At 40.6% G+C, this 123,999-nt stretch overlaps 17 protein-coding genes, 1 long non-coding RNA gene and 3 other non-coding genes across 38 annotated transcripts; 13 read left to right on the forward strand and 8 right to left on the reverse strand.

Annotated features, from left to right (window-relative positions):
• Positions 1 to 4,769: 4,769 nt before the first annotated feature.
• On the forward strand, positions 4,770 to 6,221 carry LOC107304481. Its single transcript, XM_040525370.1, has 4 exons — positions 4,770 to 5,156; positions 5,450 to 5,476; positions 5,848 to 5,968; positions 6,105 to 6,221. The coding sequence occupies exons 1-4, from the start codon at positions 4,860 to 4,862 to the stop codon at positions 6,125 to 6,127; spliced, it is 468 nt and encodes a 155-aa protein (XP_040381304.1). The 5' UTR covers positions 4,770 to 4,859; the 3' UTR covers positions 6,128 to 6,221.
• A 115-nt stretch (positions 6,222 to 6,336) lies between these two features.
• Positions 6,337 to 15,667, forward strand: LOC102716876 (cysteine synthase, chloroplastic/chromoplastic). Of its 3 annotated transcripts, none has more exons than XM_040525368.1 (12): positions 6,337 to 6,389; positions 6,538 to 6,587; positions 6,873 to 6,937; positions 11,225 to 11,334; positions 11,407 to 11,464; positions 12,113 to 12,376; positions 12,457 to 12,594; positions 12,670 to 12,721; positions 12,797 to 12,876; positions 14,501 to 14,560; positions 15,095 to 15,175; positions 15,339 to 15,667. In XM_040525368.1, exons 3-12 carry the CDS (start codon positions 6,923 to 6,925, stop codon positions 15,429 to 15,431), a joined length of 951 nt encoding a protein of 316 aa, XP_040381302.1. In that variant the 5' UTR covers positions 6,337 to 6,389; positions 6,538 to 6,587; positions 6,873 to 6,922; the 3' UTR covers positions 15,432 to 15,667. The 3 variants fall into 3 exon arrangements, with proteins under 3 accessions (XP_040381302.1, XP_040381303.1, XP_006655669.2); XM_040525369.1 differs by having other exon boundaries at positions 6,878 to 6,937; XM_006655606.3 differs by lacking the exons at positions 6,337 to 6,389; positions 6,538 to 6,587; positions 6,873 to 6,937 and adding an exon at positions 10,261 to 10,644.
• A 2,128-nt stretch (positions 15,668 to 17,795) lies between these two features.
• On the reverse strand, positions 17,796 to 22,933 carry LOC102717159 (glutathione gamma-glutamylcysteinyltransferase 1-like). The gene is made up of 6 exons (XM_006655607.3): positions 22,412 to 22,933; positions 22,123 to 22,286; positions 19,718 to 19,769; positions 19,403 to 19,630; positions 18,815 to 19,321; positions 17,796 to 18,224 (listed from the first exon to the last, which is right to left on the reverse strand). Exons 1-6 carry the CDS (start codon positions 22,886 to 22,888, stop codon positions 18,135 to 18,137), a joined length of 1,518 nt encoding a protein of 505 aa, XP_006655670.1. The 5' UTR covers positions 22,889 to 22,933; the 3' UTR covers positions 17,796 to 18,134.
• Positions 22,934 to 23,009: 76 nt separating this feature from the next.
• TRNAS-GCU lies at positions 23,010 to 23,091 on the forward strand. Its single transcript has one exon. It is a non-coding gene; the product is annotated as a tRNA-Ser (tRNA).
• A 632-nt stretch (positions 23,092 to 23,723) lies between these two features.
• LOC102709090 (cytochrome P450 93G2) lies at positions 23,724 to 26,405 on the reverse strand. The gene is made up of 2 exons (XM_040524937.1): positions 25,402 to 26,405; positions 23,724 to 24,483 (listed from the first exon to the last, which is right to left on the reverse strand). The coding sequence occupies exons 1-2, from the start codon at positions 26,338 to 26,340 to the stop codon at positions 23,854 to 23,856; spliced, it is 1,569 nt and encodes a 522-aa protein (XP_040380871.1). The 5' UTR covers positions 26,341 to 26,405; the 3' UTR covers positions 23,724 to 23,853.
• A 5,625-nt stretch (positions 26,406 to 32,030) lies between these two features.
• Positions 32,031 to 32,950, forward strand: LOC102717438 (plastocyanin, chloroplastic). The gene has a single exon (XM_040524938.1). The coding sequence runs from the start codon at positions 32,119 to 32,121 to the stop codon at positions 32,575 to 32,577; it is 459 nt and encodes a 152-aa protein (XP_040380872.1). The 5' UTR covers positions 32,031 to 32,118; the 3' UTR covers positions 32,578 to 32,950.
• A 4,644-nt stretch (positions 32,951 to 37,594) lies between these two features.
• TRNAT-CGU lies at positions 37,595 to 37,666 on the forward strand. The gene has a single exon. It is a non-coding gene; the product is annotated as a tRNA-Thr (tRNA).
• Positions 37,667 to 37,819: 153 nt separating this feature from the next.
• TRNAA-CGC lies at positions 37,820 to 37,892 on the reverse strand. Its single transcript has one exon. It is a non-coding gene; the product is annotated as a tRNA-Ala (tRNA).
• A 527-nt stretch (positions 37,893 to 38,419) lies between these two features.
• Positions 38,420 to 43,476, forward strand: LOC102709376. 4 transcript variants are annotated; one of them, XM_040525049.1, is made up of 6 exons: positions 38,420 to 38,650; positions 38,865 to 38,953; positions 40,019 to 41,866; positions 41,940 to 42,254; positions 42,331 to 42,460; positions 42,548 to 43,474. In XM_040525049.1, exons 3-6 carry the CDS (start codon positions 41,145 to 41,147, stop codon positions 43,139 to 43,141), a joined length of 1,761 nt encoding a protein of 586 aa, XP_040380983.1. In that variant the 5' UTR covers positions 38,420 to 38,650; positions 38,865 to 38,953; positions 40,019 to 41,144; the 3' UTR covers positions 43,142 to 43,474. The 4 variants fall into 4 exon arrangements, 3 of the variants coding, with proteins under 3 accessions (XP_040380983.1, XP_040380984.1, XP_040380982.1); XM_040525050.1 differs by having other exon boundaries at positions 41,672 to 41,866; positions 42,331 to 42,461; positions 42,546 to 43,474; XR_005812029.1 differs by lacking the exons at positions 38,420 to 38,650; positions 38,865 to 38,953 and having other exon boundaries at positions 39,523 to 41,866; positions 41,940 to 42,169; positions 42,548 to 43,476.
• Positions 43,477 to 44,237: 761 nt separating this feature from the next.
• LOC121054782 lies at positions 44,238 to 45,017 on the reverse strand. Its single transcript, XR_005812075.1, has 3 exons — positions 44,910 to 45,017; positions 44,754 to 44,832; positions 44,238 to 44,675 (listed from the first exon to the last, which is right to left on the reverse strand). It is a non-coding gene; the product is annotated as an uncharacterized LOC121054782 (long non-coding RNA).
• Positions 45,018 to 53,192: 8,175 nt separating this feature from the next.
• LOC102717715 (E3 ubiquitin-protein ligase RING1-like) lies at positions 53,193 to 56,454 on the reverse strand. Of its 5 annotated transcripts, XR_005812069.1 has the most exons (4): positions 55,249 to 56,454; positions 54,133 to 54,177; positions 53,877 to 54,030; positions 53,193 to 53,528 (listed from the first exon to the last, which is right to left on the reverse strand). XR_005812069.1 is itself a non-coding variant. In XM_040525423.1 (2 exons), exon 1 carries the CDS (start codon positions 56,298 to 56,300, stop codon positions 55,278 to 55,280), a length of 1,023 nt encoding a protein of 340 aa, XP_040381357.1. In that variant the 5' UTR covers positions 56,301 to 56,454; the 3' UTR covers positions 53,193 to 53,528; positions 55,249 to 55,277. The 5 variants fall into 5 exon arrangements, 2 of the variants coding, with proteins under 2 accessions (XP_040381357.1, XP_040381358.1); XR_005812067.1 differs by lacking the exon at positions 53,877 to 54,030; XR_005812068.1 differs by lacking the exon at positions 53,877 to 54,030 and having other exon boundaries at positions 53,193 to 53,531.
• A 1,807-nt stretch (positions 56,455 to 58,261) lies between these two features.
• On the reverse strand, positions 58,262 to 63,148 carry LOC102717996 (protein-lysine methyltransferase METTL21D). 2 transcript variants are annotated; one of them, XM_015838854.2, is made up of 4 exons: positions 62,516 to 63,148; positions 62,310 to 62,423; positions 61,701 to 62,203; positions 58,262 to 59,045 (listed from the first exon to the last, which is right to left on the reverse strand). In XM_015838854.2, the coding sequence occupies exons 1-3, from the start codon at positions 63,123 to 63,125 to the stop codon at positions 62,046 to 62,048; spliced, it is 882 nt and encodes a 293-aa protein (XP_015694340.1). In that variant the 5' UTR covers positions 63,126 to 63,148; the 3' UTR covers positions 58,262 to 59,045; positions 61,701 to 62,045. The 2 variants fall into 2 exon arrangements, with proteins under 2 accessions (XP_015694340.1, XP_006655673.2); XM_006655610.3 differs by having other exon boundaries at positions 58,262 to 59,081.
• Positions 63,149 to 63,351: 203 nt separating this feature from the next.
• On the forward strand, positions 63,352 to 68,121 carry LOC102709937 (kinesin-like protein KIN-10B). The gene is made up of 18 exons (XM_006656472.3): positions 63,352 to 63,530; positions 63,643 to 63,823; positions 63,912 to 64,115; positions 64,254 to 64,452; positions 64,563 to 64,759; positions 65,256 to 65,521; positions 65,609 to 65,707; positions 65,782 to 65,815; positions 65,932 to 66,003; positions 66,091 to 66,141; positions 66,219 to 66,323; positions 66,409 to 66,469; positions 66,556 to 66,812; positions 66,922 to 66,968; positions 67,048 to 67,069; positions 67,141 to 67,209; positions 67,322 to 67,363; positions 67,497 to 68,121. The coding sequence occupies exons 1-18, from the start codon at positions 63,382 to 63,384 to the stop codon at positions 67,530 to 67,532; spliced, it is 2,091 nt and encodes a 696-aa protein (XP_006656535.1). The 5' UTR covers positions 63,352 to 63,381; the 3' UTR covers positions 67,533 to 68,121.
• Positions 68,122 to 68,301: 180 nt separating this feature from the next.
• LOC102710214 lies at positions 68,302 to 75,805 on the reverse strand. 3 transcript variants are annotated; one of them, XM_015838659.2, is made up of 18 exons: positions 74,341 to 75,805; positions 73,529 to 73,600; positions 73,254 to 73,428; positions 73,057 to 73,174; positions 72,717 to 72,800; positions 72,538 to 72,613; positions 72,393 to 72,452; positions 72,255 to 72,307; positions 72,005 to 72,171; positions 71,674 to 71,878; positions 70,867 to 70,924; positions 70,511 to 70,567; positions 70,175 to 70,420; positions 69,753 to 69,817; positions 69,597 to 69,665; positions 69,424 to 69,517; positions 69,155 to 69,295; positions 68,302 to 69,082 (listed from the first exon to the last, which is right to left on the reverse strand). In XM_015838659.2, exons 1-18 carry the CDS (start codon positions 75,604 to 75,606, stop codon positions 69,002 to 69,004), a joined length of 3,087 nt encoding a protein of 1,028 aa, XP_015694145.1. In that variant the 5' UTR covers positions 75,607 to 75,805; the 3' UTR covers positions 68,302 to 69,001. The 3 variants fall into 3 exon arrangements, with proteins under 3 accessions (XP_015694145.1, XP_015694144.1, XP_006656536.2); XM_015838658.2 differs by having other exon boundaries at positions 73,254 to 73,434; XM_006656473.3 differs by having other exon boundaries at positions 73,254 to 73,458.
• A 1,658-nt stretch (positions 75,806 to 77,463) lies between these two features.
• Positions 77,464 to 83,423, forward strand: LOC102710503 (sec-independent protein translocase protein TATB, chloroplastic-like). 3 transcript variants are annotated; one of them, XM_040524808.1, is made up of 6 exons: positions 77,464 to 77,722; positions 80,786 to 80,904; positions 81,235 to 81,294; positions 81,366 to 81,486; positions 82,384 to 82,512; positions 82,941 to 83,423. In XM_040524808.1, the coding sequence occupies exons 1-5, from the start codon at positions 77,536 to 77,538 to the stop codon at positions 82,503 to 82,505; spliced, it is 609 nt and encodes a 202-aa protein (XP_040380742.1). In that variant the 5' UTR covers positions 77,464 to 77,535; the 3' UTR covers positions 82,506 to 82,512; positions 82,941 to 83,423. The 3 variants fall into 3 exon arrangements, with proteins under 3 accessions (XP_040380742.1, XP_040380743.1, XP_040380744.1); XM_040524809.1 differs by having other exon boundaries at positions 81,366 to 81,442; positions 82,421 to 82,512; XM_040524810.1 differs by lacking the exon at positions 82,941 to 83,423 and having other exon boundaries at positions 81,366 to 81,442; positions 82,384 to 82,474.
• A 3,676-nt stretch (positions 83,424 to 87,099) lies between these two features.
• LOC102718276 (U-box domain-containing protein 12) lies at positions 87,100 to 89,489 on the forward strand. The gene is made up of 4 exons (XM_006655611.2): positions 87,100 to 87,395; positions 87,490 to 87,606; positions 87,717 to 88,130; positions 88,212 to 89,489. The coding sequence occupies exons 1-4, from the start codon at positions 87,174 to 87,176 to the stop codon at positions 89,271 to 89,273; spliced, it is 1,815 nt and encodes a 604-aa protein (XP_006655674.2). The 5' UTR covers positions 87,100 to 87,173; the 3' UTR covers positions 89,274 to 89,489.
• Positions 89,490 to 89,571: 82 nt separating this feature from the next.
• LOC102718557 lies at positions 89,572 to 93,037 on the forward strand. Of its 3 annotated transcripts, none has more exons than XM_015838801.2 (4): positions 89,572 to 89,683; positions 91,732 to 91,965; positions 92,087 to 92,363; positions 92,623 to 93,037. In XM_015838801.2, exons 2-4 carry the CDS (start codon positions 91,774 to 91,776, stop codon positions 92,640 to 92,642), a joined length of 489 nt encoding a protein of 162 aa, XP_015694287.1. In that variant the 5' UTR covers positions 89,572 to 89,683; positions 91,732 to 91,773; the 3' UTR covers positions 92,643 to 93,037. The 3 variants fall into 3 exon arrangements, with proteins under 3 accessions (XP_015694287.1, XP_015694286.1, XP_006655675.2); XM_015838800.2 differs by having other exon boundaries at positions 91,742 to 91,965; XM_006655612.3 differs by having other exon boundaries at positions 91,747 to 91,965.
• Positions 93,038 to 97,659: 4,622 nt separating this feature from the next.
• LOC102711075 lies at positions 97,660 to 111,285 on the forward strand. Its single transcript, XM_006656474.3, has 21 exons — positions 97,660 to 97,828; positions 97,920 to 98,325; positions 98,621 to 98,787; positions 99,301 to 99,377; positions 99,501 to 99,558; positions 99,671 to 99,822; positions 100,414 to 100,586; positions 100,677 to 100,825; positions 100,926 to 101,213; positions 102,400 to 102,540; positions 102,788 to 103,039; positions 103,185 to 103,325; positions 103,406 to 103,723; positions 103,865 to 104,038; positions 104,716 to 105,697; positions 105,786 to 105,874; positions 106,985 to 107,089; positions 107,182 to 108,327; positions 108,625 to 109,131; positions 109,227 to 109,422; positions 110,058 to 111,285. The coding sequence occupies exons 2-21, from the start codon at positions 97,923 to 97,925 to the stop codon at positions 110,921 to 110,923; spliced, it is 6,384 nt and encodes a 2,127-aa protein (XP_006656537.2). The 5' UTR covers positions 97,660 to 97,828; positions 97,920 to 97,922; the 3' UTR covers positions 110,924 to 111,285.
• Positions 111,286 to 111,611: 326 nt separating this feature from the next.
• LOC102711356 (zinc finger protein CONSTANS-LIKE 12-like) lies at positions 111,612 to 113,884 on the forward strand. 2 transcript variants are annotated; one of them, XM_015838490.1, is made up of 4 exons: positions 111,612 to 111,992; positions 112,087 to 112,322; positions 112,412 to 112,542; positions 113,566 to 113,884. In XM_015838490.1, exons 1-3 carry the CDS (start codon positions 111,627 to 111,629, stop codon positions 112,533 to 112,535), a joined length of 726 nt encoding a protein of 241 aa, XP_015693976.1. In that variant the 5' UTR covers positions 111,612 to 111,626; the 3' UTR covers positions 112,536 to 112,542; positions 113,566 to 113,884. The 2 variants fall into 2 exon arrangements, with proteins under 2 accessions (XP_015693976.1, XP_015693975.1); XM_015838489.2 differs by lacking the exon at positions 113,566 to 113,884 and having other exon boundaries at positions 112,412 to 113,238.
• Positions 113,885 to 114,876: 992 nt separating this feature from the next.
• LOC107303364 (uncharacterized acetyltransferase At3g50280-like) lies at positions 114,877 to 116,575 on the forward strand. The gene has a single exon (XM_040525285.1). It carries the CDS (start codon positions 114,918 to 114,920, stop codon positions 116,271 to 116,273), a length of 1,356 nt encoding a protein of 451 aa, XP_040381219.1. The 5' UTR covers positions 114,877 to 114,917; the 3' UTR covers positions 116,274 to 116,575.
• Positions 116,576 to 117,475: 900 nt separating this feature from the next.
• LOC102711628 (homogentisate 1,2-dioxygenase) lies at positions 117,476 to 120,498 on the reverse strand. The gene is made up of 9 exons (XM_006656476.3): positions 120,229 to 120,498; positions 119,914 to 120,147; positions 119,718 to 119,797; positions 119,160 to 119,327; positions 118,880 to 119,055; positions 118,686 to 118,755; positions 118,446 to 118,600; positions 118,247 to 118,330; positions 117,476 to 118,165 (listed from the first exon to the last, which is right to left on the reverse strand). The coding sequence occupies exons 1-9, from the start codon at positions 120,435 to 120,437 to the stop codon at positions 117,953 to 117,955; spliced, it is 1,389 nt and encodes a 462-aa protein (XP_006656539.1). The 5' UTR covers positions 120,438 to 120,498; the 3' UTR covers positions 117,476 to 117,952.
• Positions 120,499 to 123,999: the final 3,501 nt, after the last annotated feature.

Consider the following 123,999-nt stretch of genomic DNA (forward strand, 5'->3'; position numbering starts at 1 on the left):
TGCACCGACTCGAGCTCCACCGAATCCGAGGATGAGGTTTGCCGGTTCGAGCCTGCACGAAGGCATCAGATCAGATCTAGATCCAATCTAGGTCGCACGATACTGAGATGCCATCTCCCAAGTCGGCCGACCGGCAGGCTAGTCAAGGCATCGTCCCGATGGAGGTGGAGACGAAACCCGAGGTGGTGCCTACCACTTTGGTCGACGCTTTCGAGACTTGCAGCAGCACAGGAAGCTTCGTGCTGCCAAGAGAAGTCTTCGCCATCATCAAGCCGACTAGGCGACTACGGACACTTCTGAAGGCAGACGCCAAGACCGAGAAGACAAAGATCGACGTGCAACGCAATCACATGCCGAGCTACGAATGTCCCGGAAGATGCAGCGCAACTTGCTTCAAACGTAAGTTGAGGGGCACGATGTCTTTAAGACGCCCCAATAGAACGTCCGAGCAGCCGCCGATCTACTCGGCTACGTGATGGACAAGGAAGATCACCTGTCAAACTCCCAAAGACGTAGGCCACGCATATGAATCGAAGATGAGGAACCCAATCTCGAAAGTTGGTGCCATTGAAAAGCACTAGACAACGAAGAAGAGCAACACTAGAAACATGCGAAGGAGGAGCCATGGCGATGACGAGCACGTAAAAGTTTTTTTTTAAACGGACTGGTTTAAAGAAATCGAATCAACTGGGTGGCTGGCTTCATATCCAGATCAGATCTAGCAGGCTAGCAGTGGGGGCAGCATCGGCGGCCCGGCCCCGGTGTCGGTAGTGACCACGGAGAGGCGAGGCAGCGAACCTCGGCGGCCACAGAGGCTGCGGCTCTTGGCTCGGGCGATGATGGCGGCAGAGGCGGGCGACCACACAAAGGCGTCGACCCTTGGCGGCTACAGAGGTGGCGGCGCTCAGCCCTTTCGGTGGCGGCGACTATGCAAAAGGAGGCAACGACGCTCGGTGACAACGGCGGCGGCGACCGCGCAGAGGAGGCGGGAGAGCGCAACTCCGGCGCTAGCGGTGGCATAGCCCTCGACCAAGAAGAGCGCAGCGCCTCGTGTCGCGGCATGGCGTGCAAGTGCAACACGCAAAAACTAAGTTTTGCTCTGATACCATGTTATGAATAGCACTTGTATTCATATGAGGGCGCTAGGCCCGAATATATACATGTATATGATGAGTACATAAGGAAACGATACGCATAGGAATAAGAGTACGAATAGGAATACGAGTAAGAATAGGAATACATCTACACTTAAAACCATCATCATAAAATCCATCGTCATAATTACCTCGTGCATTATCATCATCATAAAAATGCACACGGTGACCACGACCACGTCCGTGAGGTCCTCTCCCATGTTGATTGTCACCACCAGCATGCCTACCACCACCATGACCACCATGACCATCTCCAAAATGGTCACGAAAACCATTTCCAAAACCTGAATTTCCTTCACCAAACTCATCATTTTGATGTTGTCGACCCCTTCCACCCGCTGGAGGAAGACGCTCATTGAACATCCTCTCCATGGCCTCCAACAGTGAGTTCCCAGGTTGGTGTAACTCAGCCCGCACAACCGGGGGTTCTTCTCCATGACGACCGCCATGGATACTCGACTCAGATTCTGCATGTTAGAACAGTGGAAAGGAACAAAAAAATGATATATATAAAATATGTTGAAAAGTACACAATCTCACCACTTGCTTACCAAGATTCTTACCCGTTCTCAAGGACCGCGAGTGTGCAAAATGTGGTAGTAACCCAACTATGATTATGCGGTGGAAAGGTTCACGAGTCGAGTGGTCCGATTTACGGGTTTTTGTGGAGCTATAGGTGGCTGAACAAGGAAGGCTTGTAGTGCTGAAAATCAAGTGTTGTAAATTCACACCAAAGATGTGTAGACATTGCTAACTGGACCACTGTTAACACTAAAATTTGGTGAATTTTCTTGGTGGATTTAGTTGAGGAAAGACGCAATTAGCAGATGAAAATCTTATCCAGAAGAGACCGGATTCGAGAAGGAATCGTGAAGACCAAGGCTTGTTGGCGTAAGTTTATCTATTAATTAGAGTTAGTTAGGATTCTTATTTTATCTCTAAGTGAGTTAGGACTCCGATCGGGACTTGTTTGTTTTCTTTTATCTATTAGTATGTTGACGTCAAAAATATGATCTGACGTGTCACACACGAAGGTCTAGGAGTCAATCTTAGACTAAACCTGGCGGCTGCTCGCTCTTCGATCAGTGATTCACCGACCACTAGATCGATGAAGAATCTCTCAAAAATCCGCTTTTTGATCAGTGATTCACCAGCCACTACATTCTTGGATCCCACCTTATTCTAGCTCCAGTGCAAGATCTAAATATTAGAATGCGTGGGCGTGTCAGTCAGTTTGATCCAGCAACTGACAAGATAAACAGTAAAGCAAGCCAATTGGCTATCGAGCCAATAGGTAACAACAAATCCAGCCGATCGGATATTGATGTAGTAGCACTTGGATGATAGATTGAGCAGTCGGCTGTAAAAAGCTTGGATCGACTAGAAACTTGATAGAAATAAATAGTCTTGAATCAAATATTGGACCAACATAATTCACCAAGTTACTTATTGATCTTAGTCGATCGGACGAGCTCCCATAACCAGATCGAACCAAACATACATAGATCGGACTTAACCAACATAGTATGCAGTCAAGCACGATATAATTATAGGAAACATGAAGATCGATAAGGCTAATAAATAAACAGATGAATTACTTGGAATAAACGATGAATGCTTTTCTGCGATCGGCTAAAACCACTCTGCATGTAATCCTCATAAGCTAATGCAAAATAAATAACTGCTGATCTAACTAAATCAAGCCGATTGATGTAAAAATAATGCAGTAAAGCAATCGGCTGCTCTATTGATATAAATATAATGAACATGTAGATCGGCGAAGATCATCGGCTATAGATGACTGACAAACGATTAAGATCTATAAAATATCTAGCCCAGATCGCTAAGAATAATTATAGAAGATCAGACCCAACCGAGACAGTTCAAGATTACGCCTAGCAATTTCAGGATAGATACTAAACAAATCTAGATTGCTATCAAGCCGATGACTGATAACTTATCGACTGGTACTCTAATTAAACAATGAGCAAAATATATCGATCTGATATAAACCATCTGATAAACGTAACCTACTAGATCGGACCGAACCGAGACAATATTAGATTATGTCAAACAGCAAATATCAACTCGATGTAGATCGCCCAAAGTGGTCGATCAGATCAACTCAAGATACAGATGTAAGCTGAAACTGATACGATAACTAGCAATCGCAACGACCAAATTAGAAGATCGGACCGAACCGAGACAGTCTTAATCTAGCCGATATGATTACCTTAGCCCGGCGGAACATAGGACTGACCCATCCGCCAAAGATTGAAGCAATACAGCCCCGCGTCAGGTGCCAAGTTCCGCCGGAGTTGAAACCTCGGAAGAGGGTGGTGATGCGCCGAAAGTAGTTGATCTAAATTATGATGTAGATGGATTATAATGACCCCGGGCATACATATTTATACCCTCGGGTAGAGGCTATTCCATGTTGGACACGACATACAACTCCTAATGAATAGAAAGAAATAGCAAACTCTTATTTAGATTCTATCCCTAACACAAGTCCTGATCGGACTCTAACAACCTTAGAGATAAAATAAAAGTCCTAACTAACTCTAATTAATAGATAAATTTACGCCGCCAAGCCTTAGTCTTCACGATTCCTTCCTGAATCCGGTCTCTTCTGTCTAAGATTTTCATCTGCTCGTTGCGTCTTTCCTTAACCGAATCCACTATGTAAATTTACTAAATTTTGGTGTTAACATAGTACTAGCCTCGTGAAAAACAGGAGAGAGGGAGGATTGAAGATGGGTCGGGGGAGGCAGGTGGCGACGCCGGCAACGGGTGCTGGCTGCGGTTGACAATGGGTGGTGGTGGCGCCGACGACGGGATCTGCAGATGGCGCGGCGACGATCATGAAGATGTGCGACGCGGATACGGGGACTACAGTACATACATTCCCTCCTGCAGTACGTACAGTGTTCCCTCCCTCTCTCGTACCTGACGGGTGGGGTAGGGGTAAAAAAGTCAAAAGAGATAAAAAAAAGAACAAAAAGGAAAAAAAGCTGAGAAATACATAAAGTGGTAAGAAATAAAAAAATAGCACATCTAATGGTGTATTAGAGAAGGCATGCAGATTGGATGGCAAGTTTGCAAAGGCACACGTATCTAGTGGTTAATTATCAAATCTCTCTATTTATGCATAAACAATCAACATTTAGCATATGTATATTTTGTAGCACTCAATCGTACATGTTATCTTAAAGATAAATAATAATTGCAAAGCATACGAGCTCATACATGATGCTGGATGCCGCATAGGCTGCACAGCTGGCTAAACATTTTGATACCGCTTATCGTTATTTATGCTGTTCGAAGTTCACCGGTAGCCTCAAATGCAGGATGTTAGGGAGATAATGCCTGTCAACATATGCTCCTAGATTCACTATTCTTATCCTAATATGATCATAAATTCATGATTGCAAACGTTTCAAAAATTGCTGCTAATTTGATACCAGAAAATTAGTGGCATGTTATACAATATTACCCATTCAATCCATCTATACTAATATAAAAAAGAGTTAGAATTCCTCTATCACTGGCCAAACAAATGTACACAAGATTAACTCAATTGATTTTTCACTGTGAGATGGCTAAAACGTTCTGAAATATCTCTCTTGCAACACATCCCGTGACTACGCGCCTGCGCCCGCCCCCATCGCCCTCAACCCCGTCGGCCTCTCTCTTCCCCTCCGCATGCTGCCCCCGCACCGCCGCCCACTCCCGGTCGCTCCCACGTTCCGGGCCGCCGCTGTGCCCACTGTCTTGGCCGGCGCCGGCTCCTACCAGCACCCCGATGTCCACCTCTGCCACCGGCCACGCTCACGCTTTGGTCCACCGCCGGCCGCGCCCATGTCGATGGCCACTGCCTGCTTCCGCCCTAACGCCAATGACCCGCTGCAGGATGCCTTCCACGCCGTGTGCCCCCACCGTCGGCTGCCCACGCTGATGGCCGCTGACTGCTCCTGCCGAACGCGTTCACAGAAAGGGGAGGTGAGGAATAGCCAGTTTCTGATACCCAGTTTCTTGCTCCTACCACAGCTGAATGATATATTGCCATGCTATTCTATTATTATCAGACTTTATAATCAATTATATTATCCTTATGACCTATTGACATGGCATAGGTTCATGTAGTGTTATTCATCTGCATTATATTGCAGTTTGAGATTTCAGCTCCTGCAAAAGAAAGTATGAATTTTCTCATTTGTTTTCTATTATGTATTCTAATTGAATGGCATGGGCTTGCATCCTGTTTCAATACTAATGAATTGAGATATTTGTAGGTTGGGAACTTTGGCAACTGGACTTTGGTAAATTCTTTCCACCAAATCCATCCAGCTGGCCAGCTGGGTGCCTTGGTGTTTATTGATTATTCTACATATCCCTTGATTTTCATATGCAATCTGTCCACTCTACAAATGCGCATGTTCATTGCTTGTCGAAATGCTCAAACCGATTCAAACATAGTATTGTGCCAATTATTTTATTCATTAAATCAATGATTCTATTGATGATTTTTTTTTGGAAAACAGAGCGGTTTTCCAAGTTTAAAAAAGTATTTAAGGAGGTAGACAAATTGCGCTCTCATTTCTATTTGTTCCTTCTTATGTTTGGATTTAATTTCATAAATCATATTTGGGATACATGATATTTAGAAAGATTAATATATACATTACATTAGGTCAATGGCGCTGGCTGCGTTTTCTCCTCCACCACCAGTCTTGGCTTGATCCGCTCCTCTTTTAGTCAAGTATGCTATTCCTTCATTTTGGACCCACCTACACTTTCTCAGATAACCAACGGTACTATTTTCTTCCACTTTGTTTTGGGTTTTTGTAGTTATTCATGCCAAGAAGTTGCTGATCCATGATCCTAATGTGCGTTGTCCTTCTCCATTGCTGACATCCCTGATTTCGACTACTTTCTGATACCCTTCAGCATGGTATCGAAGGTGGAATTGATATAGCACTGTGCAGGTGGCCAGGTGATGAACCAAGAGGGCTCAAATCCAAGCTGTGATGTGGCGATGATGAGCAACTTGCACAAGAACCCAGATAGGCAAGTAGGATATCACTTAGTGGTGCAAGTTAATCAATATTGCAATTTTTTATGAAATGACTTATAGGAAAGGGTTGAGATTACCAGTAAAGTTTTTTATTCTTCTGATTGCAGATACTTTATTGAAATTGTGCGGCCACAAGCAGCAATTTCAAACTAAGAAAGGTGTATACTAACATGCTTCATATATTGATATGTTATTTACAAAACTAGAAAATAGTCATTCATTAGTGTGAAATCTACAATTATTTTTTTTATTCTAGATGGAAAAAAGCTTGATTCATGTTTCTGATTTGCTTCCATTTTTTCTTAGATAATGAATCCCAGAGAAAGGGCACACTTATGCAGAACCATGATGAATTTGTAAGACACAATGGTTCTGGGCCTTTACTAATCTCAATTTTAGTTTTTTTTTTAAATGTCATCAGGGCATGACCAGGAAATTGTTTTTTTCCTAAATGTTCATACATGAACCTGCAACATTCTCTTCTATTCTTTAGAATTGTCGTCATATATTCATGGATTCGTCAAAACTGGATGGTGTAGTTTATCTATAGTAAATAGGGATGTTTATATTGCCATTGACTTGGGATTATCAAAGCCATTGTTGCAAGATGCTAATAGGCATTCTTTTTCCTTCTTTGCAAGAGGAGGCAACCTATTGGGCATAGTAGCACCTCTGATCACAGGTTTGGAGGATGGAATTAGGCAAGGTAATACACTGATACACATGATTTAAGTGGAGCAAGTTAATCGCAATCGTAGGTTTGGATGACACAATTACTTAAGCTTATTTACTTGTCAGAACAATATTTGACATTCATGTGTTTGTACACATATAACATCCAAAAATTATCTACCTGAATGTTCTGGTTTGCCACATGCAAACCACAATATTATTGACTATGATGGTTCCTTCCGCTCAATCTCAATTCCAAGATTTACATGCCAATTTCTTTAGAGAATCTACTGCTAAGTTCTTATATGAAATACATGTATTTTATAAAATAAATTAATTTTATTATTATTTACTAATGTAATTTTCTGTCTCATGTTACAAAGTACCCAACAAGATTATTGTTGCAACCAAAAGCCATGGATGCTTCTAAAGCAATTATTCTAACATAACTCATTTTACTTGCTACCTGAAGATCTACCCAGCCATGTTTATTTTTGCTCCGCTCAAAATCAAGAGGCTTTACAGGTTTTTAACAGAGAGCTTTACTGGATGTTATACATGTAGCATATAACTTTTGAGTTTAGTATTACAAAGTCTGAACTTGGGCTTGCATTGCTTAAGAAGTTGGACTAGCAATGTACTGAAATTAGTATTCAAATGTGGCGTTGCATTATGTGACTGACATCCTTTGTAAGTACCGTTGGACGGTTTGATTTAAGGTCAAAAGTTGCTCTACCAATGTTTTGGCAAATTCAGTAGTGTTGAGGTAGTATTTGGATTGAGGCTAATTTTTGGCATGCCTGTATCAAATCGGGAGATTTGTAAATCTGGCACAAGCCAATTCTACCAAGTGAAGACAGAGAAAATAATTTGAGAAAACTCATTTCGGCCTTAAACCAAATACAATCTAACCTTACCAAAAATTATCATGGCAAAAGTGGCCATTGCCAAAATATTGAAAAGGCCTATTTTGGCATTGAACCAAACCAACCCGTTTAGAACATGAACATGCATATTTTCCTTGTCAATTATTTGTTATGTACTTAGTTAGTAGTTTTTGACATCCTTTAAAAATGTGGATTTTTTTATGGTTGTGGTGTTGTTTTCTTGCCAAATGTATATACTCTTTCAATACAAATTTCTTGGGAGAAAACATAGCCAGTCACATATCATGCTATGTGAGTATGTGCTCTATTTTTTTTTTCAAAAGACCGGTGTGCCTTCCTTCTGTATCATTGACAATTTCTATTTTTTTTACGCCCATGGGGTCTCAAACCTGCTACTCATATATTGTTTTTGGTGTCTTAACTTGGCGATGCAATAGGTGTGAGCCATAGATTGTCTGAATATTTGCCAGATTAGTGTTTTTGTGTGAGCCATACATTGTTGTCTGAATATTTACCAGATTAGTGTTTTAAAATTTCCTTATGTTATTGCGTGATCATTTGGTATATTGGTTTGTTGACTTGTCCTTTGTGATATAACTGAATGTATGGTCTGAACTTGGACAAGCAAAATTTTATTTATAAATTATTATATCGTTGGGCAAACAATCACCCCTAGGAGTTGGTGGTGGAGTGACTAACATATTCATCACTCACCATCGCCACTTATTTTAAAAGTAGTATGGATACACCATAGAAACTGCATGTGCATTATTACTAGTTCAAATAAATTTCCTGGTGAACTCACATATTGAATAACTAATTCGCACTAATCATATCCTTCTGTCCACCAGAGTATATGAGATTGTCTCCTATATGTAATTTACTTCATATTGACATCTTCTTTATACATAATAACAAGGTTTTTAATTTATTAAAGAATAAGATGTACAGTCTCCACAAATACTCCCTCCATATTTTTTTATATGACACCGTTGACTTTTAAGTCCACGTTTGACCATTCATCTTATTAAAAAATTATTTAATTATTAATTATTTTGTTATAATATGATTTATTATTATAGGAACTTTAATTATGCATTATAATTTTGCATATTTGGATATAAATTTTAAATAAGACGAATGGTCAAACGTGATCTTAAAAGTCAACGGTATCATATGGAGTTTATGGAGGGAGTACCAATGTTTACCTTTTTTTCTACAAAAGATGTTTCAGAACTGCGAATCAGGTTTCTATGCATGCTACCTATAAATCTGAAATACATGCTACCTAGTAAATCTAAAATATACTATTCCCTCCGTTTTAAAATAAATTTATTTTTATTTTTTTAATAATAAGACAAATGGTTAAGTGTTAGATATAGAAACAGAAAATAAAGTTTTTATGGGATACTCTAGTGGTCTAGTGCCCCGGAGTAGTAACATTCACATTGATCGAGGGTGTGCTCACGGTTTACATCAACGTATATGGTCATACATTATCAACGTATATGGTCATATATTTGAAGTATTAAATGTATTCTAATTATAAAATAAATTTTAGATTTCATCTGAAAACCGCGAGACAAATCTTTTTAGTCTAATTAATCTGTTATTAGCACATGTTGGTTACTGTAGCATTTATGGTTAATTATGTAATTAGTCTCATGATTTTTCACATAACTGTGTAATCAGTTTTAGTGTTCATGTATATTTAATATTTTATTTAAATATTCAAAGATTTGATGTGATATTTTTTGAACTAAAAAGGGCCTGAGTTATACGATGAGCCAGCCAGCAAGTGGAATAGAATACCCGGGGCGTCCAGATTCAATGGACCAACCAACCTTAGGAGAAATGGGAAGAATAAAAGGAAGCGGAGGAAGAAAATGACCCCTCCAGAAAGAGTTGAAACAAACAAAAAGAAATTGTACAGATATCGTCCTCCAAAAGGGATGGAAACAGACAGAAATAAACTGTACGGATATCGAAATTATTCTTCTTGATTTACTGGCTGTTTGGATCCAAATATTTTTTTAAAGTCTTTTGTCACATTGGATTGGATGTTTGGACGTTAATTAGAAATATTAAATATAGACTGGTAATTGCATAAATAAGGGTTATTTTATTAGATAAAATTTTTAAGCATAATTAATTCACGATTTGTAAATGTTTATTGTAGAATCACATTCGCTAATTATAGACTAATTAGATTTAATAGATTCGTCTCACGAAATAGTCTAAAGTATAAAATAAATTTTATAAATAGTATATTTAATACTTCTAATATAACAGGGATGCAAACACTCACCTACTCCGTGGCAAAAGTTAGAGAAAGGAGTGGCAAAAGTTAGAGAAAGGAAGAAGAATTTAGAAGAGAAAAAAGAATAGAATTAGGACCCCTCCAAAAGGATCGAAACAAACAAAAAGAAAATGCCCAGATATCGAAATTATTCGTGTAGATTTACTTCGTGGAAAATGTTTGGGGGAAAGAAAAGAAGAATTTAGGATTAGGCAGAGAAAGCACTCGTCGTCCATCCAGTGAGACGCCCACACACACGCCCTCACTCGTGGCACCAAGCAAAGCAAGAAGAACAGGATGGCGTCGTGGTCGTCGCCCGCCGCCGCCGCCGCCGCCGCCTCCTCAGCCTTGCAGTCCCAATTCGGTTTCTCCTGCTGCTTCTCCGTCCTATCGCCACGGCGTAGCCTCCTCCTACCACCTCTCGCCCGCAACCCCACGCTGCCCCTCCAGTCCCGGCCCCATCACCTCCAGACCACCAACCACCCCTCGACCTGGAGGTGCCACGCCGTCGCCGCCGAGGTCGAGGGCCTCAACATCGCCGACGATGTCACTCAGGCAATTCCCTTGCCTACCCCGCATCGTATCCTATATTCCTATACCTTTTCTTTTGTTTGTTTTTGCGGGCTAACAGTAGAACCCCAAAGTAGAAATAGAAACACACTCACTTGAATCAAATCAAACCATATATAAGACATCTTCGTGCGACGGGTAGTACTCCCTTCGGGTTTTTTTAATTTGACGTCCTTGAATTTTGAATTTATCGTGGGTTTAGAGTATAGTAATAAATCAAATCGTAATAAATATGCAAAGTTATAAGTCATTTTTATAGTTCTTTAGTAACAAATCAAATGATAATAAATAATTAGTAATTATATAAATCTTTGAATATGACGAAATAGTGTTTAAAAATGAAAAGCGGAGGGAGTATGTTACATCCGTTTTACATTATAACATGTTCTGATCCTCCGGAGATTCATGTGAATACTAAGAAACACATATATAAACGATATCCGTTGATCTATTAATGAATTTGTGTAGTGCCAAAACATTTTGTAATATGAATTGGCAGGAGTAGCTAATAATGAACCACTCCAAGCTCTTATTTGAGGATGTATTCGTTATTTTCTAATTGCAGCTCATCGGCAAGACTCCAATGGTATATCTCAACAACATCGTCAAGGGATGTGTTGCCAATGTTGCTGCTAAGCTCGAGATTATGGAGCCCTGTTGCAGTGTCAAGGACAGGTACCTTCTCCTTTCCTTGCCTTGTTCGACTCACCTTTTACACATAATCTAAGCTACCCAGTTTCTTCTCAGGATAGGATACAGTATGATATCCGACGCGGAAGAGAAAGGTTTGATAACTCCTGGAAAGGTGAATCATTGTTCTTTTGCTTGTATTGTATATACATAGCCACTTGTTGCCATCTTTCACATTTTAACATCCTTCCTAATTATTACTAACTACTAATAAGACAAGTGACGAAGCATGGTCTGTTCAGTCACCTAGATTTCTTGATGCTTCCTACAAACAAACTTTTTAAGGAGGCAAGGGGCCTAAAAACAAACATTTACTTTCAGACACCATTCATATCTAGGGACCCAATAATCAAACCATCTGAACTAGGAGCCACGTTTATGAATAATTGATAAAGAAAGCTTCCATCTGCCTAGTTTTGCATTTTGAACAGAGTGCATTACTAGTGCTATGTAATTTTCCACCCGTCACTAAAATAAGGGTACTTCTGTGAATTGTTCAAAACAAATTATGTCAACATTATCGGAAAATCAACTACAATAATATGCGTGGTTGTCCATGGATCTATGCACTACTGTATCTATCCAAATAGTTATGAAATTTGTCCATGGACATTAAAATTATTAGGAGATTCCATGTTGGTTTGAATTATTGAAACCTTTTCCAACAGTACTTCATTGCTTTGTTTTTCTCTCGTTGCATTACTTCGGCTCTCAGCCCAGTGACCTACCATGCATGACATATTACTTTATGCTCTATATTCAGAGTGTTTTGGTGGAACCAACAAGTGGAAATACAGGCATTGGTCTTGCCTTCATTGCAGCTTCCAGAGGATATAAGTTAATATTGACAATGCCTGCATCAATGAGTATGGAGAGGAGAGTTCTACTCAAAGCTTTTGGCGCTGAGCTTGTCCTTACAGATGCTTCAAAAGGGATGAAGGGGGCTGTAGATAAGGCTACAGAGATTTTAAATAAGACACCCAATGCCTATATGCTACAGCAGTTTGACAACCCTGCGAACCCAAAGGTAACATAGTCATATAGAACTAGCCACATCTATCTACATTTGTACTTGCTCAATGTTTATCTTTCTTTGTTTTCAAGCAGGTACATTATGAGACTACTGGGCCAGAAATATGGGAGGATTCTAAAGGGAAGGTGGATATATTCATAGGTGGAATTGGAACAGGTGGAACAATATCTGGTGCTGGCCGTTTCCTGAAAGAGAAAAATCATGAAATTAAGGTTTCCTTAAGTTCTATCCATGCAAAATCTTCTGTTATATGCACTTTAGAGTACTTATACAGTTATCTTGTATAGGTTATTGGCATTGAGCCTTCTGAAAGTAACATACTCTCTGGTGGAAAACCTGGTATGTTTGTGATCTTACTTCCTTAAGATTTGCCAAACTTCTGTTCTTTCCCTTAAGCTCACCCAATTTGTTTAGGCCCACATAAGATTCAAGGCATTGGGGCAGGATTTGTTCCAAGGAACTTGGATAGTGAAGTTCTCGATGAAGTCATTGAGGTCTGAGTCTGAACTTGTGCCTATCTTTTATACTCCAATATTCAGAACTTTTAGAACAAAAGCAAGATCACAGGCTGTATTGAAAAAAATAGCTGAACTGATCAGGTGTTTAACTATAAGTATCAGATCAAGGCCGTAGTAGATTAAAAAAATATACCTTAGAATATTTCATGATCAAACTCAACCATATCAAATGAGAAAAGACAAATACATACTGACATAATGTTTTCACTGTTGAGTCATCACCATCAAATATGCCTCAAGATAGGTGCAAGCATTTTTGTCATCAAAGTGACCAGGCAGCACACATGCAGGAACCCAAGTTTGAATCACATAATCACGTAAGGCAGCACAAAAGAATGACCAGCTAGATTAAAGTTTGTTTTTCATTGGGCCAACTGCCACATCCTTTTTTTGAACTCAGATCCTCATCGTTTGACTTATTCTCTGAAAAAGCCAAACAACATATTTACAAAAAATAATTTGTAAGTTAAACTTTTATATACATGTTCTTAACAATCAAAAATCAAAGGCTGAAAAATAAACTAAGATTCGAAAACCCCAAAATCAACTCCAAATTTAAGGTTTAGAAAAAAAATCAAAAATTTGGTTTATAAGCATAAGCATAAGCGAAAAGATGAGGCTGTCAGGCTGCACCGTGTAGGTCTTTGTGGCAAAAAGCCCAAAAACAGCTTGACCAGGGAATAAAGGATTGGAAAAAAAATTGATGGATAGAAGGCCCATCTTGAAGCCCAGTTCGCTGCAACCCAGTCTATGATTAGACCTAAAGGATTTGTTTTAAGACTCAGGCATGCGCTATATTAATCACATCCCAAAAAAGGATTATGGCCTTTTGTAAACACATGACATAAAGAAATCTAGAGCCCTGACAAACCAAGTGCATCCAAAAAGAGCTGCAGATTCTTGTTTAGCACAATAATGTGCAGCCAAATTTGATTCTCTTCTGACATAGGAACATAGAGAAGCTTAAAGTTCTCCAATATTGAGCTGGTTGCTTCCATCTCTAGAAGAATAAGTTGCATGACAGAGTGTGACGACCTCCTAACCTTTCACAATCATAGCTCCTGGCATCAGTATGGATTTTGAAACACCCTGACAGAGGCAACTCCTATTTTGGAACCGCAGCTGGTCATATTGTCTGTTATTTGTCAAGCACAGATGCTACCTCCAATGCCACTTGTTTCACCCAGCTCAATAATTTTTGAATTGGTTGCCCATCACCCCCAATGCTTCCTATCATCCCGGCTAGTCTGTAAGGTGTACATACCACTGATTATACATGATGCTCTATCATCATGCACTTTGAAGCACCAAGAAAATAAAGCAACCCAGTAATTGGGTGCAGATCTGGTAAGTTAATCCCTTCAGCCTCCTTCAAACTAGTCCAAACCATTGTTGCGAAAATGGAATGTGTTAATGTACGCAGTACTCTCTCATCTCTTACAGAGCAAACAGGTTCTACCATTTCAATGTGCCTCTGGAACGAAACATCGTGAACTGGAATGATATCCTTCGCCATCTTCCACCATTTTTGATGATTGTTGCAGGGGGGTTTAATCATGTTAAATTGTTAATATCTGATTGTGTACTGGTTATGTTGCAGATATCTAGTGACGAGGCTGTTGAGACAGCAAAGCAATTGGCTCTTCAGGAAGGATTATTGGTATTCTAATTTCATGTTGTGATATGTTTTTATGTCAATGCATTTTTTAATGCATCATTCTTGCTGTGGTTTGCTGCAAATTTTTATATTCTTATAAAACAGTCAAATCACTAGTCAGTACTCACAACATGCTACATAGGGCCGTTTCTATCCTTGCTTTTCATGCATGGCCCAAGCTTATTTGTGAGTCTACAACAATCAGTTTCGGTGCACTACGTTTGAGTCAGTCTACTTTTTTCTTTTCCATCTAACAATAACGGATTTGTGATTAACTAGTAAAACCTACAGTCCTCCACTTTGGTGTGTCAGGCTGTAGTTTTCTCCTCTTAAAGGGTCTTAATTTCTCAAATTTAGTACAAAAAATAAACACAAATATAAAATCAGAAATGCCAGCAAGATGTGTGATGGATCTACATGAAGTTAGAGGCTGACAAAAGCTGACATAATTTTGTTATATCTGCAAACATGTTCTAATTGCTTTGGGAATAAAACTGAGAATCTTTTGCCATTTGAAGCTATGTGGACATTGTGCAGGTCGGAATTTCATCTGGAGCAGCAGCAGCTGCTGCGATAAAAGTTGCGAAGAGACCGGAGAATGCTGGAAAGTTGGTGGTGGTGAGTACACTACTTTCATATCCGCTAATGATCTAACATCTGTTATTCTTTATCCAAATTCGTAAGCTAGTTTCAGATATATTATATTATTACATGAAATAATGGATGTCAAATATGGATAAGTTGTCTCATGTAATTACATTCTTTTGGTTCATTTATACAGGTTGTGTTTCCAAGCTTTGGTGAGAGGTACCTTTCATCTATCCTGTTTCAGTCGATAAGAGAAGACTGTGAGAAGATGCAGCCTGAACCGTGAGCCTAACTTCACTGTTCACAACATCAGAATTGTTTCCGAGATTTCTGGCCAACTTAAGTTCTTTTTCTTTTCTGAGAAGTATCATACCACTTCAGTTAATAGCTGTTTGTTCGATAAATAAAGCAGTTAACCCACCATTCTTCCGCAACTATAATGGAGCTTGTGAGGGTACTTTCAAATTTCGCTAAAAAAACATACGTACATTTGAAGGCGGGTGATTGATTACTTCCACCCTATCTTTTTGCTTCTTCCTATGCCTATAAGCTAAAATTTGAAGTTTTATCCTTAAATTTTTAGTTGATTTTAGAGCTTTTTTACCAAAGTTTATTTTTTTAGTCTTAGCTTTTAGATCGTTAGCCAAGAATACGCATATAAAAGTTTTATTCATAAATTATTTTTCATTTGCAAATATGCTGTTTGTAAAAGCTAAACAATTCCCCTTGTTTGCAAATGTGCTGTTTGAAAAAACCAAACAATTACCCTTGTTTGCAAATACACCGTTTAGAAAAGCCGACCAATTACCCTCTTTAAACGAATGTTTTGAAGCGCCGTTAAACATTTTCAATCAGCAGAAAGCACTTTATTTATTTTTCTAATACGAAGAAAAAATACTTCTGCAAACGATAAGAATGGGCTGGAGACCTGAACATCGTCGATCGTCCGCTAGGGAGCAAGGACCTATGGTCTGCGATGGATAGTTTGAAGTTTTTAGAAACAAAAGACGACAAACGTTGAACGATTTAAAATGGAATGAAACGACAAACACGTCGTGAGTTTTTCTTAATTCATAAAAAAAGAAAAAGATGTTTTTAAAATAGTCATTTTGGGGCTCTAAAATTCCATGAAATTCCTTTCTTCGAAAGGAGCTAGGGTGTGGCCAAAAACAGTCTATCTCCAGCCTTAAAATATAACTACTTTTATAATATGGATCAGTCAAATATTTTAAAGATTAGCTATTAATAAAAAAACAAAAGATTGATCATGTAAAAATGATGTTACTAGAGTTATCATTAAACAAATTATCATAATATACAACTCTTTCTTTCTACCGTACTTTCTCTGTATTTTAATAGATGACACTGTTATTTTTTTATTACATGTTTCATCAATTCATTTTATTCAAAAAATTTCTGACATTTTAATTTATAATTCAATACATTTGATAATAATTATAGTCACAACAAAATAAATAATACTTATATAAGTTTTTTATAATATGAATGGTCAAAAGTGTGCTAAAGCTAACGACATCATCTGAAAGGGAGTAACTTCTTAATAATATTACTAGAAAAATAAATATGTTTTGCAACATGTAATGAATAAGCGATGGTATGATAGTGTTATATGGATGAAACACTTAAAACAAAGCGAGAATTATGTAGATTATTAAAAGATTTGTATAGTGATGTCTTTTATTATTGTAGTAAAGTTATATCTCATAAATTGTGTGCTATATATGTCATCTTTTTTTTTAGCCAACAGGCGAGCGTTTACCGATGTCATAGAGAACAGTTGTAGACACAGTTAAGCTTACATTGTAGAAGAACGTGCTCTCTTTGTATAGATAACCATACATACAATATGAATATATTACAATTTAGTTCAACTTAATTAACCCAACAGATGGAAATCCAAATAGAGCCTGATTCCTTCCATTAGACGGAGATACTACTACATATATATGCATTCGTGATCATGCATGCATGCAACTGCTGTCTATAATTATTAATAGATGTTTAATTAATGATGAACGATCGAGGAAATCGTTACAGAAGACGACGTACTTCCTGGGTTTATTTAAATTCATACTGGGTTTATCTAGATTCACACATGGTTATATTTTGTATATATGTTTAGATTTATTATCATTTATATAAATTAAAATAATGCTAGAAATTCTTATAATATAATATAGAGGGAGTACGTCGATAGCATATCGTCCGAATCGTATGCAGCAGGCGATGAAAACATCATAAACTTTTATACAAGTATATATAATAGTATATTAGTCAAGTAGTACCTTAAAGAACCGTAGGGTTCAAATGTAGCTATTTTGATACAGTACTACCTCCATCCTCAAAAAAACTTTATATTTTTTATGTCTAACATTTGACCATCCGTCTTATTTGAGAATTTTATTAAAAATAAAAAATTAGTCACATGCATCCTCTACTAACAATAAAAATATTAATCGCAAAAAATAAGATAAAATAAAAGGTCAAACATTATATAAAAAACTAAAAAATAAACTTATTTTAGGGCGGAGGAAGCTAATAAATATGTCACACCATTGTCTGATCACTCAAGCAGGGAAAAACCCTCATGACCAATTTAAGCGATATATCTATTCATTAATAAGTCATTCTTTATTAATTATAATATCATTCATAGGCAAGAGTTTATGGGTACGCATGTAGGCCTGCTACATTTGTTGGGCTTTACCAAGTTTATGAAATAAATTATTACACAGAATATATTTATTCAGAAGGGGTGTGGTGTACAAGGTAAGCCATCACAAAAGTGTTTTTACCATCGAAAAGTAGGAACATTGTCGTTCACAAGATAAACGGCCACAGGTGAACACCGTCTCAGCATTTTTCTCAAAATTGCCGGTCCAATAGGTAAACAAAGATATAAAATGCTCCTCGTCTCATCCTTTTTGCATCTCCAGGGTAAACAACTGAGTGATTTGCCACGTTAGCATCATTGATAATGGGATTGTGGCACAGGATCTCCATATGTCTCCTCTTTACAATCCTTCACATAATGGAGTTGCCGTCTTAGATGCAATATCTGTCAACAGACAAAATGTTATTTATTCTAAGTAGTGCAACAAATGCTTTTGCCATGTAGTTTTATGAAAACAAAAGAGGACAAAAAGTTTATGTTCCTTCATGGAGAATGAATGCTCGTACAGAAGAGGGAAAACATGGAAAGCTATATCAACGAACTTCCTTAAAGTTTCAATATCACCTCTAAAAAAGCGTGTTTCAGTTTTCCTTGTGAAGGTACAGTTCACATATGTGCAATAAAATGTAGTGCTCAGATCATTTTGCTGGATGTTGGATTTATATGTAAATACTATTCAAAAAGGTGGCCACTCAGAAGTCAAAACTTTAATATCACATCAGTCCCATGGTGATACGATTTCATCAATTTATGTAAAGCGTGTTTCCTTTTCCTCCTCTCTCATCAATTCCATTGCTCACCCGTGACTACTACTCTCATCGGCCGTAACTATTCAATATCAGGCTAATTATTCTGTTTGTGGTGGTGCCGATACTTTTGTCTAGTCAAGTTCTGACCTGTATGATTTACATCCTATATTATCTAAAAACAAGTATTGATAGAGAGCAAGAGATGCTTGGATTGAGACAACACACCTCTCGTTTAAGATCGTCAGGAAGATTGTCTGTTGAAACAAGACTCTGGAATTCGGCTTTCAATTTCTCGTCTTCAATGCCCATCCATGTGCTAGGATGTAAAGCCAGCAATAGAACAGTTAAAATGTCTGTTCTAGATGGATATTTGACAACTTCATTGCTTGATTTTGAATTGAACACGCTTGTTTCCAATGGAGACATCGGTAAAAGCATATCGATGCTTTGTTCATTGACTCCTGAAACCGCTGTGCCTGTAACGACAGTCTTAAGCCCATCATCATCCACTTGTATACATTTGAAGCAAGTTTCTCTGCAGCAGAACCCATCTTTTGATGAAAAATTCCCTGTTAGCAATGCAGCCCCTTGACAGCACACAGTGGCTGCAATATGGGTAAAGGAGTCGTCGTCACTTGAATATGAGCAACTACAACATGGCTGCTTAGTGTATTGCAGTTCACGGAGTAATCTAAAAAGCTCAGTATCACGGACTTGCTGTAGTATCATCTCCTGCAAGTGTACCCAGAGTAAGGTGTGCTAAGAAGGCAAAAGATCTGACCCAGGTTAAAAAGAAAAGTTAAATATTATCACCTTCAAAACAAGCCTTTCTTTCTCCTCTTTGCTTAATCCTGATCCTCCTTCCTCTTTTCTCCTAACTTCAATAACCCATTTGATTAAATTTCCAGCATTGGCAGGAAGAGATTTCACTAAGCGGGACAGAAGTGCTGGAACATTATTTGCATTCTCATCCTTAAGAAGGTCGGGTACATCTTCCATGCAATACTTTGCCATGCTTTTCCAGCTTTCATCTCTGCAACTCTGCACACAAAGTAAAGGAATGAGATAAAAGAAAATATATCAATAGTTGCCCACCTGCATTAGATATAGCAAGCATTGGCATGTTACCACTGTGTAGAGCAATGAAGGAGCTGAAGTGTGCCTTGAGATAAGCATGAACCTTCAAATATCAAAATGACAATATCTTAAACTAGCATGAATAAAAGTCATGCCCAACTACATAATAGTTTGGCAGTTGAGTCTAAAACTGAAACGATACACAATTCTATATCTATGGGAAATAATGCAAATGTATTTTTTTTCTCTCCTATATCGTTGTATAGCAAAAGGTCAACATCCTGATAGCCACATAATCAGAATTTACCAACCATTGGATCACTGCCATATAAAAACACAACCTTTTTCTTTGGCGGAATGAAACAAACGAACCAAAAATATGCTGCACAAAGGAAGAATCACAGAGACAGTTGCTGTCTCTTCATATACAAGTACGGTACTGACAGTATGGAGGATGGACGCAGAAGATATTATGCTAGTGTGACCAAGCTAAACAGCTGAGTTCCTGACCCCAATAATTCCTGACCCCAATAACAAATCCATGGTCATGTATTTCTATTGCTGTCAGGATGTCACTTCAGAAAGCAATGCTCTTAGAATTTGAATAACTGGATAAATACAGATGAGAAAACTGGAGCAAGCTACCATCCTAACATTGTTTCTCCAATCCTCTAACTCTTTCTACCAATGAATGGCACATGTTTCATCTGGTGAGTGCAGTGAATCAAAGCAATCTTTTTTCTGCTTGGATGTTGCTTTTCTTTGCACTTTTCAATTCTCTTTTTCCTATTACTTGCTTCAATTCTGCATTGTTTTGTAAAGATATGCTTTTCTTAGTTGTGTTCAAGAAATGCATTTGGTCAGGACATGATGCACATGCTGACAGTAATAGCAAAAAAAAAAAAAAGGAGATATGAGTTATGGAACTGGAAATGCAATATACCAGGCGCAAAAATTTTAGCTAATGAAATGGATCAACTTTTACTGCCCAGTAGAGGTTAAAAGTACTCTGTTATTTTCTTTTACATGGGCTTTAACATGTAGTCTGTAGTTTAGTTTATTTCATAGCATATAAACCCTTTAGTTTGGCAAAAAAAAAACTAACTTAAATTTCTTGTATCATTACCATGATGACTCTAAAGGATATCTGCAATATGTTACAAGAAATAAAACAATATCAGATAAACATGTGATTGTCAAAGTCTTTTCACATAGTATGAGTTAGTAGCAAAAAAATATGTTTTCTGGACTTTTGCTTTTCTTAGGAACATTTCACAGGAAGAGAAAAATGCCCATGCTTTGATATGGTTTGAAAAAAATATATCAATATGTTATAGAAATATATTTCTTATCAAATATATTAGTATCACTTGTTTACAGGAACTAAAATTACATTCTAAAGTAAATTTGTAAGATAAGACCAAGCGACAAACACCCTGCTTTCTTTTATATGGTTGTTATTTCAATATTGTGTATTATTCTTTCGACTAGCCTAATATCTGTGCATTGAAACTTGCAGCAGTTTCAAATAATTATATCAAAAGCTCTAAAATTAATAAATTGTATCTATTTCTTGAGAAGAAAATATTGCAACCAAATGATTTACAGACATCCTTAGTAAAATCACCAAGTTCAGAAATCATATAGCTATATGTGCTTCATTCATGTAATTCAAAGGTCAGCAGAAAAGAAACGGTCAACTTGAACGCAGGGATATACGTAACTCAGTTCCTTTTCCCACATGAAAATTAATTCGTGTGTTTGAAAGGCAACTTTGCCAAGCAGACCTCTCCACATCATCATTCAAGCAGCATGCGGCCTAGCTCCATTATTTAGCTGCTTATAATTGGAAGCGGGTACCTTCATGTGCATGTCTGTAGCAGTGAACCACAAGAATTTCATGCATCCCAGTAAATAAGGACAAAAGTCCATATTTGAACCTCGACTCTTCATATGGTATAATTTTCGTTCCTCAAAATTAACAGCTGACAAAAATCATCCCTCAAGTATCAAAAGTTCAAAACCATGAAAATGATCTCCCTGGCTGGGTATATTGGTGGTTTTTTAATAGGTAGCGTCCTACTGGACCGCTTACATGGCAAATAAGTCAGCGAAAAAATAAGGAACATAATTGGGTCGTTAGATTATCCAAGTATGCATATTATGTTCATCTTCTTTCTTGTATTTGTTTTCTATTATAAAGTAAGATTAATGATGTTTTATGCACTTTTTACACATCTTGACGAAATAAAGTTAATACTTCTTCAAGAGTTTTATCAGGTTTCTAGGTTTTCGTCGAGATTGTTTTTCTGTCTGCAGGTGGCCAGACCAGCAAGATCAAAACAGTCTAATCTGCGACGGTGCAGCGGTCGGACCGGTGGCGAATCTGCCCCCCCTCCCGGGTAGACTTGATTCTTGTGATACAATCCTAATAGAGAAGAGAAGAGAAGAGAGACCCCCTGAGTAGTCCAGTTGCCTCATCAGTTGTATTCATGGCTTCCCAAAGAAGAGGGAGTGGAACCCAGTGAGGAGGGTATTTGAAGCGAGCGACATCCAGGATAAGCGCCATGTCTTGGCCAGCATGGTAGCCGCCGATTGGGGAGAAATGGCCGGTTCCAGTCTGCATCCAGCATCCGCAGGCAGAATGCAGTTAATTGAATTGGTTAGGCTCTCCTCTCCAATAGATAGATAGAGAAGAGGAGAGGAGAAGCAAACCAAAATGGTAAAAGAAAGAAAGAAAGCAACCTGCTGGAAAGGCTTCCTGTGGTAGGAGGCGATGAGATGGCAGTCCTGGGAGGAGGCGGAGCGGACGAGATGGTCGCGGAAGTCGTGGATGGTGGCCTGGTCGGCGCGGAAGGAGCGGACCTTGGCGCCCGCGCAGTGGGCAAGGCAAGCGAGCTTGCCGAAGGTGATGCCCTGCTCCTTGACCTTGTCGAGTGGCTCGCAGCAGTCGAGCATGGACTCATCGAACCATCTCCAGGGGCCCTTCCACTGGCGGCCAGGGTCGATGGCGAGGGCGTTGAGGACGACGGAGAGGGAGGCGAGGCCGCAGAAGGCCGGCTCGGACTGTGTCTGGAAGTAGGAGATGAGGTTGAAGAAGCCTTGCAAGGTCCCGCTCTGGAGGGCCTCCGCGAACAGCCGCTTGCCCTCCTCCGAGGCGAACTCCACGGCCGGCGGCGAAGGAAGGACACGCCGGTACAGGGATGCCATCGCCATCGCCATCGCGCCGGTCTTCCTATCCTATGCACAGAAAGGCAAAAATGACAGGGCAAGGTCTCGTCGGAGATCTGAAACCCCACTTTACTTGGTTATATAAAATGACATAAAGTTTGTCAACATATCCGACGCTTTGGCCGAGTGGTTAAGGCGTGTGCCTGCTAAGTACATGGGGTTTCCCCGCGAGAGTTCGAATCTCTCAGGCGTCGATTTCTTTTACATTACATCCACCCTTCTTTTCTTTTATTTTTTTCGATCTGTCTTCCATTAGTCATTGAGAACCGAGTAATTCAGTCTCCGTATTAGTCATGACTGAAAATCAGCTACATTTTCATATATGCAAAGAAGTTATGGAAATTTCCAATGTTTTTGTAGTACAAAAATCAGAATAAAAATCAGCATGTTGCATATGGACATTTTGTTAATTCACTTCTTTCGGTTGACCAAGGGAATCCGGTTAACCGAACAAAATTTAGTGTTCCAAGTACTAGGAAAAAAATTAATGGCGGAATTTGTCCGTGAATTCGGTTAAGTCTTATTCTACCCACCCCTATCATTGTGATGCACTTTTCTACCCCCACTCTCACCTCTCACGTTTAGCAAATGTTTAGCAGGTTGTGTGTAAACCGCTGTGGCACCCGAAGATGCATCGCCACGTAGGGGTAGATGATGTTGTTGAACGGGAGAGACCTTGTCAGGGTGACCTCGCCACATAGGGGTAGAACAAGTCAAGAAGTAGAAAATCACGCAAAACGATGCGCGCGCATTAGTGAATAATAAATTGAGTGTGCACTGAAACACGAAAGTGTGCATATATAACAGAATGAAATCTTATTATGCTTTTAAAAACAATTGAAGTTTGCATATATATAATATATAAATTTTTCAACAATTAATATTTGAGTTACAAAGCGTATAGAAATGGACGTAGCAGTAACAGTAAGAAAATAATGGACGTGTGCGCGGATGAGCTAGGAAGGGAGCGGGTGGATGCGCGGGGTCGGGAGGAGCAGGAGTGGCTGCTTGCGGGCGGACACCAGCCCCGGCGCCTCCTCCATGTCCAGCGGCAGCCCCTGCGACGGCGGTGGCGCCCAGTCAAAGCACTGCACCAGCGCCGCCAGGAACGCCGGCACGGCCTGCGTGGCGAGGCCCATGCCGGGGCAGGCGCGGCGGCCGCTACCGAACGGCATCAGCTGCGTGTGCTGCCCCTTGGGGTCCACGCTGGCGGCGGCGCCGCCGGGCAAGAAGCGCTCCGGCCGGAACTCGAGCGGTTCGTCCCAGTACGAGGCGTCGCGGCCAATGGAGAAGATGTTGAAGAACACCTGCGTGTCGGTGGGGATGGTGTAGCCACACACTTGCACTGGCTCCACCGTCACGCGCTGCGCAAACACCGCTGGCGGCCGCAGGCGCAAGGTCTCCTTGAGTACCGCCTGCAGGTAGGGTAGCCGCGCCACGTCCTGCTCGCCCACCAGACGCGACCGCCCGACCACCGCGTCCAGCTCGGCGCGCAGCTTCGCCATGTACTCCGGATGGTTAACCAGCTCCGCCAGCATCCACTCCACGGTGGTGGCCGTCGTGTCAGACCCGGCGGTGAAGATGTCCTAGAAATCCATCGATTGATTGATATAATTATCATACATACATACATACATATATATATATATATATATATATATATATATATATGGAGGACCGTATATACACTAGCAATATACTCATGCTCCCACTATGGTCTCATTTACAATTTTAGGAAAAATTGCCAAAACACCACTTGTAAAGTCAGCACTCTCCAGAACACCATTAGTAAACAAGAATCCTCCAAAATACCACTAGTAAACAGGTAGCCATGCCAAAACGCCAAAATTAACACATTAAATGAAAATAAATATTAAAAGCGACCATTCTACCCCTAAGCCTTGTATTAGCCATATATTATTCTAGAAATTAATAAAAAAATATTTATTTTTATAAATAATCATAGAAAATATGAATAATTATTTTTTGGTGCAAAAAAAATAATTTCTAGAATAATATATGACTTTTTGAAGACTTCATTTTTTGCATGAAAAAACAATTATCATATTTTCTATGATTATTTATTTAAAAATAAATAACTTTTATAATTTTTATTAATTTCTGAAATAATATATGGCTAATACAAGGCTTAGGGTGGAATGGTCACTTTTAATGCCGAAATTTGGCGTTTTGGCATGACTATCTTATTTACTTACTAGTGATGTTTTGGAGAGTTCTTGTTTACTAATGATGTTCTCGAGGGTACTGCCTTTACGGGTGGTGTTTTGGTAATTTTCCCACAATTTTATAATGTAAATAAGATATTATGGATATTTTAATGCAATCATATATAAACCAAACGTTCGAATTTATTTGTCTATCAAGCATTTATTAATTTGATTATTTAAATAGACTCTGATAAAATAGCAGCAAACCGTTAGTTAACGGTGACTATTATAACTTTGCATAATTAATTATAGATTGGGTAATAAATTAATACTCACGAGGACGAAGGCCTTGATGTTCTCCCTGCTGAGCTTCACCTCGGCGGTGTCGTCCTCCGCCGCGTCCATGAGCATGTCCAGCAGGTCCTTGCTCTCCCGCTGGCCGCCGCTCTGCCTCCGGGCCTCCTCCTTGGCCCCGATCATGGTCTCCAGCAGCGCGTCGAACCTTCCGTGCACCTCGCGCGTCCTCCGGCTAAGGCCCTGCAGGTCCCAGCCGCGGCACAGCGCCACGAAGTCCTCCGCGTTGAACGCCCCCACCAGCTCCGCCACCTGCTTGGCGCAGTCCCTCGCCGCCTCCGCCATCTCGCCGGGCAGGGCGCTCGCTACCATCCTCATGATGGCGTTGTTGGCCATGCGGACCAGCTCCTGGCTCATGTCCACGCCCTCGCCCCGCTCCGCCGCCGCCTGCGCTGCGCGCAGCACGCCCGCCAGCTCCGCGCCACGGACGGGCCGCAGCAGCTCGACGGTGCGCGGGCCCAGCAGCTCAGACATGCACAGCCGCTTCACGAAGCGCCAGTAGGGCCCGTAGGGCGCGAAGGCGAAGCCCGCCGCGCCGTACGCCAGCTGCCTCGTGACCGCCGTCGGAGGCCGCTCCGGGATGCTGGCCTCGAACTTGAGGAAGTCGCGCGCGACGTCGGCCGAGCCGACGACAACGCAGTGCGTGGAGGGGCCGAGGCGGAGGTAGACGATGGGCCCGTGGCGGGCGAGGATGCGGTCGAAGGCGCGGTGGGGAGGCGGGCGGATGAGGTGCAGGTGGCCGACGATGGGCAGGGCCATGGGGCTCGGGGGCAGCCGGCTGCGTTTGCTGCTTCCGGCTGCAGCTCCGCGCCTGATCACCGCCACGACGACGGCGACGACCAGGCCAACAAGCACGGCGACGGCGCCGACGCCGCCTCGCTCCTCCATTTGCATTTGCATTTGGTCAGGAGGCTGCAGCATAATTCATCGCCTCATCTCTGCTCTGCTCTCCTTATTTATGCTGTACACAAATCAATCAGCTGTCTCCACTCCACTAGTACGTGTCAAGTGTCACTCCATTAATCACGCATCCACAATTCCTAATTAAATCTGTCGGTCTGCCCTCGTGGCCTTAATCTGCACCGTCCATGTTACCTACCACTGTCCTCTGTAGATATATATAATATGGAATTGCATATTTGCATCAAATCAAATAGAAAAGATAAGATGGCCCCGTCCCGTGAAATACAACAATCGAAATGCTTTAACGATATGGATTCATGAATAATAATAACTCAATTGTGGGGTCAGGGTAGGTACGATGTGCGGCCAGATTTCATTTCCCAGCCCCATCGCTTGTATGTATGACCTGGTCTGGTCCCACGCAACGTTATGGAGTACTAGTATAATTGCAGGACAGGACACTAGTACATCTTTTTGGATTTTTGACCAACTGATCGATCGATCGATGAATTGACGGACGCCGGCGGCCGGGCCGGGGAGTCTGATGTTGTTATGTGCCTGTGCCTGTGCCTGCGCCTGCGCGTCTCTCCCGGCGGCGCCGGCGAGTCGCCCGACAGTAGGTCGTACCAATATATAGATGCGTTTAGATTGTAAAAAATTTTGCAATAAATATCACGTTAGACGTTTGATCAGATATAGGAAGGGGTTTTTGGACACAAATAAAAAAACAAATTACAGATTCCACCAAAAAATTACGAGACGAATCTTTTAAGCCTAATTATGCCGTTATTAGCACATATTTATTACTGAAGCAATTATGCCTAATCATGGCCTAATTAGTCCCAAAAAATTTGTCTCGTGATTTCTCTTTTTTTATTCATCTATATTTAATGTTTTATTTAAATGTCCAAAGATTTGATGTAATGTTTTTAAAAAAACATTTTAGGAACTAAACAAGGCCATAGTGCTTCAAGCAGTACACAAATACATACTATCGTGAATAAACACTGATCTTAACCGTTGGTTTGTGTCCAAAATATAAATATTTTTAGAGTATTTAGCAAAGACTAAAGAGATATCAAAGATTCTCTTTTAGTCACTTCAACTGTTGTTTTTATATTTTGATTTGATTAGATTTTCTTATAATTGCTTGAAGAAATGATGATATTTAAGTATAATTTTAAATCATATAAATATTTATGCTTTAGAACAGACCGTGTTACCTATTTTTACTAAAACAATTTATTCCATTGTTACTCCCTTCGTTGTAAAATATAAATAACTTTTATAAAAGGCTAATAGCCCTTCTTTTTATTAAAGCAATCAAAAGATAAAAACGTTCACCGGGGTTACCGGTTTTACATCGAACCACCAGCTTCACAGCACCCCATCAAGGAAGCCAAAGACTAGTAAGGGGACTAACAGCAAGAAACAGAACTAGAAGACTACTACACAAAAGCAAATAAACACTAGGCATCATCAAACAATTTTCAGCCGATCCCTGTTCTTGAGCACTGAGGACTTCTTGAAATTTGTTGAAGTGCAGAAATCCAGCCCTCCAGCAAATTCAGCCCATCCCTTTTTCAGCAACAATTTCCACCGTAAAAGACAACAGATAACCCGAAAAGAAATATGTAAAGGAGACTTTAGTAAAGTATCTCTAAAAATCATGTCATTTCTCTTTGTTCGCAACTGCCGACAACTAGCTGAAGCTAACTCTAGGAAGATTAGAACGACAATGCCATATAAACATTTCTATTGTTTGAATCTTTTACCAAATTATAAGTATTTTTTATATTATTCACACTCCTACTTATCCTATAAATCACTTATCATTCTAGATTCTTTCTATTTTTTCTACATATACCCTTGCACTTTCAATTCATTCCTTATTTATAAAGGGGCATCGTGGTTTTTTTCCTAATCATAATCTATGTTAAACAACTCAGAAATGCTTACATTGTGTAATGGAGGATGTAGTAATTACGGTGCTTGACACCTCAAGATAGCTGTTGAAAAAATGAGAGTAGTGGTAAGTGAGGCAACAACAATGGATGTGTTCCTTTGACTATTTCTCTTGAGTTCAATGGGAGTTGGAGGAAGATTTTGCCCGTTGTGGGTATGGGAAGTGGGTGAGTGCTCCTCACCCCAAGATTAGCTTGTGAAACCCATTCTTGTAGTTGTTACCCACTAGGATGGACGTGTTGAGGCCGAGAAGCGCAATGGGCCTTCGGCCATGGGAGATCATGGAAGAATTTTCTATCAAATCCGGTTCGCCATATCAATATGTCGACAAAGTGGGTGTGGTTACCAAAAGGTGGAGAGATTTCACCATCTCTAGGGTTTCTAGCTAGGCGTGACAAGGTGGTGCAATTTAGGAGTTTTGCGAGGTGGATCCAGAGGGTGCCTGAGAGGTTGGTCAATGGACGATTGTTTACTAAGGTTGTTCTCAACACACCTCTGGAGAGAAGGTCATCGTAGGATCAATGGCCACAATCAAATAGGAGGGTGATAGAGGAGAGATAGACAGTTGGGGTGTGAGAGGGTTCATGGATTGGGAAGGAGAGGAGCTGCGGGGTTGCTTCCTCTCCCAAAATCAGAAATGGCAAGAGGAGAGATGGCATCAGGGTGAGCTAAGGGATCGTTGGGCAGGGAGAAATCTAGGTTACCATAGCTAGGTTGGGAGGGGGAGCACTGAGATTTCAGATGATCCTGGTAGTTGGATCCAAGCCAAGAAGTTGTTGAGGTGAGGAAATACTCCTATTAAAATGGTGTTGATCAGGATGGAGAACGGATGCATATGCACTGCAAAGGCAATACCCCTATTCAAGTGGATCCTTCGGTCGAAGTTATGAACAAGATCCAAGGCTTCTAGTTTCATGGTAAGTTTACCGGTATCTTTATTAAATTTGTGCAGTTGTGAAATTTATGTCTTCCTATATATACTTCATGAAGGGTCTTGAGAGTTTTTATTTCTGGCTAGTGTAAAGTGGTCGTCATCATTAGTAATTAGTGGTATACTATTTATCTGAATAGCAAAGATATGACATGGATTCACCTCTAGTCAATCGCAAGTACACTTTGCTAGTTTGAAAAGGACAATATTGACTTGAGATGTTATAAATGCTAAGTCCAAAAACTTGAGTTATCTAAGTTCTTTTTTTTATAATGGAAGCTTTATTAATCTTAGCCAATTACATCAAAAGATACAACTATTCTAAGAAAAACTCGTGGTCTCTACACAACGAAAGCGTACACAACCAAAACACACTCACACATAAACTAGAAAGAGAAAATAAAAGATCAACCACCGTGTAATCACATATTAAATTGCCACTTATGCCCTTGAGGAAAAAAAACTCCTTGACCACCTGGTCTAAACGTAGACAAGTGGCAAGAATAAAATCCTACAAAGTAGTCTTGTGATGAAACTTGAAAGGAAAAATATATTGGATTTTGTACAAGAACAGTAGTTCGGAGGATTGGATCGCGTGGAACATTTCTGAAACGGGATACTAGAGATCAATGGATACACCATCTGTTTTCAGGGTTGTTCTAGCAGAGTCAATTTTTATCTCTGACGATGTAGCTGCTAACCTCCTTTATTTTTCTCCATGTGCAGAACAGATGTTGCCACATGCTATTGAGGCTCGTGGAACCAATCTAAAGTAGAGCTCGGACTGGAGTTTACAAGTAGCAGACAGCACAAATATAATGTCCGTTGGTTGGAGAACGAGCATGAACCTCATATTTCTAGCTCTGTTGTGCGACTGCTCTTGCAAGCTATGAGCCTGTTTGGAGGAGCTTCTCTCAGTTACAACTTTTTCTAAAAGCTGTTTCTGCTAGAAGCTGCCCCAAACGATCCACGGCTTCTAATAATCTGTAGTTACAGATTCTAGAAAATGAACTAACAAGCCAGAAGATGAGTTTCAGAGTTTTTTCAGATTCTCAGAAACTGACTACTAAACAATTACTTCTTAGAATCTAAAACTCCCCCAAACAGGCCCTATGTTTATGGCGGCCCTTGTGCTATTGTTGGTTGGCGCATGGAAGTCGCTCGCTTAGCTTAAGTTTAGGAACCTCATTAGCCATGCAAGTGAGGAAGGGATTGTGGTCATATCAGTAGGTAGTGCATCTACTCTACCATGCACAAAGGATTCAACATCCTTAATTTTCTATCCCTTTTGAATATACGTTTGAATAGTATCTTGTTCAAAGAAAATACACTAATATTTATTCTATTATAATTTGCTTTACCGTTAACTAAACTTTAAGCTTGACATATATTTTTGCATATTTGAAAAAAAAATGAATGATCAGACATATATATGATAGTCAGTGGTGTCAAACATAGAGAATTAGATAAAAATAGTTAGCAGAGTGGCCAAAGATGTTGCAGCCTAAGGAGCATTATTGGAGGAAAAAAGTCCACTTCCCAATTAAAGTCCACTTTAAGTCCTTCAATGGTCGAGACTTGCCAAGTTGATTCTCCGTATGACGAAATCATCGTCTAAACTAGGGCTGGGTAAATTCACCGAAAATTGAACATGATAATCGAAACTGAACCGAAACAACTGATTTATACGGTTATTTCTGTTTTTAAATTAGTTTTGAAAATTTAATTAGTTCGGTTTTTGGTTTTTTAATCGATTTTTAATTTTAGAAAACTAAAATCACCAAATTAACCGAACTAACACCTCGCTAGTCTCTATTTTATAAATTGAGGCCCAGCCCAACCCAATAGGCAAGTGTGAATATATGATGCAACCTCCACTCCACAGTCTCCTTCCGTGAATCTATAACTATCAGTCTATTATGTATGGTGTATTGAACTTATTATTATTATTTTATCGGTGAAACTATAACGATTGATCTTACAAAGATCTGTTAATAATTTTGGTTTTTAACCGATAACCTAACCGAAATAATTCGGTTATTTAGGTTCGGTTAATAATTTTTTAGTGTAAATTTCGGTTTTCAATATTCAAAAACCAAATAGATTGAACCGAATAAACCGCACTAACCGATTCCTAACCCTAGTCTAAACCACCTAAGGACACGTAGAAAGGTGTTTATTAGTTGACTCTCTTAATTGTTATGTAAGTAAATTTGGTGACATGGAGAAAAGAGAGTGAATCAGAGAGAAAAATCGTTGTCATGTATAGCAGCGACTAGAGTTGACTCTTAGAATTTATTAAAGAAAACTTTCTTGTATAAGAGTGGATAAAAAGGAAAGCAGTATAATAAAAAAATATTTTATTGGATTAATGAAGAAACCATATATGCCTCTACCTTCGTACGTATAATTATAAAATATTTCCTCGTCACTGACGTGGATCAGATAAGAGGCTCCACCTTTAAACATACCCTGAGAAGTTATTTGCATTGGTATTGATAGTTGGAGGATGGTATATACGGAGTTTTAGGGTTCAGGGATGGACTAACTTATGGTGGACTTTTCTTTACTTAAAAGAAAAGAAGATGAGTGGATGTGAGCGAGAAGAAAAGGGCGACGCTGTGGCCCATAAAGCAGTTGCCGAGCAGGGTAGGAATCGAGGGGGGCCCACCTAATCCGTGTGAGCCAATGGGATGCGGACACGAGGTCGATAAGATGGCGCGCGTCGACGCTGGCCACCCAAGCCCAACCCTCGCTTTCCTCCTCAGCTCAGCTCGATCTCACCACCTCGATCCATTCCTTTCGTTTATTTTATAGCAACCACGTACTACGCCGGCGGCGTAACAACTCTACCCTCTAGCTTCGTCCAGGTCAGTCACCTGCAGCAGCCGCAGCATACCATGGCCGCTCTTTCCTCTGCCGCCGTCACCGTCCCTTCCTTCGCCCCCTCCGCTCCCCGGAGGACGAGGTCGTCGCTGATCGTCCGCGCCTCTCTCGGCAAGGCAGCCGGCGCGGCCGCCGTCGCCGTCGCCGCCAGCGCCATGCTCGCGGGCGGCGCCATGGCTCAGGAGGTGCTTCTCGGCGCCAATGGCGGCGTACTGGTCTTCGAGCCCAACGACTTCACCGTCAAGTCCGGCGAGACCATCACCTTCAAGAACAACGCCGGCTACCCGCACAACGTCGTGTTCGACGAGGATGCCGTTCCCAGCGGCGTTGACGTCTCCAAGATCTCGCAGGAGGAGTTCCTCAACGCAGCCGGCGAGACCTTCTCCGTCACCCTCACCGTCCCCGGCACCTACGGCTTCTACTGCGAGCCGCACGCCGGAGCTGGCATGGTCGGCAAGGTCACCGTCAACTAGAATAATATCGATTCAATGCTTAATTATAATTATTATTTTGCTACACGTATAGTACCATCCATAATAATATCAATCCATTGCTTATACTATTATATTTATATTTATATTTATATTACTACTAGTAGTCTACTTAATTACATTTTTATATCTATATATCGATCGCTGCTACGTACTCCTATGTATCTACTTGCTACCCCACCATGCATATATCTACATCCGTCTATCGATCTGAGCCATTTATTGCTATATACTATTAACATTATCTTGTGCCTAACTACAGCCTTCTACGGGTGTTCCTCGATCAGTTCTCTCTTCTCTTACGTGTATGTATCTGTATCAGTTACTAAGTATCAATCAGTAGTGAGACATACAATTAACGGTATTATGATATAATATACCTTTTTTATTTTTGTCATACTGCTATATATATTGGACGACTCAGTTGGGTATGGCGTATAAAGTTAATTAAGAAACTAATGTTAATCGAAAAGTGTACGATTATTTTGTTATAAAACTGAGACAGAAACAGTTGGCAAGTGCATAAACTAGTCTAAAAATTGATTTTTTGTGATTAGAAGACAACTATTTAGATCTAACTATTCCCCCTATATCCTACCCACTGTAACCACCTGCTACTGAATAGAAACTGTAACCTCTAACACTTATATAACCACTTTAACCTCTAACACCTATATATCCTCTGTTTCTTCTAGCCTACCCATCTAATGAATACCTATAAGAATAATACCTATAAGGATAACAAATTGTCTGTCTAATCTTCAATCGATTGAAAAAATAATCCATCAATCAAATTTTTAGATGGTCTAGATTGCATCAAGATTTGTGTATGAACAGTAGCCACATCTCCGTTCTCCCACCATCAGCTCATCCTACCCCGCCTCTGCCCCCGCCGTTGTTGCCCCTGGCTTGCCAGTGCCAGAAGATGCAAATAGCGTTGGTGAGCCCTCCTTCCCTCCCCGCCTCTGCCCTCTTCTCCCCAATCCAGGTGGCATTCCCTCATATCTGACAATGGCCCACCATCCTCCTCTATTCCTGTGGCTCTGGCCGCCACTAGCCCCTCACCGCCTACCCTAAAACCTCCCACACCGGCCCCTACCCCCTCCCACCCCCTCCAACTCCAAAACCCTTATCAGTAGATGATCTACAAAATTCGGGGTGGTCATCGCCGTCACCGTCCTCATCGCTTATCACAGGTTGAAGACAATGCTCTCATCGTTGGATTGTGATTCAATTGTCAGAACAATTGATCGATGGATTCATAAATTTCAATAGATTGATCAATAGCAAAATTGCAAACTATATAGCATAAATACTTAAAACACATACATACCCTGCTATATTTGCAAAATATTTGGGTGTGTACATTTGTACACCCATGTCCTTACACTAGCTACGTCATTGCAATGACTGTACATATTTACTATTACATATGTTTCATGATAAAAACTTTATAGTCATATATATATATATGGATAAATCATAGAAAATCTTCTGATATAAAACGGAGATAGTACCTACCATTCAGTCTCTTCAGATTTGTAACAAATAAGTAAGCGCATGTTTCTCCAGCGGAAATCTAACGACCTTTTCTTTAGAGGCCATCCACTCATTTTTGAAGCATAATCAAATGATGCAGCACTTCAATTCACAAACTGAGATCATGACCAACAAAAATCTAAAAATAAAACATGATTTTGAATTTTTTTTCGGGTTTGTCACATTGAAAAAACGGCGGCTAGCAGCTAGCTCCAATAGTTTCTCTGTAGCGGTCTCAAAAAGAAAATCCACACCTATGTATTTCTGTCGCTCTCTGCATCTGAAGCACACTGACCACTCGCCCACTCCTAATCCGCATGCACGCTTCATTTCAGCGCACAAGTTGAGTAAAAGAAGGCGCATGTGAAAGATCACGAGGAGGAGAGGAGAGAGATTTTGTTTCTTCTATCAGGGTGTGGTTCACTATTTAGTATTGGGATGTTTTTTTTAATATCTCTCGAAGATAACGATCCATTTAGAGTATCTCGAAGAATCTGGAAGAGAATGCTAATGATTGACTTAAAAAAACTCTGTATTTTAGTCATTTAAAAAATATTAGATCTAAAAACTACAACTCCATCAAAAGAAACTACGAAACTAAACTTTATAATTAACTCGCATAATGCACGTACTTCACCACGTGATAAAAAGAATCATATGTTATATGTACATAATTTAATAGACCAACACATGTTACGATCTATACAGTGTTCAAGACTGATGGAAAATATACGTGATGATGCTTATTATCGTGAACTGTCTCACTTTGGAGGCGGATAGCGTTTGTCCGAACTAATCTCACGTCACTTTTGCTGTTCCTTGTTGACAAAATAGCTTAAAGTCCTTGCAAAATAGGAAAAAAATAAAAGTCAATATTGATCTGCCTAAACAAAAGCATGACTCCATCGAATTAATGTGCAATAAAACTTTACTAATTTTAGTAAATAAGAAAGAAAATACTATCTAGAATATCGTCATTATTTTTTTTTTCCACAGGAACATCTGAAGTATGTCCAAGTTTCAGTATTGTGCATCCTAACTTTCCCTCGCATCTCTAAGCTAGCTTCAGTTACAGTTTCCTTTCTCGATAACGAACTTCTCTTTCATGCAATTGATTACTTAGTGATCTCTCTTCTCTTCATGATCTGACGTCAACCCTGATCGTCGATCAATCTAGTTTATCGATCTGATCATGGTGTCTACCATCTGACTACAGTGTCAGATCTTGGTCACAAAATCAACTAGTAACCATAGCTTGATACTGAGAGAAACGTTGGATTGGTCAGTCGAGCCAGCTGAGCTAGATCACTCGCAACCTCCACGAGGCAATTGAGCCAGTGAGGCGGCCAAGAACGTCTGCCACGGGGGCGAGACAACCCGTGCGGAGGCTATGACGTAGTACCAAATATCCGCACTTTTTAAACAGTATCTTATACTCCTGTAAAATAGAATAGTGCCGTAGGGGTGGTGGCTGCCAAAACCACCAACCTCTCACTATAGTTTTATAATTTAGCTCTTAATTTTTTTAATATTAAAAATTAGTTAAATATAGATTGATATCTACATATAAATTTAAATTAAGTTGACTATTTCATATAAGAAAAAATTTAATAACACATCATAAAATCAATAGCAAAAGCATAAGTATTTAAAGATAAATATAAAAGATTGGTTAGTCACGTAGGCATGTTGGACCAGCTGGTATTCCCTGTGCGTACACCGCTGCTGAACATCGCTGTCGCCAAGATCAATTGGTGCCTTTTCATGCGATGAAGTTTCACACGTCTCCTGCATCAATTCAGTTCTCTTAGGACATATTTAGTTCATAAAAAAATTGTGTCATGTTGGACGTTTGACCGGATGTCGAAAGAGGTTTTCGGACACGAATAAAAAAATAAATTTTATAGCTTGCCTAGAAACCGCAAAATAAATTTTTTAAGCCTAATTAATTTATCATTAGCACATGTGAGTTACTATAACATTTATGGCTACACTAATTATGCTCGAAAGATTCGACTCACGATTTTCCTCCTAACTGTATAATTAATTATTTTTTTTTCATCTATGTTTAATACTTTATTTAGATATCCAAAGATTTGATATGATGTTTTTGAAAAAACCTTTTTAAGAACTAAACTAGCCCTTAGTTTCCTGCAACTTGTTTTCAGGCAGTAGCCTCGAGGCCCTGGACATATGTAAGCATGATGTACAATTATAGTAATCTATTCTGAATGTTCTGGTTTCCTTCGTTATTTTCGTTGTAATGGAATATTTTCCCTTATCCTTAAGCTATCATGTAGAGATCCAATGAATAACGAAAATATCAGTACCTGAAGCACTCTCGAACAAGATAGGAAGCATAAGTTATAAATCACGATGTGGGGCCTGTTTGGTAGAGCTCCAAACTCCAACTCCAGTGAGAGCTGCTTCTGTGGGAGCCAAAGAGTAAATCAAAATTGTTTGACTAGCTCGGTCTGCTCCAGAATTCCTAAAAGAGAGAATACGAAGTAGATTGACAATAATAGCCTTGCGGATTATGTGTAGTCATGATTAAACAATGATTTAATTATGTTTCTTTTCATGTAATTAATACTGATTATTTTTCTTTTAAACTTCAATAACACAACTATATGGTTATAAAATACTATGTAATAGTCAACATAAAATATAAATATTTACTAATAATATATAGCAGCATGAGCGACAGATTCAAGTAATTACAATAAAATAATAAATAGCAGTGAGTCTTTTGGTATGGAATGGAGCTGTAGAGCAGCAAAAACCCAGCTCCACCCCTGTAGTCCATTTTTTAAGAGCAACTCTGTCAACTCCACTCTAAAAATATTAGAATATATACCATTTGACATAACTCCGGCTCCAAATAAATTAGAGTTGGGAGCTGAAGCTAGGCCAAACGGACCCTTGTCATACACATGAGCATGGAAGCTACAAACCACAATTTGACAGGCATATCATAACATATGGAACATTTTTTCTTGGCAAAAGTTAGTTCACATAAAAATAACATGGCACCAGTACATATAGCTAGCACAAAAGTTCGTTTAAATAAAAATAACATGACAGAGATTACACCTCTTCTGATCGTCTCCAACGTACTACCTCTGTCCCGAAATAAAACTGTTTTTCATTTTTTATACAATATTTTGACTCTTCATCTTATTTAAATTTTTTTGCGATTAATGTTTTATTCTTACGGGATGATAAAACATGAATAGTACTTTATGCGTACTATTTTTTAAAGTTTTTTTACAATTTTTTTTAATAAGACGAATGGTCAAACGTTAGACACGGGAAAACGAAAAATAAACTTATTATGGGTCGGAGGTATTAATTATTATTTATTTATTGTGATTCGTTTCATAAGAATTGATTCAGTTGGCAGGTTACACCACGAATTCCGTTTTTTCTATATCTATATAAATAAAAAAAAATTACGAATGCTTCCGTAGCATAGTGGTAGTGCGTTCGCTTCGTAAGCGAAAGGTCGCGAGTTCGATCCTCGCCAGGAGCTTTATTAAGTGTTTTTTAATTGGTCATTTCATAAGTAGTAATGTGTTTTTGATTGGTCATATTTTTTTTCTGTATTAATGTGTTTTGCAATTGGTCGTATTTCCTTTTTTAGGTAAAAGTGTTTTTTAAATTGTACTTTATTAGGTAAAACGAATGGAGGTGCGGGGAATCGAACCCCGTGCCTCTCGCATGCGAAGCGAGCGCTCTACCATATGAGCTACACCCCCTTATTACTACCGTGCACTTCCTATTACATTTCTAAACACGATTGTGTGCACGGGAGACAGATTCTAAGGCGCTGGTAGGGACAATTTAAGAAGACTATTTTTTTTGTTTTTAGTTCATTTTGTGCAAACTGTAGCTATTGATTCAGAATTTATTTAGTTGATAATCTAAATTGTTTAGAACGGGTGAGACACTACCAGAATCCGGAATTTTCATGTGGGTGATGAATTTTTATGAGGGGCGAAATTGATCTGCCATGGAAATTATATTTTTGTGGGAGGCAATCATAACCGCCAAGAAAATAGTAAATTACCTTATCGAGTCATTTGTACCGCCACGATATTTTTTTAAAATTTCATTGCACTGCCAGGAAAACCAATGCATGAACCCAAATTTTGGCTGGTGGTCGCATGCGCGCGATTTGCTCCCGCTCTAGCAAAAAAAGAAGCGCGAATCGAAAAAAAAACGCGCGAGAAGACAAAAAAAAAATACAGGCATGACCGTGTGTCTCCCTGCACCAAAAGCAAACCAAAATAAAGCATCCTCTCTCTCTCGTCCTCTCTTTCTCCTCTCTACTCACTGCCTCAAATCCACCCCCAAATCTTCTTCACACCTGCTTCCTTCCACCGGAGCTAGCTCTCTTCTACTAATGAAAATGAGTTCCTTGCCGGGGTCGCGGCGAAGGGATGTCACGGGGCGGTGAAGGGCGTGGTCTACATCTTAGACCTACACATACACCATATATGTTTCTCCTTTCCTGGTAAGAAAATTTCTGCTTACATCAATGGCAGATTTTTCTTTTGTACCTCTGAGGAGATGAATCTATTACATGGGGTCTTGATTTTGGTCTTTTAATGGCTAGTGCTTTAGTATTTGAGTTCAGATTTTGGGTATAGCTGAGCCAACAAGTAGAGAAAGCAAAGGGGCAAGGGGAATACTACGATCTGATTTTTTTTTTGCTTCCAATTTTCAAGGATGAACAGAGGATTTGAGCTCTGAGACTTGGTGACAAACTGCCTGCCTCTCCGTCCAACAAGCTGCACATATCTCATCCAAGACAGTGGTAAGTATTTGTGTTTCCCATTTTATTATTAAAATACAATAGGTTCTCATGAGTTGATAATCCATTCTCCCTTCAGAAGTTTTTATTCCTCCGTAGTTATTTTGTGCTAGAATCTGTAGCACGCAATGAATTATCTATATTTGTGCTAGCTGCAAATTGATATGCAAATGTGTGCCTTCATAGATAGGTTGAGGCGCTGAGCTTAGAACATAATTTTTTCAGGTGAACCCATATTTTTGCATGCACTTATTGTTGCTTGTTCTGAAAAAAATAGAAATAAGTGTCAGCTAGAAAGCAACTAATCTTTGGAACCATCCTGTGGTATTGACCATCCCAGAGACAAACACTAACCTTTGGCAGGGATAAATAAAATATTACATGGACTGACATTCGGGATGGTTATAATAATAATAAATATGAGAATTACATGGTCATATAGCGTTGCATACTTCATGGTATCTTTCCATACCATCAAATACCTGTTAAGATAAAATTTGTTATTATGCTCACAATTTGAATACAGATAATTCACATGTTTTTATGTTATTAATTAGAATGTATATGTTCTGTAAGCTGCACAAAATTAATTGGTTTGGTTTGTAAGTATCACAAGTATTTAATATGTAGTATTGTATTTCCCTACATTTTTTCCTAGCTATATTTGGTCGGTAGCAAATCATTGTTAAACTAAAATTTTTATGCTACTTATTTTTCTAAAACAGAATAATTAAATGGCAAACCGTGAATGGATGTACAATGGTTGGTCACGTGGGAAAGCTCCCTCTAATGATTGGATTGAAAACACAAACCATTTCTTAGATCGTGCATTTTCTTTGCCTAATCTGGTTGAAGATGGTACTATTAAGTGTCCATGTGCCCTGTGTCGAAACTATGTTAGGCAAAAAAGTTTTGATGTGGAGATGCATTTATGTAAATATGGGTTTAGGGTTGACTACAGAGTATGGACATCACATGGGGAGGAAGCTATCAATAGTCAGGCTAAAGCTAGTAGTCATGAGAGTGTTGATGAAATTGATCACATGGCTGATATGCTGCTTGATCTAGGTGGTGACTGTCCACCATCGATTGATGAGGAGCCAACGGCATCTGCTCAGGCTTTCTATAGGATGGTTGATAATGCTGATCAACTAGTGCATGAGAACACAACACACTCATCTCTTTCCGCTGTGGCACGTTTGCTAGCTCTGAAATCACAATACAATATGTCAGTTGCACATTTTGAAGCAAACTTAGAGTTAATCCATGAACTTTTGCCTGTAGACTGTAAGTTGCCCAAGGATTTCTACCAATCAAAGAAACTATTAGAAGGGCTTGGTATGCCATATCTAAAAATTGATGCATGTTATAACAATTGCATGCTTTATTATAAAGAGAATGAAAATAAAGATAGGTGTGACATTTGTGGTATCTCTCGCTACGAGGAAGGCCAAAGCAAAGTCCCACGTAAAGTCTTGCGGTACCTTGCCATCACAGATAGATTACAAAGGTTATATGCACATGCAAAGACTGCGAAGCAAATGCAGTCTCATAGATGCTCGACATTTGGTAAGATGAGGCATCCTTGTGATGGGGAAGCATGGCAACAGTTTGATAAAGACTTTCCAGACTTTGCTAGTGATCGTAGAAATGTGCGGCTTGCTTTTGCAACTGATGGTTTTACACCTTTTAATCTGAGTGCAGCCCCCTATTCATGTTGGCTAGTTTTTGTTACTCCATTGAATCTTCCACCAAGCTTAGTCATGAAGTCAGAATTTATATTTCTTGCCCTCGTAGTTCCTGGTCCTGAACATCCTGGAAAGAAATTGAATGTTTTGATGCAACCTATAGTTGATGAATTAATGAAGCTATGGGATGGGGTCAAAACTTGGGATGCTTCACAGAAGAAAAATTTTACAATGCGTGCAGCCTATCTATGGTCTGTCCATGATTTCCCTGCTTATGGTAACTTTCTGGATGGAGCACTCATGGTAGATTTGCATGTCCAATATGCTTATCTAATAGTAAAGCCTTTCTACTTCATCATGGTCACAAGCCTTGCTGGTTTGATTGCCATAGGCGGTTCTTACCTAGAGACCATGAATTTAGATTTCAAGCAAATGCATTTCGCAAGAACACAATTGTGTTGGATGAGCCTCCAAGGCATTTAACTGGGGAGGAAATTCTGGTAGAAATGAACAGTCACACAACCAATTCAAAAACCTTTGGTAAATTGCATAATTGGACTCATATTAGTTGTTTTTGGCAACTACCATACTTTCATAAATTGTTGTTGCCGCATAATATTGATGTAATGCATAATGAGAAAAATGTAGCTGAAGCTATATGGAATACATGCTTTGACATACCTGATAAGACTAAAGACAATGCTAAAGCAAGGCAAGATCTAGCTGAGATTTGTAACCGTCCATCCTTGCATTTGGTGCTAAAGAAAAATGGTAAGTGGCACAAGCCACGAGCCCCATTTTGTATTGAGAAGAATGACAAGACAATAATTCTTAAATGGTTTCAAGAGCTCAAGTTTCCTGATGGGTACGCAGCCAACATTAGAAGAGGAGTTAACTTATCGCAGCGAAAAATCTTTGGATTAAAGAATCATGACTATCACATCTTTATGGAACGCTTGCTTCCCGTTGCATTCCGCGGCTTCCTTCCAGAAGAGACATGGGTGTGTTTGGCTGAGCTTAGTTTTTTCTATAGGCAACTATGTGCCAAAGAATTAAGAAAGGATACCATATGCAATTTAGAAGAGCAAATTGTTGTTCTTTTATGCAAAATGGAGAAGATATTTCCTCCGGGATTCTTCAATCCTATGCAACATCTAATTATTCATCTTCCCCGTGAGGCTCGACTAGGAGGCCCCGTTCAAGCCCGTTGGAACTATCCATATGAGAGGTAAACTTATAGATCGTTGGTTATGCATCATTCTATAATAATATCTTCTAAATTATTTTGTTGGTTTATATAGGAAAATCCAAAGGCTTAGAAAGAAAGTACGAAACAAGGCTCGTGTTGAAGGTTGTATTGTTGAGGCTGAATTAGTTGAGGAGGCCACGAATTATCTATCACTTTATTTTAAACCCACAGCTCGGTCAATTAGAAACAAGATTCCTCGGTACGATGATGGTGCATGTACCTTTGAAAGTTCATGTAATATTGAAATCTTTAAGTACCCCGGCCGGTGCACTAGCCCACGAGGTATTCGTTCACTCTCACTAGAAGAGTATGAGGCTGCATTCTTATACATATTGACGAACATGCTAGAGATGGATGGACTCTTCAAGTACTAGCCCTCAATCTATTTTTTATTTTTTTCCATATAATTTTTTGGTTCCATGCTAATATATTGGTTTTCCTAGAAAATTTGATGAGAAACATTGGAAGAGCAGAATTAAACCAAAGCCTGAACAACTACGAGACTTAAGGTTAAATGGGTGGAAGACTAGTCGTGGAAAGCATGGGCCTGATTTTTTTGATTGGTTCAAAGAAGTAATATTTTCTTCCACTTCACATTAAAGTAATGTAGCTTTATGTATACACCTACAACTAACACATCAAACTATATTTTGGTTGCAGTGCATGGTAACATCTAGCATTGATATTGCCTTACATCAAATATCTTATGGATTTCGCCAAAGGGTTTCGAGTTATGGGTGCTATGATGTGAATGGATATAGATTTCGGTCAGAGGAGTATGAGAGAACAAGATTTGGATTGACTACTGTTAACACTGGTGTTTGCGTGTGTTGTATTGACGAAAATGATAATGAACTGGAGTACTATGGTGTGATAAAGGACATTATAAAAATAAAATGGGAGGGAAACTTGCAGCTAGAGATAGTTCTGTTTGATTGTCAGTGGTTTGATCCAACAGTGAGGGGCACTAGGCGTACTGAAAATCTGGGGCTGGTGGAGATTAAGTGTACCTCTAGGCTTTCAGTTTTTGAACCATTTGTCATGGCAAGTCAAGTTAAACAGGTTTATTATGTGCCTTATGCTTGTAAGAACAGATCAGATCTAGCAGACTGGTGGGTTGCATATCAAGTTTCTCCGCGTGGTTGTGTACCTCCCCAAGATAATAATGATGATTCAAACTCTCCTGATGGAACTAATGAGGAAGTGTTAATTTATCAAGAAGACGGACTAGAAGGAACTTTTGTAATTATTTAGGGGTTGATCTAGATAATATAACTTCAACAATATCAGATGAGATAACTAATTCTAAGGACTTGGAATTTCTATCCAAACTGAATATCGAAGCTGAATGTGAAGCTAATATGGATGACGATGAAATATATGAAGAAGATGAAGAGGATATTGATGAGGATCAGCATGAACTTCCACCTCATAATATTCAAGATCCAACTTATGACCCAAAGGATTTTTGATTTCCATTTATTTATATTGTAGTCCTACTTGAAATTTTTTGGACATCACTTGTACTAGTTACAACTCAAGCAAAAGTCGTGTTGAATGAGTCCATCTTTATATTTGTTAATGATTTCATTTACATGTGTGTACTATGTTCTGTTCTATTTTAATTTATACATATGTTTATTTGCATTGTTTTTGTACTTGGTTATGTGTTGCTGAAGTTAAAATATTTTCATTTTTTACTTCAAATCTGCAATGAACTTATAGCTTTTTTACCGTCCTTTATGATGAGAGGTACCTAATCCTATCCGTTTATTGAGCCACATCCAAGGGTTAAGAAGGTTCGGTACCGGCAGGTCCAGGTTTCCCATGCGTACGGTACCTCGTCTCCGTCCGCGTGCGGTACTTGAGTATAAGGGCAAAAATGTATTTTCGCATTCACTTCCTTTTTCCAGTGGATAGCATCGTCTGACCTCCAGCATTCAGATTCCATTTGATCGCAGGCAGCCTTGTGAATCTTGACGTCGTCGGCAGCGGCGGGCGGCGCCTCGTCGGCGGTGGCGGGCGGTGGCTCGTCCTGTGCGACGGCTGCGCCTCAACCTTGTGAATCCCGACCTCGTCGGCACGGCGAGCGGCGCCTCATCAGCAGCGGCGGGCAGCGCCTCGTCGGCCTCCTTCCTATGCGACGGCTGCTCCTCAACCTTGTGAATCCCGACCTCGTCGGCAGAGGCGGGCGGCGCCTCGTCGGCCTCCTTCCTGTGCGACGGTTGCGCCTCTATCCTGCAGGCGCATCGACGCAAGGGCCGACGGAATACGGATCCAACCCAAGGAGTTTCCCTACCCACACTCAAGGAGTTGTTGCAGCAGGTATCGTCATGCATGGTGGCTATCTTTTGCTGGAAAAACACCGGCTCGGCATTCTGCACGGCGCCCAGATCCGAGGAGGAAGATTGAGCAGCTTTGCTGCAGGTCGAGCGCAGATCAGAAGATTGGTGTTGGTGCCGATTCATGCTAGGGAGGTAGTTGTTTTGTTCTGCTAGCTTATATTTCTTGAATTTGTGGCAAAATAGATTGATGTGTATCTGAATATATGCTCAGTGTGCATTACATTAGTCATCCCCAAAATAAAAGTTTTACAGCAACAATAACTAGATACATTTGTACATAGACATGAAACGAGGTCTCAGTGCTTCTTCGTTGGGTCAGAAATTGCATCTTTTGCTGCTTCGGTGTGTAGATGAGCTATATCTTCTTGCACTTCGATGATAATATTCAGAGAACTATTGATAAGGTCAGAAGCCACCTTTTGTCGGTATAGAGTGGTTGTGTCCTGCAGTGGATTGTGAATCAATTGCAGTCAGTATATATATAGGACTTATGTACGTAGCTGAATGCGATTGAATAATACCATTGTGTAGAACTCGCTGGACAAGTCTTTTCCATTCCAATTCTCCATGAATCTCAAAGCATGCAACCCACACGACCAACTGTGGTTTAGAAATATTTATTAACTGCATAGTCAGAGAAGGAATGAAAGGGTTCAAGTAATATTTGTAATTATTACCCGTCATCTTGTTGGGGGACTTGCATAGGGCACAATGGCCATGTGGTCACTCTCTTGTTGCTCCATTGTGTTTGTAAACCCTTTTCTTGTTTTGCATACTGAATGTACTTGTCAATTCCTTTGATCCGGAACATAGTAAAACAAATATGTTAAGTTGAAGTAAAATAGTGTGCACTAAAATTAGAAGAGCTGAAACTTACTATATTTGTGAGGTCTTTGTCTGCAGCATAGCTATCTCTGAACATAACTATTGAGTCTAGTATCTGAATGTTTTCATTCTTAGCGATGACAACAACAAACCAATGGTTTTTGTTTCTACATATTGGGATGAAAACCTGCAGTAGATATTGTTAGTTAGATTCTTTGCAAATACCGGGAGAAAACCTGCAGTAGAGAAGATGTCAAAGTGAACAATTGTTAATTTACCATATCGTGCTTTAAGTATTTTTCGGCAACAGCGGCTCTTGAATCACGATACCTCTTGCCACTTGTTCCTTTAGATTGACCATCCATGTTCCATATCTGTCCTTGTGTTGAACTTTCAAGGTAGGCTGTACCGTGTTGTCTTGGTTTGTCCCGATGAATGTCTTTTATCACCTCTATATATGCATCTATTACCTGTGATGCAGTCAATGTGAAAATCAAGTACTATTAAATCTTAGATTTTTTACTGAATAGGTAAGATATTCTTCAGTCATTGAGCATCTGAATAGAACTTCATTCCCAACGCTACGCAACTTGCGATAGCGTTCCATTTGATCAGACCAATGATATGTCTCACCATACCTATCTGAATAAAAAGCATTTTTTGCCTTCATTGTCCACCTACGCATTATACAACACAAAGGAATTGCATCAGCCTTCAAAAAAATGCAAAACAGCAAATATATGATCACAAGGTATGCATTCACACTCCAATTTTTGACAAGGACAAGTTATGCTTTGCAGGGATGAATCTACATACGTACAACTCAATATTTTCATCTTCTCACTATTTTCCTTCCTTGAAATTACATACCTCACAAGACTGTCCTCTTCTATACTATCTATTACCTCCCAATCCATGGATTTGCAAATTTCCAACTTCACCTTCTTAAAAGCTGCGGGGGTAAACACATGCGAGGCATCCTTCTCAAATTCGCTAGCATCGCTAGCTGTGAACGAAACTGATTGAGAAGATTTTGCATCTAACTTAGCCTCTCTATGTCTCATACGTGACAAGCAGTGCTCATAGTGCTCAACCAAAAGAACTAAAGTCAGCTTTCGATCTAGATACCTATGAAGTTTTGAGTTTAGGCTCTCGCTTCGCTGATTGCTTTTCATACCAAGGAAAAACCTAACTTTGTATATGTAGCAGCACATTTCTTTCTTAGGTTGTACATCCTCATAAGCCACTTGTTATCTTCAGAAACTTTATGGTTAAACTTGAATTCATCCCACTTTCTCCTCCACTCATATGGATCAATGGGTGCATGAACAAGAACTCTGAAATCTGCTATCATATCTTGATGTAGATGTCGTCCCATATTCTGCTCAATATGCCAAGTACATAACCGGTGGTCTGAATTGGGCATCACAGATGTGATTGCTCTACGCATTGCATTGTCCCCATCTGTTATCAAGGATTTTGGATGTTTCTGACCCATGCAATTCAAAAATTGCCTAAGAATCCATTCATATGTTGATGTCTTCCCGTCTGCAACTATGGCACATGCAAAAATCACAGTGGAACCATGATGGTTGACACCAACAAAGGGGATGAAAGGTAGGTTATATTTGTTCACACGGTATGTGCTATCGAAAACAACAACATCACCAAAAGCCTCATAATCAATGCGAGATTGTGGGTCTGACCAAAATAACCTTGTCAAAGAACTAACATCATTCATCTCGTACTCAAAAAAAACTCCATATCATCCTTTTGTTGTGCCTACATGTACTTGATAACATGGTTGGCGTCACCCCCAAAGTATTTGTTTCTTCCTTAGTTTGACAAAGTGGTTATATAGATCCCTAGAAACAAACCCAGCCGCTTCATAACCACCATGGCGTTTTTCCATAACATCCATCACTTGATGCTGACGCAAACCAGCCTCTTTCAATTCCGTTACCTGAGCTTTCTGTTCATCAGACAGTCCACGATGTGACCTTAAGAAAGCAGTTTCATCAGGTTTACACAATGGATGGCTATGCTTATGAACAAATTTCAGAACATACCAGTCACCCCTAACCTTGTCAAGTTTTATCGCAAATTGAGCTTCACAACCACATCGAGTAAGTGCCCGGGGTTGTCTAGTTCTATTTTTCATACCCATATACATATCTTTCCTACATCCTTCTCTAGAGCATGTATACTGTCTATGGAATATCCCATTTGTAATTGGATCACGTCTCACGTAATCCTTCCTTATGCTGAATCCTTTCTCTCTAGCATAATTATTGTAAAATACATAACCTTCCTCCTCACTCTTAAATCTCATACTAATCATCTTTTCATACTCCTTTTGTTCCTCCAAGTTGGTACTGTTACTACCCATTTTACAAGCCATGAGAAAAGTCTGTACAAACCAACGTATGCATCAGGAAAATATGGACATTACCATCCTTCTAGGGAGCAGTTCAAAAAATGTCAAAAAAATTTTAAATGGTACTCTCCTAACTAATCTGCAACTACCAATGTACCATCCCACGCTATAATGTATAATTAAAAGCAACAAAATAAATTACTGCTATTTTGTTCGGTCCATAAAAAAACTGAAGGAGTTAGAAAGTTTCTACTGGATTTACCTGGCCACTTCTTCTAAGCAACTAAGCCCTTCCTTGATTCAACTTCAACTTGATGTGCTCAACAGAAAACCATGTAAGCTGTCTTGCCTTGCAGTGGAATAAACCATTTCTCTGGGATTCAATATATCTCCATCGATTAGCCAGATCGATTACTACGGCGCACCTGCCACGGCATCCAACAGAAGAAGAGTGGCAAGGAACGACGCACCTGCCGCCGCGTCCAACAGAAGAAGGGCGGCAAGACAGCGCGGCACGGCGTCGAATGGGAGGAAGCATGCACACCGTAGCAGACTAGAGCAAGAAAGGGGAGAGGCAGCTATGGCACAGGCAGATCTGAGCTGCTTTCTTGGTGGCAAGATGAGGAGAGAGGAAGAGACACCGATTTGCTTTGCTGCGCTGGTCGTTTCACTGTTATCTTTTCGTTTGGTCCATCCTGACCCTGCTAAATGAACGGCTAGATTTGATCTGGTACCTCCCAGTACTAGTACTGGCAGGTACTATTTCAAGGACCATAAAAAAGCTCATGAACTTAACATTATTTTGAATTGCATGAGATGCACTGTCTCCGCCATAAAACTCTCATGGGTAAGCAGCATGTAGCAAAGGGTGGTGCCAACAGAAAAGGCAGTGGTGATGGTGTTCGTTCTGAAAAGAGCACTGCTACTGGTGATAATTGTGAAAGAGTTAGCATTGATGGAGTAAATTCTAAAAGGACTAGTGCTGCTAGTGCTAACTCTAAAAGAGCGGGTGCTGATGATGTTAGCCCCATAATGAATAGTGGTGGTAATAGCTCCAGCCAATGCAATGCAAACTCAAGTGGTGTTCATAGTAAGGGGGCTTGTGGAAATCCTAAAAAAAGAGGGAGAGGGAAAATGTCCAGGACACAACTAAAATTACCTCCACGTGGTCAGAGGGTTGAGCTGATTCCAAAGGGTGACATGTAAGTAAATGTTTCTCACTGCAGTACTTCTATCATTTATACCAATAAATTAATGTAGGTCACATTCTCTTCAAGCACGGTATGCAGTTTACTAGGAATGTCAATGGTCTATTTGATTAGTATAGCAATCTGACATGTTTGGTTCTGTGTCACACAGCCAATTCAGGTATGCAAATTATGACCCAAACGGTTTGAAGTATGCCTCACAGGTGGGAGCTATTCTTAAACGACAATACCCGGGCATTATCAAAGCGTACAATGATGAAGGTGATATTGTGGATAAACATCCTACTATGTCATGGAATGATTTCTTTTGGAAAAAGAATGACAGTGGAGTGTCATATGCTAGACAAGTAAAGCAAGAGTGCTGGGTATTAAAACTTAACTAGCATGTTACATATAAATTCTGCTATTTTGTTGCATACATAACCTTTTCCTTCTAGTACATATGCAGAGATTATTCTTTGTTAAGCCACAACTTAGGAGAGAGGCTGACCAAAATTTGGAGAATTATCTGGTGAAAAGGGTTACAAATATGATGCACCAAGCCCGTTTGGATGCTGTCAAGTTATATTATGACAAGTTTAAAGGTGAAGACTGTGATGATACTCGTGCACGTACTATAGAACTCACAGAAGCACAATACTTGAAGGCTAAGCTTGACTGGTGTGATAAGGGTGCATGGGCTCTCCTCTCCCATTATTGGACCACGAAAAAGTACAAAGAAAAGAGAAAGAAAGCCCAGGAATCACGAATGAAATCTGATGATGTTGCTCAAAATAGAGGGGGTTCACGAAATTTTGCAGAGACACAACAATACATGGTATGGCATCATTGTACTACTTTCACTTCATTCATTTGCCTTTACTAATAGTTTCATATGGATAATTGAACTTTGTTGGCCTTATAGGATTTTACTTTTGGTGCTGAAAGGGCCAGTACTTTAAATACTTATGTTGTAATGAAATCTGGAATGAAAAATATGGACAAAACTGGTTGCAGTGGTCCAATCCCTAGTCAGAAAGCACAAAGAGTCTTGGTATGTCATACATGACTACGGTATGTTTATTTTAAAGAAAGATTGCTATATTCCTTATCTTTCCATACTTTTATTTTAGGATGGCTATAAAGCGAAAACCCAAAATGAGAACTCACAAGAATTGGATGGAAAGATTTTGTACTCCATTGGAAGAGGCTTGCCCCATGGCCGTGTACCGATAGGCAATGGTGATGTCAAGAAGGCGGATGTTTTGGCAGCTGCTAAATCAAGTAGTGTTAGGCCAACCAAGTCTGCTTCCTATCAGTGTGTCATTGAAGAAAATACTAAACTAAAGAAGATCAATGAGATTAACATTGAAGAAAATAGTGTTAACCGTGAGCTGATCATGGTAATAATTGTTTCTTAGCCTCCAACAATGTTCCTGTTCATGCATGTTCATTCAAGTGCTTTTTTATTGCAGAGTATTTTTACTAATCTTGGACAAGAACCACCTGCTACTCTACTAAGTCATCTAGCGAATATTGATGCACGTCGTCACGAGGTTTGGACGATGACTAATTTTTTTAGGCTAATGCATTATTTCAGCATTCAGAGGGCATTGCCTTAACCTTGTTTATGTTCATAAGCATGGACTTATTGCTCTGCATAGCCTTATACTCTGTTAATTCACTATATCAGTAGTTTTAAAGCTAGTCACTATTAATACAGCATATTAAAAACATGCATTTGATTCTCTTCCAGGCAATGGGGTCATCACATTCTGGCTCCGACTTAGATGATGACATGGGTAGTAATGAGGACTTGGGTGATAGCATGCACAACGATGAAGACTCAGATGGTGATATGCACACGAATGGTGATATGGGTAACAGTGAGGACGAGCGTGATACTATGCACTGGGATGAGAACTTGGATGTTGAGGTTTTCACATGACTGATGACGTTGATATTCACAACAATAGCTACAATGGCCTAGGTGGTAACAACTTCATTGACATAGATCGTGATAACAACTTCCATGACCTTGATGATTATGACTAAGAAGGCGGCGAGTGAATTCTTGTAATTGGAAGCAACACAATAGCAACGGATGTCAATAGCTCTTAGTGGGATCTATTGCTTTTAGACATCCTTTAGGTCTGTTATGGTTGAAACTAAGTTTGTTGGAGACTAAGCTTTTGCTAAGTGATAGAGGTTTAATATTTTGGATGCATAATGTTGTATTATTACCTTATACATGTGGTGCTTAGGAAATATAGCTTCTAAGTGCAGACCTGTAATGGATTCATGGATCTTTCGTTAATTAACCGTGGTTTAACTATTTAAATGTTACATGTTTAGTAATTTTTATTTGCATGTGTAATTGGGTTAGTTCGATCGGTTAATCCGTGAAATAGTGGTGTACATTAATATTCTAATCTCTTTTTTCATGGCGGTTCCAACATGTTTTCCTTGACGTTTACATCATCACCTAAATGGATAAACCTGGCGGTTGCACACTATCACAATAATCAATAAAACTGACGGTTCAACACCGTGATGAAAATGAATAAACTTGAGGGGACATCACTGCTACGAAAATTCCATTACCATGGCGGTTTCATTCAAATTTGTGGCGTTATGCGAACATATGGATATCATGATTTCCTTGGCAATAGTTGCTGCCATGTAAATTAAACCCGGCGGTTAACCGCCAAGAAATTTCATTTTTCTTGTCGCTCTACTCGTGAGTGCTTTTGCGTGGCGGCTAACCGACAAGAAGCATTTTCTTGGCGGTTTTGGTACTTTTCGTGGCGGTTTTTTCCCCTCGTGAAAACTCTGGATTCTGATAGTGAGAAAATGCTAAACAAAGAATAATTCGTGAAAATATATATATATATATATATATATATATATATATATATATATATATATATATATACGTGTGTGTTTTCACGATCTAAAAAACAAGGCTAAAAGTAACTGCAACGAAAAATTCAACTCTAAAATTTAAGGTTAAAATTTTAAATTTTATGTTATTAGTATAAGCAAAAGCGAAAAGACGAGGATGGAAGAGTTTGACATTCTATGTGACCCTCAAGGTGGTTGCGTTTTGTGAGAGGATTAGGGAGCAAGAGCATCTTCAAGAGATATCTAAAATTGATCTCTAAAACTAAATTTTAAAAAATATATCTCCAACAGATTACTAAATACATTCTTAATATTTACTCATGCCTAAAATTACTTCAATTGTATCCTAAATTTAGGGGGGGAAATATAGGTTCTTATTTATTTTTAGATTTCTGTTAGAGCAATGTGAAATTTTTATGCTAGATATTGTTTTAGATGAATTCAATACAATTTTTTGGATAGCAAAATATTAGCATTCTCTTGGAGATGCTCTAGTTAATGTTCACCATCAGTTCACTTTATTTCTTTTTCGTTTTTTTGGTTGAAATCATCACAAATGAACAAGTCATTGCTACAGTTATAGTTTAAATAATAATAGAAAATATATAGGTAGTCAGAAGGTATTACTAAAATACGGGAACAAATGATATGGAGCATATATATAATATGATGATCTGCTAAAATAAAAATATGTATGAAGATGAAAACTTTCTTGGATAGCCATCTCAATGAGAATATGAAAGTTTTGTTAGAAATGCTCGTCGCCCCGAAAGGACCAGTGCACGAACGCTCGTGCGTGTTAAGACATTTGCGAATCTGCAAGAATCATTTTAGCGGTATTTTTCTCATTCCTGTTTTGGAAGGCTATTGCTTCATCAATTTGGTTTGATTGCTTTTGTTTACCTGATGGACATGACAAATTTCTTTTTCCCCCAGAGTTGTAATCTTATACATGGGTTTGAATGTATCTTTTATGTGCATTATTTTTTTCCAATATAATATTTCTAGGTACAAACCTTATAAATTCAAAAGAATTTTACTCATAAGACATATTGATATGTATATGTTCAAAGATGTATTTATGTGTAATGTTTGTGTGTACAAAGTTTTTTTTAACTGTCATTATCTTTCCATTTTTCCTAAATTTATCATTTTAATTTTTTCCTGTTTCGAGAGTGCCACATCCGCATGTATTGTTCTACCACATATACAAGACCATCTCTAATGGATATATAAGATATATTATACAATTTTTTAATAGAAGAAAGATAAAAGCTATCTCTTAATTAAGATAGTCTTTTGCACATATTCTAATGTCAAGTGAGAATGAATTAAATTGTAAAGTTATTTATATTATGAGCTAGGCCATCAAAGATAGTATTTACCTACCCTGGTCACAGTAGGTTTATTTCTAGTCGTAGCTCCCTTCGGCTTTGGCCAGTGGCACTGCATCTCCCTTTAACCTCTAGTGTCTTATTTCCTGCTCCTTTTGGTCTCCGGCGCCTCGATTCTATCTTTATGCATTGTGTTTTTTTTATCACTTTATCCATTGTATCCTTTTGGTCCCTTTATGGATTGTTTAGCTGAGTCGCTGATCAACTTGTAGCAAGCAAATGCATACCGGAGATAGAAATATAAGCAAAAGCGAAAAGCCGAGGATGGAAGGGTTTGGGATTCTGCGCGACCCTCAAGGTCGTTGCGTTCTGTGAGAGGATTAGGGAGTAGTTAATGTATATATACTTAAAATGTAACGTACTCACACCATCTTTTTCTCTTTTTTTTTTCACCACCACTCCACCAGTTTGTCCTTGGGAAGGCCCCATTGAAAATTTTCTCTACACCACCAGAGGACCCAAAACTAGCAAAGGTAAATCCATGCCACGCTAATATAAGGTAAAAAAATTTCCAACATTTCTTCCGGTCATTGAGGTGAGTGAACAGCACAGAATAAGCTAGCTTCATTTGCTGCGTCGCACCTCTTCTCCAAACAATGTCCCTTGTCCCTGCTAGCAAAACCATCAACAGTGCATCAGGAAAGGCATGATATAGCAACATTCCACTCATGCCCAATTTATACCAGGTGGACAACTTCTAGCAATAAAACTAAAATCAGAGGCACATTTCATCTACATATACCGAGGCATGTGCTCCCTGGAATGTTAACGCATCCCTTGTCCCAAAGTGAACACTCCATTGGAAATATGATGTTCTCACATGTGGGAATAATTGCAGTAAATGAGACCAATAGATATTTTATCAGGCTGAGGCTTCTAAACTAGTTCACTTAGCACACTTTTTTTCTATTTCTTGTTGAACTCGTGTCATAGAAAAAAAGTAGTTATTAACCATACCTCACAAGGATGGAAAAAGCTTCAGGCTAACTAGATCCCTCAGTGACTGGGTGTTTTGTATAATGCACTAAATAATCAACAAAGTGGAAAGGGCAGCAGTACAATACGAGGCAGAAGTTTCTGTTTCTGAACTTGATATCAGCAAGCAGCACAGCTAGCAAGTAACAACTTGAGATCAGAGCAAGAAACTCTAAAAAACAGTTGCTCACTTGAAATGATGCTTTTGTTTAATGCAAGGTGAACTATGGGTGCTTACCAGAAGTAAACATATGGAGCAACAGATGGCATTATGAAACATATCCTGATAAATAACACAATGGTCAAGGTGGCTAATCGAACAAAGCACATAAACAAACACTCCACCCATCTCAAAATGTAGCTACTTCTAGGATTCAAATTTGTCTCAAAATATAACTACTTTTCCACCAAACACCTCATCTCAACCAATCATAACCATTTCTCACCCCAACCTTAATCCCTCCAAAAAAAATGCATAGGTAGTTATATTTTGAGACAGAGAGTATCATTTTTTTCACCACATTTACATTGATTACAATAGATTCAGAGTATGTGAGCCTAAATACATCATCAGGCCATAATAAACAACTGATCAGACAAAGGATATTTTAACATTTAACCACAACAATAGCAAACCCCACAAAGGCCATCTACAAATTGATCATGTGATGCATAAAAGATTGGTGTTATATAATCAACAAATACAAACATAATATGGCCTACAAAGCAAAAATCCCTTTCGAAAATCAAGCATCTGCCAACAACGCATTCCTTTTCAAATACCTATGCAAGCTAGTCTAGCAGAATAGAGAATTAACTTTGACCACCTACAAAGCTAATATGAGCGCTTGTATTGGAAGACATGAAAACACCTTAAAACTTCTTGATTAACCAGGTTGTTACTACAACCCATCTCTGTATGCAAACTAATTGTACACATGCTATGGATCTCGTTACACAGTACTACCGATCAACAATCAGTGGTTTAAACATGCAACCAATCTTGCGACAACCAAATGTGTATAGCCGTTAACCACCAATGAGGTATACGCACAGCCAATTGACCCAAATAAATGTGAATGCGTACATTACACATCAAAGAAGAATGTCGCAGCCCATAGATCACCAAAACCTCTAATCTAAATCTAGCACACCAAACTGCCATTGAATAGATATCATAAATGGATGGCTCAAAGTTAAATGGTTTGCTTCTTTTCTTTTAATCACGCATATTAGAACAAAAAGGAATTGCTATAATATCTCCAAGACTAGTATGACTATTGGTAGAGCATGCAAATCTCAATATTGGCATGTGTCACGGTAATTATCTTACAAGGAATAAGGTTATACATACCTCCTCATTCCCTCTTTCTCGGAAGCTATTCAGTCCAGATCATCGTAGCCATGATGACTGTCAGTCGCATTGTTGTTGCCAGCACCAGAGCCAGAGCCAGAGCCACCAACAGGATCCTGGTTGGTAGGATTGCTGCTCTCCGCCTGGCCACCAAACGCAGCCCGGAGAGGCCATGGCAGCGATATCCTGAACCTTCTCTCTGCCACCCTGGGCGAAGGGGTGGCGCTGGTCGGCGCTCCAGAGGCAGAGGCAGCAACAGCTGCTGCTGCTGCTGCTGCTGCGGTGGGCTGGTCAGATCCCCGGCGGTGGCCGTGGTCAGGGTCATCTGTGGGCAGCTCAAAGCGGCAAACGGGGCAGGAGCTGTGCAGGTCGAGCCAGGGGAGGATGCAATCCTTGTGGAAGACATGTTTGCAGGGGAGCTGCTTGGCATCAGCGCCAAGGTGGAAGTCGTCCATGCAGACGGCGCACTGGGCCCCTCCATCGGCGGCCATCATGTCGGCGGAGACGGCGACGTCAGGGAGTGCGGCGACAGCGGACTTGGCGGCAGGAGGGGTGCCGTAGCGGTTGGGATCGTTCTCAGCGAGCTGCTGGATGAGCTGCTCGAGGCCGGAGCCGACAAAGTAGTCGCCGAGGCTGATCCCGGAGGAGGCACCGGGGAAGGAAGCGGAGGAGCCCTCGAGGACGATCTGGATGGTGGCGCCGCCAGAGAGGAGGCCGGTGAAATGGTCATGGAGGAAGTTGGAGGGGTCGAAGTGGGTGGATGCCGAAGGTGCGGGCGCGGGCGCGGGGGAGGGGGGGCCGAAGAAGGCGTTGAGGTCGCTAGGGTGGCGGAGATCGAAGGAAGGGGAGGCAAAGGGGAAGAAGGGGTGTGGCAGGAAGGCGGCAGGGTGTGGGCTAGGGTTAGTGCCCTCCCCAAGCCCCGCCTCCTCGACGAATCCTCCACCGCAGAGCGGGCAGAGGACGTCGGCGTCGGGGGAGGTGGGCGGGGCGATGGGGACGTTGCGTTCGCACTGATGGCAGTAGAAGCGCTGCGGATGAGCCGCAGACGACATGGCCGCCGCCGCCGCCGGAAAATGGAGGAGCCCGATACCGATGGGAGCTAGAGCTAGATAGAAGAAAGAATTCAGCAACTCAACTGCTACCAAACCAATCTGTCGCCCTCCCTCCCTGCACCAAAGTCTTTGGGAAATTGGGAGGAAGGGGAGAAGGTATGAGATCGAGGAGAAGAAGAAGAAGAGGAGGAGATGGCGTGTACGTGTCCACCTGCTGTCACTGACAGTGGGCCATAGCCTCCTGCTCCCAGAAGGATCTCGAACCGAGGCCCACTTTCCTACTAGACCCATGTACTGCATTCATTTCCCAAGCTGGGCTGACGAGTTTCCTTCTAATTAAAAATATCTTCAGCAAGAGTTTCTATTTTAGAGCCCCGAAAGATTAACGAGTGACGTCTCCAATTCTCTAAGAGCACGTATAAATGTGTATGTTAGCTGACTCAATCGTTACGTAAGCAAACTTAACGACGTGGAGGAAAGAATTGGAAGGAGAGAGAAAAGCTGTTGTCATACATAACAACGGCTTAGAGTCGACTTTTAGTATTTATCAAAGAAAACTTTCTTGTATAGGAATGTATAAAAAGGAAACTAGTTTAATAAAAAATATTTTATTATATTAATAAAGAGATCATACCTAACTCTACTTTTGTACGTATCATTTTAAGATAGACTCTTGTTGCTGACGTAGCTTGAGGTAGAGTCCTCTGTTGAACATGTCCTAAGGGAGTGTTTGGGACAAGGGGCTAAACTTTAGCCATTTGTCCCATCAAATATTTGAACACTTATTATAAATAGTAAACGGAGACTATTAATAAAACGCATTCATAATCTTAGACTATTTCGTGATACGAATCTATTGAGCCCAATTAATCCATAATTAGCCTATGTGATGCTACAGTAAAGATGTTTTAATTATGGATTAATTAGACTTAAAAAATTTATCTCGTGGATTAGCTCTCATTTATGAAATTAGTTTTTTATTAGTCTATGTTTAATACTTTAAATTAGTGTCCAAACATCCAATGTGACATGGGGCTAAAAAGTTTAGCCCTATCTAAACAACCCCTAAGAGCCTATTATCTAAATTTGGTCTCTATATCTTTATTTAGATGATCGTCTAAAACAATTCTATCATCTATGTCTCTTTGTACTCCAGCAGATCATTTATTCATATATGACATCCTCCATATTTCTTTGGAGGATCCAACATCTAAATATAGAGTTTCTCTTTTCAAATATGGATGATATCAAAAAATAGATGATAGGACAAGATAGATGTTCTGCTGCAACTCAATATTTACCTTTTATCCTCTATTTTTAGAATAAAGAATATGATAGATAAATTGTTGGGGATTCTCTAAAGTCGTCAAAATACTTTTTACTCTAGCAACAACTCTCATTTTAGAGCTCCTATTTCCGATGATTTCTCTTCTATTTTCATATAGAGTCCATGTTTAACACCATGATAATTAAAACATAAATATTTTCAGCGCATGTAATTCAACAATATTCAAATTCACGATTTTAAGCACCATAATTTAAATTCAAGTTCAAAAATTTTAAACATAGAAGTCATATATCCTACGAGCAAATGTTCAAGACAATGCATAGTTCACAGAAAATGCAAGGAAACAAGCTACTGAGCGCCATGAAGCACCCACATATGTTCCACAAGATCATCACGAAGTTGCTGATGTGCATGTTTGTCTTTAATTGCTTTATGTATCTTTACAAAGTTATCTAACACAAGTGGATTTCGTCGATCGTACTCCTCTTTATCATAGTCAAAGCTATCATCTTCGTTTCACTCACTCTCAATGATCATGTTGTGTTGTGCATAACTACATAAGTTGTCATAATGTACCATAGGGTATTTGTATCCCAGAATTTAGCAGGAGTCCTCAACATTGCAAAGTGAGCTTATAGAACACCAAATGCTCTCTCAACATCACTCCTTGAACTTCTGCGAAATGGACTCTCCTCTTAACTTGTAGATTAGAAATGGTCTTCATACAAGTGGCCCAAGAAAGGTATATGCCATAGCAAGATAATAACTCAGGATGTAATTCTTACCATTCACCCTGAATTACAACTATGGAACTATCCCTGAAGTAAGCCTGTAAAAAGAGTGGTGATTATAGAACATTCATATCGTTGAGAGAACCTGGTATTCCAAAGAAAGAATTCCAAATCCATAAATCCTTGGATGCAATGGCTCCAAGAATCATAGTTAGCCCTTCCACATGCCATGACTATTGCCCTTTCCAACCTGTTGGACAATTCTTTCATCTCCAATGCACACAGTCAATGCAGTCTAGCATTCCTGGAAACCCCCTTGGAGTGCTGATAGCCATCAGTCTTACAATGTCATCAGCAGTTGGTGCCCTCAAGTACTGATCACCAAACACATTCAACCACAGCCTTGACAAAGTGCTTGAAAGCTTCTGTCATTGTGCTCTCTGAAATCCTCACGAGTTCATCAAGACTATAGGCTGGAACATCATATGCAAGCATGTGGAATGCATCTACTACCTTCTGCACTGCAGGTGCACCGAGAAGGCCAGTAGCATCTGGTCTATACCTAAAGTTGTCATCATGAGCCTCCACACTAGCCACTATGTGCAAGAAGAGCTCCCTCAACATCCTGAACCACAGTGCTTTTTTTTGGTACTCATGCTCCATGTGCGTAAAAAGAGCAGCTGCAATGTAGTAGCCATCATGGTCGGACTCCTCTTGCTCCCACCACTGACCAAGAAGATCATAATCATCAGAAAAGTCCATCTACAAAAATCACTGGCATCAATTAAATAATAATTGATCAAGAGATGAAATTAACTTTAAACTTTTTTCAATCCAATCAAACACAGAAACATCGACCAATCACATGTTGTGTTGAGATGTCATACATCATAGCCGAACAATCTATATGCAACGACTATACCCCTACCATGTTTAGCGCTGCTAAATAAATTGACAGTTTTTAAGAGCAATTCATGATATATTTAATAGATATAGTCAGCTAGGGGGACTGCAAAAGTACAATTGCTAGCTAGCTCAGCCAAACAGTATATACGTGGCATAAAATTTTTGGAGCAAGAGATGCCATAAATTGCTAGCTAAGCTTCAGGTCAGTACTGAAAAAAAAAAGAACCTTTACCATGGAGCATATTTGACCAACTTGATGTTTATAGAATAATTACAAGACAACATGGCTTTGAGTTCTCACAGATTTCCAAAATTAGAATAGTACATTAGCTTGCTTGTGCATTATAGAATTTGAAACACAAGGCCATTCTAGCTATAAGAAACAAGTAGTTAAAGATTCAGTCTGTAGACTGAACTGAAACATTTCAGCACACTGAAACTCTACAGACAAAACAAAATATGCATTTTCATTTGTGGCATATATGTCAATAATGACCAAATTTGAGATTAGTAATGTTTAGCTGCATGCTTTAAAATCGGCAGTGTTTAGCTTTACCAAAATACATACATATACAAAAGCTGGTACAATAACTGAAAGTCTATAAGGCCTTTGATTCAGATTCTAACAAATGAGTCTTTTGTCTGGAACAAACTAAATACTCCATTGGCATAAATCACAATGTGTGTGCATCTTGCAGAACATTTTGAAGGATCATGGACAGAATACAAAAACTACTAAACCAGTCCATTCTTCTGAAGATTAACAATGAATAATGATGTAATTGTCGGTGTTATATCTATTTGAGTCATATTGTTAATACCTATGAACTGACATCAGATGCATAATTGCATCTACTTTGAAAAAAAAATAAAGACTAACAAACAACAGCAACTAATTTGACAAGCAGCAGATCGGCAAAGGAAGGTTAATTTCTTCAGATCAAAGATTAAATTACAAGATTCATAACCTTGGTAAGAAAATTCAAAGGAAAAAAAATGGGCAAAAGGAATTGGAGCAACGAGGCAGGCTGCATTCCTCACCTACTCTGGACGAGCCATGGTGTGGCAGCAGGGGACATTGCCGGAGCTACTGCAGGTGAGGTCGGAGAGGACCGTGCTAGACGACGGGAGCAGTGTAGTGGTGAGGAGATCAGGAAGGGCAAGGGACGACGTCGTGGACAACACCGATAAAAACTGCTGTCGTTGCTGCAGGAGGCAGCAGCTAGAGATGCCCTAGAAGCACGCCAGGAGAGCATCGACGCAACCAGCGCATGGTTGCGATGAGAGAACCGCGTGCCAATTTTTTCCACACGCACCAAAATAAAGAGAGATGAGGGCTGTGGGGAGGGATATGAGGGCCTTCCTATTTTAGGGCCATAGTAGGGGCCCTGGTGGACTTCGATTTTTTTTGTCTCCACCCTAAAAACCGGTTGAGGGCTTAGTTTAGGGGCCTGTTGGAGATGCTATGGGGTGTCATATCAGCATTTTTGATGATTTGTCAATGAATTAATAAAGAGAGATAAAATGGGTTTCATCTAAATGGAACCATGTGTACACTGTTACCAATGTAGCTTATCTCTTGCATGTATTGCCTATGAAATAACAAAATAGAACTTATGCATTGTATGGAATATTTCAATCATTAACTAAATGCTATATTCCTTATGTGTTACTCTTGAGAATATAAAAAATGAAACCTCCCACTGGGATTGGCCTATTTAAGACTGGCACGACATGTAAAGCATTTTGAGTTGATAATGAAACGGTTCCCTCCAATGCATTGTGTCATTTTGTAGTTTCATAGGATAATTATAGCATTTAATGCACGATCCGGCGATTGAAGGGTTTGCGGATAAAATAAAGCTTTTGTCCCTAATGCTAGTGTGAAACAGTTTTCAAGTTTTGGAAAGAGAGTATACACAGTTTATCTAGAGAAAACACATAATATCTTTTTTTTCATAACTCTAATGCCATGTCATCAGATTTGCTTTATGTGGCACCTCATTGAATTAGAATGAAAACCTCATTGGGACTAGTTTTAGCGCATGATTAATTAAGTATTAGCTATTACAAATTTGAAAATTAGATTTTTTTTTTTGAGAAACTTCCATATAGAAAGTTTTGCATGAAATCCAACCTTACTTATTATAAATGAAACTACTTATTAACAATTAAAAAGTAATTTAGGGATAAAACTTTTATATACGTGCTCTTACCAATCTAAAAGCAAATGATATAAAATAAACTATGATGAAATCAACTCCAAAATTAAGTTTTCAAATTCAAATTTTCACTTATGCTTATAAGCTATTGGGGAAATGATGTGAGTGATCATTTAACGGTTTAGAAAACATGCTCACGGAAAAGGTGGAAGTAGCTACAGCCATTGTGGGTGTTGCCGAACAGACCCAAGTTGATGATTGAAGAGCATAGCAGAGCAAGGGAAATACAAAATTACAAATTACAAATACTTACGTGGAAGATGGATCATTTTCAGGATGTTGCTAGTTGACCACGATCGATCAATTTTCAAGATGGTTGTCGAAATTATATGACTTTCTCTCCCCAAAATTCTATATAAAAACATAAACCGATTAAACAGTTAGAATAAACTCTTAGCTCTCTACCACTTCTGTTTTCATTTCTGCATAATGCATGCATGATTGGGGTAACAGAGAAAAAAACGATAGGCAATATGGTCTGGAAATTCGATATAACCTTTCAGCCATAATTCCATGCATGAGAATGGAATACAAAAGGTCTAAAACAAAATTCCAAACCAAGCGCTGGAATACTAGACATAAAGTGGAGTAGAGAAGGCTAGAGATGGTCTGGTTGTAAAGCAAGGGGTCTTTTCTTGACCAAGATGAACAATGCAACACGTCTAGTGCGGAAATCGGGGTGCCACTGTTCTTGCTCGATGCAGCCGACTTGGAAGTCCTCCATTGCTGCGTCCAAGAAGCACTCCAGTACAACATCTGAATGAAGTTGTCAGGCAATTACTAGTGTGTTCCAGTTCCAGTAGAAGAAGAAGAATTACTAGTATATGTAATTTGAAGTCGTAAGAGAATACAGTAGTGGTACCATTGCGGAGTTCTCCTGCGAGGATGATGGTGGTGTGTGGCCCTGAAAGCTGCTTCAGGGTGATGAGCAGATCATCCACTGCCTCCTCGCTGTAGATGACGTCCGACCCAAGCACTGAAATTCAATTCATTTATTTTGTTAGTCAATTGGATCGATTAGATTAGAAAACAAGACAAGGAGGAGGAGGAGGAAGAAGGGCGACTGACCGAAGTGCAATGGTGGGTCGAGCAAATCCGGGTGTGGGTCGTGACCCCAGATGAGGTCGATGACCCGAGCAGAGCCCCTGGCGTCCTCCCCGACGTTGAGGTGGACGTTCTTCCTGAGCAGCTTGAGGCGGTCAGGGAGGTCGGTGAGCAGCACGTGGGCTCCGAGAAGGGCCGCGACGCAGCCCGCGAGGCCGCATCCCGCTCCCAGCTCAACCGCCCTGGCGCCACGCAGGGCAAGGCGGGCGGAGTCGACGGCGTGCTCGAGGAACTTGGCGAGGACGACGGCGCTGTCCCAGACGACGGCGCCGGTGACGCCGGGCGTGGCCATGGAGGAGGGGGACTGGAGTAGGGAGAGACGGCGGGCGCAGGCGTCGAGGGTGAAGGAGTGCGCGGCGTGGCGGACGAAGGCGTTGTGGCGCTGCGACGCCGGCTGGCCGAGGGCCCAGAGCAGCATCGTCTCGCCGGAGCCGGACGCGCCCACCGGGCGGACAGGGCCGGAGTAAGCGCCCATGCCCAGCAGGAGGGCGGCTTCTTCTTCTTCTTCTTCTTCTTGTTGTTGTCGAAGGGGAAGGGGATCCTCCTCCATCGCCATCTCCATCGCCATTTCCATCTACTCCATGTCAGTGAGACGATGGATTCATCCTCTCTCCAGGGAGGCCGCGTGCAAATATGGATGGGCCTTCCTTAGGATGAGAGTTGGAGGCCCGGCCCAACAACAGTCCGGCGCAACGGCAACGCTCCCTCCTCTTCCTTCCGCCGCACGATCCCATCCTTCCCAGAGAGAGAGAGATTCAAAAGGAGGAAGGAAGGAACGCTCCTCTCCTCCGTCTCCGACACAACGGCTAGGATCTCCAACCACATCCACAATGGAGGCCGCCGCCACCGCCACCGCCGGCGTCAGAGTCGTCGCCAGGATCTTCTCACCACAACCAGATCCGGCCGCCGACACCGGAGTCATCAGGGTCCAGGCCGAGGCCCTCAACGATTCCGCCCTCCTCTCCTTCGCCGCCGCTGGGTAAGTTCGTTCGATTTCCTTTCCTAAGCGAAGCTTCAATTCAATTCCCTGCAGCTGCATATAACCCTAATAAATAGGGTATACTCCTCTTCTCTTCTCATGCCGCCTGCAGCCGACAGCAGCAATCCTTGAGCCTCGACGGCTGCTACCTCAAACACGATCCCAATCACCACATCTTCCGCAACGAGATCAAGCCGCTCATCGATGGAATCGCCACCCAAGCCCAAGGCCGCATCAGAGCCTGCTGCGTCATCGCCTGCGGCGCTGCCGCTGCCAAGCATCACCTCTTCATGGTACGGTGCTACCTCAATTTCTCCTTTCTTCACAACCTTTCGCATTCCCCTACCTAATCTTCCTTTGTCGTCGCACCTCACCCTGCAGGGCTCTCACCATCAACCTGGCTTGCTCGCCATGGCAATGGACCAACTCCTCCAGTCCTCCAAACCCATTGGTGCCACTGTCAGTGTCTCATCCTATCAGGTGCTTCAAGATACTCACATCCTCGACCTCTTGGAGCCCAAGGACCATGAGGTTCTCATACTAGAGGATGCCGACGGACACACTCACCTCAAGGGCCTCTCCAGGGTACACCACTCCTCTTTCTCATCTCTAAACTTTGTTGAGGTTACTAGGCGTTTGGTCGTCTCAAGCTAAAAATAATAATAATATGCCTGCATGTTAAATCCCGAATTACCAGCTTAAGAAATCCATTGTATTTTACAGGTTGATGTCAAGTCCATGGAAGAGTTTTCACAGCTTTCGTGTTGCGCTAGCGCTACCAACCAACAGAGGCATCATCCCTGTAAAGATTCCACCCAGTTACAAGATTGGGGGCACCAAGGCCTGATTATCTACGTCTCTAGCTTCGACCAGCAAGGCAGAGAATGTGCTCTAGCTAAGATAAACTTTCTCAGTTTGGCAGGTTTGTTCTTCTCTTTTGTGCACCCCAGGATCTAGCTTATTGGTATAGTGTGTTGCTTAAATATTGAATGTTTCCTTCAATTTTTGTCTTTGCCTTATGGGTTTCATCAGGTTATGTAGATCCCAAGCAAAAGAAGAATGGGGGTCTTGCTCTACCAACTGGTAACAAGTCTTTGTATGCAGTGATGAATGTTGTCCAGGCACTGAACAGCAACCAGAGATTTGTACCATATAGACAAAGCAAAGTAACTCGCATTCTGCAAGATTCTTTATGCAAAACGAGCGGTGCTATCCTAATGGCATGTTTGGTATGCCACTTAACAGTTAACATCTTCCTTTTGTATTACTTTCCATTGGGATGCACCAAAGAAAATAGTTTCCAAATTAATTGGCACTTATTCATCTAAGTTCTATAGGGCTAATTTACATATGAATACAGGTTTAGCGTCTGATGATGATACTTCTCGGTGATTAGTATGACCCCTGCATATATCAATATATGTGACTGCTATGTGTTTCATGTTGCTAATAACACACTTTAGTATAAAACAGAATCTTCATGCTTAATAGTACTATTCCTAAGTAAATCACTAAACTAGTTCCATCCAGTTCTCAGTTGCCATGAGCTACAAATTGTTATAGGGAATATGTACGAAAGCATAGCTCCATTTTACGTTGACTGATTGTTACATATTTACCTATTTTATGTACCGTAGCTTACCTGTTTGACCTAATGACCTGATACACAACAGGAGTTAATCTCCCAATCTAAATATATGTTTTCCCTCTTCCTTCTTACCGTAGGCTGAAGATTGCTGCCAAGACACAGTTTCTACTCTAAGTTTGGCTTCTCGCTCAAGCCAAGTGGTCAATGAACATTGCTACAGCTTATCCTTGAGCGCTAAAAAATCATCAAAGTCAAATATGAACTCATCTACAGATGTCAAAACGTTGTCAAGGACATTCTTGCCTTATATCCAGAAAATAAGTTCGATGCAAGAGAAGAAAGGACAACTTAAATTCAATAATAGCGGTTTAAAAGGCGGACAAACTCCAACTGCTAATAGAAGGTTATAGAAATTTAATCGACAGAGTATCAGATTCAAAGCTTGGCAATCATTACAAACTGTAGCTAATTGAGGTTTTGTTTCGCACAGGTCTCAGCCAATCTTTAATTCAATGAAAAAATCTGGAAGCTCAATGTCTACTTCAATTAAGATGAAGCATAATTATGCTAAACCTACGATAAGCGGAAGGTACTCCTCAGAAAGTAGATTTATATTCCTTTTTTTTTCCCAAACCAACTACTTAAGTTGATTTCTGTTATCAGGAAATTATTCTGTCCAAGCATCAATTCATTGAAGGTACAAAACTAACCATCTTAGCTTTTTTTAACTGTTATCAGATAAATAATTCAAGGGAGTTGAAATTGTTTTTATCATCTTACTGACCAATCAATTTCAACTTTTGAACTGTGTAGGAGGAGAATGCTACGTGTGTTGCATCTACTGCGGTAACACAAACTGAATCAACAGCGGTCATACAAGCTGAGGTTAGTATAACAAGCATCCTACCATGCATTTCTGGTGGCTATCAGTTCAGTTATTTTTAACCTAGACCTCCTTGCATCATTGCACAGGAAGTACAGCCATCAACAGGCATGGAAATTCAAACTCCATCAGCAAATGAGGTACTGGAATGGTTTCCTTTCAGCCGTGTTCCAAAGTATTGATACATTTGTCATTAATAATTTGGACCGAAATGCAGGGACTTTATGAAATAGGAAATACTGTAGATGTTAAATCATCTGAAATTCAAGAAGTGGTACGATGCAGCACAGAAGAACTGCTACCAATTACTATCCAGGAAGAGGTATCTCTTTGCCAGCAATATTTAAGGGAGTTGTCGGCTGTTTGCAGTTCATATAAACACGTAGCGCCCCTTTTCATTTGTTTAGGACTATGCCTCGCCAAATATGCAAGGTATTGACATCGGAAGGACCTGCTCTTCTATCACTGGTACAACACATCTCTTATTTTCTGCCAAGTTTCACTACGTAATGGAAATAAGTATAATCACATTCTTACCTGACCATCGCTCCCAGATAACCTTATTGAGAAGACTCCAACCAGAACTACTCAACCCTCCCCAAAGTTGAGCGACCGACTGAGAGAGATTTCAAACTCGTTGAAGCTTCTTAGCACTAGGCCAGTGAGCATAACGGCGCAAAAGTCAGACATAGAATGTGTCAGGCGAATCAACACGGATGCAGCAGAGCCAAAAACTCCTGCAACGCATTTGAAACTTGAGGGAGCAGAAGATCCTAAAGATATACTTACAGCCCGCAGCACTGGGATTAAGGTTACTACATGTTATTATGTCACTGACTTACTCTTATTTGGCTAATGTGTTTGCTTTTTTTATATGATCGCTTTGCCTGATAAATTCTCTTTTTTTTTCTACCCCACAGAAATCTATAGTTCAAGAGTGCTTGACTTTTCTCAACAGTGCCAATAAGTGAGTATTGCATTATATCTTACAACCGATTTTAATGTACTTCTGCATTTCTAATGCATGTTTCTCTCTGCTATTTCAGGGAACAATTAAAAAGCTTGAAGGTTTGCTCCGAATCATATCGTGCCTCTCGGATTGCTTCTTTCTTGCTATTGAACCACTGCTAAATGTGTAGGGAATTGGAGAAAAACGGGCGAACTACATACTTGAGCTTCGTGAGGAGTCACCAGAGCTATTCAAAGAGGTGATTGATCGCTCTAGATCCGAATGATAATAAGGGAGCAAGGGATTAACCCAAGTAAGCAGAAGTTATTATATGACAATACAACTCACAGCCGATTCCTTTGCTTTTGCAGGTAAATGATTTGACAGACATCATTGGAATGAATTCAAAAGAGGTACTGGAGAAGCTCGTTGCACTATGTACATTATCATTATTCTTTCATTACTAGAATATGGTTTTAGTTTTTACAAACATTTCACTGGGCTACAGTGTCACTAAAAATGCCGCTGCTTTGTAATCTTCGCCAGATCAAAAGGATGATGTCCGGGATCATCGACTCCTAGGGAAGCAGGGAGAGTGCGAAGGCTCTCCTATGGAGTGTATATGCTTTGGTCAGGTCATGTGATCATGTCTTTGTGCATCTTTTTGCCCGGATGCTTTCACGTGCAAATGCATCTTCAGTCAGGTGTTTGGCGTTGTGTGAGGGAATCTTTGCTATGCAGCGGATTGCTGCTGCTATTATTGTCTAATCATCATATGGTGTGATATGATAATAGTGTGGTACTCCGTCTGTTTCAAAATATAAGACACAACCACCCGTCCGTTTCAAAATACAAGACACAACCACCTTGTACACAAAGACTAAGAAATATTTAATCATATATTTACTTAGTATAAATCAGCCAATGAATATAATCTATTTTTGCTTTAGTTTATTATTTTATCGATGTATGTAGCAATATAATTACTACGTGCCTTTTATTTTGAAATATAGGAGTAAAGTGGTTGCGCCTTATATTTCGGAGCGGAGGGAGCATTAGTTGTTCCCTCTCTTTTCATGTTTGTTGCCAACTACTATTATTGAATTGAGCTAGGATACATTTATACTGGAGTGTAAATCCAAGCATTTTCACATGCATTTCCTACCACGAGGAGCAGGCCACATAAGGATCACGCCTCGTTTTCAGCGATGCTTTTCTGTGCGAAGACGGAGAACGATCTGCTCTGCTTTGGTGCAAAATGATCCAGAATTATGGGATGAACTGCATTGTTTATGGGATGAGAAAATGGAGAGTTGAGAGGTTACGCTGAAATAGGGTAGGTCGAAGAAATGCTAAGTTACGGTGAAATACAATTTTCCGATCCCATTGGCCAAACATGACCTAAGAACTATATGAAATAAAGCCATTAAAAAACCTGTTTTTGTCTATACAAAGATCCGGACGCTTAACAAACAGGCCCAAGAACAAGAGCGAAACTTTCGGCAGGCTCAGAATTTTGCACGGAAGTAACTTCTGACGAATCCACGTCAAAACCCCACACTTGCAGCATGTATCCACAAATAAAATATGCTCTTCCCATCAAAATTTGATAGCCAGGTGAAAAAGGCTCTTCCAAACCTTGCAATAACGCAACCCAATATAAACAGATAAAAAGACTTGAAACAGAAAAAGGTCAGCAGACCAGTACCGCGTTAAAACATGCAGTTTCTGAGGTTTGAGGAATGTACACAAAAAATAGAAGCATTTCTCAGCGGCATGGCAGCACATCTGGAAATGCTTAAAGGAAACAAAATTCAGCAAAAATGCATTGCCTCCATCAGCCCAGCATCTCCAAACTGAATGATAAAAGACTATAGTTCTACCAATATCATGCTTCCTGGAGTTACTTGTCTTTCTTCTTTTCTCCCCGTTTCTGTGTATTATCCTCCTTTTGCCCATGCTTCATCATCGTATGTACACTTGACAGCAGAGCTTCAAAAGACAAATCTGTTTGATTGCATACATGCAGAGCAGAAGGCTTCAAACTGATCTCATGATGAAGCAATAGCCTTGTACAGGTTTGACGTTCCATGGAATATAGTCAGGTGTGCCCCATTAAGATATGCTTCTGACTGCAATTCAGTGGGCCAAAATTAGATTTCAATTTCTCATTATCACAAACAACTGTGCAGATGAACACAAACCTGCTCCTGAGGAATTTTAGAGAAGCCAAATTTGTTCATCCAGATGCCTTCAGCTTCCTGGGCGGCTGGAAGCATGAAGTGTTTGATCTTCAACGAAATAAGCATCCTCTCTATGCATGAGAACAACGCTTGGAAGTAGCCCTATTTGGAGCAACAAATATTAGAACAAAAAAGGGCACATTTGTTCTTTACACAAGTGCACTCACGAGTCCAAGAATGAAGCATAAAAATACAAGAATGAAGCATAATATAAACAACTTTACACTCACCAGTCCTTGAAGGTCTTTACACGTGGCAACCAGTGGCAGTTCAGCCACTTCACCACCCATGACTCGCAACAGTGCTGCTGACACAACAGAAGTGCTGCAACATTCAAGTTTGTATCAGCAACATTGAACATAAAAGTTTTGGTCAAATCTTAATCAACATACAGAATTCTTACCCTATAGTTAACACTGCACAGTACATTCCACTATAATCTTGGCCAGGCATTCCATCCTTAGGTCTCCTCCTGGGAGTTTAGAGGGAATGAGAAATTCTTAGACAGACACAGGGACAACAATGCATTGGGAGAAATATGGAAGGATAGTTCTCTTACCCATTGACCATCTCAGGAATTAGGTCCCTCCCACTCTGAACTTCAATGATTGGATCAAAAGATTGCTGCAAGAGATACTTGGTGAGAAGAACCACCATCCATGTGTAAAAAATTCAATATAAAACCTTGCTAAAATAGCATGTCAAAGGCATTATAGACCTCGACAGTATCAATATACATGGATTTGAAGGATCGTCTATGCTGGCAAAAAAATCTTACAACTTACGAAGGATCCGTTTTAACATAACAAACTCGGTGGACCATACAGAGAAGGTAACCTGGTATTAATATATGGTTGGTACACGCTAGTAACAGGACCTAACCGCGCCAGGAATCCACAACATAAACTGGATAGCAAATGTTCAAGACATGGAACTTTACAATGAAGACAACACATGAGAAAAAAAACATTAGTTACTTACATGAATAATTGGGACTGCAGCAGAGAGCAATAAGTCACCATCTTCAGAGGCACTTCTACCAGCAAGTAATCGCCATCTGAGATCTGTATTAGTGTCCATACTTAACCCTTTCATCTCATGTTTCTTCCTTATGATATCAATATCTGACTCAGGCAGCATCAAAGCTCCGTCAGAGATAATCTTGTCCAAGGAAGAACGAATATCAGAGCAACTATTGCAACAGAACCACTCCCCTTCTGGTAATTCCTGTAGAAAAGAAAACAGGCTATCATGTTAGCTTTTCACAAGCATGTGAAGAATCAGGGTGATTTCAAACAAATAAGGATCCATGCTAACCTTCAGATCAACCTGCCATTGGCTCCGCAAACACCCTACATGATACTCTTTCTCACACTGGACAGTGACGAAATAACCACATTAGTGAAGTATATCATGTTACTTCAAATAGCTCTATATCATGTTGCTTGGAATAGTTCTATATCATGTTACTTGGAAAAGATCTATATCATATTACTTGGAATAGTTCTATATCATGTTACTTGGAATAGTTCAACAAATGACACGGTAGCACATATTAAAAATTAGTTTTAAATGAAAATATTGCATCCAATAATAAAAACAAAAGCAAACAATACTATCAGGTTATAAGATAAACTTAAGTAGGAACCATCAGGATGGCATATAAGGCATACTTGGTCACAGAGTATCACGGTGCGCTCATCAAATACTGAATTGTTAAAATCTTTCTGCCTGCACAAACAAACTCTAACCATTAATATTATCACAGGAGCGAGATGTAGAAAGTGAAAAGAAAATAACCATAAGAAACAATATTTGCTAGCAAATTTCAGGAGTTTTACTGACAAGAAGGACCTTCAAGAAAGATATAAATAACTTTTAGAATACTTATTAGTTTTGACTTTACTCGTTATATGCACATAGTGTCAACTCTGTTGGTCCCTTCATGGAATCAGATTCAACTGCAGTTATACTCATGAACATGGATGAGTTCAAAAATCCATTCCCGAATCCTAGCATCCCAAGGTACCTTGAAACCTTTCAGTCCCCCAAAAGACGAGTAGGTATTACTTAGTGGGATTTTGCTGTCTCGATCAACCCAGTTGATTTCAATCATTTAGGCCATTTATTGCTATTCCATTAATCCAATGGCTATGCTAGTGGAAAATTATCAAAAGATTTTTCCAGTTCATGAATAGTCTCACTCTGTTTTCATGCAGCTCATATAAGATACCATTCTCCAAGGACCAAATAACAAAATGTGATACGCTATTAACTTGCTAGTATATTCTTAACACCACTGAATACCGCATTACTTCCTGTAGCATATGGATTGTGAATTGAGCAAGTATGACAAATGTACCAAAGGTCCTACTACAAGTTAAAAAAGGTTCTAGCTACCACAGCTGAATCTTGTTCAAGTATAACTCAAGGAAGTATTAATTGAGAAAACATATTAAGATAAAAGTAGCAATACTCACTTGCACAGGGCACATCCACCAAGATCGTCAGAGATTGGGACAATTCGTATAGCTCTCTTCATTATCTGTTCAATAGAATCAACTCCAGCTTGCCTCCCAGCAGCTTTAGCATTTTTATTTTCTGCTAAAGCCTTTTCCTTTTGAACAAGGTTGCTGCAATTATCACAATACCACTCTGAGGGGACTCCAGACAGCCCAACGCAGGCTGCAGATTTTACAAAAAATAAGGTCATGCGTTGGACTGATTGTTAAAAAAAGACCATTAGTCAAGCAGAATGTAGTCATTCTTAAACATTGTTTGCAATTAATTCTGGAATACGGTAGAATCTACCTGGGTGAAATGACCTTGGGCATATTTTGCAAGGGAAAATATCTCCCCCTTGACCACATTCTCTGCACAAATCATCTGTTTCGCGTTCAGACAATTCCATGTCCTTTGATATTTTCATTGACAGCTCATGCAATGATACTCCATTGGATGTAAAAATATTGTCATAACTGGCAGAACCATAATATAGTAAGGGCAACCGAAATAGAAGTCAGCTTGCATAAGCTAAATACAGGAAACAAAATAGACTTACGGCTTGCGTCTTGTTCCCTCACCCGCATGAGCCTCAAATGCAGATGGGCTAACCTGAACACCGCTCATAACAAAAGGTTAATTATTTCATAGAGTATGATGGGCGTAAATATATAGCTTCAATAAGAAAGGAGCGCACCACTCTATTGCAGTGATTACAGTAGATTCTTTGATCCTTGATATACCCATCAACCTTTCTCTGCATATTGCAACTGCAAATTATTAATCGAAGATATAGGAAGGTGTACTGAACATAATCAATGAGCAGTTCTGAGTATAACAACCTGACCATCAACATAGTAAGCTACTTCAGTGCCATCAAGCAAAACTTTAAAGACCAATTTGTGTAGCCCAGTGTCCCTGAAGAAAGTACCAAGAAATGAAGGATTAATTTCGTGTTCATGCCTCGCATAGTTACATGAAAAGAAAGAAGAAGAAAAAACATAAGTACAGAACTACCAACTTTGTAGTTACTTTTCCAGCACTTCCACCTTTTGTATTTAATGGTGTCTTCTTCAACAAATAATCCTTGGAGCTTGATATCAAGCTAAAGACACCAAAATAACATGGGAAAAATATTTGTAAATGCAATCACACAAGTTTGAAAATTACAATACAACATAACAGCATCTGAATAAGTCAAAACTGTGGTTCTATTTTCTTGTGAGTTGAGGATATAGTCATATATGTCAAACAAAATATCTAACCAAAGAAAAGATTGTGTATTTTCAAACCAATTGAGATCTCTATAGTTATTAGGCAAAAGAACACATCTAACATATTATGGTGCTTGGACTACTTACCTGGAATTGCTCTTACAAGAATAAGATGGGGAAGGGGGATCTTGATGTTGTTTTGGGTCAAGGCAACAATGACAGAGAAAACTTTCAAAACTTTCAGTTTGTGATGAAGACAGACGTTCTACAGCAGCATTAAGTGATGTAAATAAATGTACCAAGAAAAAGTATCAGTCAACAAAACCAAAGCATGAAACCCTCACCATTGCAGTTTAGGCAATTAACATAGCTTCTCTTAGCATTTGGATCAATGGAAGAGCGTATTGTTTTCTCCAGAGATTCCAAGGGAGAACTCTCACATGCCCGCAGCACATCTCGCAAACTATTACTGTTCCCCAAGTATATGTGATCAGCAGGATGCTTTTTGTTGCTCCCAGCATGTTGCTCAAAGAAATAAGAACAAACATCCTGTGAAATTTAGGTGGATAACGTAAACAGTTCGCAGTCTACAGTATTTTACAGATTAAGGAGTACTAACCTTGGAACCATTACAGGAGAAACAAAAGCAACGGATATTGCAGCCTGTTATCACTCCTTTCAATACAGCCTTCTGCAACCCACAAACATAATATATTTTAGTTGTGCTGAGGTACAAGAGAATGGTAGAATATAATCCACAATAAATCACTCAAGGAGACTCTCACCGATAACAGAGAGAGAGTTCTAATATATCATGCATCTCAGCCCGATGAAACATTCATAGAGAGCAGCATTTTAGGGGCTACTTGGCTTGGCACCACTCAAAAAAATAGCACACCATGCCCACAAGGGTGTCATGAAAAGTAAAGAAAAACACCAAGGGTATTGCTTGCAATTTCTCTTACAATATATCACAAGATTGATCAGACAATGCCTAGTTGTTGACCTACCATATTATTACTACCTCCATTCTTAAAAGGATGGCATCCCAGAATGAGTATTAATAGATTTGACATTAAAAGAATCTTTTGTGTAGTTACATTTGTAATAAATATATAGTTTGAAAAAGTAATGATAAATCATGCGCATTGGGGATTGTGTCGATGTCCAAAACAACATCCTTTTGAGAATGGAGATATTGCAAGCGAATACATGCACTGCCACATCAAACACATCCTTCCTAAATCCCACGCTGCACTAAAGATAACATCCATAATAACCTTAACGTTAATTGGCTCTAAGTCAAAAGGCATAATTAAAACTAGCATAGTGACCATCACAATAATTAATAAGAATCCCTACTAGGCATAAAAAACTAATGGGATGAAAATGAAAAGCTGTTGATAAAACATATGTATCATTGTCATGTACCTTGCTATAGGGGATGATGTACCTAACTGGCATTCCCTCGAGCAGGCCAGTGTTGAGCAACTCTCTAATGTTACTTGGGTGCTTTGTGAGGCAGGCGACCTTCTTAGACATCTTCATCTCCATCTTCTTCACTGACCGAGAAGAGTCCGATGTGCTGTCGATTGCCTCCTTGGATTGAAGCACACTGCTGTTAGGGCGCGCCTCAACCTTTACCTTGAGAAGTGACCTTGTGAACCTCCTTTGTGGCTTCTCTTGGGGCAGAACCAAATCAACCGAGGCCTCGTTGTTGTCCTCTGATGTCATGGACACAGCAGGGCATTGACTTTTACTAGGTGTGGCCTCTTCCTCTGGTTTGTTCTTGAGCAGCGATCGTGTGAAGCGCCTTGCAGGCTTGAGGTCAGCTGTAGAGACCGGTGTTAAATTGCTATCGGCATCAGCGGTAGAGACTGGTGCTGTGGTGGTCTCGGCAAGCAAAGAAGGATCAGTCAAGTCATTGTCCAGGACCTGGTGTTGTAGATTTCGTCCATTTGATTCATGGGAGACATCCATCAGGTTGTTATCAATGGCTGCAGTTACAGCAGGCAATTCTGGCTTTGGGTCATCAGCAGCGACAGCAAAGAGGCCCAATGGTTCGACAGTGTCGGCAGCAGCATCGAGCTCCGTCGATTCGGCAGGCACAGTGGCAGAAGCATCATCATGAAGCTCCATTGGTAGAGCAGGGGCGGCGGAATTGTCGGCAGCAGCATTGAGCTCCGTCAATTCGGCAGGCACAGTGGCAGCAGCAGCATCATGAAGCTCCATTGGTAGAGCAGGCGCCTCCGAAGCAGCATTGAGGTCTGTGGGTTGTGCATGGGCTGTGGCAGCAACAGCATTGAGGTGGAGTGGGTGTGCAGGCGTGGCAGCGAGGTCCAATTCCATTGGATTGGCATGATGATGAGATCCATGGAGCGTGACTGTAGGATTGTGAGGGGGGCTGATGGGAGGAGGATGGGATCCCTTGTCGTTGAGGAGGTGTGTGGGCTTGGGCGCCTCGGCGTCCATGGGCGGAGTGTGCGGGGAGACTAGAAGAAGATCAGTTTCGAGGGAGAGGGGATGGTCGGGGGGCTTGTCAGGTCTCCTCCGCCTCTTGGGGGCGGGGGCGGAGGAGGAGAGGGGGCGGCCGGAGCGGGTGCGGCCGGGAGAGGCGGTGATCGCGGAGAGCGACTGGAGCGCGAAGGCGAGCTCGCGCTTCATGGCCCGCGGCGGCGGAGAGGGGGAGGCGGGCATCTATGAGATGAGATGGGATACCTTGGTCGATGAGAGGGCGGGCCTGAGATCCGGATCTGAATTGGTAGGGTTCGGAGCGGGCGGAGGGAGATCGGAGGAGGGCGATGAGATTTGAGGAGGAGGAGGCGGCGGCGGCGGCGGAGGAAGAGGAAGAAGCGTCCGTTCCCGTGCCAATACCAATACCAATATCGATTCGGCTGCCATTATTACAAGGGTTTGTTACTCCCCTCCCCTCCCGTTCCTCTTTTCTTTTTCCCCTCTATCTCTCCCTCTCTCGGTCTCTCCTTCCCTAATAAAAAAATATACCAATACCAATATGGATTCGACATTGTGGACATTTTTTTATAAATATTTGACTATTTATTTTATTTAATTTTTTTATCAAATATGTAAAGTTATATGTATAAAAGTATATTTAACAAAATAAAATTATATAAAAATAATTAATAATTATGTAAATTAAATAAGACGAATAGTCAAACGTATAAAAAAATGGGGTCAAAAAGGAGGGAGTATATAATAAAAAGAAAGAAAGATATAGGAGTTTTCGAAAAGAAAGGAAAATAAAACAATGATGAGTGAATAGGCCTGACCCATAAAGATAGTTTGGCCCATTCAATAAATACTCGTGGTGGGTGTAGGTCCAGTGCTATCTCCCTCTTCTCTATCATCGTTGCCTTGCCTTGCCTGTGAGGGAAGCGGCGAATTCGAACCCCCACGCCGTCGGCGATGGCCGTCGTCGGCCTGCTACTCCGACCTCCTCCCTGCTTTATCTTCATCGCCACGTCTTTCCCATCTCCTTCTTCCTCACGGCAGAGGACTAGGAGCCTCATGCTCTCTCACTCGATGACCATATCCTTCGTCTCCGGCGGCTCCTACCACCGCCACCACATGGGTAAGCTATTTCTACCTATCTGTGTCAAAGCATCTCAATCTAATAACACCCGTAAAAGCGATTCTTTCTCTAAACAGTCCTCATACTGGTGGCCCTCGATCAGCATTATCACTGCGCTGCCCACCAAATGCTCGCCAAAATACCACGCTGCTATTTTTCTTATATATCACTCTAATTCTACCCAGACCACCTTCTACCTTCACCACCGTTCCTTTGCCGACCCATATGTGTTTGATTTTCGGCTAATTGGTTTTTGGCCATCTACCTTCCTGCTTTACATAGCTATACGAAGGATTACTTCTCATGTTATATAATATTATGCCTGATGTTGTCGTTCTACTATTTTTTTTTAGGTTTTTACTCGTGTGACATTAAAAAAGATGGTGCTAGCCTATGTGCCATTAAAAAGTCCGGTCATCCCTCTGTACCATCGTCGAACTTTATCCCCTCCACGCCATTTCGTCCGTGCTCCGGTAGGGTTTCATCATTTAACAACTCTGACATGTGGACCCGGGCTAACAAAATGTCTATCTTGCCCTTGCAGTCACTGGCATAGTGGGCCTCCTTTGCCCTCGCAGTCCCGCCGGAAAGCCAAGCCTGCCGATGTGGCGAACAGCGTGAGACCCACTTTCTGACTCACCTCCTAAGGGCATCTCTAGCGTATATTTTCTTAGTAAGTCCTAAAACTATACATATCATAAGGTGCTAGCTTATTAAATGATGCTCCAATGTTTAGACTTATACATCTTAGACTAAGGTGGAACCCGCTGAAATAAAAAGATGCCATCCTTCCCACCTTTCTCTACCATACAACATTAAATAAATATTTAGCTAAAATATTTTTTTAATCTAAGCACTAGTGGTCTAAATAAGCAATAAGTGCTTAAAATATTTAGCCTAGCACCCTTGCTCCAATATATGGCACCTATCACACGTGTTTCTCTCTCCTTCGTGCACCTGCTTATCACACGTTGGAGCTGCCCTAAACCCCCACCACCTTGACCTCGAGTCCTCGATCCCCCGCCCCACGGGCCATGGCTACCACCGCCACCGCGCCTGCCGCCGCCTCCCGCCTCGCGGTGGCCGGGGCTCGTCCTCCCGCGCACCACCACCCGCCGACGACGGTGGTGGTCTCCTCCGCCGACGCGAGGCCGAAGCCGCGTTCCGTCGCCGCCGCCGCTGCTTCTCCGGCCGCCGGCGGCGTCTCGCCGGTGCTGCCTCGTAAGCTCCTCCGCATCTGGTTGAGTGAGAAATTTAGCTCCTCCGGTTTAGTCTGGTCCCTCATCTTTGATGGAGCTCTCGTATGTGGCTTGACCTGATTGTGTATGGGTAGTAGAACTGATCCTATCTCTATTTCTCCCTGGATCGATTTTACTAAGACGTCGTCCAGTCAAATTTTGGGATTTAGTATTACCTTGTCAAATCTGAAATGGTTACTGTTGTCTCTGCAATCAATTTTGTAGCGCCCGATCAGGATTACAATCGTTTTTCCAAATCTTCTTGCCCTCAAGCCAGTAAGGTGATTTAATTCGGAGTCCAGATATTAGCTGCTGAAGGCCAATTTGTGTAAGATAGTTTACTTTCGCAAACCAACTGTAATCACATTGACCAATCCATTTAGTATTTGTTTGGGCGATTCTGTGAACAAGTTGGCTCCCATAATCCTCTATTAATTAGGTTAACTGCGTCTTTCAGTTATGCTCCGAATGGCATAGAGGAAAACCAACTTGTCAACATTGTATCTCAACCCTGAGGGCAATTGTGTCATTTTGACCAGTCGATACCCACCGTTAGCACAAGAAACGGACGGAATGGCGTGGAGGGTGCGATAAAGTTCGACGATGGCATAGAGGGAAGACTGAACTTTTTAGTGCCGGCACCATCTTTTTTAATGGCACACAGGTAAAAACCTCACTTTTTTTAGAGGATCAGGCTTTCAGAAAGCACAAATGTTTGACCAAAAAAAAAAAAAAAACTTGCTGGGACCATCAGCTTACAGTGCAGCGCACGATGGAGGATAACACTGGACCAGCTTACAGGGCATCCCTGCAAACACACCAACGGAAGACAGCTATAGGACATCTAAACAAAATATGATTAGCATCTTCCTTCCCACCACAAATTTGACAAAACAACAGAACCTCCCATCCCATATTCTTTAGAGCAACAGATTGGATTTTATCTCTTGAGACCAACCAAAGAAAGTGTTTATTTTCCAGTTGAATCTGAGCTTTCCATATATCTCTCATTTTGTTCATCCACCGCACCTCTAAAATTCAGTTCCCTATATAAGTATTTAGTAGAAAGCTGTTTTTTAAAATCCAAAGACCAAACTAGCTTCTCTTTATCATCAGAGATGACAACCTGATGAATCAAATTCAGTAATTCATTCCAAGCCTTTTCTTCTTCAAACCCAAAATTTCTCCTGAAAGACAGACAATTGCCTCTATCTCTAATCACCTCTCTTACAAGAGTTTTCTTCTCATTACATACATCATACAAAATCCTAAGAGGACATTTAGTAATTCAAACATCACTCGGAAAATAGACATGATCACCTCTACCAATTTGGAGGGAAAAAAACTCTTTGCTGCAGATAATTTTCCCTCAACATCTCAGTACATAAACTCTCATTGGAACCATCTTCTAATTTAAAAATCCATTTAATCAATAAGGTTATATTCATACTTCTAGTCTCAGTAAACCCCAGGCCTCCAAATTCTTTAGAGAAGGCCAAATTTAGCCACTTCACCATATGATATCTCTTTTTGCTATTTACCCCTTCCCAATAAAGCTCTGATGCTATCCATTTTTTGATGAATCTCTTCAGGCAGAAGAGAAGCAAATCTCTAACTTAATAGCCCTCGCTTGCCAGGTACCTAACCTATTCAATTTTTGAGGGACAAACTCAAAATCATCTACAAAATTTTAGTAGGACTACACATCTCTTCGAATAGTACAGAAGAAATTTAGTAGTAGCTATCTCTCTGTCATCAAAGGGAATAAAGATCACAGTGTCATCACCATATTGAGAAGATGAGTTATTCTCTTATCTAAAATATTAGCTACCAAACCAGAAATTATGTTGCTATTCTTAGCATTATCAAAAATAGCAGCTTGAGCATCACTAACAAGATTAAAATGAAGGGGAGAAAAATGATCACCCTTTCTCAAACCCCTCTTGAGTACTAAAATAATTGCTCTTTTGCCCATTAACACACACAAACCTTGCCACCCATTACACAAGCCTTGACCCAACTAGTCCAATTACAAGGAAATCTTTTCCTCTCGAGAACTTCAAAACGAAAATCCCATCTAACTCTATCATAAGCCTTTCCAAAATCTATCTTCAGAATGATCCTTTTTTTCCTTTTTAGTTTCAAGCTCATGCAAAACCTCATGAAGAATAACACACCCTTCCAGAATAAATCTACCTGGGATAAACATTTGTTTGAGTGGGCAAAATAACTCTTCTAGCTACCTCAGCAAGCCTGTTAGTCACAACTTTGGTAAAGATTTTAACACACTCGTTGAGGACACGGATAGATCTGAATTGTTAATATTTACAACTTCATAAACTTTAGGGATTAAGGAGATAATCCCGTAATTCAGTTTCTTCAAATCTAAATCATTATGTTGAAGCAGGATAAACATCTCAAAAAGGTCTGGTTTCAACACTTCCCAGAAGAGTATAAACTTGAATCGGGAAACCATCAGAACCAGGTGTTGTGTTCAGCTTTGTGTCCCTAATTACAATATCTAACTCTTTCATGCAAAAGGGTCTGATGAAATATTTTCCTTCCAACTCTGACAACCCACCAAACTGAGCCTAGATGTAAGGAGCCAGGTGAACAGCTGAAGCTCGATCAGTTCTAAATGAGGAATTATAAAACTCTACCATATGATTAGTTAGGTAATTCTGGCCTGAAATGATCCTATCCTCTTCCATAAGCTTAACTGTAGAGCATTTTCTCCTCCTGCCATTAGCAACCCCCATCAATCATAAATATTTTCTAAAGCATTTTCCAATTCATATCTCTCTCTCCATTTTTCTGGATCTAACCCCACCTCATCTTCTTGAATGTCTAGGTTCTCAATCTGATCGACCAGATTTTGTCTTCTGTATGCTTCTATTATTAGCATTCCAACCTCTTAAAATATTCCTACGAACACCTAGTTTCCTGTTCCATTATTGAAGAATATAAGTACTATCTCTAGCAGGTATTACTTTCATAACCAAAGCATGTAACTGCATTTGTATTTATTTTTACTTCTTAAATGTAGAGAGCAAAAGAAGAAGTCGCGGCACCGGTGTGTACGCTTCTTTGTTTGGAGTTGGAGCTTCAGAAGCTCTGGTCATTGGAGTGGTTGCTCTGTTATTTTTTGGCCCCAAAGTAGCAGAGGTATAATCTTTCTCAACAAAGCCTACACACATTATATTTTTGCTATTGTCCTACTTCCCATTCTAGCTAACTGTTTGCTAAATCACATTAGCACCATCTTCTAGCCACCTGTAGTTTCTAAACCTATTGCTTGTACTGCCCAGATCGTGGTAGGCATTCTGCAAAGGTTTGAAATATTGTGTGGTATGTGTTTTCTTTACTAAACATAGGTCCTATGTTCTTGTCTGCTTTACACCACTGTTAATGAAACTTAGTTTTACATGTGGTGGTACTTGCTAGAAGCCTAGAACAACGACCATGAATAAGTCTCACTTGCTTGCTTGTGTGCAGGTAGCCAGGAATTTGGGCAAGACTTTGCGTGCTTTCCAGCCAACAATTAGAGAGCTGCAGGTCGGTTTGTGACTTGTTCAGATGTTACTCCCTGATACATGATGTGACGTGTTTAGTTTTTATGCACATAGGATGTCTCAAGGGAGTTCAAGAGCACTCTTGGACAGGAAATTGGACTTGATGAGGTTCCCCCATCGACAAATTACAGGTCTACAACCATGAATAATAGTCAGCAACCTGCTATCAACACAAGTTAGTTGATTTAACTGTTCCTGACGTTATTCTGGGGGAAATTAAACCAAAATTAGTTTAAAGCATTCATCTTGAAGTCCTTACTGGAAAGTCATGCACACCGGTAAAATACCACAATTGAACCTTGATATGCAATGTTCTGATCCCTTTGGTTGTTACTGTTTAGCTCCGGCTAACTATTTACCATTTGATTCAGTCCTAGACTCTTATGATGCTTTCTCACTCAATAATGTTAAAAACTAAGGTGATATTCATAGAAGGGTCTGACACTACTCCAAATCTTTAGCAAGCATTGGTAACTCGCCGCATCTAGCGGGAGGTTCTTGATAGGTCAAGTAACCGACAGTTGAGCCTCAGAGATCCCCAAGGGATACCCCTGTTAAATGACTGGTGGATCCAGGGCGTAGAGTCATCACCCAAGGAACTCAGAAAGGGTTTGCGATCCCTAATCATGCTAGTTTCATGGGAAGTCTGGAAGGAGCGCAACAACAGGGTCTTCAAAAGAGAAGAATCCACGATACAGGGGCTACTCGATCGCATCACAGAAGAAATCCACGCCTGGTGCATCTGCGGGGCAGCGGGCCTGTCCACCCTCATGCCTAGGCATCTAGAGGCAGTTGATAACCATCTAACGTAATATTGGGACAATCCCTGTAGGTGCCTTCCCAAGGGCCACCTGTGGCGCCACTCCCCCCCCCCCCCCCCCCCCCCCCCCCGCCCCCTGCCCCTTTGCTTCTCTGTATTTTGTAAATTTCTTTACTCCTGCTAATTAATACATACACCCCGTTGGGGCTTCCCAAAAAAAAAGTCTTTAGCAAGCATACATTTTTTGCCCCATGATTCGAGACTTAAGCATTGTAATGGTGTCTTTCCCTTTTTTTTCATGAAACACAAAAGGCTCTGATGATAAGCCTGAGGTTGTGCCTTGCACCAGCGAAGAACTCATGAAAGTAACTGAAGAACAACTATCTGCGTCTGCAGCTGCTGCATGGAATACTCAAGAACCTCCTCCATCATAGCAGAAAGGTCATGACATTTTCTTTGTGCCTTTTTTTTTTCAATTAGGTACATATGTTTGGCATTCATAAGATAAGTTGTACATAACCTCTTATGATGTATGACATTTCCAACGGTGTAAAATTCTCATTTGTGTTGTGCCAAGTTATTAGGACTTTATTGTCCTATGAGCATGTATTGGTTGCTATTTTTGCCAGGAAGGCCTAGATCATAATGGAAGCAACACTGCTGCTGGCTACATTATGTGTGTTGATTGCTGAGGCAGTTGTTAAAGTTCCCGATGACTGCACTTGTTTCTGCTCTGAATTTGTGTATTATCATAAGCTTATTACAGGGAGCTTGTTATCATCTATTCGTCTTTACTTTGTTTCTATGTGAAAGTAATTGTATACGAATTTCTCGTCAAGCTAACTTGATTCTGCTGTGTCATATTTCAGAAGCAGCGGATGCTTCTGAGAGTAATGGAGGTGCTTCATCAGGAGGGAATGATGGCGCTGGTGCTGCGAGTGAGCCCAGTCCTAGCAATTCTGAGAAGACGGAAACCGAGGGATGAAGCATAGCGATGTACTTAAGAATGATGCTCTGGGGAACACTTTTGAAGTTTTGATTTAATCTGGGTAGCCGGGTGCCTGGGTGGGAGCAGAGGGGCTGATTTGAGGTTACTAGGCTTGGTCAGCCGTGTTGTGTTGCTGTGTAATGTAGAATGGATATTAGTAATTAGTTGTCTGTCTGTACCGATCAGCTGTCATTAGTGTGTATGTGTTTGATCTGCTTGTCATCCGTAAGAGCATAATAACCATTTTGATGAGCTTGATTTGTAAGGTGGAGCGGATAGCAAATTAATGTGAAAGGAGATGCTAGTAATGCATGGAATGATGGATGATATGTTTGAATCATGGTCTCTGTTATTTTGGTGCCAGTGAGAAATTAAAGTTGGCACTGCTTCACTCTTACATACTACTAGTAAATTTATAGTAATTAATATGTAGTTATTAGCTCTATTAAAGTGCGGTTTCTTTCAACTCATGGATCCATGCCAGGATGAAACCTGGGATTGGCCGTGGGCGGTGGAACCTGGCCTAAATTTTTTCTCTCGTGGCTTTGGAACTTGGAGCGTACGTAGTGCGCATGCGTGACTGTGTACAGTACTGTAGAACAAAATTACAATTACTACTCAGCTTAGTGTGAAGTATATGATCCGGCCACCCATGGCTCCATGTATGCATGTTGCAGCTAGCTAAATTAACTAGTAATTTGTTCAGGTGCTGTTTGTCCTCACTCTAACAAAATTATTCAATTCCAAAACAATTGTACGCAGCCGGCTGTATGCATCTTGCAGATCTGCCAGGTTATATAATTTGTAAATAATAATAGATTGAAAACATAGTGATTTATTTACAAAATGTTGAGGAGATCGATGCGCTCCACCTGAGGACATAGTAAGGTACTCCTAGGTAGCTGATGGACAGTTGGTTAATTACATAGTATACTGTACTGGAGTACATGCTAGTACTAGTAGTACTTAACTACATAAACAAAGTGCATGGTCTGGAGCCCGGACAGGCTGCTGGACGACGACAGCGACATACAAATCTTGAGTCGCAGGTATATAATCTGCATTGAGTTACGCGCGTGACAACTTGCAGCTAGGTACCGGATCGATCGTGTGTATCTATATATATATATTCAGAATTATATATAATACAGATGAAAACATGCATCCGGGTTTAGTTACTTTTTTCACATCGAAGATGTAAAAATTATTTTTATACATGTATCTGCTTTCACCCAGGACCCAGTAGAAAACACAGTCTTTTTTATCATAGTTGTATTATTCATATAGAATTTAACGGTATATATGTATTTCGTTGGATGAGAGTAGAAACAAGTATTAAGGTGATTCTTTATTTTAGACGAGAAGAAAGTAATCTAATTTCCCTAATACATATAAGGGAGTATTATATATATCTAGCTACTTCAGTATTGCTTAAATCAAAATGTTAGACATTGATAGATTGAAACGTATTGTATATTAGAGCAAGTATAATAGCAAGCTATAAGTTAGCTATATGCTTATGTGGAGGAGAGAGAGGATGAGAGAGAGTGTAAGCAAGCTGTAAGCTTGTAGCCAGCTCGGGCACAGGAACCAAAAAACTATGTGAGAGTGACATGTGAGTCATGTATTAATGATAAAGAGCTAACTAATATATGGATGTGCTAAGAAAAAGCTATAAAAAATCTTATAGCCAGCTTGTTGGCTATATTATTAGCGTTCCTCTTATGATCTGATCTCCAAGTGCTAGCTAGCTACTCCTAGCTCTTGCTGCTGAATCTCTCTCTGGCTATATATAGCAGCAGCAGATAGCTGCATCTACACGCATTGATCGCCCCGAGCCTAGCTCCAGGCCGGCCTCCCTCTTATCCGGCCTGGCGATCAGATCAGATCATATCATATGGATGCATGCATAATCTCATCGATCTCCACTACTTCTCCTTCTCCTTCTCCTTTGCTAGATTAATTTGTATTTCGGGCTTCAATACAATAACACAGATCGATTTGACTGCAGCTATGTGTGTGAAAATATAGCTACTAGCTCCCGACTCATGAACCGTTAATAGCGCACATATATACACATGTGCTTATATATATGTATATAGAGAGAGAGAGACCGTCGATGTTTTCCGGTGCGGCATTATCAGCATTCACATATGTATATTGATTCTGCATGCATGACGAATCCTGATGATGCTGCATCTGCAAACAAGCGACTGACTGATCAGTGTCATGCAAGACCACCAATATGTATACATGCTGGCCGGAGTACATGTTAATTCTTCATTCTTCAGGTATGTATACATGTTAATATATGTATTCCCTCTATCTGTCTCTGCAGGGGAACCTAGACGTCCTTGTTTTTCGTAATAGTTTTGGCTAAAAGTATAGGACTATGCGTTTTTCTATCATGCATGTAACATCACTGAAATTCATGTTTGAATTGAAAGTGTTTTCATATGGTTTTAATTTTGATAGTTGTTGATAGTACATCGTAACAAAATCAGTAGTAATAAAAGGATAGAGCTGGAGACATGTAACACGCTAGTATGCATTTGTATTCTCAAATGGAGTGATTAATTAAGATATCCATCCTTTTGCTTTTGTTTATGCTTGTAAACCAAAATTTGGATTTTCAACCTTAAAATTTTAGTAGATTTTGGGTTTTTCTAATCAAAGTATATTTTTCAACCTTGGCTTTTAGATTACGATTTATGGCGAACACATACATAAGAGTTTTATTCATAAATTATTTAATTTATAGTAAGTACATAGCCGGTCCTTAAACTTGTGGCGCGGTATCACTTAAGTCCATAAACTTAGAAAATACACGTTTAGGTTCATAAACTTATTTTAATGTACCATACAGGTCCATGAACTTGTTTTAAATGTACCATCTAGGTCCATGAACCCGTTTTAATGTTCCATAAAGGTCCATGATTTTAGACGTTAAAATGAGTTCATAGACTTAAACATGTACTTTCTAAGTTTATAGACCTAAGTGCTAAGTGGTATCGCGCCACAAGTTTAAGTGCTAAGTGGTGTCGCACCACAAATTTAAGAACCGGTCATGTACTTTACTAACTTTGTCGTTTGGTTTTTTCCAAGTCAATCAATACCCCCCAACACCCTTAAGTGTTAGACGATGTGCAAAATGGCCATATAGTTCAAGTTTTGCCGTAGAGCAAATTACATTCTTATTCCTTACATCTCTTGATATAGGAATTAATAAGTTTTTATCACTTTGATACCTACTACGCACCTACCCTCCAATAGTTGTACATTAAGGAGGTGCATCGTTGTCTTTTCTTCTCACTAACAGGGTTGTCTCGAGATGCTATGATTTGGTTATTTTACGGACATAACGAGTATGTAGATAAGAAAGTCATTGACATGTAGCACACGGATGTTTTTTAAGCTTCACTATAATAACGCAAACTAGTATATATCAATGAATTTGAAGAAAAAAATAAAAAAGCATGGCCTTTGACATATCTTTATCCATGCTAGGATTATGATATTGCAGGGTTACGTACCTCCTTATTTATCGTGGTAATTCTATGTGATAATCATCTCTGTGTGTTTGAAACCTTGTAAATTTAGGTTTTTCGTGGTTAAGGGTTTAGTAATTACTAAGGGTGGTCCAAACCGTATGTAGTTGATTGAGTTCAATAAAGCTTCCATTATTTTTAAATTGTAAATTGACGTGGATTAATTAAAGTGAAAATATGAGTTTAAGGGTGTTCCAAATTAAAATTTATGTAATAAAAAATAATTGAAAGTGCACCATTTAACATAAAGAGAGTATAATATAATTTATAAAAATTTAATATATTAGGAACATACGTATATATTGTTTACGGAGACATGGCGTGGCGTGATGAGAAGGAGAAAGAGGGGGCAGCCCAACAATATCTGTAATTGGGCCGAGTAGAGTAGTAGAGGAGGAGGAGGGGAGACGCGGCTAGGCCCAGCCCAATCAACGTTGACTGGTCTTCGTCTTCTCTCTTTGGTGCTTCTCGATCTCAGGGTGAGGGGGCGACCGGATCAACAACCAAATCCAAATCCTCTCTCTCTCTCTCTCTCTCTCTCTCTCTCTGTGTCTGCAGCGCCGCCGATGCCGAAGCGAGTGGCCGACGAGATCGCCGCGCTCCCGGAGCCGCGTGGGCCCCTGCGCCGCCCCTGCGCCGACCTCTCCCGTCGCGTCCGCCTCCTCGCCCCGCTGATCGACCACCTCCCGCCTGCCGCCGCCTCCGACTCCTCGCCTCCCCTCGCCGACTCCCTTGCCGCCGCACGAGACCTCCTCCGCAAGGTCCGCGACGGCAGTAAGATCGACCAGGTACCGTATCGAAGAAGCTGTTGTTGCCTAGGAGTAGGAGTAGGAGGGGCTCATGTATGCAATGTAATGTAAGCATATGGTGGTGGTGTTGCAGGCCATGCGAGGGGATGCCTTCCTCGACGAATTTGCAGCTGTCAACAAGCAGATTCAGCTGGCCTTGGATGCCTTGCCCTACAAAACCCTGGACATGCCCCAAGAGGTCCACGAGCAGGTGCAACTCCGATCCCCATCCCCATCCCCATCCCCATCCCCATCCCCATCCGCACCAACCTGAACCAACAACTAACTAGTAGTAAACTATGGATGGATGGATGGTTGCAGGTCGCGCTCGTGCACTCCCAGTTCCAAAGAGCCGCCACAAGGACGGATCCCCCGGATACACAGCTTTCCAAGGATCTAGCTTGGGCTCTTACCGACAACCCCACCGACCCCGCCCTTCTCACCAGGATCTCCCACAGGCTGCAGCTGCACACCATGGCTGACATGAAGAACGAGTCCATCGCCCTCCATAACATGGTCATTTCCACTGCCGGCGAACCCGATGGCTGTGTCGACCACATGTCTTCCTTGCTCAAGAAGCTTAAGGACTGCGTCGTCACTGACGATCCCACCAACGATGCTCTTGCCAGTAGGTCTGCCTCCATAAAGCATAGGTCTCCTATCATCCCAGACGAATTTAGGTGCCCCATATCCCTTGAGCTCATGCAGGACCCTGTCATTGTGTCTAGCGGCCAGGTACATGTCGTATATTCAACCACGATTTCAGTCTGACAAATTTACGCCGTTCTCACTGACCATCACTTGTCTTCTTTTCAGACATACGAGCGATCCTGCATCCAGAAGTGGCTTGATTCTGGCCACAAAACCTGCCCTAAGACGCAGCAGCCCCTCTCACATACTTCACTGACCCCAAACTTTGTCCTCAAAAGCCTCATATCACAATGGTGTGAAGTCAATGGTATCGAGCTTCCGAAGAACAAACAGAATTCCCGCGACAAGAAGGCCACGAAAAGTTCTGACTATGACCATGCTGGTCTGGTCTCGCTAATGAACAGGCTCAGGAGTGGGAACCAAGATGAGCAGCGGGCAGCTGCAGGTGAGATACGATTGCTTGCCAAGAGAAATGTCAACAACCGGATATGCATCGCTGAAGCAGGAGCCATCCCACTGCTGGTTAACCTGCTCTCCTCTTTGGATCCACGGACACAGGAACATGCAGTAACAGCACTTCTGAACCTCTCCATTCATGAAAACAATAAGGCAAGCATCGTGGACTCTCATGCTATTCCTAAGATAGTGGAAGTGCTTAAAACTGGGAGCATGGAAGCCAGAGAGAATGCAGCAGCCACACTGTTTAGCTTATCAGTTGTTGATGAAAACAAAGTAACCATTGGTGCTGCTGGTGCAATAACTCCGCTCATCAACCTTCTGTGCGATGGGAGCCCAAGAGGCAAGAAAGATGCTGCGACAGCAATTTTTAACCTATGCATATATCAGGGAAATAAGGTCCGCGCAGTGAAAGCTGGAATCGTCATCCATCTGATGAACTTCTTGGTGGATCCCACGGGGGGAATGATTGACGAGGCACTTAGTCTTCTGTCAATTCTTGCAGGCAACCCAGAAGGCAAGGTTGTGATCGCGCAGTCGGAGCCTATTCCTCCACTTATCGAGGTTATCAAAACTGGATCTCCTCGCAACAGGGAGAACGCTGCAGCCATTCTGTGGTTGCTCTGTTCTGCTGATGCTGAGCAGACATTGGCTGCAAAGGCAGCTGGAGCGGAGGATGCACTCAAGGAGCTGTCAGAAACTGGCACAGATCGTGCTAAGAGGAAAGCTTCTAGCATCCTTGAACTCATGCGCCAAGCAAATGAGGCATGAAGCAGACAACATTAATTTGTTGAAATTCGATTATGTGGTTGTCTAATAGCTATAGCCCATTGTACACTTAAAACACATAAATACTAAATTGTTTCTGAATAGTGTTGAAGTTTGATATATATATATATGTAGGCAGATTTTTTTAAAGAGAATTCCATAAACATATAAAGTGTTGTATAATATATATTGTAACTCACTTCCGTGTACTTGATAAAACTAGAAAAAAAATCCATGCTTTGCAGTTTGCTGGCTACAATTGTTTCAGATCTGATGCATGCAAACGCGTATTCCTTTTTGGGCATTTGTCTGCTTGTTGAGCAGGATTCTTTGAAGCGAAATGGAAACTGAAAGTTGCTTCTTTCTGGGGAAGCTCTTTGATTTGGGCAATGCATTTGGTGGCTTCATTCAAAGTAAGTTACATGTTAGAAAATCGTTTCCTCATATAACTATCCTTTTTTTTTTTCATCACATTACTTCTGCTTGTTTGTAGATTGGTTTCATGAACCCACAATATGCATCTATTATCACATTGTCTTATTTAAGCAATGAGCAGTATTTCTTTCGCTTGATGAAAATCAAACGGGATAAGACATACTAGAAAATTAGCATGTCATCTAAGCCTTTGGCTAATACCCATTGCCCATTGGAATATGCACGCACCCTTCAATTCCTTCAGTGTTCCTAAATTAGTATATACCTATACCCATTGCCCATTGGAATATGCACGCAACCAACTAGGAGATCTTTACTTAGTGGTTGTTACTATTTAATGGAATCAAACAAAATAAATGGTGTCATTGCACATATAACTAAATCTGTTTTGCAATCAAAAGATTCATAACAGTTCTTGGACACATGTGTAACATACTAAAACCGCGGTGATGGGGCAATAAGGAAGGAGTGACACAGTTGTCTATGATTTCAAATCTCTTAATGAAAAATAAATAATTGTTAGACACAAATCTGACAGAAAAACCAAGACAAGAAGGTGCTGAAATTTGTTGCTTGAGTGCAGCACATGGATCAGCACGGTGCATAATTCAGTGGTAGCTAATTTTAAGAGGTTCTACTTTGTGGAGTAAGCACAAAATACGTTATTGGTTTATAGTATGAACATTTACGGATGTTTTTGTACACTCTTACTAGGACGCAGGGAAAATAAAAGAAGTCATGTGAATAAAGACAGGGTAAAGGCAAGATACATGCCTCCAGGAGGAGGATATGTAATCATATTTCATCACTGCACTTGTGGTATGTGATAATACACAACACGTTGAGACCATAACTAGGTGTCGAGAAATGCCTGTTCATTCGCATGATCTGGTCCTTTCGGACCATGTCAGTGCTGTCTTAGCATTCTTATTTAATCTCTTTTGAGAACATGAGGATCTGAGGATCTGGTCGTTTATCTGCGGCATAAAGAGCTGAGTGCCTGGGACAGAGTAGAGTGTTGGTCTTCATGCATGCCACCCATGTGGGGACAAGTGTTGTCGTGCTGGTTTCTCTGTAATTCATGCCAGTTCTAGCCGAACCCATTTCTAGTCTAAAATAAAATGGGAAGGACACATAACAGATACAATGTAACCAGACTCTGGCATATAGTCTAAATATAACCCCATACTATACTGTATAATGAGTTGTGCTGCTATGGCATGAACTCTGGTGAAAGGATCTAGTAATAAAAATGAACTGCATGTATTCTCTCAACCTTTGAACCGCGATGAACTTTTTTTTAGAAAAAAGTTCATCAGGTCGCATTACTTTCTACTTAACAAATAGCTCCAGCTTTCTCCTCACTACAGCATGTCATGTCAGTAGTAGTATGTACGCACCAACATGCAGCCGCAACCACATGGCCAACCTAAGCAGCACAGAGGACATGCGCTTATTATTTGCTTGCTTGCTTAATCTTTCTCATCTCATCTGTCACTGCCCTCTTGTTGGAGTAATAATCAAATACTATTTGTGGTGTATGATAATGCTACTATCTAATCCTTTCACTTAAACATTTTTAAGCAAGTTGGGTTGGGAAGATCTAAATACCGGGCAGCCTGAGGATGGTACATGCAGATGCAGTAGTGTTCAGCTTTGTCCTTTGACCACAACTACTACTGTGTGTACCTAATCAAGATTCTTGTTACAACCAGCTAGCTAGCAGAACATGTATTGTGATATTATTCTATATACGTTCACATGTGATGTTCCCAGTTGGCTTGGTGCATTTGGTAAAACAAAATTAAGTTATGATAGACCATGGATACTCCGATAATCCACAATCGGTTGCTAGCTAGGGGGTGTCAACTTGCATTAATTTGTTAACAAATTACGGATTAAGGTGGTCAGTGGCCAAGACGCATGCATGTGCATCCTACCTTTGTTTGCTTGTGGAGTATAAAGGGAGGAGATGGCATCATGGTATGATTTGATCTGCATGAATGGTATTATCAGCAGCTAACAGTCTTAATTAGGCTAGGGAGCTAAGGGAGGTGGTGAGTCAGAGATGGGACACATTGGCGAGCCTGCAACCGGCGGCGCTGTAGTGATGGGCTGTAAGGTGCTGCCGATGTGGAGGGAGAACGGCGGCATGGTGGACGGCGCGAGGAAGACGATGGTGCATGGGAAGAAAGCCGTGGCTCGAGTGAAGGAGCTCCTCAGGCGGGCTGCTCAGCCTACTGGTGCCAGCAGATGGAAGGTAATGATTCCTACATACTACTACTCAACAATGTAATCTTTTGATAATACTCCTACTTGCTTGGATTTTTGGCTTGGATTTTTTTCTGACAATAAGAAGCAATGACTCGCATGGATGGCAGAAGGTTCTGAGCTTCCAGGCGAGGGATGGCGGCGGAGGCATCAGCAAGGCGGGTGACGACAGCCCGAGCAAGCTGAGTTTCAAGTGGGACGTCGGGAGCTGCTCCTCTGCCTCTGCGTCGTCGTCGGCTATGTATTCACCTCTGTCAGCCGTGTCAGCGCCGGCAAAGGTGCTGTCGACGTCCAGCCAGCAACACCAGCTGCGGGCTTGGTCGGCCCCAGTCCCAGGCGTAAGGGACGAGCAGCGGACGGCGCAGTGGATCACCACCGATTCAGACTGTGAGCTCCCTCCCTAGCTAACAATCTTGTATAATTAAGACATCGCTTACACTTATAAACAAAAATTTAAATATAAAATTAATTCATAGTTTTTCATCGTAGTTTATATTTTCAATCTTGCTTTTAAATCACTATAAGTTTTACTCATAAGTTGATTTTTAATCTTTATAAAAAGAAAAAAGATGGTGGTGCAGTAGTGTGTATATTTATTACACTTTAACGGCTAGCTAACGAACGATGATTTTTGGTTCATTTGCAGTCGTGGTGCTGGAGCTGTGAACTCGACTGATCCGTTCCGTTCCTTAGGATGATGGAGGCCAGACAAGCAAGCTGCAGATCACGCTGACCGACAACATCTAGATTTCAGACAGATAAATGATGCAGCGAATACTCCAGGACCAGGAGTATGCTTGAATCTGTACGGCCAAGTATGGCATGAGCAAACTTGAATGGTTGATTAGGTGATAATAATAACATACTGGCCGCCGTCCGATTTATTACGAGCGTGGATCAGAGCACAAGAGTAGAGGCATCAACGAACAAGTACCAGTGCGGTGCTGTATAGTACGAGTACTATTGTGCGGAAGGACTAAGAGGGTGTCTGGGACAAGGGGCTAAAGTTTAGCCCTTTGTCCCATCGAATGTTTCAACAGTTATTATAAATAGTAAACGTAGATTATTAATAAAACTCACCTATAATCTTGGACTAATTTGCGAGACGAATCTATTGAGCCTAATTAATTCATGATTAGTCTATGTGATGCTATAGTAAACATGCTCTAATTATGGATTAATTAGGCTTAAAAAATTCGTCTCGCGGAATACCACTCATTTATAAAATTAGTTTTTTTATTAGTCTATGTTTAACACTTTAAATTAGTGTTCAAACATCTGATGTGATATGGGGCTAAAAAGTTTAGCCCCATCTAAACAATCCCTCAAAATATGATCCTTTCCCCCCATAAGTCTCGAATCATCGATTAGCAACTACTATGGTTGACTGTGAAGATCTTTCAGTAGGTTCCATTTTTATATTTACACGTTGAAATTGGAATTTGCTTGAGCTCATGGTGATGTAAACAATTTAGCCCATTGGATTTTCTAAAATATGATGAATAAAAGGGGGCAGCCGACCTAGGCAGGGTCAAGCCACCCTAGTTTATCCTTCAAAAGGCAGTTCAAAGGTGAGCGTAGAAGAAAATGTATACATAAAATAAGTTTTCTTATTAGTGAATAGTAATTAAGTATTAGCTATTTTAAACTTAAAATAAATTAATATGATTTAACATTTAGATATTTTTTAGTCTCACGACCGAATGTTATCAAAGTCATGTTAGGATGCCACCACCGCTACTTTGTTGGTGGTGGTCTTGTGCTATTGCAACCACCCTTAGGACATTCACCGTGCGGGAACGTGGTTACTGAGGGTATAAGTAGTCTCTGCAAGGTGTGGGTGGTCTTAGGAGAGGTAGTGCAGGGACACATCGAGGATCTATGAGGTTACGCATCCGCCACCCACATATTTCAGCCTTGACATCTTTCTAGGCTAGTCTACATTTATCAACATTGTTGAGTCGCACTAATCACCTTGCTGGTTCATGCCGTTATCAAGTTTAGTTTTGTGCCGAGCTCCCGAGGAGAGTGGGGGAAGGGATGGAGCGGTGACAGGGAGGGATGGAACAGTGAAGATGGGGCTTTGGGGTTTTGTGTATATTTTTTATTTTAGGATGTTCATGGTAAATATTAGACTACTTTATATATTAAAAATATATGATGAACATAAATAAAATATTATGGACATATATGAATTATTTAAAGACACCCTAGAGCCATCTTATGTAGCGAGAAAATATTTTGGACTTACTCGGTCTACACGAAATTTTGATGCTACTCTAGTGAGCGATTTCTACTATAAATTCCCTTAGCTACCATTCATCGGTGGTATAGTCACGTCGTCAACCTGCTCTTGCCCTCTAGTCCGTCCTGGTGGCAGTAAGGTGGGAGGAGAACGTTTGAAGACAAATGAAAGGGAGCACACATGACGAGGAAAACAGAAAGGAGAAAATGTTTTTTTAGAAAAAGAGGAATGAGGACAGGGAAGGGTGATTGTTCATCTTTTTAGGTAAAAAGTCGAATGACACATTTATAAATAAAAATTAATTTGTAAATAAAACATTGATATGCGTATTTTTGGTGGTCTAACTGTCAAGACTAAAATAAATTACCATGAAAAAAATCTAAAATCTAATTCAATTTTTAAGGTTAAAAATTCAAGTTAAAGGAGAAGCGAAAAAATGGGATTGTTAGGATTTATCGAAAGTTTTCTTGGATCCAATCTTGGTCGGGTTGCTCGTACTTTGGGTAAACATTAACTAGTCCCTACTTGCAAGTTTTTGAATCTTACACATCAAGTTTACACGACTGACAGTTGGCTTCTGTCACCCCATGCTTTTGCTTCTAATTATATGTAAAAATTTAAATTTTCAATCTTAAATGTAGAGTTAATTTGGTTTTTTTTCACCAGAGCTTATCTTTCAACATTGACGTTTAAATTGCTACGAATACATATGTAGAAATTTTATTTATATAATATTTTTATGTATAAATATGTCATCGGCAATCATCTCCTGTTAATGCAACCTATTAGCACCATTTTTTTTCCAATATGGGATTTATCCGTGGGGAGTTCGCCATCTTTTAAATCATAAAGTTTATATATATGCAATGTATATATTTAGAATCAAAGTTCAATCACAGTATTGACGTGACATGCACATTAGCACAAGTTAGGACGAAACACTATTAGAACACTGACAACTATAGCAAAATAATGATGTTTGTGTTCAACATCATGCCATAGGTATACTAATAATAAGATTCATCATGGATCTATGCTACTATCATTATGATGTCCAAATAGTCAAATCACGAACAATAATATTAGAGATAAATCTTTGGTAATATGAATGATTATCAATGGTTATAAAAATATTCTGTTAGCACCATCTTTTTTGAAATAAGAAAATTCCTTAATCCAAACAATACATCACCGTATAATATTTTTTAACACTAAAAGATATATGCACCTTTGATAATAACGAATTGGAAACACAACTAATGGAAGTATCATTAGTAATTTCACCTTGTTAAAAATTGTCTTATATTTTTAAACTACAAAGAACTCGTGCGATAAATATTTCCTAGGTATTATATGACCACTTAACATTTGATTTAAATATCTTTTGTGTAATATAAGAAGACATGATGAATTTTGTTTTGAAACTCATAAAAAATTAGATTTTGGATTACATGTTATTATTCAATAGTTGTGCAGTTGTTTTGTTCATTTGTGAAAGTGCATATAGCCCCTAAGCGAGTTTTGGTTAATTAATGACAATGCCAGCCAAGCATTTGTGCACTAATGAAATTGTGATGGAGAGAATAAAAGATGGTTCTTCAAGGATTGCGCGGATTTATTGAACTAACGTGATCCAAGGTGAAATTCTACAAAGTTAAAAGAAGTTTTTAATTTCATTTTTGAGTTGTAGGATCTCCATACTATTAAGATGGATCACATGAGTCGCTACATGCATTCATGGGTGAGCCAAGTCATTTAAAAGTTTAGGTTTAGATATTACGGAGAAGTAGGATCGGACAGTCCGGTCAGAGCCGGATAGTTCAAGCCCTGCTCATAGCTAGAACCTAAGTGTTAGCCAGACGGTCCGGCCCCTGACACTTTTCCCAACAGTTACATGACGCGTGACAGCACTATAAATTGAATCCTACGATTCTAGCTGTGGGTGAGGCTACTGTTCAAACTAGTAGGTTCCTAGGGCTAACCTAGCACCCCTCTAGCCCCCTACTAATCTAAACAACTCCTAGAGAGATTAAAGAGAGAATCAAGACTAATGATGGTAGTTTAGGTTAGTGAGATCTTGAGGGTTGTTCTTATGAGGAAGATGGATACATGTGGTGGCGAGTGGGTTTATTACTTTTGGAGAATGATCTCATAGATGGATAGATGTTGCCCGCGAGCCTCCAAATCTTGTGGATCGCCCGAAAAGGTTTGTGAAGGTTGTTGCCTAACCTCCGCAAGAAAATAGGTAAGTTGATAGTGGATACCTGGGCCTGCTCATAGAAGGTTGTTGGGTAGATTGAGGTGCGATCTTGGGTTGAACGGAATCACTTGATCTTGACCTTGGTAGTCGATCAAGAATTCGCTAGACCAAAGGTGCGGACTTAGAAACCCTAGCTGGCCTTGTGGGAGGAAGCCAAGTAAGGGAAAGGATCAAGAGGGATTCTGCTCGCAGGGGTGCCTCAATGGAGAGCAGTATCGAAAGAGCTGAACTTCGGCATAAAATTTGCTTGTATCCCTGTCTTTCTTTCTACCGTTTTCTCTACGTTTTAGTGTTCATCTTCTTCCACCTTATGCACACTAGCACTTCACGTTCCCAAGAACTGCACTGGAAAAGGGGATTCTCAGAATCCTCCTTTTACCTGACCGGATGGTCCGGTGTTATATATGATTATAGGTACTAAGTTATCCTTTAATAAATAGTTGAGAGACAATCAACTTCGAATGTTTAGTTTATATGATTACATTTGAAATAATTTATAATATTTTTTACATTACTAATTTAAGTCGTAGCGTTATCACATGTATGGTAGCAGTATAGAGGGGTTATAAATAATAATATAATAAGAATAAGTATTTATTTCTAGATATATTTTAATAGAAAATTATAATTAAACATTGATTTAGAAGACTGTGTTCTTTAAAAAAATAGCGGAGCAGATTTTTAACATTATACCGGTAGATAATATTATATTTTATACTTAACGAGATTAGTTAAATAGCTATGATAAAAATAAATAGACAAAATTTATGTACCCAAAAGAAAGTTTGAGGACCCGACGAGGCTGAGGGAGAGAGCGATTTTTTTTGAGAATTAATATTATTTTAATAAAAAATCGTAAAAGTAGAGGTCATCCGAAAAAAATCGTAAATTTAGGTCTGACGTTCGACGGGGGCCTATTGAACGGAGGAAGTTCGACGGGGCCCACCACCCGTTCAACTACTGAGCCAACAGGGCCGATCGAACTGGCACTGTTGAACTGTAATGCTGGCGATCTAGTCCAATCTCCTTTTCAATCGACTGCTTACCGTTCCTATCGAACTACGGTATTTCGATACGATCCTAAATTTAGGATTTTTCACGGATGTCCTTTAATTTTATGAGATTTTTCATTAAAATAATGTTAATTCTCAGCAAAATTCGAGAGAGAGCAGCAAACTCAACTCGTGTATCGTCGTCTCGTCTCCTCCGCCTCCGTCCCTGCATAAACCCCACCCGCCTCCGCCGGCGCCGCCTCCCCCTTTCCCCTCCGGCCCTAGGCAGTGGTAAACATCTGGAGGCCGCGCGGTGCGATTCGTCGTCACCTCCTCCCCTTCTTACATCTACTCGGTAAGGAAGGAGTAAGGAAGCCCTAGGACTAGGTTGTTTTCTTATATATTTGATTGATTCCTCAACGCCGGATGCATTCCGTTGGTTGTAGCTGATGACAAGGAAGGCCGCCGCCAAGAGCCCCAGCGGCGGCGGCAGGGAGACTAGAAGCTCCTCTGCTCGTCATGCACCCTCACCCATCCTCAGGAGGTCCACCCGAGAAACAAGAGCCAACAAATCCAGGCTTTCTTCTCCGCCTAAGCCTTCGCACCCTAATAAATCCTCTCCTTGTGCAAAGAAGCTCAAAGCCTCCGCCACCGCCACTACCACAAGAGAGAATCCTGCTAAACGGAAATCAACAACGGATGTACACCAATCACCACCTGAGATGAATGCAGATACCACCAAGGCTGAGTCTGCTTCCACCAGGCCACACAAGAAGCGCAAAAGGTTAAACGCAAAGAGCTATTTAGCACTCTTCTCATCGCCGGATGAAAAGGTCAAATCCCCTTCCCCCGGTATGTACCAATTCAAAACTATCAACTTGTCCAAATCAATTTTCGTTTTTCATTTTAAAGACTCCTACTTTTTTGCTTGCGTCTTACCTCTAGCTGAAGCTGTAAAATACTTGTCAGTATAGCTCAAACTGTAAAGCCCCATGTATATTGGCTCAGCTTCTGTTAGGATGAACCTTTCTTAGCTTGCTTTGCACCCTGAAACCAGCCTGTCATGGTATGGTGTCCCATGGAAACAATTCTATTATGTATATTAGGTTGCACCTAAAATATCTCTACCCTAACTTTGGCAATGTAGTTCTTGCTACTCCTCCTAGAGTGGATGACCAAAATGTTTCCAAGGTGCATGTGGAAGACAATGGCGCTGCTCTGAGCCATGAAGAAGTTGATGCACAAGAGCAAGATAATCAGGCATGCTTAAGTGAGGTTGCCAATAAAGTTGATGAACATGCTTCCACTTCAGAGGTTTGGTAACCTTTCTTCTTCTATGCCGTGAGGTGTTACCACTATGTTTCTAGTGATTATGAAGTCAATGCATTACCACAAGTACATGTGCTGTCTCATCCTTTGTAGGTCTTAACCCTTGAGTTGAGTATAACATCATAGAAATAGATGCTTGTTTGTATGACAGTTGGAGCCACTTTGTTTTAGAATATGACCATACACAATTTCCGCCAGATGAGGGTACTGCACATGCTCTTTTGGATTTACTACCCGAGTTCCTTTAATTATTATGTTTGATGGCTCTTAGCAACACCCTGATTCCGCTAAATAGTGTGTTTTGTTAGTTCCCTTTTTTTTAGAGAAATGTAAGATTTGCCACTCCATTGAGGTGCAAACTGTAGGATTTGCCTTGTCCCAGAGTGCCATTTTCTTGGAGTGACATTCTTGATTTCCCCCTTTTGTAAAATCCTAGTCATTAATGATCTTCCCATGTGTATAAGGGAATTAGATTTGTAACATGTTGTTTTTCTACAGCCACATATGCCTATTGATATGCGTCCGCAAAGCAGCCCTGCCATGGAAGCCAGAGAGCAAAATGTGGGATGTTCAAAGTAATTCACCTATCCTTGTGTAAACTATGAATGCTGATTTTCATTGAGCTATAGAGTTAGTAAACTCTACAATAATGTCACTGAGCACCCAACTGATACTGCAACCACCCATTTCTTTTTCAGCCCAAGTTTTGTGACAGAGTTGTCAAATAGGCCTTGCCCCACAAGTCATCAAGAAGAGGTAGTACCAAAACAACTTTCAGCACCTTCTCTGTTGCTCGCATGATACTTCTTCTGTATCTGTAGAAGAGGATCAGTAATTTGTAGTTAATATTCTTTTGATCCTGCTCCAGGCCAAGAAGGCAATTGAAGATGGTGATTCCAGTGAGACCCGAGGGGCTTCTACTTCCACTTCAAGTCAGGCTTTGGGAATCCAGCCTGATGAAACAGATTGCAAGTACATGTGTGCTGCTTGCAAACGTAGTGAAACCGTAGGAATTCTTAAGTAAGTTAATTTACTTCATAATATATTCTGGACAATTTTAGCTTGTGCATTCATTTTCAGTAACAAAAACAAAAACATGGCCCATGGGAGTAGCTGTGTTAGTTAGTGGTGCACTGGATAACTGATTGAGAGAGATAGATCGCGGATAGAGCAGGAAGAACAGAGAGGAGAGAAGAAAGAAGTGAGATTCGAATTGGCTTTCTGTTTCTTCACACCACAGACCGTGGGTTCAAGTACAATTTATAGGCTCAGCCCTTTGGGCTGCTTAGCAACACACTCAACACGATACCCACTCGGGCCCACTATACTTCTGGTTAGCCTTTGTTTCCCTCCTGGGCTGTATGGGCTGGGCCACTGGCGGGTTGCTGACAAGCTGGTAGTAGGGAACAGTAGGGTTGTGGGCAGTGGAGCATGAGAGGAGGAGAGGGGGGACAGTACAGAGATACGCTGTTGGACTTGAGTGGATAGTGTGCCCTCTATCCTTCATGTCCTCTTTTCACATTTGTACCGTGGATAGTTGTGTTTTATGCCATATACTTAATGTGTAAGGATCTCAAATGATTTAAACCATCTTTTTTAATCTGATAACAGGTCTTGCGATGGAGAAGGTTGCAAAAGTTGGTACCATGATTCTTGTCTGAATCCTCTCTTGCAATATGTTTCGCTGGGTATCTGGTTGTGCACCAGATGTACTAAAAAGAGGATCCAGTTTGGTTTGGATGCAGTCAGTGAGGGCATTGAATCATTGTGGGATGTCAAGGAGGGTAAGTCTTAAAATAAAGCAATAAAACATATAGATCTCCTGCTTGAAGTATAACCATTCATTTATTAATTCTATTACTCTGCCATTCTAGGAGCGCAGAACAGCAAGCAGTATTTTGTGAAGTACAAAAAATTGGCTCATGTACATAATCGGTGGGTTCCAGAAAGCAGTATAATTCATTGCACCCCAGGAGGTCATGATCTCATCACCAAGTTTTCTAAGAGGATTCTAAAAGAAAAGGTAGTTTCTCTGTGAATTTTGTTTCTTCTGCCATAAGAGACTAGTAGGTTCAGCGAAGTTATGCCTGCTGATGGTTTCTTTTTTGAATACGGTTTCTTAGACAATAAGGTGGAAGCAGGAATGGGCTGAGCCTCACCGCCTATTGAAAAAAAGATCACTTATGCCTCAAAAAGAAGCCGATGAATTTTTTAATTGTCTTGGTGATAAATATGCTTATTGTAATGTTGAATGGTTAGTCAAATGGAAAGATCTGGGCTATGAGCATGCAACATGGGAACTTGAAACTTCATCATTTTTATGTACCCCTGAGGCTAAGGATCTGAAAAGGAACTATGAGAACCGCCACGCAGATGCAAGAAGAGGTTCTGATCCTGCAAAAATAAAAAAGGTATACCTCTTAGAAGCCAGCTGAATTTATTAAGATTTTGGATGCAAGTACAAGTATCAGCAATACTGGACCTCTAAGACGGTTGTCCACATTAACTGATTCACCATGACTTAATTGATGAGGACTAAACATATCACCTGCACATTTTCATTTGCTGCATGGATGCTTTTTTGTGGTAGTTCATCTCATTAATAATGAAGTTCGTAGTTGATTTCTTCATTGTTGTGTTTTGTCTTCACTTGATTTTATTGTATGCATATGACCAGTTATGGCTGGTCGATTTCCGGAGGATGAAACTTTATTGATTGGTTCTCAACCAATTTTCAATTCTACACCAATGAATTTCCTGTTCTGTTTGTTAACCTGTTATTTTGCTTTTCATTCTACATTTTGCATTTTAAGTCTCCAGTGGTTGATTCTTATTTTATATGACACAGCAGGTGTATTTCGCACTAACTTTTGTTAATTTCTTTGTATCATTTATCCTACATAATTCTGTAGTTTCCCAGTATCATTTTGAATTACTAAAATTGGGTTGGTCAACTTTTTAAGGCTGCGTTCTTTTACATAGACTTTTCCCGAATTGCTAAACGGTGCATTTTTTGCAAAAAGAAATTATATATGGAAGTTTATCATCTCATATTTCTAAAATAGATTTTTAACTTTGTAGCAGTTAATTTCATCGTTTATACCATTAAATAGGTATCACAAAAGTTAGAAAATATTTCATCTTCATCTTTGTCCATAAAAAGAACGCAGCCTTATACCATTAAATAGGTATCACAAAAGTTAGAAAATATTTCATCTTCATCTTTGTTCATAAAAAGAACGCAGCCTTAGTACTTCTATTATACTTGATTTTTGGTTTTGTACCATCACTGGTATCATTTGGTTACTGAAATTTTCTTAGTTTATTTCATTCTTTCAAAGCAGTTCATTATGTTCTCATCCACTAACGCATTAGGACTGTTTGAAATGTGAGAACCCCACAGGAGATCCACTGTTTCCTGCAAAAAGGAGAACATAAAGATTTATTGAATTTCTATATGACTATTAAACAGGTCCTAGGCTGGTATATTTTTACATGATTATGCTGATGATTTCTCTAAAAATATAACTCAGTGGGATGTATTTTTCTTAAATATTAACAATCTGTATTAACAGTATACTGTCATCGTGTTTATAGGTTAAGCAAAGTCCGTTTCAGAAACTTCAGAGGCTGCCAGATGGGTTACCCCCTGGATTAGACAAAGATCATTTGAGTTCGCTTAACCGGCTTCGTGCATTCTGGCACAATTCTGATGGCGCTATTTTTCTTGATGATCAGGTACTACTCTCCAAACGTTTTAGCTGCTATGCGCAAGATCTTCGTTTACTAGCTCACACTTTGGTTTTGCTTCAGTTTTTGCCCGCTCACTTTGTCAGTTCTTAGTTATAACTTATAAGCATATATCTGGCGGCATGGCTAAATGTTGTAGTGCCCTGTATTACTGACATTTTATTGTGGATTCTGTTCCAGTCATGTTCCACATCTGAAGGTTTAACTTTGTAACTGATCTTTTCACTTTATACAGGAACGGGTGATCAAGACCATTCTTTTTGCAATGTCCATATTGCCTGATGTCTGCCAACCACTTCTCATTATCTCAACTTCTTCTTCTCTCTCGTTGTGGGAAGCTAAGTTCAATCGCTTGGCACCATCCATCAATGTTGTTGTGTATAATGGAGAGAAAGATGTACGGAAACAGATTCAAAATTTGGAGTTTTATGAGAATGGTTCGGTGATGTTTCAAGTCCTCTTATCTCACCCTGATGCGATCCTAGAGGTAGCGTTGTTGTTACTTTTGTCTCTCATTTTCATCAGCATCGAAACACATCAATAATTACTCTTGTTTCTTATTTGCATCAGAGTATCATGGAAGTCTGCTCTCGAGATTACTTACATCCTATTGATCCCTTTTTCCAATACAGGATATTCAAACCATGGAGTGCATTGTTTGGGAGGCAGTCATGGTTGACGATTGTCAAAGCTCAAGAGTTTCCAAATGTCTTGAACATCTTAAGCGTCTCTCTACAAATTTTAGGATGGTTCTTTTGAGTTCGCCACTAAAGGTGCTGTTAGCAACTGTAACATATAAAATTATTCTTTTTTGTTTTACAAATAGGCCATGTTAACTTTTGTTGTTTTGCAGGAAAGTATTCCTGAGTATGTCAACCTGCTAACTTTCCTCAACCCTGAAGGAAATGACATTTTGTGTAGTTCAAATGGAGACTCTACTGATACAGGTGGTGTCCTAGCAATGCTGAAAGAAAAATTCACTCGTCATGTTGCATTTGAGCGGAAAGCAGATTCTTCAAAATTTTTGGAGTATTGGGTTCCTGTTCGCCTTTCACGAGTGCAGCTAGAATTGTACTGTTATACCTTACTTTCAAACTCCCCAGCACTCCGATCACATTCAAGAACTGATAGTGTTGGTGTTCTTCGTGACATTCTTGTATCCCTACGGAAGGTTTGCTCTTTAATTTTGTCAGTATGATATACTGTTTTAATTCATAGCAGGTTATTAGATAGTCTAGATGGAATCTCTATGCTTATTGGGCATAGCTGCTGATAGTCTTTCTGATCCTCATCTATTTTTCTTCTGGGACAGTGCTGTGACCACCCATATCTTGTTGATCAATCACTGCAAAACTCACTTACTAAGGGCCATCCTCTGACTGATATTCTAGACATTGGAGTGTGTGCAAGTGGCAAGCTACTCCTGCTTGATAAAATGCTCCAAGAGATCAAGAACCAAGGACTGAGAGTCATCATTGTTTCCCAGGCATGATACTAATGATAACATTCCTCCATAATGTTTTTACCTGCGGTTATACTTAAATCCAAAGTTGTGAAGAGTGATGATCTTTTTATCGATTTCCCTAGATAGTAATTGTTATGCACGAGTATTGATCATCTGAAAAATGGTTTTGAGCTCTCTAGTATGCACATATAAACATCAGGGCTTAGCTAGTCATATTATTGGGCAATAGCATTTAAGTATCTGACTTGCTTCAAGTACAAATCAAGGGCTGCATGAAAGGCTTCCATGATTAAATACCTTCACGCAGAATATGTAGGGCTGGTGTTTCTCACTATAATTTTTCTTATAGCTGCTGCTGGGGTAGACTGGAGTTGTTGGCTTAAGCCCTCCTGCTCTTAATTTAGGCTAAAAGCAGAAGCTTAAACCACATTATTTTAGCGCTCCATCTGCAAGAATGCAGGCATTGGAGCTTCATCATATAAAGTTATAAACCCTTACGAAAAAGAATTAAATAAGTTACTGAAATGCATACCTCCTTTTGAAGTACACTTCTGATTTTCTATTTCAGCTCATTGTTTCATTATGCTTTGGTTCATCACTATTAGAACAACATAATGCCTTGTTTGAATTTTAACCCATCATATTTTTCTTCCAAAGCATGTCAGTCCAATCTGGTTCTCCTTTTTCTTATTTGGCAGTCTGGTGGCGGAGCTGGCAACCCTATGTGTGACATTTTGGATGATTTTGTCCGCCAGAAATTTGGTTTTGAGTCATACGAGCGTGTAGAACGTGGATTGCTAGTGCCAAAGAAACAAACAGCACTGAATATGTTCAATGACAGAACTAAGGGCCGATTTATTTTCTTGATTGATAGTCGTGCTTGTGTTCCAAGCATTAAATTATCATTTGTTGATGTCATCATCATATATTGTAGTGATTGGAATCCAACGAATGACATGAGAGTTCTTCAGAGGATCAGTATAGAGTCACAATCTGAATGTGTGCCTGTTTTTCGCCTGTATACCTCTTGCACGGTGGAGGAAAAGACTCTTATACTCGCAAAGCATGATCATATTCTTGATAGCAACATCCAGAATATAATGCCCATCGTGAGCCATTCCCTACTTAGTTGGGGTGCATCGTTTCTCTTCAATAGACTTGAGGAGTTCCAAAAGCATGACTCCTCCAGTAAAGATTGTGAGGCTGACGATCTCTTCATGAATAATATTTTTTTGGAGTTTGTAGCAAAATTGTCCACCAAGGTTGAAGCCAGCTCAAAAATGGACAATGCAGCCATTTCCCGAGCTCATCAGTGTGGATCAATTTATTCAAGGGAAATTGCTGTTATAAGTGAGAGGGACGGAATCTCTGCAGTTGATGGCGATTTGCCAAAGTTCTGGACCTTCTGGTTAAATTTATTAGATGGGAGGTCTCCTAATTGGCAATATATATCTGAACCAGTGCAAAGAAACCGTAGGAAGATACAAAATATGGAAGACCAAACGAGAGTACCTGCAGAAGAAACTGATGAAACAATAATGAGACGAAGAAAAATCGGAGACATCATGGACTCATCTCCGGAGGTCATACTGGCTGAAGACAAGGATGCTGTGTTGCCTGAAAACAACACATCATCCAGTTCTCATCAAACATCAGTTGATGACACATGGCAGGAGCTAGGTATTGCAACTTTACAGTAATTAACAGCTCTTGTGTTTTATGTGCATATGCTACATTTTTTTTCTTCATATTACACTCCATTTTGTAGGGGCAGAAAGCCTTCAGGGCACACAGAAGGGTCTTCACACCCAACTCAAGCCAGAGCTGTCAAAGTTATACGAACTGTTGGAATTGCCGGTACTTCTAAGCATATTAAACAAATGCTTCTTTATGCTATTAATTTGAGAAAAAATATTATAGTTCAGAGCAACTAGAGGAAATAATTTTCTTTTTAGGCGTTTAATTTAGTAAATAATATTTCTTAGTTTTCAACAACAGAGTTTCTCCCCTTGTGAAGAGTTATTTATCAAGTCGGATCTTGATAATTTCTGCTCTTCATAATGGAAACATTTCCTTTGACTCTCAATGCCATTTCAATCCATTTATGCTATTAGTTTCTACTAGCAGCTTGTCTTAAACATATCTTTCTTTCACCATCAGGTTATGAGCCTTGATATCACCTGCCTGTTTCTGCACACGCTTGATGATTCTAATCCAATATGAATGCTTTCTTTTTGTTGCATCAAAAGTAAAGAATTTAAGTGTTTATTACGGTAATGCATATTAGTGACCTCTTTTCTGATGTTGATGGAAAATACTGCACATTTGTAACCAATGGTCTGTATGAAAGCAAAACTGCTATAGGAAAGCTGAAACAGCATTGTTCATAAGACCAATAATGATATCAAGTACCATATACATAGTCAGGAGAGAGAGAACGTTATGTTGTTTTATAACTAAGATCAGGAAGCATATACTAACCACCAATCGGGACAGCTGTGTCCTACAATGCTTCTGTTAAAAAGTTAACCCCTCTTATGTACTCCCTCCTATTATAAGTCATTTTGGGTTTGTCTAAGTCAAACCTCTTAAACACCAAATTAGTTTCATTAAATCCACCATTGAATATATATACTTTTATAATATATTTATTGTGTTGGAAATGTTGCTATATATATATATTTTTATAAATTTGGTTAAAATTAAAGAGGTTTGACTTAGGGCAAACCCAAATGACATAATATGGAACAAAGGGAGTAGAATTTATGCTGTATGTTGTTACTAATGAATCTAGATATATATGCAAAACATATATATTGATCCATGGATAAATCTAGGCAGGGTTAGAAAGTTTTATAATATGGAACTAAGGAAGTACCTAACATTTCAGTTCAAGAGAAAATTCCAGAATTTTCTTTTGCTATCTAAGCTGATTGGATTCTCGATGCGTGATAAAATCTTTTGCAGGAGACTGTCAAATGCTTGTGTGAGGAATTACTCGATTATATTTTGAAGAATCATCAAGTCAGTCAGGAGCCACAAGGCATATTGCATGCATTCAACATTGCCCTGGTTAGATTAAAAAAATATATTTCTCTAGGGTTTCTAAACTTTAGCTATATTTGCTTGGCTAAATGCTATTGTTCTTTTCTTGCATTCTTCAGTGTTGGCGTGCTGCTTCTCTCTTAAAGCATAAGATCAATCGTAGAGAGTCACTTTCCCTTGCTGTGAAAAACCTGAACTATGAGTGCGATGAAGTGCTCGCTGAGTTTGTTTATGAAAAGCTAAGGATCCTAAAGAAAAAGTTTTCACGCAGAGCAAGCGAAACAAACAAGCAGAGCCAATTTACTCCAGTAAACAACACATCACCTTACCACCAACAGACCTCACCTATATCGAGAAGTGACGGATCATTTCCTAAGCAGGTAACAACCACTGATGGTAATTTGGAAAATGCTTCACATCAAGAGGCTCCACATGATATTTTGACTGAGGAGATGGTATTGGGACAGAAGGAACAGATATCTGTTCCAGAAACACATAAAGAACAACATTGTTCAAGGGATGAACTTAACAGAGTCACAGAGAAAAGAATTAATTTAATTCACATGGTTTTCTCCTCAAGAGAAAAGAATATTTGTGATAAACAAGCAAATGAGGCCTTAATATTAGACATGCACAAGCAAAAGGAAGTGGCGAAACTGCGAGAAACATGCAATTTAGTTATGGAATATCTTCGTAAAAGTCATGCTGATTCAGGGGACAGGGATAGTGCAGTGAAGCCAGTAATTGAATGGTTTACTATGCTTCTATATGCTTTTTTGGATCACATGAGATGCCAACGTAACAAGCTGAAGATGCAGCAATCAACTGCATGGACCAAGGAGTTACAATTGAAGGAAAAGTTCCTCCAGGAAGCAAAATCTGGCCATTTAGATCGTACCTTTGATCAACAAATTCCTTTACCAGATTTACACTTCACTTTGGAGGAATTCAGTCACTTCAAGGAAATAGTTGGTGATCACCCAGTTGGTGCAGCTACTTCAGAAAATTGTCAGAAGTCTTTGGCATTGGCCATGGAAATTACATTGGTTCGGAGTGTCATTCCATCTGAAGTCGTGAATTCAGCAGGAGGGATAAACGAGGCTGTTGAAGTTCCTGTCCAAACGGAAAGAAGACCGACATCAGAAGTTGGGTTGTCACAGAACAGACTAGACAATAATAGCTCTGATGGCATTGACTCACAAGGAGGGTCATCTATCACTGTTCAACATCCATTAAGTTCTAATCCTGACAATTCAAATAATTGGGTATGCTATATTTCAATTCGCTCGTCTTTTCTTTCCTGTACGATACAATCTTTTGAACATTACTCTATTCATTTACTTGAATACATTTTTTAGTAGTAGACATCTTCAGTAGATGCAGACGGTACACCTTTTCTTTGCATGGGGATAGTTCTTAGAACATTACATCGGTTTTTTAATGGCACCTTACTACTTCTTTATATGTTTTGTGGTTTGCACTATATTTGTCTTGTTTGTTGTTATATCATGAAATGTATATTGCCAGAAACAACTCACTGTAAATGTTATCAACACTATCAGGAATCTCCAGTTGATGGCCATAGAAGTGAACAGAATGTTGCAGTGGAAGTTAATACCAATGATAGTGACCCTACTCTCGCCGATACACATCAGTTAGAGCCACCAACTGTGGCTGCTCTTCCCAGCCAGAATGCCTTGCCAATGGCTAGGGAGGTCCAAATTCAGACAACCCATGGAATTCAGTCTTCCCAGCAGAATATAGTGCCAGGACAATCTCCACAAGATGGACAAGAAAGTTCACCTGCTGTAATATCAGCTCAGCCTTTGCAACCTGAAATGCGGCCATCAAGTCCAGTATCTAATATTCTGCTTGACAGAACACACCCTGATCAGCGTCAACAAACACATCAGCCAGAGGCTGCACCTAGTTTGGCGGATCCAGCACAATTCTTTCCTGTGGCATCACTGATGTATAATCACCCACCAGTTGGCAATGAACCACTGAAAAATGAGCTGCACAGATTACAATTGCACATAGATGCACTTAATAAAATCTACGAACTGAAGGTTCGCTTCTTCCCCCCTCTTGCTAAGATATGAACTGCTTGTGCTATTTTCAGATTCATCCTAGTTTCATCAGCTTCACTTTTACCTGTCGACAGAAATCACAACTTCAAACTGAGTGCAGCCAAGAAATCGAGAAGATAAAACAAAAGTATGACTTGTTAATTAAAGAACAAGATTCCATTCACCATCATCACAGGAAGACACTTAATGATTTATACGGGAAAGTCCTCCTAAACCAATCACTAGCTGATGATTTTCGGGTCAAATTCATATCAACATCTGCAGCTCAAGGTATTGAACATATCCAAATTAATGTTCTCTCATGATTAGTGTGGATACCGAACACTCTTGGGCCAAATTTCTGCTACAGCATTAAATTTCTGTAATTTGAAATTTACACCAAAATGTGCAATAGATCTTCTACAAGCCATTAGTTCTATTTGAATTTAGGAGATCATAACACCTACTTTACCTTGATGATCCATTCTGTTGCTTATCCCAAGGATAACCTCTTTTTTCTTAAGAATAGAAGGCAACATCAAAACAACGTTAAAACCAAGTGAACATATGCCTTTCTATCCCTTTTTTTAATCAAGAGCTTTTCCTGGGCTAAAGGGACATGCTTGTACTGGATTTCTAGTCCTATAGTTGAAGAAGTATTTTGAATGAGTTTATATATTTACCTATATACTACTAGTACTTTGTTAGTTTGTGTTGCCAAATGAGAAAATGGTGCATGGGATTCGTGAGTGGCAAGAAATTTCAAGTTCGTTCTTGTTTGCAATGTTTGACAGTCGGCTATGAACTCTTGGCTTTGAATAGGATTGTACTAAAAAAGCTGTAAAGAAAAATTATTGTCCTGAATCCAGTTGCTGTCTGTAAAGTGTTGTTGTTTATTACTGATGATCACTTTATTTGGACTGCAGCCAGAGCTGTTTCTCCTCCAATTCGCCAGGCAACTCGCCAGACAGCTGGGGCATCTCAGCAAGTACCACCTAGGCCTTTAGTGGTTGGATCGGTTGCACCGCCTGTCACTTCATCATCAGCTGGTCGATCATCACTGCTGAGACATTACGCTCAACCATCGGCAGCAAATTCATCATCGCCGCCTTCACAAGTTGCCCGCCCTTCCCCAGGAATAGTGGGCACCACTGTGAGAGCAGCATCAACTCCATTTAGTCACAAAGCTACAGCACGCGGAAACTATGGAGTTCGGAGTGAAGTAGCACGGGCGCCAGCTCCTCATCTCCAGTTCAGGCTGCCCCGAGCACATTCCACGGCACCTGCAAATCAGCAGCTCCCAACTAGGCTGGGGAGCACATCTCCAAGGACACGGCCGGCTCCATTGGCCACTCCAGTAAACGCAAGACAGTTGAGTTCGCAAGCAGTTTTGCCAGTGCATCATAGTTCGTCATCCTCAAGCTCACACCCTGTGCTGTCATCGGTGTCGAGCGCACGTCCAGCCTTGGCAGTAAATTCAAGTCCAAGCCCAGTTTTGAGTGCAGCCGGTGTGCTGTTGCCGGCAAGTACGCACCCACTTGAGTCGGCAGCATCTTCGCAGCAATCAACAGCTACTAATCCGAATGCAGGGGTGCCGTCAGGTTTGCCTGTCGTGGGCGCAGGTTTGAGTACGTCCGTGTCGGGGATGCATCAGCAGATGAATTCAGACTCAGTGTCGCTGGATGCATGGCTTACATCCAATCTTGGGCTGAACATGGGTGACGCCAATCGCATGGATGATGGCGGCGTAGTAGATGTGGTGTGCTTGTCCGACGACGAACCGGAGCAGTAGAGGAAGAGTGAGGGAGGGCTACTGTACTGACTAACAACAGCTAAAGCTAAAAAAGATGGGAGACCCGACCTGACAAGTTGTTTTATTCTTTTCCTTGTTACTAGTCAGTCCAGTCCACTTTGAGCTTTCGTCGTCTCCTCCTCCTCACGGTGTCTCCTCTTTCTCCCTCCCATACTGTATTCAAGCTGTGTAGTTTGTTGTAAATGCTACTAGTAGTAGCTCTTAACCAACCAAGTAACTGGGGAATTAAGCATGGTAACCTGGGTTTGGTTTCTCCTTTCTTGGTTGGTTACTAGGAGTAGTGTACTTGTATATATACCCCTTGCCTAATCCAAGCCCATGCTACGTTCTTCCAATTTATCTTTGACCGTATTTTTTTAATTAAAATATATTTTAAAAATAAACAAATATTTATTTTATTAATATACTCTTTATGAATCATTTATGCATGCTGTCTAGTGTTTTTAAACTAAATATTTTAAGTTATTAATAATTAAACTTTTAAAAATTGATCACTCTGGTTAAAAACGACAAACTCTAGAGAATATTTCCCATGGCACTATGAGTTGGAGGTGTATGATTAATTAATCCATCCAAATAAAACTCTCTTTATCTTTAGTTCAGTGTGTGTGTGTGTATATATATATATATATTACAAACGCCACGCCTGAAGGCGGTTGTTGTTGGTGACAGTTGTGATGCGATGGAGATGGGAATGGAAATGGCGATGAGCTGCCAGCTGTGCGGCGCCCGGCGCGCCGTCGTCTTCTGCGGCGCCCACGCCGCTCGCCTCTGCCTGCACTGCGACGCCGCCCTGCACCAACAAGGCGATCACCACCACCACCCGCGAGCCCCACTCTGCGACTCGTGCAACGCCGCCGCCGCTCACCTCCGCTGCTCACTCCCGGGCCCAGGCCCAGATGGAGGCCGTGTGACACTCTGCCGGACGTGCGCGCCGCCGCAATGCTCCGCCGTCGGCGTCAACGTCTACACCGGCTGCCCCTCCCCGGTGGACATGGCGCGCCTCCTCTCCGCCGACTTGTTGGATGATGGCCAGCCGGAGCTGGAGGTCAGTATATATACATCACTATCTATCTAGATTACGTATGTATCTATCTATGTATGGTTCATGACTTTGACAATCCTGATCCCTGGACTTCCAGCACCAGTACTTCGTCGGCAGCGGATTGGCATTGGAGGATGATCATAATTTCCATTCCAACAACCTAGGAAGAGGAGGAGGAGGAGGAGGACAACCTAGGGCTAGGAGTAGTAGTTGTTTGCAACAGCAGCAGCAGCTCGACACACAAGAGCAAGAGCAAGAGCAAAATAAGCTGAGGAAGCGGGAGGAGAGGAACCGAGCTAAGCTTAGGTACATTGACAAGAGGAATAAGAGGAAGTACGTCCGTCCTAACAACTTCATTTAATTCTTTCATCTTACTACTAACTGGAGCACTACCTACTAATTATTTCACCGATGGATACCAGGTTCTGCAAGCAGATCATGTATGCCTGCCGCAAGGCCGGAGCCGACACAAGGAAGCGCGTCAAAGGCCGATTTGCAAAGGCCTCATCATCTTCCTCTCCTTGTCATGATATCATACCTAATTAACCCACAGGTCATCCTATTCTTTCCTATGCATGGATCTTCAACAACTTTACCTTTTCTTCACTTTCCACACTATTTCCTGCCTATTGAATTCAACACATCCTAGTCTAGCTACGTACTACTACTACTACTACTACTACTACTACTACTACTCGATTAGTATCAATATCGATCGATCGTTCTTTCCGCAGCTTGTGTTCCCTGCAACCATAATGAGCAACAACTGCTCACTGTCACACTGAAAAATAAAATCTTACTGTGTCATCCTCGTATCTTATTTGGGCCCTAGCTTCTGTGTGTCCCCCCTTTTTGTTTTGCTCTCTTGTTATAAAAACGCAACTCTTGCTCAGTACTGTATTAATCTTGTCTGTACTCGTACACTCATTCGGTGTATAATAAGTACTACCAGCAAGTAGTTTTGGAATTCAATATTTGCAACATGGTTTTCCCTCGGATACATAGGATGTGCTTCCACGAATTAATCTTTCTCATTTCGACATACCATTAATGTCCACTGGAATAATTAAGAAGCTGCAGTGTTTGTTGTGCACCTTCAGACCTAGATTGCTTTTCTTCTGTTGTTTTGTTTGAACCTTGTTTTGTGTTATGCTCATTTCAGTAATGAAATGGGGGAGCTGTGGCTCTATGTCTTAAAAAAAAAACTTTAAGAAGCTGCAGTCTGATAATTAATGTTGAGAAATGCAAGCCCTGAACATACAGTTTGGTTTTGGCCTGGTTATATTTGTTATGCTGCCTGCCTATGAGTTAGTACTAAATAATAACAAGATGAGCTATTGCTGAATATTTTGTTTTCATAAGCGGTGGTACAGTTTAAGTTGACTGTGACTCTGTCTGCAATCTGCATATATCTAACTTGTCTGTCAGGTTAAGTCATAGACGATATCAACTAGTACTATGCATAGTAGAACTTTGATCTGGCTGTGCAAATGCAGCTTCCATTGAATTTTCTCTTCATCTTTTTTACCTTGAAGATTTGTGTTTTAGGACTAATGTGAGGGTTGTGCCTGTGCAGGCAGCTTCTTCGCAGTTTCACATCCATTTACTTGCCAAATCTGCAATTCCAGTCTTCGTTTCTTCTAGTCATCATCTTCTGTGTTTCTTCTGCCCATCGATACATAACTAATATTAATACATTATATAATCTTATCATTTCCAAAAGACTCTCTAATAAGCATTTATAAGTCAAGGGTTATTCCTAGGGTTAGTTGGATCGTATATCTAGCAAAGTAGCAAGCAGCTTAGCAGCCTCCTCCTTATGTCAGATGTGACGACTTGTAAATGGTATTAGCAGTAATTGGCTGCTTTAAATCCAGCAGAGAATAAATCAAATCAACGCGGAATTAAATATCTGAAAATACATGTGGCACAGTACACTAAAGCAAATGCATATTAGCAAAACGGGAAAAATCCCATAATATGCTGATTAATTTGGGACGTAGAGAGTATATACTAGGCTCAAGTTTGCTGGAAATTTCAACCATTTCTCCAAGCGACTTGAGGGTCATGGTTCAAAAGGCATATTTCCAAACGAAAAATAATTCAAAAATCAAAATTTTATATATGTATTCTTAGTGATCTAAAAGTCAATTCTGAAGAAAATTCAGTTAAAAAATCTTAAAATCAACTCTAAATTTAAGGTTAAAAATTCAAATTTTAGCCTAAAAATATAAACCATGAAAAAAATGGGGGTGGAGGACTCTAAAATTAGGTTAGCAATAATCCCTGTTTACCGTATGTATCCTATTGCTGTTCTTGGTAAGAAAAAAAAACTGGAGGGGTCTTTGACTTGTATTTAATTTTATGTTTTTAGTGGGTGACGTGAATCCATTTTTGGGCCACCAACCCACCTTAGACCTGACCTAGCAATTGTATAGTACTGTACTTACCAACTTATTTTGACCGCAGTACTTCTTCCATGTTTTAATATATTGAGTGGTACATAACTGATCACTCGTTGTACTTAAAAGACCATTTATGCATTAATATTTGTTTTATTATAATTTAATTTATTACTATTTTTTAATTATAACTTGTAATTTATTTTTTAGTAAAAAGATTGAAATAAGACGAATGATTAAATATGTGATAAAAAGTGTGGGATCGGAGCAGTATACATTTATACGAATGGATATACTGTACTAGTTAACTGACAACTACCATAGTCCATACATACACACATATATATATATATATATATATAGTAAATATATATATATATATATATATATATATATATATATATATATATATATATATATATATATATATATATATATATATATATATATATATATATGACACAAGGGGCAAGAGGATTAGAGGAGATTGGGATTGGGATTGGGATTGCAGTCTTGTCTTGTGAGGATGCCGTCGCAGGCGGTGCGCGTGGTGTCGACGCGCACGGTGAAGCCGCCGCCGCCGGCAGCATCGCGGGAGCGCATCCCTCTCACCACCTGGGACGTCTCCATGCTCTCCGTCGACTACATCCAGAAAGGCCTCCTCTTCCCCTCGCCGCCCTCCCCCACCGCCCACCTCCTCGACCACCTCGCCGCCGCCCTCGCCCACACGCTCCACGCCTACTACCCCGTCGCCGGCCGCTTCGTCACCGACACCCACCCTCACGGCTGCTCCGTCTCCATCGACTGCGGCGGCCAGGGAGTCCAGATCGTCCACGCCGTCGCCGACGCCCTCTCCATCGCCGACCTCATCCCTCCCAACGCCGACGTCCCGCCCCTCCTCCACTCTTTCTTCCCGCTCCAAGACGCCGTCAACTACGACGGCCACCATCTCCCCCTCTTCGTCGTCCAGCTCACCGACCTCACCGACGGCGTCTTTGTCGGCTTCGCCTACAACCACGCGCTCTCCGACGGCACGGCATTCTGGGACTTCATCAATGCATGGGCCGAGATTGTGCGCGCCGCGCCGGCGGGGCCTTTGACGTCGCGACCACCCTTGCTCAAGCGGTGGTCGCCCCAAGGGGACGGCGCGCCGGTTGTGCTGCCGTACGCCGACCTGTCCGAGGTCATCGAGAGGCTGAAGCCGCCGCCGCTGCGCGAGCGGATGCTTCACTTCTCATCGGAGTCGCTGGTGGCGCTCAAGGAGAGGGCTCGCCAAGAGCTCCTGGCCGCCGGGGACACGGCGGGCGCGGCCGCCCTGACTCGGTTCCAGGCGCTGAGCTCGCTGATGTGGAGGTGCATCACCCGAGCCCGGCGGCTGCCGCCCGAGCAAGAGACGGTGTGCCGCCTGGCCATCAACAACCGCGGGCGGCTCCAGCCGGCGCTGCCCAAGGAGTACTTCGGCAACACCATCTACGCCATCGGCACGGAGGCGGTGCGCGCGTCGGAGCTGCTGGAGCGCGGGCACGGGTGGGCGGCGGCGGCGGTGGGGCGCGCAGTGGCGGCGCACACGGACGCGAACATCCGGGCGCGCGTGGAGGCGTGGATGGCGAAGCCGATGATATACACGCTGAGGTTCTTCGACTCGTCGAGCGTGATGATGGGGAGCTCGCCGCGGTTCGACATGTACGGGTGCGACCTGGGGTGGGGGAAGGCGGTGGCGGCGCGGAGTGGCAGGGCGAACAAGTGCGACGGGAAGACGTCGCTGTACCCCGGGCGCGAGGGGGGAGGAAGCATGGACGCCGAGGTGGTGCTGTCGCCGGAGAACATGGCGGCGCTGGAGCAGGACCACGAGTTCTGGGCTGCCGTCACGCCCGACAGCTAGCGTGTTCGTCAAAGCTTGAATTCCTCCCCTCCATCCATTACTACTGTTCCGATCGACTGAGTGTTTGGACTGGTCATCTATTAGTGTTCAATTGTTTGCTTAATAATCCAATCTCAATAAACAAAGTTGCAATGTTTTTTATTCATGCCATGATCATCGACCAGCTTGCTTAATGCGTATATTATATACTTAGATAATCTCTAAACAAACATATATGGTGGTTTCTGGAGTACTGGAAGAAGCTATCTCCCATGTGTTTGAGCTGAGACCACAAATTTGATGTATATTAAACCATTAGCCATGCTCTTAGGGGCAATTGTATGGCAACCAAACAGCGTATCCGTAAACGAAAGATAATTTATAAGTAAAGTTTATATATATATATATATATATATATATATATATATATATATATATATATATATACACGTTTTTAGCGATTTGAAAATTAAGGCTGAAAAATAAACTTTGGTAAAAAAATCTCAAAATTAACTATATATTTAAAAGTTAAAAATTTAAATTTTGCCTTATAAGCTTAACCAGAAGCGAAAAGATGAATGTGCAACACTGGCATGCGAATGCATCTGCCATTTCATCAGAAAATGGCACCCCTTATCTGCACTATATACCATGTGTTCTGTTCACGCTTTGCATTATTGTGATTATGGTCGTGATAATCAGTCGTATTATTAGGGTACGATAACAATAAACTATGGTTTTGTTCGATAAATATTACAAGAATTTAAAATTTCTAAAAAACTTTAGAAGAAAAATTGAAACAAAATATCCATGGTGATATATTACGATAGTTATGACATATATCCCGATAATCGCGATATCACATGGTTTTCACACAAAACCATGGTTATGCGATAACTATCCCAATTATCGTTCCAGATAGCGTAATTATCGTTTTCAATAAAACCACAGCGATGATCGTTCCCTATCGTTCAAACCGCCCAAAACGGCAACGATTTTATCAAAAAAAAGAGTTACATTCAAATTTGTGTGGTTTTGAAGCGATTATCCCAGATAATCATTTTAGAACAACTCTCTGGTGTATTTTACTTGCGGTAGAATTTAATCCACACTGTTGATCTATTTGATATAATTAGATTATATTACCAACAATATTATGTGTTGAAGGTATAATAGCATCCTTTTTACCGTGATCTTTATTAACAAAAAACAAAATTACAAAATGCTACTAATTAATCAATTAACAAAATACAAAAATACCCTTCTAAATCAACAGATGAGATTAGTTCTGCTAGTAGTATAATATTATCAGTAAAATGTATCGTAGAGAGACCCATTATTTTAGCTTATGAAACGATAAGTAAATCCCTGGTTCTATTTAATCACCATAGGACAAGGGGAGTACATATTTACGCGAATTAAGTGTCATCATCTCCCATCCAATCCAAAGGAACAAACACAACCTCAATAACAGGCACACCAATAACACTAGCTTCTCTTCATGCTTGCTCCTCTCTTATTGAAATTGGCATTCTTGCTTCTGATATGATATATACACACGATTGATTGTACAATCTGATGTGCATTGTTGACTTTACTTACACCCATCTGGGCGACAATTCAGTTACTGCCTGATGAAATATTCATAGAGAACATCATAAGTTACGAACTGATCGGAGCTACTACGACTTTCTATCATCCTAGTCTGCAGGCTCTTCTTCGGTTGTTGCTTGTCCTTTGTCATGTGAGAAGTGCGATTTCAATCCAATCCAGCACTGGTAGTAATCGAGATCCCGAGATGGGGAATCAAGGGCCCATTGGCAAACCCGGGGGATGAGTGCAGACTCGAACATGAATGCCAGCGTGCCACTTAGCTTTGATGGCTCATTGGCATCAGGACGGCTGATTGTTGCCTGCAAATTGATGCAATAACAGATAGACATTTATTGTACCATCCACAAGGAGTTCCTCCGTATCATATCAACATGACTAACCTCGTATGTCTTGGTGTCTGGACCATGTGGTGTCATGCAACTGTGAAGGCTAGCACCTCCAGGAAGAAAACCATCCGCTTTGGCCTGCACAAATTCAGAAAGGCAATTTCTGATCATAACTATTTTAGTTAATACATACACCTGAGTATCAATCCTACAAATTCAGAAAGACAAATACTAGTGCGCGATCAGGTCTGACCTCGTATATCCCATAGATCAATCCCATAAATTCGGTCATGCAATTGCGATGATAGTATGGAGGGCGGAATGTGTTCTCCGCGACCAACCATCTAGGTGGGAATATCACAAAATCAAGCAAAGCGACACCAGGCTTATCGGTTGGTGCAGTCAGCACTGCAATTTGAAGAAATATATCATGTAAAAGTAGCTCTAACTGAATTGAACTATGCAATGTGCTGCTCGGTGAAAAGCAAATCACCTGTATTTACTGATGGATCAGCATGATCGAATAAAACAGTGTTAAAGGGGCAGAATTTACTGAGGTCATACTGAAAGAAAGAAAAACAAGTCAGATCATAATTCAATTAGAGTGAGCCTCGACTTGCAAATTTCTGTAAAGAAAGAGATTAACATGAATGAAAGATCAGGCACCAGTCATGGTAAAAATGTAACCTTGTAAGGGACATAATTTCCATGCCAAGCAACCACGTTAAATGGAGAAAAGTCCTGTGTGGCAGTGAATAGCTCACCACCATATTTCTGCACAATTGTGTATCCAGGGCGGTGTGCTTGCTCAAACCATGCTGTGGGGGAAAGGAAATCCCTTGCCGAGGCCAAGCCGTTAGCACCTGCACACCAATTGGGTATCTTTATTTTCTAGCCACATAAACCATCTTGTATGCTTAGTGTAAAAAAATGCAGAAGGCGGAAAGGTTGAATGCGCTGTTATTACCAATTGGGCCAAGATCAGGGAGCTGAAAGTGGGTACCGAAAATCTCAGAAACATAGCCCCGCGAAGGACCATCAGGCAAGTCAACAGCAAAGCGAAAACCCTGGGGAATGATGACAATTTCACCAGGTGGGACAAGCAGCTTCCCACATTCAGTTGTGATCAACAGCTCTGAGCTTATAGAAAAAGAAAGAAAAGCAGGAACTATGGTTAGCATGGATATTACTGTAGAAGGTGGGGTATATAACTGAAAGGAAATTGCATGACACTTTTAAAGCATGGCCCCTTGTTTTTTTTTTCTTTTTAAGGAGAAAAAAACTAGTCCACACAAGTGGAGGGCTGAAGTGGATGCAGATGAAATTATTTAGGGACCAAGGGAAATCATGTCATGGATCATTTGTATGATGGTGGGTGAGTATTGTGAGAAGGAACATTTGATAAAGTAAATTAAAATAAAGAATGGAACAACTGAAATACTGTGATAGCTAGTCGAATTTGATAAGTTAATATGAGGGTTGAAGTGAATAAGAAAGAGGTAGGGGGGATGGGATGGGAGCGTACTTCCTTGCTGGGGGACAATGAGGAAATCGCCGTCGGCGTTGCAGAAGGCGCATCCGTCCATGGACTTGGTAGCAGCGTACCTGCAGCGAGCGTTGCCGGGGGAGAGAGGAATGAAGGAATGAACAACAATTAATTCCTAGTACTACATCTACATGAATGGATTGAGAGAAAGGGATGAATGGAGAATAACACATACATGTGGATGGCGTAGCCGTGGCGCAGGAAGGAGCTACCAGCGCCGCAGATGGTGTAGAGACCATCGATGAAATCGAGGGGCGGATCGTGGGGCACGTCGGCGGGGCGCCAGCGCAGCTGCGTGGGTGTGGCGACGGTGGTGGTGCGGTCGAAATCCCCAATGAGGCGGCGGTGGGCGGGGCGGCGGGGGTGAAAGGGCTCGTGGGTCACAGAAGGCTTCGTCCGGTACAGCCATCTGCATCCATCCAGCCATCCATGTACCTTGTATTTCTGAGAGAGAAGAAGATGATGATGAAGAAGAAAGATGGTACGGTACGTTCGGAGGTTGCGGGCGCGCGGGGCGGTGAAGGGCGTGCCGGAGAGCTGCTCGGCGTAGAGGCCCAGCGGGCAGAGGAGCGGGCTGTTCTGGCCGCGCGGGAGGGACCCCGCCACCGCCTCCGACGAGAAGCTGTTGCCCAGACCCGACAGGTAGCGGAAGCTGTCGTCGTCGTGCTGCTGAGGTGGAGGTGCGGGTGGTGCGGCCATGGGCGGCGAGGCGAGACGGAGAGCAGAGGAAGCAAGCAATCTACTACTACTAGTAACATTTCAGCAGAGGAATTCTAAATTAGACTCTCTAGATCTCTATTTGACCACTTTTAATTTAATTTGGCCACTTAAATTCTATTTTAAGTTTATGACACTCAGGCCCCACATGTCATCTCTTCTATTTCTTTTTTCTCTCCCTCTTTCTCTTTCTCTTTCTCTTTCTCACGGCGGCAGAGGCAGCGGAGCGGGAGGTTGGCCGGTGCGAAGCCGGCGCGGGGAGGCCTGGCAGCACGTCGTCAGCGCGGCGCCGACGCGGAGCAAAGACAGGCGGCGCCGCGTCGCGGTGCGGGAGGCCGGGAGGCGCAGTGCCGGCGCAGCGCGGCGACCTCGACGGCGGCAGCTAGATCCGGGCTCGAGCTAGCGGCGGCGGCCTCCACAACCTCGCGCAACGGCGGCGACGGAGACGGCGCGACCTCGCGCGGCGGCAGCAACCGCAGCTTCCGCGGGCGGCGACGGCGACCGTGCGGCCTCGCACGGTGGTGGCGACCGTGGGCTCCGCGGGCGGCGGCGACGGCGACCATGGCCTTCATAGGCAGCGACGGGCTCCGCCGACACGTCCTCAAGCTGGTGACGGCGGTCGTCCCGACGGCGAAGGAATGCGGTGGTAGTCGTCGCCGTGGCAAAGGCAGCTCGGGTAGATAGCACTCCAACATGGAGCCCACAAATAACAAGGCAATTTGGACCGGCCAAATTTGGCCATCGAGGGGAGTAGTTTGGCAGTCATTTGGCTTAGCCATTCCAGTAGAGAGGCTGTTAGAGTGAAATTTTTTGCTAAAGTAGCCAATTTTAAGTTGAAGAGTCCATTGGAAAAGGTTGTTGGAGATGTTCTTTGGAGTATTTCACTCCTACACAACACAAGTGCTGAACAAATTTACAAATACCATCGCTCGCACACTAAAAATAGACGAAAAATAATCTAGATTTTCCTTTCAGAAGGTTTTGGACACATCTTTTTTCCTAATCTCAAAATGGTGTTTCTCACATAAAAATTTTATATCCTCTTATCTTTGTATGACAAAATTTCAACCTTGTTCGTTTATACTCTTGAGTAGCTCTCTCAAAATTAGATAATCTACTCAACCAATTTTTTTTAAAAAAAATCCCACGACGGCCTAACTATTCATTCAATTTAGCACTATTGATGGGCTAAGGCTTTTGTCCGAGTTGATAAACAAGCAGCAAAAGAGCAATTCATACTACTACAACTACAATATGCTGCTATAGTATTAGGAGTACTGTTGCTGAAAGTTTGGAAAATAAAAGGAATTCTTGCATATTTAGGAAATTCCAAATATGCGTGCGTATATATAATAAGAAGAAGAGTAGTTTGTCTTGTATTCACTTGGCCAGTGATGGATGCCACCTCCACTCTACGTAGACGTAGGTAAAGCAAGCTGCTAGTCTCTCCTCTTCTTCATCCAAATCCTCTTTGCAATTTGAGAATCCAAAATACTCTCTCCGTATCATAACGGATGTTTTTATTTTTTTCTAACGATATTTGATCATTCATCTTATTCAAAAATTATGAAAATATCATTTATTTTGCTTGTAACTTACGAACTTTAAACACCACTTGTCATTTTCTATATTTACATTAAATTTTTAAATAAGACGAATAGTCAAACGTTAGAACCAAAAAAATCAAACATCTAGTTAGTAGCTCTCTAGTCTGGAGCAAAGCGAGGAATTTGCTATTTAAACCGCGGAACCGAGTGACTTCGCTCAAATGGCCTTCAAACCGTGGGCTTCGCTAAAATGACCTTCTATCCCGCGCCCACCCTCTAAAATAACTTTTTCGGATTTGTTTGCTCACTAATAATAATTGTCAACCGGTCAACGATGATTATGACCGAAATACCCTGTAAGTAAATAACACATTTTACCTGCCTCTCTCTTCTCTTTTTCGCATGTTGACTGCGTGCATATATTTCTCTCTCGTTCTTCAGTAAGGATGCGCCACCGACCGTGCCGTGTATGGCCTCGTTTTCCCATAGGCCGGGGACGGGGAGAAGATTTTAGTACCTCATCTTTTCATTTTTTTTATTTTTTAACTTCATTTTTAATATAAATTTTAAGGTTTTTACATCACAGATTATTTTTTATCTTAGTTTCTAGATAAAAAATATATATATAAAAGTATTATTCATAAAATATTTTACACATACACCATTCGTTTTTTCTTTTAATAAACTTATAAACCAAACAAGCGCTCCCTACGATTTCGCCGGCCGTCCACCCCAGCCCAAGCCCACCTACAGTACCTTGATTAGGACTACTATTTTTAATTTTTGTCTCATCTTTTTATCTATGTTTAAAAGAACTTCTCATAACTGTTAAATATTTTGTTATGATTTATTTTATTTTATTTAAGCATAATTTATAAGTTTATATGTTTGTATAAAAATTTTGAATAAAATAAATGAGTAAACAAGCATTAAGTGAGTAGATGGTAGTTTATTTTTCAGAAACTCTTAATATATTTAAGATGGAGACAGTCGTATTCTGTTTGAAAAGGCCTGAATAATTGATTGATGTGTCTGTGTTATTGTATACTGTAGTGTTGTGTTGAAAATCACGTGCATCGCGTGCCCCTCGCGCATTCAACGCGCATCATTTGGTCGCTTTTTCAACGAAAACTCGAGCTATATGTTTACAAACAAAAAATATAAATAAAAATTTTATAAGTGTATTTTTAAGCTATCTAACAACTAAGGCTAAAATAAATTGTGATTAGAAAAATAAAAATCGTCAGTAACTTTCATTTTTTAAAATTTAAATTTGGTTTATAAATATGAAAATATAATACGCTAGTTCGAGCTTTCTATTTTTCTACTTCCACGAACTTTAATGAAATGTTTTGTTTTAAAAAACAACTTAAGTTATGATAAATAAAAAATGATAACAACAATTTAATATTGTAATGAAAGAGGTATATAAATTATGAGATCGAGTCTGCCGTTATTAGAAAAAAAAAGAAAACAGACCATGAGATTGAAGGGGCTATGCTTGGTTTTTTCAATGACATATTTGTACACGAAAAATAATTTATAAATAAAAACTTTTATATACGTATTCTTAGTGGTCTAAAAACTAAAGCTGAAAATTAAATTTCGATGAAAAACTCTAAAATCAACTTTAAATTTAAGTTTAAAATTTAAAATTTTATCTTATAGTAAGTATAAATAAAAGTGGGGTAGGAAGCTTTAAAAAAAATAGTTTTTGTGTGCTCTCCAAACACGGGGATCATATATACAGCTGCTGTCGTAGTAGTATTAGTATGTATGTATCAAAACCAGCGGCCCACGACCACGACCGAGCTGCTTTTATTTATTCAAGTGAAGGTGTGCACGTGCTCGTACATTAGCATCTTCTTGTCTTGTTGTTGGTTAATTGGTCATTAAGTACTCCAACTAGGCATAGTACGTACGTATTTCAAATTAATCGTATGGAGTATTATTGTTAATGTTAGTTGCGAGCGACAATCAGCTCAGCCCCTACTAGT

Source organism: Oryza brachyantha, chromosome 6 (genome assembly GCF_000231095.2).
Source record: "Oryza brachyantha chromosome 6, ObraRS2, whole genome shotgun sequence".
Taxonomy (NCBI): Eukaryota; Viridiplantae; Streptophyta; class Magnoliopsida; order Poales; family Poaceae; genus Oryza; species Oryza brachyantha.

What these genes read in the sequence shown, in the direction of transcription:
- LOC102718276 (XM_006655611.2), top strand. Translation starts at nt 87,174, where the DNA reads ATGCCGAAGCGAGTGGCCGACGAGATCGCCGCGCTCCCGGAGCCGCGT. An exon ending in ACGGCAGTAAGATCGACCAG is followed by an intron (nt 87,396 to 87,489) that starts GTACCGTATCGA and finishes GTGGTGTTGCAG; the next exon opens with GCCATGCGAGGGGATGCCTT. An exon ending in CCCAAGAGGTCCACGAGCAG is followed by an intron (nt 87,607 to 87,716) that starts GTGCAACTCCGA and finishes GGATGGTTGCAG; the next exon opens with GTCGCGCTCGTGCACTCCCA.
- LOC102711075 (XM_006656474.3), top strand. Translation starts at nt 97,923, where the DNA reads ATGACAAGGAAGGCCGCCGCCAAGAGCCCCAGCGGCGGCGGCAGGGAG. An exon ending in AGAGGATTCTAAAAGAAAAG is followed by an intron (nt 100,826 to 100,925) that starts GTAGTTTCTCTG and finishes ACGGTTTCTTAG; the next exon opens with ACAATAAGGTGGAAGCAGGA. An exon ending in TTCTTGTATCCCTACGGAAG is followed by an intron (nt 103,724 to 103,864) that starts GTTTGCTCTTTA and finishes CTTCTGGGACAG; the next exon opens with TGCTGTGACCACCCATATCT.
- LOC102709376 (XM_040525048.1), top strand. Translation starts at nt 41,145, where the DNA reads ATGAACAGTCACACAACCAATTCAAAAACCTTTGGTAAATTGCATAAT. An exon ending in TGGAACTATCCATATGAGAG is followed by an intron (nt 41,867 to 41,939) that starts GTAAACTTATAG and finishes TGGTTTATATAG; the next exon opens with GAAAATCCAAAGGCTTAGAA. An exon ending in TTTTGATTGGTTCAAAGAAG is followed by an intron (nt 42,462 to 42,545) that starts TAATATTTTCTT and finishes TATTTTGGTTGC; the next exon opens with AGTGCATGGTAACATCTAGC.
- LOC102710503 (XM_040524808.1), top strand. Translation starts at nt 77,536, where the DNA reads ATGGCTACCACCGCCACCGCGCCTGCCGCCGCCTCCCGCCTCGCGGTG. An exon ending in CGTCTCGCCGGTGCTGCCTC is followed by an intron (nt 77,723 to 80,785) that starts GTAAGCTCCTCC and finishes TCTTAAATGTAG; the next exon opens with AGAGCAAAAGAAGAAGTCGC. An exon ending in CAACAATTAGAGAGCTGCAG is followed by an intron (nt 81,295 to 81,365) that starts GTCGGTTTGTGA and finishes TTATGCACATAG; the next exon opens with GATGTCTCAAGGGAGTTCAA.
- LOC102718557 (XM_006655612.3), top strand. Translation starts at nt 89,660, where the DNA reads ATGCATTTGGTGGCTTCATTCAAA. An exon ending in CTGGTGCCAGCAGATGGAAG is followed by an intron (nt 91,966 to 92,086) that starts GTAATGATTCCT and finishes CATGGATGGCAG; the next exon opens with AAGGTTCTGAGCTTCCAGGC. An exon ending in GATCACCACCGATTCAGACT is followed by an intron (nt 92,364 to 92,622) that starts GTGAGCTCCCTC and finishes GTTCATTTGCAG; the next exon opens with TCGTGGTGCTGGAGCTGTGA.
- LOC102717438 (XM_040524938.1), top strand. Translation starts at nt 32,119, where the DNA reads ATGGCCGCTCTTTCCTCTGCCGCCGTCACCGTCCCTTCCTTCGCCCCC.
- LOC102716876 (XM_006655606.3), top strand. Translation starts at nt 10,387, where the DNA reads ATGGCGTCGTGGTCGTCGCCCGCCGCCGCCGCCGCCGCCGCCTCCTCA. An exon ending in ACTCTCTGGTGGAAAACCTG is followed by an intron (nt 12,722 to 12,796) that starts GTATGTTTGTGA and finishes CAATTTGTTTAG; the next exon opens with GCCCACATAAGATTCAAGGC. An exon ending in ATGCTGGAAAGTTGGTGGTG is followed by an intron (nt 15,176 to 15,338) that starts GTGAGTACACTA and finishes TCATTTATACAG; the next exon opens with GTTGTGTTTCCAAGCTTTGG.
- LOC107303364 (XM_040525285.1), top strand. Translation starts at nt 114,918, where the DNA reads ATGCCGTCGCAGGCGGTGCGCGTGGTGTCGACGCGCACGGTGAAGCCG.
- LOC102711356 (XM_015838490.1), top strand. Translation starts at nt 111,627, where the DNA reads ATGGAGATGGGAATGGAAATGGCGATGAGCTGCCAGCTGTGCGGCGCC. An exon ending in ATGGCCAGCCGGAGCTGGAG is followed by an intron (nt 111,993 to 112,086) that starts GTCAGTATATAT and finishes CTGGACTTCCAG; the next exon opens with CACCAGTACTTCGTCGGCAG. An exon ending in GACAAGAGGAATAAGAGGAA is followed by an intron (nt 112,323 to 112,411) that starts GTACGTCCGTCC and finishes GATGGATACCAG; the next exon opens with GTTCTGCAAGCAGATCATGT.
- LOC102717715 (XM_040525423.1), bottom strand. Translation starts at nt 56,300, where the DNA reads ATGTCGTCTGCGGCTCATCCGCAGCGCTTCTACTGCCATCAGTGCGAA.
- LOC102710214 (XM_006656473.3), bottom strand. Translation starts at nt 75,606, where the DNA reads ATGCCCGCCTCCCCCTCTCCGCCGCCGCGGGCCATGAAGCGCGAGCTC. An exon ending in ACATCATCCCCTATAGCAAG is followed by an intron (nt 73,601 to 74,340) that starts GTACATGACAAT and finishes TGTGGGTTGCAG; the next exon opens with AAGGCTGTATTGAAAGGAGT. An exon ending in GTAAAGACCTTCAAGGACTG is followed by an intron (nt 69,296 to 69,423) that starts GTGAGTGTAAAG and finishes TGCTCCAAATAG; the next exon opens with GGCTACTTCCAAGCGTTGTT.
- LOC102709090 (XM_040524937.1), bottom strand. Translation starts at nt 26,340, where the DNA reads ATGCTGCAGCCTCCTGACCAAATGCAAATGCAAATGGAGGAGCGAGGC. An exon ending in ACATCAAGGCCTTCGTCCTC is followed by an intron (nt 24,484 to 25,401) that starts GTGAGTATTAAT and finishes ATGGATTTCTAG; the next exon opens with GACATCTTCACCGCCGGGTC.
- LOC107304481 (XM_040525370.1), top strand. Translation starts at nt 4,860, where the DNA reads ATGCTGCCCCCGCACCGCCGCCCACTCCCGGTCGCTCCCACGTTCCGG. An exon ending in CGCGTTCACAGAAAGGGGAG is followed by an intron (nt 5,157 to 5,449) that starts GTGAGGAATAGC and finishes AGATATTTGTAG; the next exon opens with GTTGGGAACTTTGGCAACTG. An exon ending in ACTTTGGCAACTGGACTTTG is followed by an intron (nt 5,477 to 5,847) that starts GTAAATTCTTTC and finishes ACATTACATTAG; the next exon opens with GTCAATGGCGCTGGCTGCGT.
- LOC102717159 (XM_006655607.3), bottom strand. Translation starts at nt 22,888, where the DNA reads ATGGCGATGGCGATGGCATCCCTGTACCGGCGTGTCCTTCCTTCGCCG. An exon ending in CTTCATTGCTCTACACAGTG is followed by an intron (nt 19,631 to 19,717) that starts GTAACATGCCAA and finishes CTTTGTGTGCAG; the next exon opens with AGTTGCAGAGATGAAAGCTG. An exon ending in AAGAAAGGCTTGTTTTGAAG is followed by an intron (nt 19,322 to 19,402) that starts GTGATAATATTT and finishes GTACACTTGCAG; the next exon opens with GAGATGATACTACAGCAAGT.
- LOC102711628 (XM_006656476.3), bottom strand. Translation starts at nt 120,437, where the DNA reads ATGGCCGCACCACCCGCACCTCCACCTCAGCAGCACGACGACGACAGC. An exon ending in GAAATTATGTCCCTTACAAG is followed by an intron (nt 118,756 to 118,879) that starts GTTACATTTTTA and finishes TCTTTCTTTCAG; the next exon opens with TATGACCTCAGTAAATTCTG. An exon ending in TGATCTATGGGATATACGAG is followed by an intron (nt 118,331 to 118,445) that starts GTCAGACCTGAT and finishes GAATTTGTGCAG; the next exon opens with GCCAAAGCGGATGGTTTTCT.
- LOC102717996 (XM_015838854.2), bottom strand. Translation starts at nt 63,125, where the DNA reads ATGGAAATGGCGATGGAGATGGCGATGGAGGAGGATCCCCTTCCCCTT. An exon ending in CGACCCACCATTGCACTTCG is followed by an intron (nt 62,424 to 62,515) that starts GTCAGTCGCCCT and finishes ATTGAATTTCAG; the next exon opens with TGCTTGGGTCGGACGTCATC. An exon ending in CGCAGGAGAACTCCGCAATG is followed by an intron (nt 62,204 to 62,309) that starts GTACCACTACTG and finishes AACTTCATTCAG; the next exon opens with ATGTTGTACTGGAGTGCTTC.
- LOC102709937 (XM_006656472.3), top strand. Translation starts at nt 63,382, where the DNA reads ATGGAGGCCGCCGCCACCGCCACCGCCGGCGTCAGAGTCGTCGCCAGG. An exon ending in CAATTACTATCCAGGAAGAG is followed by an intron (nt 66,324 to 66,408) that starts GTATCTCTTTGC and finishes TCATTTGTTTAG; the next exon opens with GACTATGCCTCGCCAAATAT. An exon ending in AACAATTAAAAAGCTTGAAG is followed by an intron (nt 67,070 to 67,140) that starts GTTTGCTCCGAA and finishes CTAAATGTGTAG; the next exon opens with GGAATTGGAGAAAAACGGGC.